Source organism: Sceloporus occidentalis, unplaced genomic scaffold (genome assembly GCF_023333645.1).
Source record: "Sceloporus occidentalis isolate IW3139 unplaced genomic scaffold, rSceOcc1.0.p SCAF_2, whole genome shotgun sequence".
NCBI lineage: Eukaryota > Metazoa > Chordata > Lepidosauria > Squamata > Phrynosomatidae > Sceloporus > Sceloporus occidentalis.
In genome coordinates, this window is record NW_028316982.1 from 169,531,621 (window position 1) to 169,675,799 (window position 144,179).

The 144,179-nt window shown below is 40.6% G+C and overlaps 6 protein-coding genes and 1 pseudogene across 8 annotated transcripts in view; 3 read left to right on the top strand and 4 right to left on the bottom strand.

The window, feature by feature from the left end:
• Window positions 1–5,938: 5,938 nt before the first annotated feature.
• LOC149319289 (acetylserotonin O-methyltransferase-like) lies at window positions 5,939–21,711 on the bottom strand. Of its 2 annotated transcripts, XM_089511412.1 has the most exons (9): window positions 21,647–21,692; window positions 21,144–21,255; window positions 18,786–18,960; window positions 16,485–16,614; window positions 13,011–13,079; window positions 11,303–11,421; window positions 10,810–10,950; window positions 8,841–8,963; window positions 5,939–7,781 (listed from the first exon to the last, which is right to left on the bottom strand). In XM_089511412.1, exons 2-9 carry the CDS (start codon window positions 21,210–21,212, stop codon window positions 7,570–7,572), a joined length of 1,038 nt encoding a protein of 345 aa, XP_089367538.1. In that variant the 5' UTR covers window positions 21,213–21,255; window positions 21,647–21,692; the 3' UTR covers window positions 5,939–7,569. The 2 variants fall into 2 exon arrangements, with proteins under 2 accessions (XP_089367538.1, XP_089367539.1); XM_089511413.1 differs by lacking the exon at window positions 21,144–21,255 and having other exon boundaries at window positions 21,647–21,711.
• Window positions 21,712–26,263: 4,552 nt separating this feature from the next.
• On the bottom strand, window positions 26,264–44,684 carry LOC149319290 (acetylserotonin O-methyltransferase-like). The gene is made up of 8 exons (XM_089508410.1): window positions 44,655–44,684; window positions 44,371–44,545; window positions 41,097–41,226; window positions 39,292–39,360; window positions 38,668–38,786; window positions 37,343–37,483; window positions 32,425–32,547; window positions 26,264–28,329 (listed from the first exon to the last, which is right to left on the bottom strand). Exons 1-8 carry the CDS (start codon window positions 44,682–44,684, stop codon window positions 28,121–28,123), a joined length of 996 nt encoding a protein of 331 aa, XP_089364536.1. The 3' UTR covers window positions 26,264–28,120.
• Window positions 44,685–54,759: 10,075 nt separating this feature from the next.
• LOC149319291 (acetylserotonin O-methyltransferase-like) lies at window positions 54,760–70,385 on the bottom strand. Of its 2 annotated transcripts, XM_089508027.1 has the most exons (9): window positions 70,317–70,385; window positions 66,097–66,271; window positions 65,497–65,626; window positions 65,388–65,421; window positions 63,886–63,917; window positions 61,800–61,918; window positions 59,075–59,212; window positions 57,532–57,654; window positions 54,760–54,968 (listed from the first exon to the last, which is right to left on the bottom strand). In XM_089508027.1, the coding sequence occupies exons 1-9, from the start codon at window positions 70,383–70,385 to the stop codon at window positions 54,760–54,762; spliced, it is 1,029 nt and encodes a 342-aa protein (XP_089364153.1). The 2 variants fall into 2 exon arrangements, with proteins under 2 accessions (XP_089364153.1, XP_089364152.1); XM_089508026.1 differs by lacking the exon at window positions 65,388–65,421 and having other exon boundaries at window positions 63,886–63,939.
• LOC149319292 (U6 spliceosomal RNA) lies at window positions 67,661–67,755 on the top strand (annotated as a pseudogene).
• Window positions 70,386–76,696: 6,311 nt separating the features above from the next.
• On the bottom strand, window positions 76,697–93,390 carry LOC149319293 (acetylserotonin O-methyltransferase-like). The gene is made up of 8 exons (XM_089508028.1): window positions 93,319–93,390; window positions 90,998–91,172; window positions 89,998–90,127; window positions 87,811–87,879; window positions 85,172–85,290; window positions 82,618–82,758; window positions 81,421–81,543; window positions 76,697–76,905 (listed from the first exon to the last, which is right to left on the bottom strand). Exons 1-8 carry the CDS (start codon window positions 93,388–93,390, stop codon window positions 76,697–76,699), a joined length of 1,038 nt encoding a protein of 345 aa, XP_089364154.1.
• A 20,660-nt stretch (window positions 93,391–114,050) lies between these two features.
• On the top strand, window positions 114,051–138,892 carry LOC149319294 (protein CREG2-like). Its single transcript, XM_089511414.1, has 4 exons — window positions 114,051–114,582; window positions 127,391–127,560; window positions 135,034–135,147; window positions 135,720–138,892. The coding sequence occupies exons 1-4, from the start codon at window positions 114,070–114,072 to the stop codon at window positions 135,865–135,867; spliced, it is 945 nt and encodes a 314-aa protein (XP_089367540.1). The 5' UTR covers window positions 114,051–114,069; the 3' UTR covers window positions 135,868–138,892.
• A 4,143-nt stretch (window positions 138,893–143,035) lies between these two features.
• LOC149319295 (E3 ubiquitin-protein ligase RNF149-like) overlaps window positions 143,036–144,179 on the top strand; it is a 20,565-nt gene continuing 19,421 nt past the window's right edge. The window contains exon 1 of the mRNA XM_089511417.1: window positions 143,036–143,543. Within this exon, the coding sequence (XP_089367543.1) occupies window positions 143,117–143,543 (427 nt within the window). The 5' untranslated portion in view covers window positions 143,036–143,116. The remainder of the gene's footprint in view (window positions 143,544–144,179) is intronic.

Genomic DNA, 144,179 nt, shown 5'->3' on the forward strand with positions numbered 1-144,179 from the left:
AGTATGGGGGGGGGGCAAAACACAGAAAAATCCTCTACTATATGACAACTGCAGCCAGGGTGATATATGCTAAAAGCTGGAAATTGGAAGATGCCCCATCCTAAACGGATTGGCTATGGAAATTATTAGATTATATAGAAATAGATAAATTGGCTTGTCTACTTAGAGACTAGTCACTGGAAACATTAAAAGAAGATTGGTTAAATATATTAAATGAAATGTTTGTGACTCTGAACTTCTCACCTCAGTAATCATAATAAATAGACAAAATAAACAGAAATGTAAAATAAGGGAAGAAAATTAAAAATTATACATAATATTATTCTGTTTTATTATTATTCTGTTTTATTATTAAGGTATAATATGATTTGGGATATAAAGTGGATAAATCATTGATAATATATCTAAGTCAGTATAGCGGGGATGTAAAGATAGTGGCAAGAAACAGGAAATAAATAAGAAGAGAAATTTGAGAACTCAAAGCCAGAATATAAAACATAAGAATGCAAAAAGAAAGTCACTTGTAAGTACATTTTAGGGTTTTTTATGTGAGGCAGAATGTGGTAGTATGTGATATGTAGTTGTAGTATGGGTTTATTTTTTATCATTGGTTTGTTAATAGATGTGCATACTTTGTCATATTGTTGATGTTGATGTTGCTGTCTTTTTCCTTATTTTCTTTTATGTTTGCCCTTTTTTATCAAAGTTAGTTTTTTTAAAAAAAATTAAAAGAAAGAAAAAATGTACGACATGTTCTGGAAAAGGAGGATGTCTGGTCACCCTGAGTTGAGCAGACAAGTAGGAATGGAATACTCAGGACATTTTCAGACAAAGTCTTTGTTGTGCAGTTTTACTGTCCTCTGTCGCTGGGGATATATGCTAGATCAACATTATGTTGCTTAGTTTTGTTGTCAGGCTTCCTTTCCATTCTTCTGGTCTAGGAATTCTGGGAGGTTATTTTTTTCTCTCTATTGCGTAATGCAGTGGGAACTCAGTATCTGCGGACTTGCCATCCATGGATTCAAGCATCTGTGGATGGCAAGCCCCCATTGTCCCCAATGGTGGCATGTGCACGTAGCCGCATTGCCATTAGGGACAGCTCCTATTGCCTGAAATGGCAGCACATGCACATGGCTGTGCCACCATTAGGGACAACGGGACATCACTTGAAGTCCCATTATCCCTAATGGTGGTGTTGTGTGCTGCCATTGGAAACAATGAGACTTGAAACCAGTGGGGATGTTTCTCAAATACAACCATAATGTAGATCATCCAACCTGCCAGCCAATTGATAACATTTCTGTCAACCATGGGTCACTTGAACTGTTCCAGTTCCCTTGGAAGGTTCTTTTTGTTCTTTTTTAAAAAACTTATTTTTGTACATTAAAACACATCAATATTAAACATCAATCAAACAGACAATTCACAAATCATAATTCATCATTCAAACAAAAACCATATAACCATATAACCAAACAGACAAAACACAACAACAAGACAAAGATAATGCCTTCCTGGATCCTCGTAGGCCTGATTCTTGTGATATTGCAACTTATTTGTTTAATTTTAATAAATTATTCTCCCCACTATAAACAGATCAATAGACTGAGTTCTAGTACTGTCCTCAGTAACTGCAGGGGATCTGTTCCAGACCTCCCCCTGTGGATACCAAAATCCACAGATGCTTGAGTCCATGTTGTTCCCAGTTGTGACATGGCCACTAATTTCAATGATTTGAAATTATTCACCATCGTTGTCAGAATCATAATTCACAGCCAACAGACTGGTGAAGACAGTGGAGGGGAAAATAATAATAAACTGAAATAATAATAAAATTAATCATGATAAAATTATAATAATAATAATAACAACAACAATAATAAACATAACAACAACAAATGCCAGCCAGCAAGTTTATCAGCATGAAAAGTAGCAAGGATAAAACAACAACAAAACAAGTAGCAGGCAGCATGGAGGCCACTTGAGGGAGAGCTGCAGTTTGGTGGTGGTGGCCCCATGTGGCAGGGTAGGTTGCTGAGGTGGGCCCACCGCATCATGGCAAGAGGCTGTAAGTTTGGTGGAGGTTGGAGAGTGAGCTACAAGATGGCAGTTATCACCCCACATGTTAACAGCGATGGGAGGTGGAGGAGGTGAGATGAGCCATGAGGTGGCAGTAATGGCATAATGCAGTGGCAGGGAAAAACTACAAGGACAATGGATGTGACTAGTATAGCTCTTTGTGGTAGCAGGAGTCATGAAAAGCAGTGGAGGTGTGAAAATATGAAAGCCGCACAATTGTGGTCACTAGCGCAGTGTCCAGATAAGTGCGCCATCATGTGAAAGTCCTTCCCGTGATCACGTGGGAAGGATGGGACAAGGACAAGAATGCCCTCTTTCTGTCTGATAATCTCCAAAGTCTACAAAAGTTGATGCTACAATTTCTTTCACTCAGTCTCAAAGGTGCTACATGAACCCATTGCTTACTAGTAAACTGTCTTGGATGAAGCCGCTTATCTGGACCCATTTCAAACTGGCTTCAGGGCTGAATATGGAGTTGAGACTGCCATGGTAGCCTTAGTCGATGATCTCTGTCTGCGCATCAACAGGAAGTGTGACCCTGCTGGTGCTCTTGGACATCTCAGTGGCATTTGATACCATTGACCATGGTATCCTTCTGAAATGCCTGAGGGAGTTAGGCATTGGGGTCATTGCTTTGCAGTGGCTCCCTTCCTACCTCTCGGTCAGACTCCAGATGGTGATGCTGGGGGGCAGCTGCTCTTCTAAAAGAGAGCTGACATCTGGCGTCCCTCAAGGCACCATCCTGTCCTCCATGCTGTTTAACATTTACATGAAGCCGCTGGGAGAGATCATCTGGAGACATGGGGCATGGTGTTAGCAGTATGCTGATGACACCCAAATATGTTTCTCTATGCCTCCGACTGTTGCAGTGACTAAGGATGGCATCTCTCCTCTGAATGCCTGTCTTGAGTCAGTAATGGGCTGGATGAGGGAAAACAAGCTCAAGTTGCATCCAGAGAAAACGGGGGTACTCACGATAGGATCCTCAGGTCTGGGGAAGGAAATTTGTCAACCTGTCCTGGACAGGGCCACACTCCCCCTAAAGGATGAAGTTCGCGGTTTGGGAGTACTCCTGGATCCATCTCTACAGTTGCCATCTCAAATAGATGCGATGGTCAGGAGTGCTTGGTACCAACTTCGGTTGATACGCCAACTGCATCCGTACCTGGACCAAAAGGACCTTGAAGCAATAGTACATGCTCTAGTAATCTCTCATCTTGATTTCTGTAATACGCTCTACATGGGGCTACCCTTGTACCAAGTTCGGAAGCTTCAGTTAGTTCAAAATACAGCAGCCAGACTGCTGACTGGTTCATCAAGGTTCAACCACATAATTCCAATTTTAAAAGATCTTCACTGGCTGCCGATTAGCTTCCAGGCGCAATAGAAGGTGTTAGTTATTACCTTTAAAGGCCTACATGGCTTGGGCCCGAGTTACCTGTGGGAACGCCTCTCCCTACATAATCCGCCCCACACTCTTAGAACATTGGGGAAGAATTTGTTAGAATTTTACACAACCAGACTAACTTCCACTTCCCAGAAAGCCTTTACTGTAGCTGCTCCATAACTTTGGAACAGTCTCCTGGAACAGATCCATCTCACTACCTCCTTGGAGGCCTTTGAGGGGGCAGTTAAGACGGATCTCTTCCGGTGAGCTTACCCACCTGATCTCTTATAAGACATATTCTTTTACCTCTTTGACCTAGATTGAAACATCTCTCTCCTCTTTTGCTTTGATAGTATCATTTTTAATTGTTATTTATTTTTATATTCTATTGTACTATATTGTTGTGATTTGTATTTGTATATTGTATATTGTATTGGGTTGTAATCCCGCTTCAATCCACCTGAGAGAGGTGGGAAAATACAAATAAAAATTATTATTATTATTATTATTATTATTATTATTATTATTATTTAGTATTGACTGAGCTGTACATGTGGTGGGCAGCATGTCTCCAATACCTCCTGTAAAGTATACATTCTTTTATTCCTTTTCCTGCTACTTATCTGTTATCTTTTCCCATCCCTTATCTTAATAAAAGTTTTTAACTTGAAAATGTTGGCTGGAATCCTGTTGGGCAAGTACGAATGCATACCTACCATGGTTATGGAACTATGCAGTGACTGCCGGCCCTATCACAATTCCCTCTTGTGCTGGAAATTCCTTATGTGAAGGGAGGGAGGGGATATCAGTTAGCTGCTTTGCAAGTGACAAAGGAATGGACCTCCATCAGTTGCAGTGGCTGCTTCCTAGTAAGAAGGGATTAGGGGATATTCATGGTTCCTACATGTCTCCTAAACTAAGGAATACATAGGGATCGTGTATATCAAAGTGTTACAAATACATAATACATAACTCATGGGGCCGGAGGAGACCAGCTGAAAAAGCTGGCTTCCAGGAGGCTTGGGGGGCCCTCCTGCATAAAAAAAATTCCACCATTCCTCTTGAGATTACGTTTAATACATATAACTGAAAAGGTCACATATTCTTCCCTTGCAACTGCCTCCTCCATCTTCTTCTACTCCCTCTTGGCACTTTGGATAGCTCTTTCCTGCAGCCAGAAACACACGGGGTTTGGGTTTGAATCATTACCAAACTGGCTATAATTCATACCAATATCAAGTTTATTGCAATCAGAGAATAGTAATAAAATAAGGAGGCAGAACTTAGTGGAAGGTAATTTTTTAAAAAACAAACAAACCCTGAAACCCTTAGCTTACCTGAATCCCTTTGTAAGCTGCCTTCTGCTCCTCCATGATTTGAAATGTATAGTTTTATGCAGTGCCTCTCGTGTTTGAATGTTGCATTTAGTGGTCCCTATGTAGACCTGTCTACAGTTGCATGGTATGCGGTAAATTCCTGCGGCAGTGAGAAGGTCTTTTCTTTAAATACTGCACTCAGCAAGAAAAGGAGAGACCCTCTCACTGCTGCAGGATTTTACCTTGCATGCAGCTGTGGACAGATCTACATAGAGACCACTAAACACAGCATTCAAACACGAATCAAAGAACACAAGAAACACTGTAGACTGAGCCAGCCAGAAAAATGTTCAGGAAGTGTGCCAGACTTACAGACACATGCGCTTCCTGAACGGTCCACCAATGTTTTACCAGTGATTCTGCCAGGTATGAAAATCTTCAATATCACAACGCATCTTCCATTATTGCCAAATGGTGGCTCCAAGGACGCTTTACTTATGGAACGAGCGAGTGACGATGCCTCCACTATGATTTACTTATTGGAGACGTGCGTGGCAGTGTGAATGCACAATTTCTGATGCTTTAATGGTGATTTACACATGGTAAGCCTCCCATATGATATTCTCCTAAGACTTCATATTTGAAATTTAGCTTATTTTCTCTAAGGGGTTCGACAGACTTCCCTGAAACTTCATGCCACGGCCCCCATCTGGCTCCTTTTTGCGCCCTCAAAAGGGTGTCATAGCCACGACAGCATGGCTATATGCTGCTCCTTCAGCACTGTGTCCTCTGGACGCAAGCTCCAGAGGCGTGCTGTGATGCTGTGTGCCATTTAAAGCAGTGCACGGTGTCAGGCATCCTGAAGAGGTGGAGCTGGGCATGCGTCGTGAGGACACTATGGCCCAATTGTGCCCACAGGCCGGCCTTTCAAGCCGGTCTGTAAAGGGCCAGCATCTTCGTTCTGGCCTATAGTGTTACCCTAAAAGGTTGTGGGGGGAAGCATTGGGGTCCCCACCGACAATGTCAGTATCTTCTTGAAATTTGGGGGAAATTATAGCTTGAAAGGAGGCCTTCAAGAGAAATGTAACTTTTGTGATCTTTTCACCTATGTATAGCAACACTGCAGAGAGCACTCCAGTTTCAGTATGTAGAAGGGTTTTATTTAGAAATGTGCAAGAGTGCACACAAACATACAAATACCAATACAACCTTAAGGATTATACAAGGCCATCAGAAAAAAAAAGGTGTGGAAGGTTGGATAGACAGGGACTGGGAGTTAGAGAGGGCAATAATTAAGACAGGTCCACAGAAGTCTTAGGACAGGTCCACAGAAAACATAGAGTGGCTCAGAAAGTATCTGAGGACTACACAGAGAGAGTGATGGGATCCTCTGTGCACACATGTGGCTAAAACTGGGGTGAATATTTATATCCTATATCATACCCACAAGAGATGCTTGATGTTACCACATGGTATAACAAGGGCTCTGATGGTTTTCCCATAGAATTGACAAAAGGGATCCGGAATGGGTTATGGCTTTAACTTTGGAGTGATAATGCATTGATTGGATTTGAGACAGCCCTTGGATACTTGGACAGTAAAGGTGAATAAGAATATAGCATGAGGTAAGCTGGAAGGTGTGTTCTTTTACTGCTTTTTTAATGGGTGTCACTTTGTCTCATTGTGAGAAAAAATGTGAAGAGCCAAGGGGAGGGGATGGGAATGGAGAGAACTGAAAACCCATTTTGGATTTAGTTTAGTACTATCTTGGTATATTGCATATCCCTGGGTCAGTGTGAGTGCTTACATGTGTAACTTCCTAGTGTCCACAGGTCATCATGACCTCTCAAATCATGCCCAACACTAGATATTAATTATGAAACCCCATATCCAGTGAGAAGGGTGTAGATATGTTAACCATAGGATCATGGATCTCTGCCAAGATCTCCATCTCTATGCATTGCTCCAACAATGATCATAGCACTCCCCACCATCTCTTCTGGGAAGTCTAGCAAGAATGTGAGCAAGTAATCTCTTTGATTCCAAAACTCACTCACTCTATTTCTCTCATTTTATGTGCTCTGAAAAAATACCTGATAACTATACTCAGATGAATTAATATCACACAACATGAAATCAAGGGCATATTGAGTATTCATAGCTGCTACAATAGCTCTTACCACTTGTATACATGTTTCTCATTCTATCCAGCTGCACATTTTTAAATGTATAGAACTGTATAAGGTACCACTCTTTCCCCATGACCTAAATCACAAAGAGCACCAATTGTGAACATAGATGAAACTGGAAGAATTATAAAATATCTACAATCTAGCACTAACTTTTCAAAGTAGTATCTTGAGGAGGAGCCCTCACTAAATTCCTCAGAGGCATCAGATCCCGTCTTATCTTGGAGCCTAATCAGGGTCAGCCCTGGTTAGTACTTGGATGGGAGACTACCAAAGAATACAAGGTGCTGAAGGCAATGTTTCAGAGGAAAGAACTGGCAAAACCACCTATGAATATTTCTTACCTTTAAAAATCACAATAAAATGTATAGGGTCACCATAGTTTGACAGGCAACTTGACAATAGACACACACACACATACATATTGATGAGTGGTAAGGAATTTACTGAGGGCTAAGGGTTAGACTGGATAGTCCTTGTGATCTCTTACAACTCTGAGTCTATGCTTTGAAATAAATTTGTGCCCAGAAGAAATAGCTGAACAGAGCTTTATTATGTCAAATTCCTCTAGAGTCTAGAGATGACTGAAGCAAGGGTATCATTGCTTTCTTCCCAAAATGGCACCATACAAGCCTTTATTCTTTGCCTGAATGTCTTTGAAGCCAGCTACACCAAGGAGTGCTTTGTGCTCTGATGAAGTACGAGTTTTTCCATCATTATAGAGAAGCAGCTTTATGGAAGCAAAATGCGCTCCAAAGGATTCACCTCTTTCATCATCAAGAACAGGTTCAACTATTAAAACTCCGCCACCTATTTCAAAATAAATGTTAGTGAGTTAAGAAACAAAATTTAACAATATTACTTTCAACAGTATTTTGAAGAGTGCAACTTAACTTTACCAAACAACTTATTGGAAGAGGGTAGAAAAGTCCACCATGCTATACCGCTGATCCAAACTAGGCCTCCTAAACCTTTCTTAAGTAAAGAGAAATGTTAGGACCCAAGCATGTCTACTTTGACTCACCATATCAACATCTGTTGTCTTCCTACCAGCTTCCTTATGCCTTACTGTTCAATTGTACAATTCTGTTGGAACAGTCATAGGCACAGTGCCAGACTACAGGTACTAGCCTGCTTGAATATGAATTGAGTTTCAGCCAGTTTAAGAAAAGATCCTCCAGGTGTTCCAAGGAATGGGACAGGGACGTAGCCAGGATTTTGGGAAGGGGGGGTCCAGACTAAGTGCCACCATTATAATGGGGCTTGGGTGCGGCGGCGCAGCAGCACACACCATTCATTTTATCTAACGGAAGGGGGGGTCCGGACCCCAAGAACCCCCCCCCCCTTGGCTACGTCCCTGGATGGGAGAATATCTAACTAACATGCAACTAACTCCAGTGAGAGTTAGAGGCAAGACACAAGCTTCCCATAATACAAAATGGCTCAAATGACTAACAGAAACCAGGCTTCTTAACACATAGAAGGAACTCGTTCAGATATAGAATAGCCAGCACCTGAGGACTAATTTAAACATACAGCAGCAAAATAAAATAAAATAAAATACAGGTTGAGTCTCCCTTACATGAAATACCCCATAATCCAAAATTATCCACATGGGTGGCTGAAATAGTCACATCTTCGCTTTCTGGTGATTCCACGAAAACAAACTTCATAATTATTAAAAAATATTGACCATAAAATTACCTTCATACTTTGCGTATAAGATTTAGACAAGTTTAGAAGGCCATATGTGGCCAACAGGTTTTCCGCAGCCTAGATCTATAAATTGTTTGGTTAGGTGACAATCTCATAACATTTTTGCTTTGAAATCTGAAACAATCTGTGTGCTCCAGGCCCAAGTGCACGTACCAGGTTTGCAAGCCTTGTGTAATTTGGTTAGTAGTTGCACAGACTTCTCATCATTCCACAAGTGCAAGACTCTTGACAGTATATAAAGGTCAGCTTCAGGAACTGGGTCCTTTAAAAAATCCCCTGCAATAAGATAGGTAATTAGAGAATGAAATTAGAGAATGCACAAAAAATCACTTCCTACAAAAGTGACAAAACTTCAATTCTTGAGTATACTAAAGCTATCAAATACTAGAAGCACTGGAGTCAAAGGCTGTTTGAATAGTCATAAGAGCAGGTCAGATATTTCCAAGATAAAAATTCAGGTTCTAGAGACTCTTTGGCCTGTTCCTGGTGACTATACTGTGATAATGTGAAGTCTGTTGAATTAGTGGTTATGCATTCTCAGAGTTAACATAAAGTCTGTATACAGTACATAATTATTGCAGAAATCATGCAAACCCACCCCAGTAAATACTATAAGTTCTGCTTATATATGATAATAGTTAAATCTTGGTAAACATGTTTAGGATTGTGTAAGGATTATTAACTGAGTGTACAAATGCCTTTTGAAATTAGAGATAGAAGATGAACCTTTGGGCGTATTGTACAAATTGTTATCTGGGAGAAATGTGGACCAAAGATATAAAATTTACTTTGTGTAGCAGTTTTAAATAAATGTGTATAATAAGATGATGTACAGATGGCATGTAACTCCAAATAAGATGTCAAAAATGTGTAGCTTTTCTTCAAATCAACATTGTGGCTGTCAGAATAAAGAAGGATCCTTTTTTATATGTGATGGATTTGTAAGAAGGTGAAAAACTATCGGTCTAAGATTTATGTTAATTCAGAAATTTTAAAGACAGGCTTTGCAATGTCACCAGAAATGTCTTTGATGGCCATTTTCAATTAAAAAAATGGACAGAAATATGGACTACTTCATCAATATATAATAAGTGCAAGAAAACTGTCTGCTTAAAGCTTGGAAACACAGTGAAACACCTAAATGTTAGAATGGGCTGTTAAGATTGAGGAATTTGCCTAAATTACCAAATTGTTGTGGATTTTAAAAGATAAGCCAATTGAAGATTTTTTTTAAAAAAAAAAGATGAAACAATTTATGGTCTTTTCGAGCAATAAGAAATCAAACAATGTTATAATCTGTGTTTATGGTTACTAGTAATTCTAATAGGTTTAATCTAATTTAATCTGTAATGGTATTTTTTCCCCTTTTTTCAGTTTTCTTTTCTCATTAGTGTTAGGGCTCAGAGCTCTTTTGTGTTTTACTTAGGGTTTACTTAGGTTTTGTTTATTTTTACAGTTAATGTTTTAGTATGTTGTTGTTAATCTTAGTTTATTTTAGAATAGATTGGTTTTAGTTTTTGTTGTTGCTGTTGTTATTGTTGATGTGTGACTTATTGTGACCCTTAGATATATAGATATACGTAATATATGCATAGTCTTTTTCTGTCTCTTTGTTTTCTTTTCCTTTTTTTCTTTTTCCTTTTTCTCCTTCTAGAATGTTGATTATTTTGTTCTGAACTAAATTGTTTGTATCGAAAATTCATAAAAGATTTACATTTTAAAAGGAAAAACAAGATTATTATATTTTACCTATTTTAATATTTAAAAATAAAAACCTTCTTGCTACTAATTATAGTCCAGTAATTGAAATAAGTTTGTTTACACAAAGCACTGCAATTCAATGAAATATAACTTGCAAACATTGGATCAGATGCATTAAGTGCTATGGTACCTGAATGCTGAAATGATCCACTAACATGTTTTGCTGTGAAACATTTCTACTTTTCAGCAAGGAAAAGGGTATGCTGGAGTGGTATGCACGAAAGGAGGAAAGCTCAGTGTACAGCACATCTTTCACTTGCCTAAAGTGCAGTCCCTAACAAACCAGGTAAGGCTGGCAAAGATGTTTGAAATGCTGGAGAGACCTTGCCAGATGATATGCATAAAACAAATAATATTTTACCTTCCTGGAATAAAATCCGGCATTCCTCTGAGCCCAGAAAATTCTTCTTTGCTGTTTCTATTACTTCAGGTAAGTCAAAAATGGTCACAGTAGAATTTGGGTATGATGAAATATGTTCTTTGGCGAAAAAAACACTGCCTCCTTAAAAAACGAACAGTATACAAAAGCATTTTTTGAATTATGTGCTGCATTATTCAACCCACTTCCAAAGCATTCTAGTATACAAATTCTGGATAATATCTCAGATGTGACTGTCCATAATTTTGTGCCTGTGGCAAAATGAAGCAGTATTTCTACTTCAATGGCAAATAACGACAGCATCAGCACTTCAGTATAAAAGGCTTTTGTGCAATCGCAGTCACAGACAGGATAAGGATGGGAGCCCAACCCTGTCCCGTCAGTGTGTGATTATCTCCTTTGTCTCCCAAATCATCTAACAATATGATTTTGAAATGAGTATAAAGGAATATGGTTAACAATTTGCAGTACTCACCTCCCAGATCACAAACAAGATGGAAATGAGAAAGATCGAACTCAGAAATAAGTTCGCTACCAAACAAACTCCAAGAATTATCCATGGCGTTGAAGTATACTTGCTTCCCTTCCTCTGATCTAGGAATTAAAATCATATGTTGTGCATAAGAAAATGACAAGAACCATTCCCTGCTTTATCATTCTCTTGAAAAAATAATAATACAGAGGACTTCTGTTTAGGTAACAACTTTCTGCACATTCCCCTCTTAACTCTACTAAGGTCTTTTAAAACTAAGCCGGAAAGCTGGATTTAAACTGCAGTGCTAAAGATTTTAAAAGGCTGCTGGGCCCCATTTTGAATTTAAAATGTGTCCATATCTCTTAAGTATAACTTAAAATAACAAAAGATGTGGAGTCCCAAAGAAGTAAAATTTTGGATGAGAACGGTGAAAAATAATGTTAATTACCTGCTTTTTAGACTAAACTTTGTTGTCACAATCCATCAGCAAAAGAGGAAATAAAAAGGGGAAAGCTAAATTTGGTATAAAGTATAAAGATGTAGAGAATATACATAGGAGATTTGAAAGAGACTTGTGACATTTGGTAGTAGTAATAAAGATTGCAAGGAAAAAGATATTTTTTATTATTATTTCCAAGTTGACAGCTGTCAAAAATCACATGTCCAGGAATGGGAAACTTGAATCAGTTGATTCTGGCTGAACTAGGACAGCTGAAAGAAGAGTAAAGAGCAGATATGTGTCAGATTTATATTCAAATTAATCATACTTCAAATTGATTTCAAAGAGAGCATGAAACAAAGTCTGGGAGAAGGATTAACAGAATTTTAAAAAACCAACTAGTGGCTCAGATACTGAGAGGACGAGACAATGACAAACTGAAAGAAGAGGAGGAGAGGAAGATAATGAAAAGACAGAGATCCACAGATTTCAGCATTCACAGACAGCAAGCCCCATTGTCCCAAACGGTGCACCGCCATTAGGGACAATAGGACTTCAGGTCCTGATTTTTCCATATCTGTGCAGGGGTCCAGAATGGAACCCCATGGATATGAAGGTCCTACTACCCAGGAGGACTGTGATGAGAGAGATGTTATACTGTAGAGGAATGTGATAAAATATATGATTTTGAGCATATTCTTGGGTGGGAGGAGTGGTAGTTTATTTTTTACAGTGGTGCAAACTTGAAAATAAAGCTTATGTGAAGTACAAATAACTGAAAAGTTAAAATAATGACTGGGTTGAACTGAGTTTGAATAACTAGTATGATTCCTCTGGATTTGATTTATATTGTGTGATTTATTAAGATGATACAAATCGGGCAGATATAATAAAAATGAGAAAAATGTGGGAATAGAAGATGAAAGAAGGTAAGAGTGATGATCATCATTCAGAATTTAAAGAATAGTAGGTGGCAACAATAAGTACAAGTCACTTTTATTAGTGGATACTAATGTGATAAATTTGTTATTATATATTTAAAGCAGAGGATGCTGAAATATATGATACTTGACACCACTAGCTGGCAAGTTGGAAGTCATATCTGTTCTCCTGGATTTTGTGTTTTTTGGTTTCTGGTAGTTTTGTTTTATAGTTAAGGATTTTTGTGTGTACTTACACATATATGTTGCTTTATAGTGTGAAAATGTGTGTTTAATAAAAAACATTTTTTAAAAAGCAAATCATGATACAGAAAAATACTGCTATTACCTATAAACAAGCTGAAAAAAATCATTCACTGACGGTCCATGTTTTGATTTGATCTGACTTTTTCCTTCCCTGAAATAGAAGATTATGTATAAATAAATGAAAATTAGGCAGCATAAAGCACCAAATTCAACATTACACTCTTTTTCTAAACACAACATATTGTCCTCTGAGTCGTATAAATATGTAGACATAGTGGTAGTACTGCTCTGTTGCTATGTAAGTATTAAAAACAAACATTTTGAAATTCAGAATTCATTCCTCTGTTCAAAATGTTGACATAGGATATGTCAGTGTTTAGTTGTCTTAAATCAGGGGTAGGCAATCTTTTTGAGCAGGGGGCCGGGTTGCTGTCCCTCAGACAACTGGGGGGCCGAAGCCAAAAAATAAATAATTAAATATATTTTTAAAAACTTTAATATATAAATAAACCAGGACAAAATTTTCAAATGGAAGACACTTTGTTTTAAAAAAATGGAGGACACGCGAAAAAAATTGCTGATTTTTTTAAAAATGTTAATATAAATACATGTTTCTGAGGCTTCTATAGACAATTGCCCCCCAAAGGCCCCGGTGGCAATCGGCGGCAGGACCGGGCTGGGGCCGGTCCCAAGGCCTCGCCGGGCCACATCCGGCCCGCGGGCCGCAGGTTGCCTACCCCTGTCTTAAATCAATGCTTGTAACTCCATTGTGAATTCTAAATTCTAAACTATCTTGCCTATATATTAAATCAGATAACTGTTTTGATCAGGCTGGCAAGTTTCAACCAACACACAGTGCATCTTCCTTCAAAATATCCATGTTACCAATAGTGGATATAGCCATGGTATCTCAAACCTAATTGGCCTCCCTTGCTATGAGGAAAGCAAGAAAGGACTAGCAGCTACAATTTCATTTCACATGTTTACATTTTTTAAAGGACTGGAACTCTCTCTAGTCTGACGTCTGGCAACTCTGGGCTGTGCTCTTAAACCCAAAGAATCATGGAGTTGGAGGATATCCCAAATCTACTCAGATTAATCCCCTCTGGTGTAGGAATCCACTGCTAAAGCACTGAGAGTACTTTCTTCTTGATGTGTGATGGGATTTTTGTTCTCTTGCACATTATGATGCATTTTAAAGCCTTTGTTCTAACTGAGGGCTCCTCTAGATGGGCCAATAGTTCCAGTAAATGTCAGGATATTCTGTTGCTGGATTTCATAAATTGCAAAGGTGGTTCCCACTCCTGGACCATGCCCCATCCTAAATATACCAGTTTCATTTATTATTATTATTATTATTATTATTATTATTATTATTATTATTTCTGCTTGAGGCATGGTTAACTGTGGTATGGGCTATGTTCCCTGTGTAGTGCATCTAATATTTTTTTAAAATGTTATAGCTATTACTTTAACTCTATACCTGTAAAAAGGAGAAAGAAAGAAGAAATATTCAGTCTGGTAATGTAATGAGGGAAGGAAGGTCAGAGGGCAACCATTTCATCAGTTGGACCACCCAGAAGTACTTAGATTGTACGCCATAGGCAGGTTTGCTCTTATATATTTATTGTTTTGTGTACAGCGCTGTGCAAATCTACAGCACTATATAAATAAATAAATAAATAAATAAATAAATAATAACCAAGATCATGCACACAGATGTGCAAAGTTACTCCTGCCTGTATTGGAAACTGCTGGAATGGAGCAGAGGAAAGCAACACTGCCTTGGGTATTAAAAATCATGGCTAGTCCAAAAAAATTCACAAGAAATAGACCAAAACATCATATTGATTTTAAAAAAAATATCCCAATAGGTACAGGTAAAACCCCTGATAAATCTCAATGCATTTGGCCAGTCTGGATGAGCTCTGAGTTACTTTGTAAAATGATAGTCCACAGAAAACCTTTGTATTTGGCTGAGAGCTTGGAGATACATGTATATGCTCAATTACACTGCTGCAGGAGTCTTGCAAGGGAGACAGTTTATGTTGGCATCATTTGTGGTTTACTCGCATCATTTGTTTGGTTTATCCTCATCATTTGTTTCAGCTGTGCTAAATGGGGTTTGAGGTCAAGTTCCACCAGAAGGTACCCTGCTATAAATGAAAGTAACAATGAAAGGTGGCAGGCCAAGTTCCAGCTCTCAACTATTGTTAGCAAGAGGAAAACAGAACTAGAGGCTACTATCTAAAATGTTCACCTAACTATAAATGTTAACAAATCTGCTTTGAGCTCTGGAAACCTGTGTGCTTCTATATGGTTACTTTCCACCACTAAATAATAATTGATCTTATATTACAAGCTACAGGTTGAAATGTGATTTCCCCACCACCAGCACCACCACATTGCTTACAATATAGCCCATTCCCCACAAATACTTCATGCTAAGTTCTGGTCTTATATGTGGGTATGTCACAGTGGGTGGCAATGGGGACAGTCCAGCTTAACCAAGTGGCTATGATCTTTCCCTCTGAACAATCTTTTAACACAGAAAAAGTTACATAGGGCCTGAACAGACAGGCCAAAATAAAGCTGCTTTGGGTCACTTTGGAGGTATGCTGTTTAAATGACACACATATCTTAAGAGGCCAGAAGCTCAGCCAAAGCTGCGCTCTAGTTCTTAGGACTGGAACGTGGCTTTGGCACGGCTTCTGGCCTCTTAGGACGCATGTAGCATTTAAACAGCATTACCTCCAAAGTGACCCGAATCAGCATTATTCTGGCCTGTCTGTTCAGGCCCTTAATTAAGATTGAAGCACTTATAAAGGGGGGTTGTTACCAGGCTGCTTCTAGGGCCTTTCTATGTGCTTAGCTTGAATGAGGTCATTTTCCTTTGTATAGACTGCTCATAAGCTATGTGCCACTTATCTGCTGAATTGTACCTGCTTGGATTTTGCAAGAAGTAGAGCCAGGGCCAGCAGAGATAGTTAAGGAAGAACCATTAACTGCTGTTTCCTAATAGCATCCAGTTTTTCAAGAAGAAAAGAATGCCTTACTGGTCACGTAGTCCTATAATTGCAATACCTGAAAAAGGTTTTGCTGTTGTGGCTTGCAATAAAGAGTGTTCATCGTATCTGTGGATCAGGTGGAATGAGACACAGGGCTGGTGTTTCCTTTGATTGAAGAATGTATGCATTTTCTTTAGGTTCAGAATCTGTCCCTAAGCTCCGTGTCTTAACTGGGCAGGACACAGTAAACTGATATTTCAAATAACCCTTTCACACTTACTCATTTGGCTATATAAAGCCATGCCTCTTGAAAAAAAAGCAAAGTACAGCTAAACATCATTAATATTTGTGGAGACTGCAGAAGAAAGTAGAAGAACAAGGATTTGATGTCAGTATTGGCTTTATGGCTATAAAAAAAGATGTGAACAAATTGTGGTAGTATCACACAGAAGTGAAGGAACACTTCAGTCTGATTCTTGGATATAGAACCTACCCATCCAAACCCTCACTGCAAATTTGCTAAACCAGTTCCATCCTAACATCCTTACCTTACAGCATCAGACAAGTACTGCAGACCTGGATAGTAGACATCAGACTGTAACTTCATGTAATAATACTGAGATTTGGGGCTTGATTTAGCAAGGTAGAGATCAGCAAGGGCTGTGTTTCCATAAAGACCTTAAAATATATAGGGAAAAGATTGAGATGGAAAATAAGGAGACCAGATTGTCGAAAGGTCATTACTCTTTCCCCCACAATTTTTTGGAATCAATTCATTTTAATCATATTTTTAATTTTCTCAAATCACAAAAATCTCTTGAGCAAAGTTACTGTGAATTTATATTTGTCTGAAAAAGAATCCTGTGTCCTTTGTCACGTCTCACTTTCCTTGAGATAATTCTGCTGTTTAGTGCAAACAGCAGGAATAAAATTACTATATTGTAGTCACAGTTTTATATATTTATTCTATTTGACATTTAAAGGTAAAGGTTTTCCCTTTGACAAGGTTGTCAAGTCATGTCCAACTGTAGTGGGTGATGTTCATCTTCATTACTAAACTGAAGAGCCAGCAGTGTCAAACAACTCTGTGATCATGTGGCCAGCATGACTGCACAGAATACTGTTACCTTCCCACCAAAGTGGTATCTAGTTAGCTACTTGTACTTTTACATGCTTTCAAACTGTAAATTGACAAAAGCTGGGACCAGTGATGGGAGCTCACTCCATCGCATGGCACTTGGGCCTTGAACTGCTGATCTTGCAATCATCAGAATCAGCATCTTAACCGCTGAGTGACTGCATCCTTTTTTACAACAACAACAACAACAACAAGAAGAAGGAACAAAAAGGAAGCTATGGAAAAGAACAAAGAACTTGCATATACGTATCTAGTCACAGGATCATAATACTAGCTGCAACCACAGTACGGATCAAATTTATCCAATTAATAGTTGACTAAATTCTTTGATCTAGTTTGCTGGCCCAGTTCAGATGGTTGGTCTAGTTTTTTTGTTTTGTTTTTTACAATGCACACATCTGGAGTATTTCAATATGTCATCCTTCCAAACAGATTGCAGCTCAACAGAATGGTGTGGAAAGAGTACCAGTGAGTCAAGTTTCTTTTTTCCTCTTGATAAAATTTCCAATATATACATAAGGTTTTAAATGTTTCCAGAACTATAGGGACCGAGATTAAGGCTATGGCTTCCAGAACTATAAGGGCAGAGATATATATCTCCATAACATCCATCAAAAAACCAAGGGGGTTGAAGATGTGATCCCACTAGAGTAAGAAACCTAGATAAATCTCAAAGACGCAGGTTAAATAATAAAGGGACAATGAAACATGCCTATCTTATCCCTTTAGTTGATTGAATTGTTTTCCACAAATGGCCTACTTCAGTGGAAGAATCCTGTGTTGATAAACACGAGTAAAAATCCTTGAAGAAATATAAAAATCACTCTTTTATTTATAAACTCTGTAATTCATCCCATAGTTTTGGATATGCTACACAATCAATGCACTGGACTAGCAGTTGAATCAGTACAATAGAACAAAATTGTCTATCATATCTGAGCATTAGGATAGCTTAGGGGGCATGAAGAATCCTGCCTTTCGGTATCTCAATGCTTCTATTTGCCTTGTAGTATCTGCTGTCTACAGCAAATACCTCACTTTACTTAATGGCAGGTCACACTCTGGTGGTGGTGGTGAGTAATCACATATATAAACATCAATTCATTTAAAATAAATTAACATTCAGAACTGGCAAGGTGAATTTGCACATAGCTGCGATGGGAAAAATCAGCGGGGGGGGGGGAGGATGAGAAAGTAGAGAGATGATGGGAGATTTCTTCCCAGAATAACTATCAAGAGTTGATATAAAGATAGGATGGACAATTGCATGCAATCTATACATTTAGAAACATAACAGCAACACTGAAGAGAAGAGGAGGGATCAACAATGACAAAGGGCAGGACTTATATAAATTACGGGCCTGTACAGACAGGCCAAAATAAAGCTGCTTCGGGTCACTTTGAAGATATGCTGTTTAAATGACACACTGCGCTCCAGTCCTTAAAACTGAAGCGTGACTTTGGTGCGGCTTCTGGCCTCTTAGCATTTAAACAGCAGATCTCCAAAATGACCTGAAGTAGCTTTAATAATAATAATAATAATATGTTTTATTTATAGACATATAAATATTTATAGACTTTATTTTGGCCTGTCTGTATGGGCTGTACATAAAGGGAAAATCTGGGCATATTCTATCTGAGTTTCACCTGTAGCTACTTAAGCCAAAAATTTGAAAGAAACTGAGGTGCTTTTTCCTTCTGACATGGGTACCTATGTTGTCTTTCCTCTCCATTCTCAGAAATTTTAAACCCACACAGGCCTCCAGCAGTCTCTTCATTCCCACGTGGCTGGTGCCCAGGTGTTCAGCAACAGCTGATGAGGTCAATGGTTCTTCTGACTCCCTCAGCAGATCAAATACTCCCAATTCAGCAGCCGTAAACATGATCTAGGAATGACAGAAAGTACAAAAAGAAAAATAAATGATGCACACAAATGAAATTTGCATTACTACTATTCCCATCTTCATCACTGCCACCATCTTCTTATATGGCCATTCATTAAGAAATACCCTCTCAGTAGCTTTCAAGGTATATAATACATCTGAACTGAATTTTTAAAGCCTGGCTGTTATTGTTAAATTGTTCAGAAAGAAAGAAAGAAAACAATACTTAGGCGTATACATTATTATATTCCTCTTTTGTCATCATCATCATCTTATATGAGCAATCATGTGGCTTTCAGAGTATATAATACAGCTGGATGTTTTCAAAAACTGAATATTCTTGTTGAATATTATGAGATTAGTGTATGGAACCATTGTACAGTATTGCTTTGTTCTTGAAGAATGTGACTTCTTGTTCTTGTTCTTCTTTGTTCTTGAAGAATGTGACTTGCTTGGCTAATAAATGATACCAGTCCAAATTCAAAGCCTTTACAATGTGCATGAGGGCAAGGTCAATGGGGTAAGAATATAAATTCCTCCAAAGAAAAATATAAAAACTATGAGGATATTTGGATGTTCAAGCCATATCTGTGACAGGTACCTGTCTGACCTTTACTAGCTCCATGTGTAACAATTTGAAGAAAGAAAGAAAAAATGGCCACTCAGTTGCACAAGTCCTTTTCTAGCTAGCCAGGAGAATTCTTATTATACTAAGAATTGATTAATTAAGGTTTCTGAATTAAAATCTGTCTGTAAGCTGCAGTACTGTCTTCAGTCACTAGGTGATATATTGCCTAAACTTCCCTAACTAGCAGTAACAAAGTAGAAAGTAGGCCTGGGAAATTTATTTCTCCAAGTTGGCCTTTGGAAAGTTTCATGCGCTATTTTCTTTTCCAGGACCCCCAGACTTTTCAAATGGTTAAATGCAAAAGAAAGAAAAGGTTCTGCTGCCCAATGGTGGGTTACAGACCGCCCATTTGGGGCGGGCTGTACCCGACCCTTTCCCTGGTATATCGGGGCCTCAGCTGCCAGAATGGCAGCCACTGAGGCCCCGATCCGCCGCTTTTCAGGCTGCAGGGAAGCGACAAAAGGCCCCTTCCCTGCAGCCTGGAAAGGGGTGTCCTTGGGGCTTCAAGCCCCAAGGACACCCCGCAGCGGCGGGGAGGAGGAGAAAGGGGCCGCTTGGCCCCTTTCTCCTTTGGTCTGCTGGGCGCAGCCGTCTGAAGGCTGTGCCCAGCGAACCAAACCAGGAAGGAGCTCCAAAACGGAGCTCCTTCCTGCTCCGCACTAAGGGTGCACTATGCGCCCTGGCGCAGAGCGAGGACATCATGTCCGCGCCCCCTCATATAGAGGCGGCGCAGCCGTGACGTCCTCATGGTGGCAGCCGTGGGGAACGGCCGCCGCCATTTTGTGTGTGCGGAGCGCGCACTAGGGTTAGGGGGTTGTGGAAGCACCGCCCTTCCTAACCCTAGTGCGCGCTCCGCACGCACAAAACGGCCCGTTTGTAGCGGGCCAGTAAGGTGCCGACAAAGAATACAGAGAGAAAGACTGAATAAAGAGCAGAATAGAAGAAAAGAGAAACTATTGAGAAAGAAAAGTGTGAGGATGGGAAACAAGAAAAAGAGGTGAAAAAGAAAGAAAGAAAGAAAGAAAGAAAGAAAGAAAGAAAGAAAGAGACGGGGTGAGGTGGGGTGTAGTGGGAAGTACATGGTTTCCTACCCTTGCAACATGTGCTGTAGAAACTGATGGCTTCCATATCAGCGAGGCACTGAATCTGAACTATATTTTAATTTGAACTTTAAAGGAACTATATCCAAAGTGCTGACCCTATTTGTAGGTTAAGGTTCAGCATTTTAGACACCTTCTTTAAAGTTCAGATTAAACTCATGAGGGGATTCACTACTTCACTAACATGGGAGTCTCTGAGTTTAAGGTACTGGACAAAGTAAATTCAAATGGAATGGAATGGCTATAGGGCAATCACTGCTCAGCTTTCTGGACAACATTTTCCTTTTAAAAAAACAACAGTCTTTGGAGACACTGCAACTCGAAGAAGAGGGGGAGAAACAGTCCTTCCCCCATCTACACAGCTAATGAAACATATTCAGAAAAAATCAGGCATATTATTTTCCACAAACCCACTGAATGACCTGAAGCTCTGAAAGTCAATATTTTCAAGATCTTACTTTTGAGATAAGAAATCCATGTTGGTACTGGAACAGCATTTTAATCATTTCAGTGTCTTCTGAATTCATTCTTCTTTACTGGTGTCCTTGTCAGATGTATCTGTTGTTTTTCCTAAAGAAAGTGGGTTCTGCTCAGTGCTACAAAGAAAGACCGCTCATGTCACTCTGCTGTAATTCCTGAATACCTCAACTGTAGAACACAGAAACATTTTTAAAATTGTTTTGTGCCAGTATGGCTCAACAAAATAACCAAATAGCTGTTCAGACAAGAGAATCATGCATGAAAAAAAGAGAAATGGCTTGGTAGACCAGACAATATCGATGTTAAATTATAGCAATATGGTGAAAGATCATTAGAATTTTCAGCTGGATAACATGGAAAAGATATGAGTAGATCTGGAAAAAAAAAACAGTTAGCTGTTTCCAAAAGATGTTACAAAAGTAAGACAGCAACATGAAGAAAGTAAGTTCTGGGAAGAGTGGAAAGTCTTTAAATTGCTTACCTGAAGAAGCTAGCAAGAAAAGAAGCAAAATCCAGAGGTGTGTGTTCTTAGCCCAAACACCTCCTTTTGTTGCTTGGAGATGTATCGGAGATGAAGCTAAAGAGTATTTAAAGGGGTTGGACAAAGTACAGTCTGGTGAAGCAACTGAACAAATACTCCAGCCAAGTCTCAGAAGCAGCACATTTTGGAAAGAGAGGAAGGAGAAAAGAGTTTAGTTAAAAGGTATTTTTAAAGGTAAAGATGTTGTGAATTATCTTGAGATTTAAATAAAATTTACATTTTGGGAGTAACTCATATTCCTTCAGTTTCTATTCTGATCAAATCCTGCCCTTCCCTATCCTTTCCAGTTTCTTTTTGGTTCAGTTGGATGTATGTCCTTGTAAGAAAAGACAATCAAGAAAGAATTTGATGAGAAAACAACCCAGTTGCATCTGTTTCTTAAAGGGAAGAAATGCACATGCACTTACTGCTTTTATCCATACATGTCCTGAAAGTGATCTTTGGATGGGCTGTGAAATAATTTGGGGGTTGGACTGCATGGCCCTTGTGGTCTCTTCCAACTCTACGATTCCAAGATTCCCAATCTGTTTTTCATAGCTATATGTGGTGTATTAAAGGCAAGAAATAATTTGGCTCCCAGACCTGTTTTTATCTACAGTACATGCTCTTGGGAAGCCGGTGAAGGCCCCAGGCTCTAACACAGAGACAGTAGAACAGGAATGATGCTCCTTCCCCCATGATCTTCTTTATATGCCCAATTCCTGATCTTTCTCAGATCTTCTCAGAATCTCCTTGAGGCTGTCCCTCAGTGTTTTAAAACCGAACTACCAATAGGCTCCCATACAAACTCTTTTTCTAGCTGGCTTATGGACCCTAGCCTCAGAACATTTTTGTTTAATGCTAATGGGAGTAAATTTAAAAAATACAACCAATAGGTATTTATACCACCAATATAGGCTGCATAATCTTCCTGGTGTACTCAGCCTGGGATTGTTGTGTACTCCTGTTTTCCAGCCATTTTCACAAAACCCTATTCCATGAGCCAATAGGCTAACAAGTACAGGTTTAGGATGGCAGCAATGATGAATATTTCAGGACAAAGCCATCAGTTTTGTTGTTGTGGCAGTGCACTGAAAAGGATGCGTGCCAAGCTGTAGCAAGTCTCAGGGTTTTTTTAGAAGCAACAAAAGGGCCAGCTCCCATTTGGTAGTTTTACAGTACCATTTAGAAGCTCTGCATTCTAGAAAATTGTGACCTGGAAGTCCAATATTCAGTTCAAAGAACAACAGATTCATGATGACAATATGTCCATTTTTATAGAAGATGGCTCTCTTTTCAAAATTATCCTCTATTTCAGTGCTTCTTAAGATATCTAAGCTAGGGACTTGACAGCATTTTTACCCCAGTGGGCCAGAGACTTGTACCATATTTGTCCCCATTGACTACAACTGTTTTTGCCCTTCCTGTAAATTCAGCATGGACCGGCACTGGCCAATGGACTACCTCTTTGAGTAGCACTGTTCATGTCTGATCCAAGTTTATCTTAAAGTTAAAGAACTATGGCGCGTTACAGACGGGTCCATGAGGTGCCATCATCGCGCCATCATTACGTGCGAGGGGCAGCGCTTCCTGACGCGACTTGCCCCTCGCACGTAATGACTAGGTTAAAAATGGCGGCGCCGCATATAGATGGGAACTGCCATTTTGATGTAGCGGACACTCTGCGCCCGCACATCACGCGGCAGAGGTGACGCCGCGAGTGTGCGCTTCGGCACTTGTGGTGTCTCTTCTGGGCCGCAGGAAGGAGCACGAAAATCACACTCCTTCTTTGCAGCATCCGGGAACCGCGCCGTTTGGCTGCTGCAGTTCTCGGACGCTGCAACCGGCGGCGGTGCGAGGCCGCCCCTTCTGGGCCATCTGTAACGCGCCTGTAATAAAGAAGATCAGGGAACTTGAAGTTGCCACCCAGAATTGGAAAGCAAACCCAGCAGACCACAGTTTTCCAGAATTTCTGATCACTTGTTTAAAAAAATTGTTTGAAGTGCAACAATGCTCTGCATTGAAAGAATTAATGCCTCAAAGTGGGCAGTAGTAATAGGGTTAGCTATTTTGAGTGACCTACAGTGACTTCCCTCTCTGGGCTTATTCCCACTTACATTTAAAGTGGTTTGCGATTCGCCTTCGCTCTGTGTTGGTAAATTGATTCCAAAAGGTCCGTCGTTCCCACTATGAAAGTGGATCTTTTCATTATCCCCTTGGAATCACTTCTTCTTTGGCACAATTGTCATCTCCACTAGTTTGTGCCACTACAAAATGCATGTCAATCATCTATGCATCATCAGTGATGTAAGCGGCAGTCCGGGCAGCCTGGCTATATATATAATTGATAGAAGAGGTGTGTGATACAAAGAGCTGTTTTCATCTGACAAACATTCATCTGACAATGAACAGGAATATAATAGAAGGTTTCATCCTTTATGCAATATATAAAACAGAATTAAGAATATGACGATTTTCTACACCTGCCATATATGTGAGATATTGGATTTATTTTGTCAAGTTGATAGCATATGCAACTATTGAATTTCTAACACAGGAAAACTGTTTAATGTCTATCCTGACACCTTTTAAGGTTTAGGAGAATTTCAAAGTCATCATCATATACATACTGATCCAGCAGTTGTTCCTGTTATTCAAGGATATTAGAGTGTATTTTGAAATATATGATAGATTACAGGATACCTTTCATCAAATGGAAAATGATGGGGTTATATCTAAATGTATAGACCCTACAGACTGGTAGAGTAAAGTTGTCATGGCAAGGGGGTAGGACTTGGCATGTATGTCTTGGTCTATGAGACCTTAATAAGGCAGTTTGAATACAACATTATATCATTCTGACTGTAGAGCAAGTTTTGAGTTACCCAGCTGGAAAGAAACTCTTAACAATTACAGATGAGAAAGATGGTTATTGGCAGATGAAACTGGATAAATCTTCATCAAGATTATGTACTTCAGTGCACCCTGGGAAAAGTATAGATCTGAGGATCACAATTGCTGTGGGAAAATGTAAGCAACTACATTCATACACAGTGAGGGCTTCAGAAGGCTGGTTATATTATCATAATAGCCATCAGTTAAGTCCATAAAGGCAGGCTCCTGAAAGTCCTAGTTACATAGATTTAAGCCAAGTTGGGCCCTGTTCAGACTGGACTGAAAGGCCATCCTGGAGGCAGAGTCAGGATGTCACATCCACATGATGCATGCCCCAACTCTGCCCACCCCCCAGGGTGCCATGATGCCATGTGCCAGTCCACATGGTGCGCGGCACCATGACGCTCCTCCAGCACTGCATCTATATAACACAGTGCCGAAAGAGCACTGTATAGGTGTGGCAAAGCTGCTAAAAGGAGCCACTTTTTCGGCTCCTTTTTTGTGCCCTGGAAAGGCCAGATTGGGGCTGCGGCCCCGATCTGGCTGAAGAATGGGTGGCTGGAGGCTGCCCCTTCGGGGCTGTTTGTACAGCCCCATAAACCAAGTGCTCAACCTGCTAAGCTTTTTAGTGCTCCCTTAAGTGACATAGGAGAAGCCAATGAGCATCATGGTTGACCTTATGATACACATGCACCTCGAGGAGTAGACAGGCATACTCTGCTGGTATATTAAAAAAATAATTGAAATGTTTTTGTTTGTTTGTTTTAAAAAAATACACCATTAGCTCCTAGTCACGTATTTCCAAAGGAAATCAAACCCATGCAAGTGCTGCTTCCAGATGTTCTTGCTCTTCAGGAATGTAGTTAGTTGAAAGTGAGATTGCAACACACTTCTCCCCAAAAGCTCCAGCTCATTCTCAAGACAAACAGCAAACTCATTTGCCCCCGATATGTCAGTATTTGCATGTCTGAGCTCAGGTGCTTACATATCAAAGCTTAGCCTTGAGGTAGCTTCTCTGTGACTCAAGATGTTAAAGCCCTACTGGGTTTAAATAGAACTACAAACTTACTGATTGCAGGTTCTTTTCTTGCTGTTACCTGGACTATTGGAATATCTAATTTCAGCTGTCTCCCTTGTTGTCCATTTATAACCTTGAAACATTTCTCATAGAAACATAAATCTTCATCTGTGACTTATAGTTTGTGGTCATACCCACTTAACAAACAGTGGACTTGCACAATTTTACCCTTACATACGCTAAAAATTAATATATTCTCATCTGACTGTATTTTTGTGTAATACACTTGACATTGTGTAGCCAAAAGGGAAAGTGTAACATTTAAAGAAATGTAAACTGTGTCTTCAGTAGCAATGTAATTCCTTACTAATTTCATTTTTAGAAAAAATAATGAAACATGTAAAAGTGGGGGGGTTGCAACTGGGCATGATTACAAGAGGTTTTGTGCATGCTTCAATGATTCTTCACAAATCAGAATATTTTTTTTCCAAATTTTTCATTTATGAAAAAAACCAGGAGGGGAAATGATTCCAGGCATACTTTGGGGGTTGCGAGCTATGGAACCCATAATGGACCTTATATCTGAGTAAACATGCTGAAGACTGTCCTAAAATGATCTAAGAACAAAAGTGTCCAAGGCGTTTTGTGTATGTATGTGCGTACACTTTATTTTATTTAAAATATATTTATAAAATCCCCTTCTTGAGAAGCAGTAAATTGTCAACACCTACAGAGATCTCTGACAATTCATTTACAAATGTCATTAAAATTGCCACATAGTAGACTTTGGAAGAGATGTCTGTAATGTCTGCTGTTGCAATGTGGCAAACTCACAAGCTGATAAGACTTCAAGACATCAAAGACAAGATTTATTCCTTCACAAACTCCAGCCAGGCATTCTGGCGGAGGTTTTACAAACACAGGAGCCTCAGCCCACTAAATACTATACAGCTAGAGACAAAGCAGCTTTCCTTTAGAGACATTACACCACCATGGCTGTAGGCATTTTTAATGTATTGGCCCATAAGAAGGCAATATAATGTGTAATCACTTTTTTTATTGTTTTATTGTTTCAATAACCTACCTCACTCCATCCCATTTCACCTCCAAATCAGTTGCTGTGCCCATCCATTTAGCCATTTAGTGGCCAGGAACAGACAAGGAGAATAGAGAAGTGGTATGCTATGTTCCTATTCTCAGATGCGCAGCAATGACATCATCCTCTGAGGCCTCCTAAGAACCTCTGGAATATCCCAGATGATGCCTTTGCTTTGTTCTTATAGCCAGGTGCTTTTTCATGCCTCCTCTGTTCTCTGTTCTCCACCAGTAAATGGCCTTGTTGGGCTGGAGACAGCAGCAGCTAAAAAGGAGGGTTTGAGAGGGAAACATAACTCAGGAGATTATCGCATTAGAAATAATGCGTTTCAGGCTGTATTACTGCATGTAAAATCACTGCTGCCACTGCCAGTCAACTGGAACCTAGTTGAATCCTGGGTCCTAGCCGCACCTAGCCAGCCGTTTTTCCAAAACAGCAAGATCCCATTTTGGAAAAGTGGCCAGCTAGGCACAGCTGGGACCCAGGATGCAGCCAGGTTCTAGATGCCTGGCAGTGGCAGTGGCAGTGGCAATTTTACATGCGATAATACCCATTTATAACCTGAAACATGACTGTGTCCCGTCAGGGATAAATCGCATTATTTCTAATTCAATAATCTTTTTAGTTCTGCATATATGGAACTTTTCAACATATGTCCAAATCCAGGATTCTGGCCTCAGTTTTTCTTTGATCTGTCACATAATTAAAGGAATAGCTTCCTTATACTAGGATTAAAATGCAACAGAACCTGAAAGAGAGTATCATCAGAACATGAATGGTGCTCATGCATATGTTCTGAAAGCAAACCTACTAACGTTACTTAAATTAACTATATTATAGTAAGGTGAGGTCAAAAAGCTATTAGCATATTGAGTATCCATGGCTGCTACTTTTACTACTTGTATGGATGCTTTTCTGTTCAACAAGTCAAGCACCAGTCTGCTTAATCATATGGGTGTGAACCTCTGGGCAAATACAGTTGACTTTAGATGGCCTGAAGGGAAGTTACAACATGGGGATATCATAGCATGTCATTGCTTTTTTCTATGACTTAAACACAGCTACTACCAGTTGTGAATTCGAACTTATTGGAAGGATTATAAATAATCTGGAATGAAGCCATCTCAAAATGTATCCTGAGGAGAGATGGGGAACCTGTCAATCTCCACTTGTTCTTGGACACCAACGACCAAGAATCTCAAAAAGTATTGTCAGTGTTCTGGGATGATGGGAGTTACAGTCCCACGATATCCAAAAGGTCATAGGTCCCCTTCAACCAATCTATTCAAGTAACTACAAAAGAAAAAGAAGAGGATATTGGAGGAAATGCAGTGCCATATTGTGTTTTGAAATAGTGTCCAGAAGAAGGAAATGAACAGAATTTTATTATCCTGACTTCCATCACAAGAACAAAGCAGGAGCAACATTACTTTCTTCCCAAAATAATGCCATAAATGCTTCCTTTCTTTACTTCAACTTTCTTGAAGCCAGATGCACTAAAAAGCTCACTGTGTTCTGATGGGGTCCGGATTTTCCCATCCGTATTGAGCAGTATCTTTAAGGAAGTAACGTGGGCTTCAAGGGGTCCACTTCTGTCATCATTCAGAATTGATTCAATTACTAGCACTCCACCACCTGTTTCAAAATAAATTTTATTCATTTATGAAAAAAATAAGTGTGATACCAATTGCAATAGCATTCTGAAAAGTGAAGTTTAATTTTATCAAGCAACCTATTAACAGGACCTTATGGAAAAAAGAATGCAACTTTCACTAGCTCTAAAAGAAATGAGCACTTCTTTACAAATAACTGCCTCTTTCTATCATAGGAGTGCCATTTCTGTCAAAAAAGCAAACTGCTGGGAAACTATAGAATTTTGTTCAATGTGATTCACAATATCAACCCATGTTCTCTCCCTAACAGCCTCCTCTCTACACCTGCTGGTGAAAGTCTTCAAGACTGTTAGAGGCTTTTATTCTTTTGACAGGTTCAGCTGCATCCTACTCTTGCACAATGTCAAACAAAGAGGAACCTGGAGGACTGTCCATAAACCCATGGATCTTTAAACTGAGTTTCAGTTGTAAACTGCAAATCTGTATTCAAGTATGTATTTATTACTTGGCAGTTAACCTAAGGGGTGCCATTCTGTGAGTTTGAATCCTTGGATCCATTTTGTGTGTGTCTTTCTAACTCCTTGGAACGTGCAAAGCACACAATCCAGAAAAGGGGCATTTGGGATAAGATGTTGATTGAAACCAGACACTTTCACCTTGAAGACTGCTTGTTATTGTATGCCAGCCTGATATGTCTCTGCTAGCTATAGCATGGTAGACCTGACTAGGACCCCTCAACCTTGCTGGAGAGAAACTAGATAGCTAGGTTTGCTTGAACACCTGCTTTATCTATACAAACTATATAAAGTTTTGTCTGTCCCATCTTCATGCTGTGAATCAGCTCAGCTGTGAAGCTGCATAAGGCTGGGGAGGACTTTGATCAAAGTCTTTGGTGGGAAGTTATTTTCTAGGTTCAGGACTTCATCCTGCAGCTCTGTGCCCTGGGAGGGGGCAGGTGCAGCCAAGACTGACCTTTCAGCTCTTGCCCAACATAGACATCTTATGAGAGGAAATGTCTTACTAAAAGGTCTCTGCTTCAAGAAATAAATAAGAACATCGATGTATACTGCACATAATTCCCTTTGAGGAAAGTGACAGTGCACAAAATTCATTGCATAGAATAACTTGAATAACTAACAGAGGCCCGGTACATACCTCTTCATAAGTCCGGGCTGGCGGCGGCCTTTTTTCCTCCACAGGGTTCTGTCCTGGGCCCAGTGCTATTCAACATCTTTATCAATGACTTGGATGACAGAATTGGGGCATACTTATCAAATTTGCAGATGACACCAAACTAGGAGGAATAGCTAATACCCCAGAGGACAGGATCAAAATTCAAAATGGCCTGAATAGATTAGAAAGCTGGGCCAAAGCTAGCAAAATGAATTTCAACATGGAGAAATGTAAGGTACTGCACTTAGGGTGGAAAAATGAAATGCACAGATATTGGATGGGCAACACCGGGCTGAACTAGACTACGTATGAAAAGGATCTGAGAGTCCAAGTAGACCACAAGTTGAACATGAGTCAACAGTGTGATGCGGCAGCTAAAAAGGCCAATGCAATTTTAGGCTGCATCAGTAGAAGTATAGTGTCTAGATCAAGGGAAGTAATAGTGCCACTCTATTCTGCTCTGGTCAGGCCCCACCTGGAATATTGTGTCCAGTTCTGGGCACCACAATTTAAAAAGGACGTTGAAAAACTGGAGGTTGTCTAAAGGAGGTCAATTAAAATAGTGAAGGGTCTGGAAACCATGCCCTATATGGAACGACTTAGGGAACTGGGGATGTTTAGCCTGGAGAAGAGGTTAAAAGGTGATATGATAGCCCTGTTTAAATACTTGAAGGGATGTCATATTGAGGAAGGAGCTAATTTGTTTTCTGCTGCTCCAGAGACTAGTACCTGGAGGAATGGATGCAAGCTACAGCAAAAAAGATTCCACCTCAACATTAGGAGGAACTTCCTGACATTAAGGGCTGTTCGACAGTGGAACACACTTTCTCAGAGAGTGGTGGAGTCTCCTTCCTTGGAGGTCGTTAAACAGAGGCTGGATGGCCATCTGTCGGGTATGCTTTGATTGAGATTTCCTGCATGGCAGGGGGTTGGACTGGATAGCTCTTGTAGGCAGGTTACACACTGCCATTAAAGTACGCGCGGAGCGCGTACTAGGGTTAGGGAGGTGCGGTGCTTCCGCACATCCCTAACTCTAATATGCACTCCGCGTGTAAAAAATGATGGCGGCCGTTCCAGACGGCCGCCGCCATGAGGACGTCACGGCCGTGCCACCTCTATACGGGGCGGCGCGGACGTGACATCCTCACTCTGCGCCAGGGCGCCTAGTGCGGCGTTTGCGCGGACCAGGATGGAGCTCCGTTTCGGAGCTCCTTCCTGGTTTGCGGCACCGCTTTGCGTCGCTGGGTGCAGCCTTCAGACGGCTGCGCCCAGCGAAGCAAGGGAGAAAGGGGCCAAGTGGGGCTTGAAGCCCCAAGGACACCCCTTTTCAGGCTGTGGGGAAGTGGCGTTTTGCCGCTTCCCCGCAGCCTGAAAAGCGGCGGATCGGGGCCTCAGCGGCTGCCATTCTGACAGCTGAGGCCCCGATACACTGGGGAAAGGGGCGGGTACAGACCGCCCCAAATGGGCGGTCTGTAACCTGCCATAGTCTCTTCCAACTATGATTCTATGGCGCGTTACAGACCACCCAGAAGGGGCGGTCTCGTGCCGCTGCCGGTTGCAGTGCGGAGGAGTCACAGCAGCCAAACTGCGCGACTCCTCCGCACTGCAAATAAGAAGCGCCAAAATTGTGCTTCTCTTTGCAGCGCAGATATGACGCCACGAGGCGCCAATGGCGCACTCGCAGCATCATATACGCTGCATGACATGCAGTCGCAGCGCGTCCGCTCCATAAAGATGGCGGCCCCCGTGTGGAACGGGCGCAGCCATTTTGTACGGACTCAGTCCGTATTAGGGTTAGGGGCGTCCGGAAGTGATGCCCCTTTCTAACCCTAATACGGACCCAGTCCGTACTATAGGCCCGTTTGTAACGGGCCCCAGATTCTAAATCCAAAATATCTGGAAGACCAAAGTTTGGGAATCACTGTGACTAAGGAGATGAAAGGGTTAATTTAAATGCAGGAATAGCATATTGTATGGTCCTTTCTAAATTATAGCATTCCAGATAGAAATTATATACCTTCCAACATTTTGCAGATTGAAACTGGGGCATGTGCAACCAAATGATATCAGAGTGTGGTCAAGATATTAAAGAGGAAGAACACAAAGGTAGGAGAGGCTGCAGCTGTTTACTTTTCCTGCGCCTTCTAGGAAGGACAAAATTATTTCCCCTCCTCTCCTCTCCCGTTGCTGAGTTAACCAAGTGCCAATGATGTTTGCACTTTCAATTCAGTTTTCAGTAATTGAAAGAAACTAAGAACAAATGGAGAAAGTGGGGAAAAAGCAGAAAAACTGGAACATTTTAAAAGCAGCTGGAAAGTAGGACAGTGAAAAATGAACTGGTATAGTCCCTGCTAGATTAGGACGTGGTGGGTATGTAACAATGGGCACAAACAGACAGGCCAAAATAAAGCTGCTTCAGGTCACTTTGGAGGTATGCTGTTTAAATGATGCATGAGTCATTAGGGCTGGAGTGTGGATTTGGTGCAGCTTCTGGCCTCTTAGGACACATGCCTCATTTAAACAGTATACCTCCAAAGTGACCCGAAGCAGCTTTATTTTGGTCTGTCTGTTCGGGCCCTAAGGGGCAGAAGAAGATCCATAAACACTAAACAGGGAGCAAGTTCCATTAAACTCAGTGAACTGTGAATCAAAGTTGTAAAGATGCAAATGTTTAAATGCCCATAATTAAGAGAAAAAACTCCTTGCACAATCATTCTTATTACTGACATACTAGCTTTACAAATATATTTTTCAGAGCTTTATCTGAAGTAGTAAATGCCAGAAGACACCTAAACCCATGCTACTTATATATATTTTTAAAAAGATGCATGAGACTCAAGGCACCAGTGAATAAATCAGAAAATACTGCATGTGACCACCCTGGCTACCCAACAGAACTAACAAACTGCTTTTCTTTTCACTCCTATTCTCTGAGTGTACATACCAGGTTTGCAGGCCTTGTGTAATTTGGTTAGCAATTGCACAGACTTCTCATCATCCCACAAGTGCAGGACTCTTGCCACAATGTACAGGTCAGCTTCAGGGACAGGATCCTTTAAAAAATCCCCTATAATAACATAGTGTAATGCTGGATTTAGGCCAGTGATGGTGAACCTTTTCGAGGCCAAGTGCCCAAACTGCAACCCAAAGCCCACTTATTTATTGCAAAGTGCCATGTCCCTCTGGCTTTCTAGTAACAAACTCTGGCAGACTCTGTGCTGGGACGATGGCACATGTGCCCACAGAGAGGGCTCTGAGTGCCACCTCTGGCACGCGTGCCATAGGTTCGCCATCACTGATTTAAGCCCTTAAATAATGAGGGCAGAAGTGAAAAAGTACTGCATGTATCATCATAAAAGTAAATCTGTATCTTCCACCCACGTTTTGCCAACCCACACTTTTAAAAAAAAGAAAGAAAGCAAAGAGATAGGAAAGATTAACAATATACTTTGACTAGGCATAACAGATATTCATTGTTAATTGCCAATTTTCTTTATGCTTTTGTTATGTATGTATGTATGATCTTACTATTATAATTTTATACTTTATGGAGGGAGTTTCTGGGATGGGAGGGTGGGGGATTTTGTTGTTTTATTATATTTGTACTGTATAAACCTTGTTGTTCCCCACCTCGATCCCCAAAATGGAAGAGGTGGGATATATATAAATAAATAAATAAATAATAGACAAGGTGAGATCATTTCATTTAGCTCACACAGATAAGCTTTGAGTCTAAGCAGAATGAAAACATACCATTATTATTATTATTATTATTACTATGGTATATTTTCATTCTGCTTAGACTCAAAGCTTATCTATGTGGGCTAAATGAAATGATCTCACCTTATCTATACAGCAAGCTGTGCAGACAATTTATGGAACAAATCGGGCCAAATCCAGGCCTTTTCAGTGCTTTAATCCGGAGGGGGAAAATGTGGGGATTTACTCCAGATATGAGCATAAAATCCAGATATTTGCATGTGCGTGTGTGTGGACTGCACTCCATAGCAACATTGGTGTGGGGCCTGGGGTGGAAGTAGTTGTTGCTGAGCAGGACTGGTTGGGTCTGGCAAGCCTTACGTTTGTCACCATGTTTTTCTACTTTATTGTATTCCAGCCAAGACATCAGTGGTGAGGGTTTAGATTGCGCTACCCTCTTCCCTCTTCTTTCCATTTGCATGAGTGTTGCATTTGTTTTTACTATTATTACTCTTCCCCTTTCCGATACTTCCCCAAATTTATTGCTCACTCACTCATGCGGAGATCTGCAGTATATGGATGGGCAGTGAGTAGGAGAGAGTGTGTAAGATCTCCACATGAATGAGTGAGGAAATGATTGAGGGGAGAGGGAACGCACATGCTCCATTCACTGAAGTAAAAACAAAGTTGATTGGGGGAATGATTGGTGGAAGATAAAAACCACTACAAACAAATGTGACACTTGGGTGTGGGAGGAGAAATGGGATGGGATAGCCCTATATCTAACCCCTCACTGCTGATCTCATGGCTGAATATTTTCATAAATAAAAGAAAAATACAATACAATCTTATTTTTTCTTTCTCAGTTATATGTGTGGATGCATTTAAAATTTACTCACTCACTCACTCACTGGGGTGGCAGAGATGGAAAGGGGATTGGATGGGGAAGCAATAGATTGACAGGAAAATAATAAGGGCTATTGGCTGATAGGTTGATGCAAGCTGGGGACAGGGGAGTAAATTCACCAGGGAATACATGTGGCTGGTTATGCAGATGTCATGTTAAAGTGCTTTGACTGTGTGGCCTTAACAGGATTGCTGTGGGGTCATTATGGACCCCCCCCCCAAAAAAAAAAAAGTATGGTGAGGCTCTTTTTTCCCATCAGTATAGATGTGCCCTCAGTAAGAGTTACATCCTAGTAAGTACATGCAGGATTGTAGAACAAGATGATAATGCTTTTGCCTATTTCAATCTTTCCTTTATCTTTCTTGGTAGAGAAGGGATAGTTCAGTAGCTTTTGATTGAACAAATGAATAAATTATTTAAATTATTTAATTATTATTTTTAACAAGGCTGCACTTTAATGCAATATGAATGGGTCCTTGTTATCCACTGGGATTTGGTTCTAGGATCTCATGTGGATATCAAAATCAGTGGATGCTGAAATCCTATTAAATACAGTAGCATACTAAAATGGTGTCCCTTATATAAAACAGCAAAATCAAGGTTTGCTTTTTTTTTTTGGAATTTATATTATTCTTGAATATTTTCAAGCCATGGATGGCTGAATCCATAGATGAAAAATCTGTGGATACCAAGGGCCAACTGTAATCTGCAAACACTGGAGTAGCTGCAATGAGCTCTAACACAAAACAGTATTCAAACTGTATACAGCTCCATTGACATACAGTGAACCCTTGAAATCTGCTGGTGTTTGGTTCTAGAACCCCACCTCCCGGACATCAAAATTAGTGAATGCTCAATCCCATTAAATACAATGGTGTAGTAAATGGTGTCCCTTATATAAAATGGAAATTTTAAGGTTTGAGGGGTGTGTGTGGAATTTATATATTTTAAAAACATTTTTCAAGGTTTGGATGGTTGAATCCATAGATGAAGAATCCATGGATATGGAGGACCAACTGTATTTTGCTATGAAACCTTTCTCCCTTCCAGCAAGAAAAATGTGTGACACAGATGGCCTGGTATTTGAGAAACGGGAGGAACTCAGTGGTAGAGAAAATATTTTGCATAGATGTGGTTCAGTCCCTACCATATCCAGCATTTGTGTGTAAAAGTCTGGAAAGGAAAAACTGGGAGGTGATGCCCTAAACTGAAACAAACAAGTGAGTGGACAAAAAGTTTAGGGGGGATAAAAACGGGAAACACGGAAAATTTATTAAAACAATGTGTAGCAATAGAATGCTGAAAAGAGATTAAAAGAAATTACAAAGCATAGAGTATATGCTATCCTAAACACAAAAAGAGGCTTGTTCTGGCCTGTGAGCCACGCCCTAACATGCACAAGGCTACTTTTACCAGTCAGTACTGGGCTAGGGAACTGCAAATCCCATACGAAGGTATCAAGTACACAAAATACCAATTCCTCTGTGCCTCTCAACATGGAATTAAAAAAGATAACACAGGCGGGATACAGACGGGCAAAAAGGGGTGTGTTCATGACGTCATGAAGGTATAGCCTTCAGACGGCCCTTACCTGAATGCCGCCATGAACACACCGCCCGCACGCCCCAAGCGGGAAGAAGCGGCATTAAAAAGGTGCTGCTTTTCCCCGCTTCTTTTCTATATACTGCGCAGCTGCGCATCTCCGTCTATAAGCTGCTGCACCGGTACGCCAGAATTGTTATGCCACTAATTTAAGTTGCCCATTTAAAAGCTCCGTGTCTGCTGCGTCGCATAATGAGTCGGGGTCCTGGAACATGCGCAGTTTGCACCGAGGCTCTAATTAGAGCGTCAGATGCCATGCAGATGTGGAAGCTGCAGTACAGCTGCACTCTATTTTAATGCTCGTAACCCTAACCCTAACCCTAACCCTAGAGCAACATGTACGCATGCGCTGCTAGAATTGGGGAAAGTTTGGAATTTAAAGTGAACCCCTACACACATTCCTGTGCCATTTCCACCTAACAATAAAAAACCCCTAAAACTTTAAATATTTACATATGTACAAGGGAGGTGATGGGGGATGGCAGGGGGACAGCGGTGGCAGTGGCGACAGCTGTGGCTGTGCATTGCAGATTCAGCAAGAGCGTGGGGACCAAAGGAGAGGAGGCATCCATGATGCTGGTGACACTACCAACGTGCAAGCGGACAAGGATGCCAACACCAGCTGATCACCAGCTGGCAGGAGACCACCATTGTTCTTGGGCAGGGCGAGGGAAAAAGTTTAAAGGGGTCTGGGCGCTTTAAATGTGCACATAGGCTTTCTGCCGCCGGTGCTGAGCGCCGCAGCTGCGCATCCGCCAGCCAGCAAAAGAAAAAAAAAAGCCCCATTTTTGGCCGCCCGTGCAGAAGCTGCCTCTCTCTTTGCAGCGTCCTCCGAGGCGGCGGTTTGGAAACTGCGGGTCAGAAACGGCCCCAGGTGAGGCGTCTTCACTGCCCCCCATGTGGAAGCCCCATACACCTTAGCCACGCCCCCGGGGCGGGTGGTCTGGAGGCTCCGTATTCAGCAGAATACACCTCCAAGATGTCTTCCCCTGCCCGTCTGTACCCCGCCTCAGTATGTCCATACAGTTGGGGAGTGCACAACAGAGGCAAAATTAAAAGGGATAACACAGTATGCCCATTACAGTTAGAAAGTACAGAACAGAGACCAAACACTTTTCGACTAGAACGTCTTCGTCAGTGGTCATAGAAAACTAATAGAGCAGCCTTGTAAGGTATATCATATGGTATGTGGGAACATCCCGTCACTCTAGGTAAGTTGTTGGTCCTCATAGACCTTATATCATGCCTAGGACTAGGATGCCTCACATGTAATTGCAAGCCCATATGATAAGCCCCACCCCCGGAGGATGAAAGCCTCACCCTCAGAGGGTGAAAGCCCCGCCTCTTGCACGGGCCCCTGCCCCCGGAGGGCGGAATCTCCACCCTTGGCACGGCAACCTAAAAAGATTTGCCATCACTGGCATATACTCTATGCTTTGTAATTTCTTTTAATCTCTTTTCAGCATTCTATTGCTACACATTGTTTTAATAAATTTGCTGTGTTTCCCGTTTTTATCCCCCTTAAACTTTTTGTCCATAAAACTCTGGAAAGCCACTGCCAGACAATGTGGATAACACTGAACTAGAAGAACCAATAGCCCGACTTGATATAAGCAATTTCCAAGGTGGTCTTTCAGAACAAAACATATTTTACCTTCCTGGAATAATATCTTGCCACCTGCTGGGGCCACAGAGTGCTTCTTTGACCTTTCCACTACTTCAGGTAGATCAAAAATGATCACAGTAGAATTTGGGTACAATGAAGTGCATTCTTTGGCTAACGTACCAGTAGAGCCTTGAAGAAAGAACAGGACATATGTCCTTCATGAACAGAGTAATATAATCAAGTTAACAAAACCACAAACATAGCCATTTCCAGTTTATTTGTCAACAGGATTTATACCTGTATAAATGTTAGAGGGGCTTCAGAAGCATGGAAGTCTTAATATAAGAAGAGGTGACATTCACCCATCCAGAAGCTGAGGCTTTCCGAGTGATGATTGGAGCCTGAAGAAGCTCCAGTGAGTAAAAGTCCAGCATGAGTGACTAGGGTCCAAACATTGCAGAAATGATCCAGTTTGAGATTGTTTTAACTGCCCTGGCTGAGTGCTAGGGAATCCTGGGAATTGTAGTTTATTGTAGCACCAGAGCTCACTGACAGAAAGCTAAATGTCTCACAAAACTACAGTTCCCAGAATTCCCTAGCATTGAGGCAAGGCAGTTAAAGTGGTCTCAAATTGGATCATTTCTTCCCTGTGTTTTGAACATAGGCTCCATAAAAGGGTAACTGCTTGGTTCTTGTAATGCTGAGACTGTTCCATAAGTTGGAGTATTTATTATGACTGTGGAACACTGCTTGCCATGGTAAGTGGCCAAGCTTTCTCTTGACTGGAGTTCGTTCTTTCTTTCTTTCTTTCTTTCTTTCTTCCAAGCCTATTTGCAAGACACCAGGTTCCAGCCCTGTTTCCTTTTATGTTCAATCCTGTTAACCTGTTCCTATCCTGTTTCTGTAGTACACCTCAGTAGATTGTTTCTCTTTCTCACCCAGCCTCCCACGTCCCATGAATCCTCTGCACCTGGTCTCAGTATGTCTTCCTCCAACTTGCATTTCCTTCACATGTGCACAGCTTGAAAACACTACCAGCTGAAGGTAGGGAGTAGAAAAAAGAGATGCCCATTTCTCAAAAATGATTCTCCACTTCTAGAACAATCTCTGCATTTTCTAGTCATTGTGGGCCATCTAAGAATAACAGTCAATATTTTCTTTGCTAGAAAGGGCATCTACCAATAACTATAAAGTAGGTACCCTTGGCTGGCCAAAGTGGTTTTGACTTCTTAAAGCAACCCTACTTTTACAATCACAGAAGCCTAGGGGTGGAAAAGAACCCAGGAGATAATGCAATACATACTCCAAACCACTAAAATATTATTTCAAGAGGCTCATATGAAGGAAGACTGTTGCAAATTTGTAGCACTTACCTCCCAGATCACAAATGAGATGGAAATTAGAAAGATCAAATGCAGACATCACTTCTCTACCAATCATATTCCAAGTATTCTCCAGGGCCCAGAAGTATTTTTGCATGCCTTCCTCTGAACTGATAATTCATATAAGCAGAGAAGATTCCTTCATACAGATTCTGATTCACACTGGGCATTACAAACTATGATAATATCTTGGTTCCTAAAAGCAAAAATTCCTGTTGCTTTGCATCTCTTTTGTTAGTGTTATTGCTGGAAGGACCACAATTTCCAGCCAGGGCTGCAGTGACATCACTAGAGCCATTACAGATCCCTGAAAGTGCAAGCACCTTCCAAAGGACTTGAAAGAGTCTATTTGTGAAAACATTTATACTTTTACAGATCTACATTTCTATTTGTACAGACCTACATTCTATGAAAAAGAAGAGAGAAGGAGAGGTGTCTGACCAGATTATAAAAAGTCTCTCAATACCATTAATGAGAGCCCGAACCTTAAAAACATTGCAGCTGTGAACAAAAATGTATGTTGTATACAATTATACAAGGAATTATTAACCTTAAGAATTTTTCCCATTTTGCCCATTGTCTTTCAAATTTGATATAGAAACAAACAACTTTTACCTATAAAGAGCATCAAAATAATCTTTTGCTGAAGGTCCATATATTGACTTGATTTGACTTTTTCCTTCCCTGAAACAAAACATTTATTTTAAATAAATGAAAATTAAGTAGTTTAAAGCAATAAATTCAACATCACATTCTTCTACCCACAATATACTGAACATCTTAGATAACTCCATGCATTGGTTTTGAAGTTCATTCTTAAAACTGTAAGAATAATTCAGAAAGACTCAGAACATCCCCTTGCATGTCTATTCAGAAGAAAACTCTGCTGAATTGTCTAAATATATACAAGTACCTTTGATACTACTTTGTTACTACATAACACAAGTATTTTGAAATGAGATATCAAAGTTCACTGCTCTATTCAAAGACTTGACCTCATAAAAATAAAGTTTTAGTGGCCATTTTGAACATTATTTTCTGATGAGCATTATCTAATACAATGAAGTTATTTAATTAGAAGTAAATCACTTATTCACTCTTGCTTTTTGTCCCTGAACTATCCAAAAGCAGAGTGGTTCCACTTTTGGTTTTGGACCAGAAATAATTGCATGTTGGAATTGTTTAATTATGTAACACCAAATGCTGCTGACATAGTGATCAGAAAGCCAGAAAAGGGGGAAAATATTATTTAATTAATGTTGCAATATTTAAATATCATTTAAAGTAAATTTCTATAGCTAGAAAAGCATACCAACAGAAATAAAAAGCTCAGTTAAGAATATAAAATGGCAACTCAAATAGAGATATAATGGTTGCCATTGGGGAAGTGATAGAGAAACTGTGGGATGAAACAGACGGCAATGAAGGAGAAATCTCCAGCCACTTTGATCACAATCACTCCAGACCACAGCAACTATATGGCCCACTCTGCTCCTTTTGCTGGTAGCTTCTGGCTGCCTTAGGTGGTCTTGGTGCAGCTTCTGGCCACTTCAGGGGTGTGTCATCTAAACGCCATGTCCCCAAAGTGGCCAGAAACTGCTTTATTTGGCCTGTCTGTTTTGGGCCTGTGTTGTTGTCTATACTGGCCAGGATGCTCTGGGCACAGCCAGAGTATCCAGGCCCAGAGCTCCCTTGACCTCCTCCTGTTACCTGGGCCCTACATACTGATGCTGGACAGCTGTTTGCATGTACATCCTATTGTGCTGTCCAATGTGGCTGCTGCCACATCACGTTGCTCCCTTCTGAGGTCAGAATGAGGAGCCTAGCCTCAATCTCATGGTTAAATGCCTTATTGTGCTTTCAGAACAAAGAAAGCCATGATGGACGGTGATGTCTGCACTGGATGTGCCACCCAGTGTCAGAACAGAGGGCTTCAGATCTTCCAGGAAGATCTGGAGCAACTGGGGGCATTTTTTAATCTATGTTAAGGGGGGTATGCCCCAGGTTTGGCATGGAATGTTCACACCACACTTGGGAATTGTCCCCACTGAGTGGATAGTGGGGAGGCTGGTTTATTTGGCCCATGCAAACAGGGCCCACATGCTTTGCCCATCCAATACATATTATACTTGATAGAATCCTACTGGCTGATCCCAATTTGAGGATGCCCATTGAATTAATTGTTGAAAGCTGAGTCAGCACATAAAACAAGAATGATTGGAAAAATACAAGAGCAGGAAATCCTGATATGCAGCATACAGTGCTTTGTATGCCTGTAAAAATGTGAGTGAACTCAATGAGGCACTATCACTCAAAACAACCTGGCAAAAAATACCTCTGGCTGATTCTTTGATAGAAAGCCTACAAGTATAAACACTCTCGCTGAGTTTTCTGAAACAGATTATTCCTAGTATCCTCACCTTACAGCATCAGCCAAGTACTGCAGACTTGGATAGAAGACTTCAGACTGTAACTGCATGTAATAATACTGTGACTTTGGGCTTGATTTAGCAAGGTAGAGATTGGCAAGCTTTGTGTTTCCATAAAGACCTTAAAATAGAAAAAAAGGGAAGATTGTGATGAAAAACCCTGAAAGACAGAGGAACAAGCTTGTTGGCAAGGCATCATTCTTTCTCTCTCAAATTTATTTTAATTGTTTGTTTTAAATTATTTTAATCACATTTCTTGCTCTTTCTGATCTCAAAAGTTATTGCACATTTGTATTAGTCTGCAGAAGGATCTTATGCATTTTGTCTCTCTCAGAAATTTGAATGTCCTTGAAGGGACACCAGTCATGGAGGCACAAAGTTAAAGTAATGAAGCTTGCTCCACATTGTCCTTCCAGCAACCAAGACCAAAAATGGAAAATAACACTTATATAAAATTTAGTTCTACCAGTGACTGTACCCTGTGAAAAGATTAGATAAGTGTAGATTGAAAGTGCATGCCTAGATATTTGTATGTATGCATTTGTTTAATGTCTTGTCCATTTAACCACTATTAATATTTATATCGCCCCTTTGAGAAGATCGGTGCCTTACCCTGTCCATAGTTTTTATCTAAGGGCCTCTTCACACCAGCCCCTTGCTTTGCTAAGTAGCATCACTGTGCTACTGAGATTGAAATACTGTACTGCCTTTAGGTCTTTAGGTTTGTTCCCATGGTTAAAGTGATAATTCCCACTTTAGGCTTCCCACACTGGGGGCTACTATTGATGGCCATCCAGTAATAGAAGAGGGACAATAAACAGTGGTTAAAGTAAATGATCACTGTCTCCTAGTTGACATACTCTCTGACCTTGGGTTCTCAGACTCTGTTCTCGACTGGTTTAGATCTTATTTGTCTGGCAGATATTTTGCAGTGGTTGCAGGTGGACAGACTTCATCCTCTGTTCCCTTATCTGTGGGTGTTCCTCAGGCCTCTGTTCTGGGTCCCCTTCTGTTTTCTCTCTACACACTGTCCTTAGGTAAACTCATCAGCTCTTTTGGTTTTTCCTACCATCTGTATGCCGATGACACCCAGCTGTATCTTTCCACCCCCGACCTTTCTCCAAGGCTTGAACAGCAAGTTTCATCTTGTCTCGCAGCTGTCTCGCAGTGGATGCACCATCGGCGTTTGAAGCTCAACATGTCCAAGACGGAGCTTCTTGTCTTTCCTCCTAAGCCCACCCTTCAACACTCCTTTTCTGTCTCTGTGGACAACATTTCTATTCAACCAGTCCAGCAAGCCCGCAGTCTTGGTTTTATCTTTGATTCTTCTCTGTCGTGTATCCCTCAGATCCAGACCACAGCCAGGGCTTGTAGATTCTTTTTATACAACATTGCCAAAATCCGACCATATCTCTCTGCCTCTACTGCCAAGATCCTGGTCCATGCCCTAGTGGTCTCACGACTTGATTACTGTAACGTCCTCCTGGCTGGGCTTCCTCTTTCTCACCTCCGTCCTTTAATTTCTGTCCAGCATTCAGCTGCACGCATTATCACATCCGCCCACCACTCTGACCACATCTCTCCTGTGTTGGCATCCCTTCACTGGCTCCCCCTCCCTTTTCATATTCAGTATAAGCTCCTGCTGTCCACGTTTAAAGCCCTCCATGGGCTGGCCCCTCCTTACTTATCAGACCTTATTTCTTCTCACCTTCCCCAGGGACATAGCCAGGATTTTAGGAAGGGGGGTGTCCAGACTAAGTGCCACCATTATAATGAGGCTTGGGTCCGGTGGTGCAGCAGCACACACTATTCATTTTTCTAATGGAAGGGGGGGTCTGGACCCCAAGAACCCCCCCCCCCGGCTACGTCCCTGCCTTCCCACTAGGGCCCTCCGTTCTGGTAGTCAAGGTCTGCTGTCCCAGCCCAGGATTTCCTCTGCCCCATCTCGGATTCGCCCCTTTTCACTCGCTCCCCCTCACTCCTGGAACCTTCTTCCCCCGCAAACAAGAGCCATCTCTTCTTTAACCAGCTTTGAAACGGAGCTGAAGACCATCCTGTTCAGAGAAGCCTTCCCAGGAATTGCATAATTGTCACTTGCTTTTTGTTGTTCTTTTGTTGTCTGTTTTATTGAATCATTTCCTGTATTGCTATGTATTTTATATGTATTATCCTACTAGAGAGGCCCCTTCCCCACCACCTTTCCCTTCTCCTTTTGTGTCATGTCTTTTTAGATTGTAAGCCTGAGGGCAGGGAACCGTTCAATTAAAAAGATTGTATGTACAGCGCTGTGTAAATTTACAGCGCTTTATAAATAAAGGTTAATAATAATAATAATAATAATAATAATAATAATAATAATTCCAGATGCATTTACAGTAGCCATTAACTCTCTGTAGCTATTGATGTTATGTGCTGCCCAGTCAGCTTTGATTTATGGTGATATAATGAATGAAAGATGTCCAAGCCCCCAATTATTAAAAGTCTTGCAGATTCAGATGCATAGCTGAATCTGAATCACTGGGTGATTTATTGAATCACTCTGTCTTTAATCTGCTCTTCTTTTCCTACTAACTTCAGTTATACAAAGCCGTGTGGTCTTTTCTAGTGATTCATCTCATCTCATGATATATCCAAAGTACAATTGCTGCAGTTTAATCATTTTGATTTATAGTGAGTTCAGACTTCATTTGTCCTCAAGCCCATATTTTCATCTTTCTAGAAGTACAACATATTTCAAGAACTCTCCTCGACTATCACATTTGATTTTCATTCTGTTAGCTTTCCTCATTGTCAAGTTTTCACAACTATACATACAAATAGAAACTACTGTGGCATGTATAATTCTGACTATCACATGGGGGAAATCTTGTGCAAAAAATGGGTGTTTAAATTGGGGGGGGGGCACAAAAACAGGTTGATTTTTACACAACGTTAACCTGAACAGAAAGTGGAGGGGAAGTAGACAAAAGCTGCTCCTTTTTACTTTTGGAAAATCCCAAAAGTAAAAAGGAGTGGCTTTTGTTTACTTTCCATTTGAGTTAACACAAGTTTAATAGTGACATGTGTAAAAATCAACCCATTTTTGCAGGTTTTTTCTACCTTTTAAATTCTTTTTGCACAGGATTTCCCCCGTGTGATAAATTCCTTTAGTATTAAATGATGTATCTTTATATCTTTAAAACACATCAGTAAATTGCATATTCTTTAGCAACCAGTATTTAAGCCATATGTTCAAAAAATCTGAGTACCTCCTATATCTGGTTACCTTTATTATCCTTCTTTTCCATTCTCAGGAGATTTAAACCCACACAAGCCTCCAGCAGCTTCTCCATGCCCATGTGGCTGGTGCCCAGGCGTTTGGCAATAGCCTCTGAAGTCAAGAGTTCCCCCGATTCCATCAGAAGATCAAATATTCCCAGCTCAGAGGCAGTAAACATGATCTAGAAATAAAACAATGAAGATTATTGCATTGCCTTTTTCCTAATCTGGGCATGGGCTGAGACTGGACTGGGACTGTCTTATCACACAGTTCTGTGCCCCGATCGTTACCATCCCGTTCCTGATCGGAATGTTTCCCATTACGGAAAAGAAGCATTTTTCCCTAAGGATGGGAGAAACACAGGGTGGTAACAATCTGGGCACAGAGCTGTGTGATAAAGCACAGTCTCAGTCCAGTCTCAGCCCATGCCCAGAATGGGAAAAGGCAGCTAGAGCTATCATCTTCAATGTGAAAAACTGAAAAAAGTCCATAAATAGTCTACACTTATGAAGGGTATATTATTATTGTTGATTTGGACTATCTGCTCAGAGGTAAAATCTGAAAATCTGAAGCTGCGCAACACACATTATAAGAGCATGGAATGTGAGACTCCTGAATCAGGGAAAGCTAGACATTGTAAAACAAAAAATGGAATGCATAAACATTGTAATACATACGGTGAGCAAGCTAAAATGGTCAGGAATGAGACATTTTGATTCACTTAGGCACAGGACAGACCGGCCCAAATGGGCAGCCCGCTGGTGGCCTTTTTCCCTCCAGAGGGACGCTGCAGCCGCCAGACTGCGCAACATCCATCCAGAGTAAAAAGAACCCGGAAAAACCAGGTTCTTTTTGTGCCACCGGGCAGATGGCACACTCATTAAGTAAGCGAAGCGCAGCAACATGCAGATGCTGTGCAGATTCTGTGCGCTGCTTACGTCAAAATGGCGGCGCCCGTATGGACAGGACACCACAATTACTACGTCGCTGTACTGTGCTATGGTTAGGAACCATGCAGTTGGTGCGCGGTCCCTAATCCTAAAATCAGCACCAGCATAGCGCATTCGGCTCGTCTGTTCCGAGCCATAATTACACAGTGTTTTACTCGGGAAATGAAAAGATGAAAAGAAATAGGGTAGGAATTAATAATGAGGAGAGATGTACAAAAGCAGTCAAAGGATATAATACAAAGTCTGACTGAATAATATCAATAAAGACTTCAGGACTTTGTCAACCTGGATTATTTTTGCAATGCGGATGCAGTTTCAGCCTATATATGCTTGCCCTAGACTTGGTCTATGCAGAATTGACCCAAAATAACTGGGATATTTCGGATCCAAAAAGGCTAGGCAATTTCTGAACAGGTTGTTTTGTCTGTTGGTTCTGTTTTATTTCTTTTTTCTGTGTGTGGTTTTTACTTCACCTCAAATATTAAACATGATTGTGTTTGGACACAGTGCCTTTAATCTTTAATAACCTTTGTATGTAAAGTTTGGACTCTTAAAAATAGATGGGCTGGAAGGTATCATTCTTATAGTTATTTAATTTGCTCAATTGTAATTGATTTATTACCCATGCAGACATAGCTCTAGTAGTTGTGCCTTAGTCAGTACCTTATTTGGTAGTCATATTATAAATGCTTAAATTGTTATGCTGTAACCATTATCTTTACAACTACCTTGTATTTTATATTACTCACTGTTTTATAAATATGTATTGCTTTTCACCATCTTGTCTATCATTTCAATAAATTTTAAATTTTCTTTACTTTTGAGTGTGTTATTGGTTCAAAGATTATTCCTCTGCTCATTGAAGCTATATATCAAGAATGATATTTAAAAAAGAACACAGAATGTTCATTTATTACTGTTCCCTGCCATCTTTATCATCCTCACTTATATGGCCACCCATTAACAAATACTCTCTCAGCAGCTTTGAGATTATGTAGTAAAACCGTGCTGAACTTTCAAAACCTGAATGTTCTTGATAAATATTATAAACATGATGTATATAATCACTGTGTTTGTTCATGCCTGCATATAATCCTTGTGATCTTCAGACTGCCTGGCTAATGAAAGATACTAGTGCAGATTCAAAACCTCTCTGCATGATGTGCTTGAAGATGTAGGCAATATGATAGAAAAAAGTCTGGTCAAGGAAGCAAATGAGTGTGGTAGGAATCTGGAAGGTTGCTAAGTTTAGTTTGGACTCACTCCTATCTGGCAGGATCACTGAATTCTAGAAATTTTAAATATTAGGCTTTGTCTCTGTATTGAGAGAATGTTTTAGATCAAGGATCCCCTAAATATGGATAGGGAAAGAAAGGAGGGGAGAGGCTGTACAGAAACACACAGAAAAAAAGCATATGGGGGGGATATTTATAAGAGAGATAGAAAGAATGCAGAATGGGAGAGAACCTAGGAGAGTCCACCATGGAATTGTGGGTCAGTTTCAAATCGTTCCCAGAAATGGCGTCTCCTGGAACACATTGGGAACCCGATGGGAACGCCCGGCGGCAACGGTGGCGTTCCTCCGTGCAGTAAACTAGCGTTCTGGGCCCCATCGGGTTCCCAACACGCTCCGTGCTCGCGCCCGTGAGAACGCACTGGGGAACGTTTTGACCCCAGTGCGATAATCTTCACTGTCTCACTACCATGAGCTTTTCAAATATGTCCTTGGTTAGGCAGAATGAACAATCAAGCACCAATTAATATTTTATTGCATATTTTTATAGTGTATTTTAATATCACTCCTTTATTTGTGTTGCTGCTATCCACTGTATTTTCATTTTTCCAGTTGCCAGAATAAAGCTTTCAACACTAACCGAGTTTGCTAATCTTAGAATAATAAAAAAATCTGTGTGTGCGCATGCGCACACGTGCAGTGTGCAAGCAAACATACATAACATAAATCCAAGAGTATGAGGCCTAGAAACAGTGCATACCAAGGGAACCATGAGGTTATTTCATTTTTAAAATACACCAATTCATTAGTTAATTAAAATCCATCTGTAACCTGTATCACCATCTTCAGTCACTAAGTGGCAGATTGCTAAACCTTCCCCAACTAGCAAAGACAAAACTGCAAGCAGGCCCCAAATATTTATTTCTCCTAAAAAAAATTGAGTTCTACTTTTATTTGCAGGGGCACCAAGTCTTCAAACCGCTAAAAGAGAAAAACAAGAGTTCCTGCCACTTGGTAAGGTGAGCAAGTTAACTGAGAAGAGGTGAAGGTCAAACAAACACGTGAGGAGAAAAACAAGTGAGAAAGAAAAAGAAGAAGAGGGAAGAAGAAGAGGAGAGGGAAAGAGAAGGAACATTGTAGTGACGTATGGACAAAGTGGATCGTAACCCTTGCAACATTTGTTTTTCATCCTACTGAAAAAAGAGTATCCAGGAAAAAACATGTATATTTGACTCTGCACACCCATTTATGGGTGAACTCTGGAAGTCAATATTTATAGGCATTACCTCTGGCACTTACTTTTGAGAAGAAAAATCCATTCAGGTTCTGAAATAACTGTTTTTCTGTAGAATCCATTCTTCTTTACTGGACCTTTTGTCAAATGAATCTGATGTCTTTGATGTCACTCTCCTCTGTGCCAGAAGACCACTCTTATGCTATATTTGCTGAATACTTTAAATGGAGGAGAAAAGCATATAAATTTTTAATTGTTTATTACCAAGCCTGTGACTCTTACTTACAAAATAGCCAGAAAGCTGTGCGAATAGTTCTCTTTTCAAAAAGGAATGAAATGTGAAAAATATTAGATTATTTGGAATACTTAAACTGGGAATATGGGATAGGCATAGGTGAGACAATAAGTAATTTGTAATATATAGGTATTGCAGTTTGATCACATTTTAATTTCCATGGTTCCACCCCATGAAATCCTGGCACTTTTTCTTTGGTGAAGTACTTGAAATTTTTTGCTAGAAAGCTCTAGTCCACTTTCTGAGCTACAACATTGGAGATGTCTAGAAGGGAACCGCAAGCCTCTCATCAAACTACAAGATTTCATAAGAGTGAACCACAACAGTTGAAGTGAGATCAAACACCTATAAATGTATAGAGCAAGTATAATCAAAGAGCATTACAAAAGAGAAACATGAACCAGCAAGATGGTACCTCCCCACATGTCATCATAGTACTTCCATTCTCCCTCCAGAAGAAGGTTGTAAAAGCATGGCTTTTACCAAATTGATTTTTCCAGCAGGACAAAAAGCAGGCATTTACAATTGTCCCTGCTGAAAATAGAAAAGATGTGCTTCAAGGGCATACGGATGTGATGTGGCTCTAAGACTGACAATGAGCAGCTAACAAGTTTCCCAGAGGAAAGAAATGGGACAACAGAAATGGGATGCATTGAACAAGCTGCAAATTTCTCCAAATTATAAAAAAAATGGAAAAAATATTTGGACATAGTAGAAGGGCATAACAATGCTTACCTGAGGATCTGACAGGGGAAAAAACAGCAGGATTTGTTCTGTCAGTTTCCACCCTTCCTTTTATAGCCTCATGGTGTTTAAAGGTAAAATAGATTAGATTAGATTTATTTATTATGGCCCAAGGCCAGCATAAAAAGTAAAATAGATTCTGAACCTTACTCTAATGGGGTTGGAATTTGTCCTGAACAAGATGGTCAGTCAAGTGCAGCAGTTAAGAACGTATTGCAATCATGCCAAAGAAGCAGCATGCTTATAATAATGTCTGTGGAAATAGATTATGTTCTTGTCAAATTTAGGCCTTGTTTGCACAAGCCAAATAAAATGCTCCCCTTCCCCATCCTGTTGGCAATCCGTCCGGATGACCCAGGACTCAGTCACTGCTTCAGGTACAAACTGTTTGGATGATGTCTGGCCACTTCAATAACAAACCTGAAATATACCACCCATACAACAGTTTTAAATAAATCACCTTTTGCTCTGCATCTTCTGGAAAAATCAGCAGCCCTCCATTGCCAGGTGGCTATTTACAAAATGTTCCACTGTGCCACCCAGCACTGCCACTGCTGGTGCAAGTCACTCTGAGGTCATAGCTAGGGACCCAGCCATGTGATTGACGCTGGACCCCTGGGTCTGACTTCAGAGCAAGCAATTCACACCAGTGGCAGCAATACCAGGTGGCAAAGTAGGACATGCATGTGAACAACTGCTGGCATCACAACTGAGTGCCCAAGGTACAACTTCGGGGCCAGAACACTCTTGGAGCATTCTGGCCTGTGCAGACCCTGCCTTAGTTATGAAAAAAATATTTTTAATCTCACCTTCTCTCTGAGAGAGTAGATGCTATAGAGAGAGAGAACAGATATGAGCTAAAATGACAAAACAGTTAAAAACATGAATGATATTTTTTGAATTTTAAATATAATTTGTTTTTTGAGGATTAACTTAAATTCCCAAGAGAAAGCAATGAAAGGAGCCCTGGTGGAGCAGTGGTTAAATGCCTGTACTGCAGCCATTCACTCAAAACCACAAGGTTGCGAGTTCAAGACCAGCAAAAGGGCCCAAGCTCAACTCAGGCTTGCATCCTTCCAAGGTCGCTAAAATGAGTACCCAGACTCTTGGGGGCAAATTAGCTTACTTGCTGTTAACCGCTATGATCTTTGCAATAGCGGTATATAAATAAAACAAATGGTTATTATTAATTATTATTTCTTTGAGGTTTTAACTGTCAACAAACATAAAAACAAATTATTTGGCCTACAGTTGGGAAGTTTTACCTGTACAGCACATAATACCTTTCCAGATGTAATAGTACAGGGGCTTCTTGAGAAATGCAGTGTTCCCTGCCTAAGAAAGGAGCAATTAGCTTCACAATGGACATGGCAGCCTGGATCTCAAGGGAAGTTACTTTTCTGTTGCTAATGGAGTTGAAATGTTATTAACCATCTTTTATTGACCTTTGTCCCTGGTCCCTGCACGGCCAAAGGGGGAAGTGGACTCTGCCTGCAATAAAATCCCTCCAGAACTTCAAAACTACAACAGAGATATCTAATACAAAATGTAGGCCGGTGACTCTATAATCACTTTACTTCTTTGTTATGATTTTTAATATCTTTTGCCTGATGAAGGAGCCAGAGGGGCTTTTGACACTTGCATACATTTTATTTATTTTTTTGCATTTTGGTTAGCCAATAAAGGTATCACTCTTTTGTGATTTTTGGATATTGCTGTATTTTTAATTCCCACTGTTTTCATTCTGCTCAGATGCTGTCCTCATCTTTTCCTATTTCTGGCTTTGTTGTAAGAAATACACTCTGTTTGAAAAGAGAATCAAGAACGATTATTAATTAACATGGATTGCTCCATGTTGGAAAAAAAGAGTTTTGTACCGTTGTAAGAAAAGATAATAAAGAAAGTTTTTGATTAACATGAATTTCTCCAATGATTATTGATTAACATGGCCTCTTAACCCCTGTCGCTCAATTATTTATTGCATACTAAAAGCAAAAAAAGGCCCATAAATTAGTTCAAAAACTACCCCAACAGAACAACATTCTCTCTGCGGAATTAAACAGCACCCTTCCAGAATGGGATTCAGTGGCTTTTTATTTATTTTTATTAGAATATAATACATGCTGTCTGCCTCAGGGGAAGGCAATGGCAAACCTCTGAACAAAATTTGCCAAGAAAACTCCATGATAGTTTTATCTTAAGATCGCCATAAGTTGGAAACTACTTAAAGGCAAACATTTCATAGGGGCCTCAAAACCCTAAATGCACAAGAGCCCATCTGATTTTGCTAAGCAGGGCCAGCCCTGGTTAATACTTGGATGGGAGACCAATAACATATGCCAGGTGCTATGGGCTATATTTCGGAGGAAGGAACTGCCAAAACCCCAGTATTCCTCGCCTTTAAAAAATCCCATGAAACTAATGGGGTTGCCATAAATTGACTGACAATTTGCAGGCATATACACACAATACACTTGATACAGTGTGCCAAGATAGAAAATAGGAAACAATAAAAGGACTGTGATTTACAACAGTAAGAATGATTATTTCACTCTAATGCATAAGGCTAAAAATGCCAAAAGATATCACCTTTTTTGCTGTCATTGTTGTACAGTCAGCCCTTCTTATACACAGATTTTTTTATACATGGATTCAAGCATCCACGGTTTGAAATTATTCAAAAAAAGCATAAATTTCAAATATCAAACCTTGATTTTCTATTTTTTTTATAAAGGACACCATTTTGCTATGTCATTATATTTAATGGGACTTGAGCATACGTGGATTTTGTTATCCATGGGGGATCTTGGAACCAATCCCCAGCGTATAACAAGGGTCCACTGTACTATGTTGGTAGGTTGGTGGCTGATTTTGTTCCATAGCTTCCTTTAATGATGATTAAACAAAAATATCATTTTGAAGTTGCTATGAGGGTTAAAGGTGTTGAAAGATGAACAAGAACTAGAACTTTGGTCATTATAGGTTTAATGGTAAGCTGTTGAGATGGAAATCGCCTTCCGCTATATGTATTATCTCAATTAGCTACTGAGCCATTTTAAGGCTAGCTTTCTTTTGAGACTCACTCTCTCTTAGCCTTTTTCTTTTGCGCTGTATTTTGTCTTGCCCTGCTTCTGTGTAATTTTCATTATTTGGTATGTTTGCTATTTTGTAATTTTTTTTGCTTGTCACTGTTGTTCTTGTTCATTATGTATTTTTTCTCTTATGCATTTTGAATACTTTTGTTATACACAGTTTGTTACTTTTCAACAGAAATAGATACAGATTATTTATATTATTTTTAGCTTTTCAATTTTATTGTTTCAACAAAAAAGGGATGAAAGCACAGCACTTTTGACATGCTTTGGGAGTGAGGAACTGTCATACAATTTCCTGTTTTTTGAGGGGTTATTTATTTCTTTACCATGTCTCCTTGGTTTCTGCTGGGAAGAGAAGTGCCTGAGCAACATCAGTAGCAAGCCCTACATTTGTTTTTGAAAAGGTGGTTGAAGGGGAAATTCTTTTATTTCAAGATGCTGAATGTATTGGCAGTTTAGGGTGTAGCCCTTTGGATCTGTCCTTTAAAGTTCAAAACTAAAATCTGGAGCAGATTAATTCCCTTAAAGACCCAAAAGTCACCAGCTACCACCCACTGAGTTCCAAGCACTGACCAAAATGAAGAAAAAGAGGAGGCATAGAGGGTAGATGGGTACCAGCTTGCTGGATAGTATATTCTTTCTTTCTTTCTTTCTTTCTTTCTTTCTTTCTTTCTTTCTTTTAAAACAGGACTTTCCTGGAGAGCCTACACATGCATTAAAGGAAAGGGAGGGGGAACAGGACACATCCTTTTCCATGTTGGTATTGTTGTGTGCCTTCAAGTCACTTCCGATTTATGGAGACCCTAAGGTGAACCTATAGTGGGATTTTCTTGGCAAGATTTTTCAGAAGGCATTTACTATTGCCATCATCTCAGGCCAAAAAGTGTGACTTTCCCATCCATGTTCCATTCTACTAGTGTGAATAGAACTTAGGGCTAGTCTACACATTTAAAATACTCCTCATTCCAGTCAAATAGAATGTGATCCAGTCACACAAGATTCACAAGAGTTTGGGCTTGAGCGGGGAGGATTCCTTAAATTCTGTTGAAACAGGCTTTGCAGGTTTTACCAGAGTATCCAGTGAAGTTTGGAGAAATGGACATTAACCCACTTGTGGTCATCTGCTTCACATACATTTTGATGGATGCATATTTTTGGCAGAAGCAGGTGGATAGATGTGAATTTGTGCAGGAAATTGAGTACAATTGTCAATGTGAATGTGTAAAAATGCACAATTCACATAATACACTTAGATGTAGACTCGCCCTTAATAAAGGACACAGCAGAGATGTGAGGTATTTGAAGATGTGAAGCTCATTACAATTCCATTTGCAGCTTCTTGTGAGAAAGGAGTAGTTGGATGATACTAGGGGCCCATTCACATTACAAAAAAAATCGGTTCTGAAACCGATTCAATCATGTGAAGTTCATACTCACCCCGAATCTCACACAAGCGAATCCGAGGCTTGCACACCCGTTCCATGGTAAATGGCCCCTAGCGCTGTGTTTTTGAAATCGGCGCAAATACCGTTTCTTTTGGAAAACCCCGGGTCCTGGGAATGAGAACTTGGCCTCGATCACGATCGAGGCAAATTGAGGGAGGGATTTAGGTCAGAGGGTGGGCAAAGGGCAAGGCATTTCCTCCCCTCATCGGAGGGGAGGGGGAGGAGGAAAGAGCCCTGGGAAGAAGAGAGCAAGGGAAGGCATTCTTTAGGAGCCTCTTTTCCCTGCATCCCCTGCCCAAAGCCCTCTGTCGCTGGGCATTCCTTCCCTTGCAGGAGGAAAAAATTCAGGTCACAAACGGAGCTCATGTCAGGCAAACCCCCCCCCCCCTTTTCAAATTCAAACAATTTTTTTTGAGCAAATATGTGCATTGAATACATTATGTTTGTATTCCAGAGGCAGATGGAGCTGGGCTTGCACTTTATATCCTTGGATCTCCTTGCCTTCTGCAGAGGGGGAAGCTACAAATGTTGCAAACAATCAATGTTACATTTTTAACAATTTTTTTGGAGCAAATATGCGCATGGTTTGTCTTCTTGAGCAGATACAGCAAGGGAAGCAAAGGGAAAGCTAATGTTGCTTTTAAAAGCATAAAAAAAATGCATGGCAATCCCATCCTTTGCCTGGGACAGGGGCAGATCTGACCCCAAAGCCCACAGGTTTATAAAAAAAGAGAGAGAGAGAGAGGCATCTCTCTCCCTGCTTCAGCCGCTGAAACCCCTGTGCCTGGCTCTTTAAAAAGGGAGGACACTTTCCCCGATGCCCTGCAAACGTCACCATGACGATAGCTTGATTGGCAGCAGCCACCTCGCCAGCAGACACAGAATGCATTCGATTTCTAATTTGCAGGTCAAAATGCATTCGATTTCAAATTTGTAGTGGGCACTTGCTAACGGAGCGATTCGGGGGAGGGGCATCCGGATCAGCCCAGTTCCTTCCAGGTCTTTTAGACCAGTATGAATGGGGACTCCTTTGTCTTGAAAGAGCTTCAGGACCTAACAGACAGTTAGAGAAAAACCATCCCTACATTATCTTAATTCATCTGTTATTTTGCCATATGCTCCCCCCATACACACACACACACACACACACACACGTTTAGGTGAATAAAAAGACCCAGCAAAATTCTCATAAAGGTGCACATATATAAAACCTTTCTGCAAGGGGAATTGATCCATGCAAAATGAAAATGAAAACACCATGCTGTTCATCTAGTTCTCTCTTATAAAATAATCTGGTGTGTTTATACCAATGAGCAGAATAGATGGTTTGAACAGAACAAAAAGGTTTATTGTTCAATGCTGCTTCAGTGAGTAGGCAATAATAAAATGAGAGCAATGTCATTTTCTTCCAAATACTACATCATAGCGGCTTCCTTTCTTGAATTCAACCTCCTTGAAACCAGATTTACTGAAGAGAGCACTACATTCAGATAGGGTCCGTTCCTTCCCATCAGTGAGGAGCAGCATCATTATGGACAAAAGATGGACTTGCAGGGGCCCACATCTATCTTCATCCAGAACCATCTGAACTAGTAATACGCCACCACCTATTTCAAAGTAAATATCACTGAGTTAGAAAACAGGCTAATTGTTATTGGAAAATTTGTTATTGGAAAATTGCAGTCTATACGTTAAATTCAGTCGGGGGTACAAGGACACTAAATGAGATCGTAATCCAAGGATGTAATGGAGCAAACCTCACCCTCTCAGATGGCTGTTGAAATAAGGTAGGAGATACCCATCCAGAAGGTCTGTTTACACCTATATGAAGTTATTTTGGTATAAATTTACCTTCAGTACTATTTCATTAGTAAGCCATAATATGCTGCTTCAGGGAGCAGGGGTGGAAAGGAACTTGCTTTTCTATTGGTGCTATTGATTCCCCTCACTCTCAGTTTGAGGGTGGAATTAAAATTGGTCAAATGAGCCAGGCTTAAATACCCATGAAAGACACAAGACATCTCACCTCACCTCACTTCTACCCCATGGTGGAGTAAGTTGGCCCAGGTTTAAGTAGTGGGGGATCCACTTCACTCCCCTATGATTTTCCCCTCAGTTTTGGTGTATATTGTTGTGTAAGTTAAGATGTTGCATGGCAAATTGTTTCTGAAAGTAAGGAAAATTTGCTATATGTTTGGGGAGCAGACCTGCGCCTCAGAGGACAAGGTACAACAGCCTTACTAATTAGGACTCCTATTGAAATTTCTTAATTGTGGCCCCATTAATTATGCAGTTCATGATGACAGTGATATGGAATATTTATAGGTGATACAGTATTATAACATTTTGCAATAGAGATTAATTTAGAAAAGTAGTCATGTATACTTCAGTCTGACGTGTCAGATTAATTGCAGTGAGTGACTACACACAACTAAATTCAACTGATCTTGGAGGGAGAAAAAAAGAGGCAGGCACAGCTCCATCATGCCTAAGCCCAGAAGCAAAAAGAAGACTCTCCCTTCATCCCAACTACCACTTCCCTGGAAGCAGTAGTATCTGATGGACTTTATCCACTCCCTCGCTACTGTTCCCATTTCCTTGTGCAGCCTGTCTCTTTTAGATTATAAACCTGATGGCAGGGAACTGTCAAATTAACAATTTGTAAGCAGGACTGAGAGACTTGTGGCTGAAGAGTGGATATAAATACTCTAAAATGAAAGAATGAATGAATGTAAAGGCATTTTGAAAAATGCAATTTAATTTCTCAAGGTAACCTTGGATCAGATGCCCAAATTAAAGGAAAAGCAGTTTGGACTAGTCTTAAAAGAACAAGGAGCTGCTGAAATATAGCTACCTCTTTCTCAGAATAATCCTGGTAGGAACACTTTTTTCAACTATGGGGTGGAGCTGATGGTCCAAATAAAGAGGTTTCCAACTGTTTTGAATGCGGGACGCTTAGATGGCACATGTCTCCAATGCGTGTGGAAACCAGACCAAAGCCATGCTTTGGGGCTAAAAACAGGAACAAACAGAACCTGGGATAGTTTGGTTTAGCCCAGAAGATGCACACATTCACTGCTGCATATAAACACCCCAATGTGAATGTGAGGATTCAGCAAAGCAAATCAATGAAAGTGTGACAACTTCAATGGATGTAATGACAACATACACAAAGCAGACAGTCTGACTGGGGGGCATGAGGTAAAGGAGGCATATGGGGGGGGGGGACTCCATGATTGTGCTTTGTCAATGTATCATAGTGCACCAATGCCCTGTACAGGCGCAGCATCACAGGTGCAACTGTGTGGTCAATCTAAGGGGTGGCTATCCAACGGGATGGTATCTGGGTGGACATGGGAGGTCCTGGGGAGTGCCAGAGGTTTGTTTGTGCAATAGTAGTGCATGTAAGGTGGGGAGGCAACAACAACAAAAATTACCCAGAAGCATGGCTTGATTCTGCAACATGTGCTCAGGACATGCAGATTCAGCTCACCCTGGGAGTGGGCTCTGCAGACAGCTGGGGTTTGACCCACTTTGGGAAAAAGCAGGATTGAGCCACTTTTAACTGCCCATCTGCTCCAGCCCTATTTCTCTGTTCCTGTGAATAAGGACAGAATCTTCAACTGGCCAAGAAAAATAGCTTCCCACTTTTATATATTCTTCTCCCTTCTGTTTAAATTTTGCCAGGTTGCCATTCATTTTCTATCATTCATATTTATATGAATGATAATGCCTTTAAGGGTGCATCTACACTGTAGAAATAATGCAGTTTGACATCACTTTAAGTGTTGTAGCCCCATTCTCTGGGATCCCGGGATTTGTAGATGTATGAGGTCTTTAGCCTTCTCTGCCAAACAGTGCTGATGTCTCACAAAACTACAAACCCTAGGATTCTGTAGGGTGGAGCCAGTTAAAGTTGTGTTAAACTGCATTATTTTACAGTGTAGATGCAGCCTAAGAAATTGCATGGAGTACCTTTTCTATACCCCTGAGAATGTCTCCAACTTCCAAAGCTTGGGAAGGAGGAACTTAAGACCAGCATTAGAGAATAAATTAAATGCAATGATGTGACAGTGTATATAGCGAGCAGTAGCTTACTGAGTGGCCCATCATAGTTTCATAGTTTTCAAATTGTACTTTTGGACACTGCTGCTCTATAAACTAACATACCAGGTTTGCAGGTTTTATGCAGTTTGGTTAGCAATTGCACACACTTTTCATCATCCCAGTCACATAGGATCCTAGACAAAATATACAGGTCTGCTTCAGGAACTGGATCCTTGAAGAAATTCCCTGTAATAAAATAAGTGAAAAGGTTCCCTTTAATTAAGTATATGGCCTAACAAGAAGGAAAATTATTTCTACTATAATAACTAATTATACAATATGCCTTGTTTTCAAGTGGTCCTTCTTACCCATGGTTGTCTTGCTGCCCTCAAAATTTACTTGCATCATAGCCTCCTCCCCTATCCTGCCCCCAGCTTCACAACTGGTTTTTCCCCCCTCCATGGCGTTACAGCAGAAAGACATCATGCTAATGCCTGGCACTGGGCAAGACCTTTTCTCATGAGAGGTTGAACAGGAAAAGAAAGTAACCATGCTCCCTCTACAATTTTTTTTCCTAATTCTCCCACACCCCACCCAGTAATGGACTTCTCACAGAAGGAAGTGGGATCAGAGTTCTGTCATTTCCAGCATGCAAAAATGCACATCTATAGTAGCACTACAATGAGATGGCAGCAGGACACCAACAATGCCATGTGTCAGGGCATGTTCAGTTGTGGTGTTTCTGTGGCACTATGTTTCCATAGCACTGTGGTGTGATAAGCAGCCCAGTCATTCTTTCTCCCCATCTCCCTATCCTCAAACAATTGCTTTCACTCTCATACGTTACCTAGCCTCAGGCAAGCAAAACATCTTTTCCACTGCTAAACCCTTTTTAGAAAATCACACCAGCTCAGGCAGTCCAGATGTGCCAGGTGCCCCTCTATGTAGCAGCCATCTTGGCAAAATAAGTCCTTTTTCCATTATTACAACTCCTCGTGTATCAGGTACGTAGCCAAGGGGGGAGGGTCTTGGGGTCCGGACCCCCCCTTCCATTAGAAAACTGAATTGTGTGTGCTGCTGTGCCACCGCACCCAAGCCCCATTATAATGGTGGCACTTAGTCTGGACTCCCCCCTTCCTAAAATCCTAGCTACATCCCTGCATGTATACATAATTTCTACTTCTGGCAGCAGCAGCAGCAGCAGGGATTTCTTTTACTTGGACAGGATGGAATAAGGCAGAAAAAGACAGGCTAGTTTCTTTTTTAAAAAAAATTAAACATTCTAATGAACCTGAATATCTTGTGTAGTTCATGTTTTCAGCATTTCCTCTTTCCTTTTGTTGCTAGCTCCTTGCTAACTGCATAACAGCACACAAAGAAGGTTCACATTTGTAGTGGTTTGCTGAGCAAAGCGAATTGTCTACTGCTATGAAGTATTCAAAGCAAGTAAAATAGGTTGCTTTAAATATGGGTGTTTTTGTCACCAATTTGGGGAGTGTGGGGAGCACAGCTCACAGAAGGCCCTGGGGAGGCAAAACTAAACTCTGGACCTCACAAAGTTGCTCATCCTTGATGCAGAAAATAAAACAATATATCAACCAATGGTCAGATTTGGTATAAAATGATTTCTTTCTTTAGGATCCCATGAACGGGGGTGGGGGATTACCTTCCTGGAAAATAATCCGGTCTTCTGAACACACAAAATGCTTCTTTGCCTTTTCCACTACTTCAGGTAAGTCAAATATTGTTATTGTAGAGTTTGGATATAATGAAATATATTCCTTGGCTAAGGCACCATTACCTCCTTAAAGGAAAAACAGATACAGAGAAATAATTTTACAGTCATTATCTATGAATTCCAAACTTCTTCCCAAAACATTCTTGTCCTGTATAAAATGGCAAGGCAGCACATCAAATAGGTAGTTATGCAATATATTTGGAGTGGCAAACAATTAGATTGTTACCAATTTAGTTGCTCCAAAGATTTGATATTGCAGGACTGGAGTCACAGAGTACACAAGCCTACAAAATTAAGGGTCATAAAACTTTTTTTAAAAAAATGTATTCTGGATTTATAGGAATTTGGTGTTCTAAACCCAAAGACTTCAGATTTGGTTGCTTTGATGTTTCTATGTTGTAATATGTGGCTGAATGAAATGATTCTGTAAAGAATTATCCTACAAATAGTTAAGGTCTTCTAACAGACTTGTAAAATACTACCGTTTGCTGATATGAAACACATTCAAACGCACTAAGAGAAATCACACTGGAACATCAGCGTCCACGCTTTTATCAACTGAGTTGATAAAAATGTTGAATTTGTGAAAGAATTGTGTCGGGTACAACATTTTGATTGTGTTTTCAAATTCAGCACCCAAAATTACATTAAAAACAGCTCCAGTCGTGAAAAAAGGTTTTCTATTGCAGGGCTGTCTTATTATATAATACAGTTATTTATATTATATCATACTGTTGGTTTTTTCCTGAACTTCAGTAACTTTTTGATAACCAAATGTGTTATATAAGTTTCTTTATTATATGTGCATATAAACAGCTATAAATAGTTTAACTGCATGATACACCTGTGTTTGCCGTTTGTTACTGATTCAGTCAAAGGCCTTCTGTGATTTGTGTTTGGTTGTGTTTGGTTATGTACTGTGCTAATTTTTCTTTTTTTTCCTTCCTACTTTTTTCATTTTTTCTGTAATTTATTTTTTTTAAAGTATTTTAAAGGCAATTCTTGAAGTCATTTTAGATGGCATCTCAGTTCTTCTGACACTTCGAGTCAACCACAATTCATGATGACCCTTTGGATGACCCTTTGCAGGTCCTATAAATTTAGGACCGTGATCTCCCTAATTGAGTTATCCATCTGGCATTTCCGCTGCTTTCTACATTCCCTAGTATTATTGTCTTTTCTAGTGAGTTATCACTTCTCATGATGTGGCCAAAGTACAACAGCCTCAGTTTCATCATCTGGGCTTCCAGGAAGAGTTCAGACTTGATCTGTTCTAGAACCTATTCGTTTGTCTATTGGGCTGTCCATAGTATCCTCAGCACTTTCTCCAGCATCACATCTCAAATGAGTTAGTTTTCCTCCTATCAGCTTTCTTCACTGTCCAGCTCCCACATCCATACATGGTGATGGAGAATGCAATGGATTACACAATTCTAACTTTAGAATTCAGTTGTATATCTTTACACTTTAAGATCTCGTCCAGTTCTTTCATGGCTTCCCTTCCCATTCCTAATCTTCTTAATATTTCTAGATTGCAGTAACCATTCTTAGCAATGTTTGATCCAAAGCACAGGAACTCTTGATTTCTTCGTTATCTAGGCTGAACTTATGTAGACCTGCCATGGCCATTATTTTTGTTTTCTTTATGTTCAGCATTAAGCCTTTCTTTGAATTTTCTTCTTTGACTTTTCTTAGTAATTGTTCCAAGTCTGTGATGTTTTCTGCTAGTGGTAGGGCATTATCTGCATATCTCATATTGTTGGTTTTCCTTTTTCCTATCTTCACTCCTCCTTCTTCTAAGTCTAACGCTGCTCTTTGTATTATATTTTCTGTGTACAAATTGAACAAGTAGAATGATAGTGTGCAGCCTTGCCTGACCCCTTTGCCAACTGGGAACAATTCTGTTTCTTCATATTCTGTTCTAACAGTAGCCTCTTGTCTTAAATACAGATTTCTCATAACAGTTATCAAATGAAGTGGTAATGAGACCTAAGACTATGCCTTTTCAAGAAATGACCTGAGTCTGGCCTAAGCTAAAATGAATTTGTCTAATGTTCTTCTGCCTCTGCCCCACTGATTTAAGTGATTTAAATCAGATTTGACTATTTATCCTGTTAAATGACAACCAGTATACAGTGGTACCCCGGGATACGAAAGCACCGCCTTACGAAATTCCCGGGATACGAAAAAATCCCAAAGAAAAAAACTGTTCCGGGTTACGTTTTTTTTTTCGGCTTACGAAAAAAATTTTTGGTGCTTTTCGGCGCGATTTCACACGAAATCGCGGCTTTCGCTATTAGCGCCTATGGGCTATTCGGCTAGCGAAAGTTTCCGGGTTACGAAAGCGGCGGCGGAACGAATTAATTTCGTAACCCGGGGTACCACTGTAATAGACTCATCCCAGTTCTCCAAGCTGTGAAAATTTTCAGGGGCACACCTCTTGCTGTATGAACACAGAAATCATCCCAAGTTAGAACTGATCAGTCTTGAGCAGTAAAATTCTACTGTTTATTATTAAAAGTCTACATTAAAGTTGTTTTAAGAAGAAAAAAATCACTGCAGCAAAGGAACCCAGAAGTCGACCAGCCCAGTTCCCAAACTGATAACAACATATCTAAGTAAAGAAAGCAAGTTGATAAACGGTGGTGCTTACCTCCCAGATCATAAATAACTGGAAAACGAGAAAAATCAAATGCAGACATCACATCCCTACCATGAAGTCTCCAGACTTCATCCATGGCACTGTTGAATATTTGCTGGTTTTCTTCAGATCTAGGAATACAAAATTATATTTCTAGATAAATAGGTAAGATGTCTACAAACAGAAGTTGGCTTAGACCAGAATTTGGCTTAGGTCCTGCTATCTATATCTATATTTCGGGTCCTGGGAGCTACATACTTGATGCTAATAATAATAATAATAATAATAATAATGGGATTTATTTATATGCTGCCCAATCACTGGGAATTCTTATGCTTCTGCTGAGGGTGAAAGGAATAGTTCCAAGTTTCCCAGCCTGGAGATGCATGGCTCTTGTGGTGGCCACACAAGAGCATGTTACATCCTGTGGGACACAAGAGAGTAATGTATATGTACTAATATAAACTGTTCAAGTCCATAGCAGTCTGTTGTGGCTATGAACTGCTGTTCATAGCCATGACAAGCTGCTATGGACAAACAGTTTTTATTAGTACATATACATTAATCATGGCATAGCACTGAGGCCTCTGAACAATTCACTAAATATCTAATCATTTCTAATAGAAATTCCTGCTGTTCTGTCCCCAAGCCAAAGGAGAAGGTAGAAGCCTCTATTTTGTTTAAATATTCTCCTTGTTTCCAGAATGCTCAAAAGAATATTCAGAAGTTCCTAGTGCTGCCCCACCTTGCCTTTCTCCATTCCAGGGAGTACACACATACCAGGGTATTTCCAGAGGCCTTTAGGGTTGATCACTTTGGACTAGAAGTCCTCACGGAAGATAGAATGTAGTGATAAGCTTTTCTCTGCAGTAATACATCATCTGTTCCCACTAATCACCATTCTATTTAATAAAATCTAATTTCACATTGCTTAAGTTGATCTTGACTATAAATTTGGTTAATGAGCCTTTCAGTGGATCAGAACTCAGAATGCACCCTCCTATAGCTGAAGTTGCAACTGCCGTGCAACTAGGATGTATCTAAGATGGAAAACACCACTGACAATAGTTTTTCCTATCTGGTGGCTACAGGAATTGTGAAGAGAGAACAGCAGTTATGGCTAAGTCTCCAGGGACAATAAATATGCAGCAATCCACATTGGATTCAACCCATGTGTATATTCCATACAGAGACATACAAAATATAATATCTGAAGTCTTGTTCTCATGACCAAGCCCTCCATTTTTTAAATAATAATAATAATCCCAATTTTCTTTCACTAGTATTTTTTCTTATCGTATTACAGTCCAAGAATTATTTGTTTGTCATCTCAGGGACTCTAATGCACATATGGGAATCCCAAAGATAGATTAATCTATCATGTTATTTCAGTGGGCCAGATCAAATGGGAATGTCTGTATATCTGAGCCCGCACCAGTCTCTGAACTACAGCAAATTGCACTAAAGCAGCATGGGAATCATGAGAACATCTCTGAAGCATCTACTTGTGATTAAGGAAAACAGTCCTTCTATATTCAGCTGAACAATAGTATAATAATAAGGAAGTAAAGCAAAATTTCTTTCACAGCACTTGTGCATGACAGCCCTTGCTCTGGCTTTGTTTTGAGACTTCACACATACAGAAAAAAGAGTCACATCTGGGTTGGCTAGCATACTTTGTTGTAAAACCTGAATGAGTGGGCAACAACCGCAGAGCCACAGGCCAATTTGTAGGCTGCCCAAATGCTTGATGGTCACACATTTTTCTTTTTGAGAAACCTCAATATCAATTTTTTAAAGAATACAAATTCAAAGAAACATCAAGGAACCCCGGGCCATTGAGATGAACAAAATGGATTTGGTGCCACATGCAGCCAGAGGAGGTGACATTTTAGCCTTCCTTGAATAAAACAATGGTTGTGACAAAAATACAAACAACCTCAATACTAGACAGATAAAATACAGAAAATGTGAATATGACTCGTACATAACATGGTTATGCTTCACAACATTGCCTAGTGGATATTTAATATGACGAGAAACATCAATTTTTTAAGTATTTTCTAGAAAGTTAAAGACAGAAAAATATTACTTTTACCTGTATAAACTCTCATAGACAGTTTTAGATGGCTTGCAAAGTCTTTGTCCTTTCCTAAAATGATAGTTGTAATTAAACAATAATCACTGCTAAATTCAATGTGAGCCCCTTTCTCACTCTCCCCTCCCCTCAGCATACTGCATGTGCAAGTGCATTCACAATTCATCCTTACAAAACACAAATCCTAAAGTTACATGCCAAGTCATCATCAATTCAATGAGTCTTCTCTAGTTAGGGCTATTAGCTGGGTTTAGGCCTATGAAATCTGACCTGAAGACTTTTGTTCACTCCTTATTAGAACTGAACAAATAAAACCTATTTTTAACTTTCATACCAAGAAAAGAAACCAATCTGTCACATAGCAGATCAAGGAATAGGGATTCAGCCTGAGTTAGACAGCCAGCATGGCATAGTGGTTTCAGGGTTGGACCAAGACTGTGGAGGCCAGGGTTTGATTCCCTTCTCAGCCATGAAACCCACTAGGTGACCTTGGGCAAGTCATATGCTCTCAGCCGCAGGGGAAGGCAATGACAATCCTTCTCTGAAAAAATCTTGCCAAGAAAACCCTGTGATAGGTTTGCCTTAGGGTTGTCATAAGTTGGAAACAACTTGAAAGCACACAACACACACACTAGATAGGGTTACACTCTGCCTGAAGACACAGGTTCACAGTTTATGTATGCACTGGACTCAGATTTGAATGTGGAGGCCCAGGATTCTGTGGTGGCCAGGAATCTATAACACTCCAAGACAGCATGTTCCACTGTCAAACAGCTCTTACCATCAGGAAGTTCTTCCTAATGTTTTGTTGGCAAGTTTAAAAATTCTTTAAAGCTTGCTACCACTTTCCTATTTAGACTCACAGGCCATAATCAGCTACTGTGATATCATTTGGAAGTCAAACTCTGTTATGAATGTAGCATTCACAGATTCCTCACCTGCCTTGCTGATAATATCATTTCCCAAAAATAGAGCATACAGCAATGGGATTGACTACTATGGACCCAGTTCTCACCAACAGGAAGGAACTAGTCAGCAATGTAGAAGTAACGGGAAACTTAGGTGGAACTTTCTGGGATTCATTATACAGAGAAAAGCAAGTATTATTTATTACATTCAGTAACACAATTACTGTAGTAAGTATTAATTTTTATTTTAAAAGAAATAGATAGCCAGAAAAATATTCCACTATGGATTAAAAGATCATTTAATAAACATAATTGGGATAATAAAGTGACAGCCATTAGAAGCAGCATAGGCTAAGCTGTAGTGTTTGCTTAGGATGTACATCAAAAAGCATGCATACTGCTTTTGAAGATGTAAGAGTAGAGCTAAAACAAAGTCCATATCAATATACCATACATTGCAATGTGCTAATTGTTCTAACTCTTCAGATTAGGTTTTCTTTGGTGTGAAGAAATGACAAAAGAACCACCAAGAAAACAAGGGAGAATAATGATTTGGTGATGACCTCTTCATTTGGTGATGGCTTCAACAACAACAAAACCAGAAATATGAAGTTTACCAGTTCCATCCCTGTAATATGCCTGTTCAGGGGATGGGGGAATAGTAATTTTCTACCTTTAATGGTAACCTTCTTTCTCTTCTCACCTCACAACATCAGGCAAGTCTTGGAAAAGTGGATAGAAGGCTTCAGAATATAGTTTCATATAGTTGTACTGAGACTTGGGGCTCGCTTTAGCAAGGCATAGGTTCGCAAGGTTTGTGTTTTCATAAAGTCCTTACAATAAAGGAGAGAAAAGACAGTGCCTTAAACCCTTAGCAGAATAACAGAATTTTGACAAGCTGTTATTGAAAGCACTCTACAAATCAGTAGTTTTATAGGAAAGCATTACATGGATTAGCTGTGACTGTGTCTTGTTTCTTTCACTTTTCTAATATCTGAACACAAAAATCATATTCGCCCCAAAACAAGAAATCACATATAGATGGCTAGGGTCTTTCATCCAGAATAACTGGATAGTTTGGGGATAATATTGAAGGTTGACTTTAAGATAAAACACACTTTTGTATGGACACAGTCATACAAAACATGACCAGAAAACAAGAGAAAGTCAAGTGGTAAATGTGCAAAGTGCACACAGAATTTGATAGTAGCCATGCTGGTTAAAGACTTTAAACTTAAGTCAACACTATTTAAGCCAGAAATTTAAAATAACTCTGTTTGCTTCCCTTTCTCCATATGATTACCTGTGTTGTCTTTCCTCTCCATTTTCAGGAGCTTTAAGCTCACACAGGCTCCCAGCAACCTTTCCATTCCCCTGAGGCTAGTGCCCAAGTGCTCAGCAATAGTTGGTGCGGTCAAAGGTTCTTCTGATTCCAGAAGTAGATCAAATATTCCCAACTCAGAGGCAGTAAACATAACCTGGGAACAACGGCAACAAGATAGAAGAAAAAGAAGATGGTTCAGATAGTCTTCAGTTATGTTTTATTATTATATGTGGATTAAATTCATATGGCTACTTATCAACAAATATTCTTTGAATGTCTTCTAGAACACCAGATACAATGTTTAAAAGCACATAAGTTTATGAAAGGAAACTGAATGATACCGAAGATATTTCTGAGACACAGAGTCCAATGAATATCCCATTCAAAATCCAGCAGATCCTATCTAGCAATTGTTAAACCATTGAAAGATATTAGCATATAATAAACTAAAAATGAAGTGAACCTTGAAAACATTGGCATTCATGACAAACTTTTATTAAAACAAAAAGTAATATAAATGGATGGGATCTCTGTGTTAGTTCATGATTGTGATCTTCTCACATGGCTATAGAAAGGTATCAGTGAAAGGTTATCAGTGCAAACAGTAATAGCACTAAGAGACAATCATGTCTTCCAATTTGTGTAGAGAGAACAAAGTTAATGATGCAAATGCCTGATTAAGAATAGCAATCTATAGTTTGTGTGATATTTTTGCAATGTTGTCCATAATTTGTTTTTTGTGGGGTTTTCGGTCTATGCGGCCATGTTCCAGAAGAGTTTATGGAAAGCTAGGTCAAATGCTGATCCTAAATCAAAATGTCATTTGACATCTATTTTTCTGCCAAATGATCATGGCATACAATCCCTTTGTTCAATAGAAAAATATGTATTTCAACCAAAACAATAATATACTCCACAAAAAGCTATGATATGATTTGCCAGCTACAGAAAGAAGACTGGTTGGGAAATAATTCTTAGGACCATTAATATCTCTTTTATTAAAAATTAGAATAATCAAAGCTTTACCCAATTGGGTTGGAGATCTACCAGTATTATTAATTAATGCAAATAGTTTTGCCAAAAGAATTTGACCAACTGGGATGGGGGAATATTTCATTCTTGTGGAGACCAGGGAAGTTAGGTGCCCAGGCTATACGCAGCCAGGGGTCCACCATTCCCATCATTGTCTCTGGGTGTAGAGTAACATTTGGAGGTCAGAATATTAGCAGAAAAGGGTTAGATTGTCTTTTAATTGTTTAGTGAACTTGGAATCTCATCCAGTTATGCTAACACTGGATGGGATTTTTTTTTTAAAAAAAAACAACACTTTGATTTGCTTTTATGGTAGCCATTACCAGCACTGTTAGAAACCCTAGGACTGACATACAAGATTGCACATAATACAGGGTGCTTGAAAATTATCTTTACAATATATATAGAACTGAAATCATAAAGATAATTTTCAGGCATCTTGTATTTTGATTAACCCCATGGTCCACAAGTGTTTGTTGTTGCTGCTTTCCAAAATGTTCTTCTGGTGTTCTTGCTTTGGCAGCATATATACTAAAATTGGAACGACACAGAGAAGATTAGCATGGCCCATGCGCAAAATATTCTTCTAGGAATTTCAATCCTTTTGCCAATTTGGAACTGTCCCAATATATACAAATCCCACAATCCCCTTGCTGGCTGAGAATGGGGAGATTTATAGACCCAACACATCTGAGAAGTTCCAGGTTGAGGAAAGCTTCCTTAAAGCACAGTATACACTGGTTCCCAAACCTTTTGTCCTCCAGGTCTTTTGGACTTCATCTCCCAGATGTTCCAGCCAGTATAGCCAATGCTCAGGAATACTGGGAGCTGAAGTACAAAACATCTGTGGACCAAAGGTTGAGAACCATTGGTTTAGAGCAACCTGTGCGATTGGATTTTGCTACCAATTTCCTCTTCTTTCCTCTTCATTGCTATCACAAATAATGCTCTTCACTCACCCTTTACACACTATGGATTATTTAAGAAACAGTGGCATTAAACTTGGGGGGGGAAACAACTGTCAAAATGCCTAAAATGGTCATTAAAATTATTTTAAAATAAATATAATACATTACTTGTACACACCAAATAATTACATTCATGGCCATTATATTAGTTTTTAAATGTAGTTCCATCATGCTTTTATTAGTGCCACAGGAAAAGAGGAGTAATTCATTACATGTAAACAAGTTCCTTGAACTCATTACTTCCAATCTCTGGTCAGGTTGAGAAAATAATGGATGTTGGAAGCAGAAAAAGGTATAACCATGCTTTGCATCAAAGTCTATGTATCTATGGGGCAGTAGTGGTGAAGGCTGTCGGTTTTGGCTACCTGGATGTTTCCCTCTTGGCCATCTGATCTGTCCTGTCTCTGCATTGCCTGAAATTCCAAGGGATCACTTCATGTTCTCCTCTTTTTCTATCTCTTACCCAGACACAGAGACATACCCAAACAGAGGAGGGGAGACTCTTTGAAATGGTTCCTTCAAAATGTAATACTCTCTTCTGGTTCCCTAACTTTGAAGCAATCTACACTCCCTCCTGCTCCCCCTTAGTAACACTGGTGTGTTGTATGTTGGTATATTGCATGTGGGCACATTTGATGACAAAACAGCATGCCCACCCAGGATTGCACAGTACCCATTCCCTTTAAACATTCATTCAACATGCTTGCAACATATTATTTTTGGTTGGTCCTATAAAGGTATCACTGTTTTGTGGATTTTGGATGTTACTCTACTTTGCTGCATGGTTACATGGCCAATATGGCTACCCCTGATGTTGACAGATTTTCAAAATAGTGATAAGGGATAACGTTTGTGGCATTCATGGCTGACAATCTGGAAGTAGCGATTAACGGCTTTGTGTTTTACCTAAATGCCAATGGAAGTATTTATTTTGATTAAATTAGCCACATGTTTCCACATAAGATTAGCATATTGTCCACATTCACAACTCACATTTCTGTCTTTATGAAGGGCCCATGACCCAAAATACAAGGTGTTTTTTTTGGGGGGGGAGGAGTGGCATTTTGTCTCTTCTGTTTAGAAGAGAAAGCTTTCTGGTCCCCAAATAAGGGGCATTCCTTACAATAAGGGCAATCCTGGTCTCCTTTGTAGCAGTGTTACACAGATGTCAAAATGGGAATAAGTTTCATATTAGACATTCCGCATTTGGATACTATGGATCGACAAAATATTTGTAAGTATTCAAATTTTTGATGCAAAAGGGGTTTCCCCAAATGTCAGGAGAGTCAGTTGAGGAGAATCCTGGATAAAGAAGAATCTTCACAGTGTGCAAAGGGATCTCATAGCATCTTTAAGACTACCGGTAGTTGTGTGAAAGTTGTAGCATAAGCTTTCGTAGATTTGGTCTGACTAGACTGTACCAGTCCCCGTACTACACTGTAGCAGCTATTCTCATGGGAAAGACCAGGGAGCATTTTGCCAAGGTGGGATGCAGCCACTGAATATTTTAGTGCTTCCTGAGAGAGACAAAGGACAAAAAGAGACAACACAGAGAAAAACAGAGAAGCAGCAGGACAAAACTGGAAGGCAACATAGCCAGAGTAACCTCTGGTACCTGTGAAAGGTTGTACTGTTGTTTCAAGGCCATGACTGCTATATGGTAGGTCTTGGTAGGGTCTGCTGGAGGTTGGGACATAGGACTTTATTATTCAGGGAAAATCGGAGGTTTAAAGAGTGATTATCCTGTGAAAATCACTCAATCACGATTAACATTTTCTCATGACATCACAATAAAGTGCCATTTTCCTGAGATAAACAGGCAATAAACAGCAACAAATCATTCACAGGGAAATCCCATGAATGATGTCTCTGATATAAAATAGCACAATCAAAGTTTGCCTTAAGGTTTATTATTCTTATTATTTTCAAACTGTGGATGGTTGAATCATCTGTGGATAATGAATCTGTGGATATGGAGGGCCAATTTTCTGGTGTTGCTCTCTAAACTATTTCTACCAAATTTGCCATCAGGACAAACTAGCTTGCATATAGAACTAGCCCAGGTTACACTAACAGAAGTAATTTAGTAATAAAGCATGTCCCAACAAGACACTAATCTTTGATTACACATACATTAACAATTTGAAGCTTGAAAAATCAGTGAAAATTTTTATATTTGCTAGCGCTACTGGACCATACCTTTGAAATGACATATCCATGTTGGTGTTGAAATAGGGTTTTAATAGTTTCATAATCTTCTGAATTCATTCTTCTGAATCAGTTGTTTGTTGATCAGGAACAAAACACTTATCTGAATGCTACAAGAAAGGCCACCATTCTTTGTGTATTATATTTGCTGAATACTTCAGTTGCGAAACATAAAAGTATGTGAGACTTTCTTAACTCTTTGTTTTCCAAAGTCTAATCTGTACTGCAGAATGAATGTTCTTTGACATTGTCTTAACTGTCATGGCTCAGTCTTATGGAATCCTGAGGTTTATAGTTCATTGTGGCACCAGAACTCTCTGGTGCAGAAAGCTAAATATCTCACAAAACTATAAATCTTAGAATTGCATAACATTGAACCATGGCAGTTAAAGCAGTGTCAAAACAGCATTATTTCTGCAGTGCAGATTAGATCCAAGCAAGTGGATTTGCTTCCAAAGAAAAAGATTCAGAATGGTTCTCCAGAGAATTCCTTTTTAAACTGATATCATCTGTTCAAAAAAAAAAAAAAATGAAGACGTGGAGGTATCTGGCTTGGAACTTCAAGGATACGTGCCACAGAAGTATTAAAATGTAGGTGGAAGGTTGTTCCTACATCTACCAAACTTGCCCATGGTTTTCTCAGCAATTATGTACCGTATTTTCCGGTGTATAAGATGACTGGGCATATAAGACGACCCCCAACATTTCCAATTAAAATATAGAGTTTGGGATGTACTCACCGTATAAAACTACCCCTCTTCCAATGCACATCAAATAAAAATTTTAAAAATCAGATTTGATTTCAATATGGTAATTTAAATTCAAATGCTTATGACATGCAGGTACTTAGCAGGAAACCTTGTTGTATACAAAGCCTGCTTGGATTGGTCAGTTCTCCCTGCTTGCCCAGTGCTCCCTGTCTCCAACACTATCAGAGTGGTAGCTGCTTTCATACGATCGCTGCATATGGCGGGGATGCGGCCGCGGCCGTTTTTGAGCTCCCCCTACTATATGCAGCGACCGCAGATTCTCCAGTCCAGCTCAGAAGTTTCAGCACCTGCCCCATAATATGACACCTGGCGTATAAGACGACCCCCGACTTTTGAGAAGATTTTCCTGGGTTAAAAAGTAGTCTTATACGCCAGAACATACAGTAGGTCAAACATGTGCTTTCCAAGGTGCTGCCCCTATTTTGGTTTTAGAATGCCAAATACGTACAATATAGCAAGAATATTTATTTGGATTTTAGTCCTCCACACATTTTTGGGCCACTGCCCTCTTTCCTCTTGGTTGAGGACACTAGTGCCCCTTCTCTTTTCCCAGAAACATTTATTCCCCACACAGCTTCAAGTGTCCACACACACACAAATATTGTTTCTTCTGCTACCTCTTCCTTCTGCCTTTTTGGAGGGGGGGGGGGGGAACAGTGCAGCTCCAACCTGCCAGCTAAGCCCTGCAATGTTCACAAAGCTTAAGCAGGATCCGAAATCTGGAAGCTCCATTTTCCTGCCACTTCTCCCCCACCACCACATGTTCTAAATCCTTGCTCCAGATATTCAGTATGTCCCAAAACGGTGCTCCTCCAAGCCACAAAAATGATGCCCTGTGCCCAAGCCTCACAAGAGTTTCCCACCACTACCAGTGAAAGATGTGAGTAAGAGAGGGAGCATGTGTGGGCAGGTAAAAAGTAGGCGACACTGTCTCATGAAGTAGGCAGGTAAAAAGTAGGCGACACCGTCTCATGAACTGAACAGCAGCCTAAACAGTTCCCCTTGTTTTTTCTTGAGCCCCAATACTTTGACTGAAGTCTCCTGCTGCCCCTTTTCCCCTCAACACCCCCCCCTGCTGTCCACTTTCCAGCTCGCCATCCCCCGGATCTTTCCACCACCCTCAGAGGGACATACCACCCACTGTGGGAATCCCTGAGATAGGGAATCTATAAATCTCCAAATGTTTTTGGAGTCTACTTCTTGTTCAGGGATGACAGGACTTATAGTTTAACAACATCTGAGAGACTACTGTTGTCTACTTGCAATCAAATTATTTCAGGAGCCTTATAGCAAGGAATATTTGAGTTTGTGAAATAATGTGGTATCATAGTCTCTTTGAAATCAGCAAAGTTTGTTTTGTTTTTTAAACCTAACTGGAAGTGAACTTAGCACAGTACACCAAATAATGTTTTGTTATGCTAGGGTTTGGGGGTTTTTTTAGCCACTGAATAAGAATGAAACAGAGACAAGATTATTTTCTCCCTAAGTGGTATGATAGATGTGTTCTTTCTTGAATTGAATCTCCTTGAGGTTAGCTGCTCTGAAGGACAGCTTCTGCTTGGATGAAGTTTGTGTTTTTCCATCAATTTGGTGCATCAGCACTCTGGAGGCAAAGTGGTCCTCTAGTGGACCAGCTCTGTCTTCTTTGAAAAGAACATCAACAACTAGCACGCCACCGCCTATTCCCAAATAATTTTTAATGCATTAGGAGTTATTTCAACAGCATTCCGAACTGAGTACAGCTTAATTTTTGCAAACTATGTGAGAAATTAAACTAAAAGAGAATGCAGTTCCCTAATGAATAGCCACACAGAAAGTCATCAGTGGAGAACAAATGGAAATCCACATTCCAGTCTATTGACAATACATTTGAAAATCAGTTGAATAAATCAGTAGTTTAAAGTAAAGTATGGTCAGTTACTAGGGGAGAAAGCTGAACTCTCTCTCTCTCCCTCTCTCTCTCTCTCTCTCTCTCTCTCTCCCTCTCCCTCTCCCTCTCCCTCTGTCATACTTCCCACACTGAACTACTTGTTAACCATTTTGCTCCACATGAGCTTCTCTGATCAGGAGGAACTCTTACTTGAAATGAAAAAAAGTAAATAATAATAATAATAATAATAATAATAATGAGATGGATTTTGTTGGTGGGTCAGATGGGTGGGTGGCTTAGCTCTTCTCTTCTGGTGCAGCTCTTTAAACCTTCTTCCTCAGCAGAATGTCTAGCTGGCTGAGACCTTGTCATTTAATGATAGTTGCCTTACAAGTACAATGACCAGGGCTGAGAAATAAAAACAGACAGCAGGACATATTTCTGAAGGGCAGAAAGAATTCTTTATTCCCTGAGATCCACTGCCAGTCAGTGTAGAAGACAATACTCAGCTGGATGGATAAAGGCCTAATGCTGAATAAGGCAGATCCTATGTAGGATCTTAAAGGAAACCATATTTTATCTTTCTGGAAGGAAATTCAGCATTCCTCTGAGGCCTCAAAATGTTTCTTTCCTTCAGATAAATAAAAAAATTGTCACATTAGAATTTGGGTAAAATGAGGTACAAGCTTTGGCTAAGGCAGCGCTAGGTACTTAAAAAAAAGACTGTGCACATACACCCTCGATCATTAACTCACTCGCTCATGTGTACTCGCTTGTGCGGAGATACGGATGGGAGGAGGGAAGGAGTGTGATTGCACAAATGAGGAAGTGAATGATGGGGAAGAAGGAAAAGGGAATGCACATGCTTCAGTCAATGGAATCACAACAAAGACAACACAATGCTGATTGAGGCAAGGATGAGGGGAAAGGGTACAAACAGTAAAACAAACACAACACTCAGGTATGGGGGAGGAAGAGAAAAGGGGTAGCTTATTCTATCCCTTCATTGCTGTTCTTATGCCTGGGCAGTTTCATAAATGAAATAAAATAAAATGCACTTTTATTTTTCTTTCTCCATCATGTGTATGTACATTTACAATTCCATCCCTGTATTGTCACATATTTTAATTATGTTTTTATTATTTTAAATTTTTTATAGTTGGGAGGGAGGGTTAGGGTTGGGGTCTCGTGGTTTTCTTGTTGTTTTTATTACTGTGTATTGTATCAATCATGTTGTTACCTGCCTCGATCCCCAAAACGGAAGAGGCGGGATATAAATAAATATTTCATTCATTCATTCATTCATTCATTCATGCCTTCCTCCCTCACAGTGGGAGCAAAGGGGGAAAGGAACTGGATGAAGAGACAGGGTGGTCATTAGATAGGTGAATCATAATGGCTATTGGCTGCTAGGTTGATTCATGCTGGGAAGAGGAAAAAGAGAGAGTGGAGGAAATGTGTGAACAGTTGTGCTGGTGTCACTTTGAAGTGCTTCATGTGTGGATTCACTGGGATTGTTGCAGAGTCCCTGCAGACCAGAAAAATGCAAGCTAAGATAAATTAATTTTGTCAGTGTAGAAGCGTCCTAGGACTCCAAGAGACTATGGATTGAATCAGCCATGGAAATCCATTGGGCAGCCTTGGGCCTGTCACTGTCTCTCAGCCTCAGAGGAAGGCAACAGCAAACCTACTCTGAATAAATCTTGCCAAGAAAACCCAATGCTAAGGGTTGCCATAGTCAGAGTTAACTTGAAAGTATGTAACAACAGGAAGTTATATATTTAGTTTTCACATTAATAGCTCCTGTATTAATACATTTAGTCATGAACAGCTTTCAGTCTAATACCTGGACAGCATTAGGCGATACAATGTGTGAAGTTTTCAGAAGATTAGCATGCTCTCCAACGTACACCAGAGTCACTTCCAGGTGAAACTCCCACTGTAATCTTCCAGAAAGGATGGCTCCTTGCTTAGGATTCCAGCACCTCCACCCTTGTCCACTCCATCCTCCTCACTACCCCATAAAGAGTTAGCAATGACTCAATGAGTGTGCTGACACCTCCATGGATGTTTTTGGTCCCATCACCACTGACAGAGAGGTTTTCCTCAGGATTTTTTTTTTTAAAAAATACAGTCAGCCCTCCATATCCACTGCCTTTTTTTATCCATGGATTCAAGCATCTATGGCTTGAAAATATTTTCAAAATATAGAAATTCCAAAAAGCAAACCATGATTTTGTCATTTTATATTAGGGATACCACTTTACTATGCCATTGTATTTAATGGGACTTGAGCATCCTCAGCTCTTGGTATCCACAGGGGCTCCTGGAACCAAACCCCAGCAGATACCAAGAGCCCATTATATCTGCAAAGCCTGATTTGTCTCAACCCATGGGTACTATAAACTTGTGTATCAGTAGAACAAGACTGCATTTCAGATGGATAATAACACATCTGCACACACCAAATATACTGGCCTCCCGCTGTACTCACGCCAGAGACTCCTGACGATGCAAAGCCCAGTCCCTGAATAGAGTAAAAAAGTTCCTCATTTGCTCTGGATCTTCCCAGAAGATCTGCAGCCTTCTGAAATTCTGGGTGGCTGTTTAAAACATGGCCCACTGTGCTATGTGGTGCAGCTGCCACTGCTGCCCATCACTCTCCCTGATGTCAGAATAAGGTATCCAGCCATGTGACCAATGATGGGCATCTCATTTTTAACCCAAAGCAAGTGAAGTACAGCAGTGGCAGCCATGCTGGTGGGCAGAGGGACGCTTATGCGAACAACTACTAGGAAGGTTATCGCATGGGGGCAAAACTGTCCCCCGATGTGTTCTAACGAGCATGAGCGCGGGCGCGCACGGAGCGTGATGGGAACCTGATGGGGCCCAGAACGCTAGTTTACCGCACGGTGGAACGCTGCTGCTGCCGCCGGCGTTCCCATCGGGTTCCTGATGTGTTCCAGGAGGCGCCATTTCTGGGAACAGTTTCAAAAGCATTCCCAGAAATGGCGCCTCCTGGAACACATCGGGAACCCGATGGGAACGCCAGCAGCAGCGGCGGCATTCCACCGTGCGGTAAACTAGCGTTCTGGGCCCCATCGGGTTCCCATCACGCTCCATGCACGCCCGCGCTCGTGCTCATTAGAACACATCGGGGGACGGTTTTGCCCCCATGCGATAACCTTCAATGTATCAGAATGGAGGGACTCAGGCAATGCAGGGAGATCAGGGAAGTTTCAGGGCCAAGATACTTTGGGCTGCCCCCAGAGTATCCTGGCCTGTGCAGACACCACCTCAGTTAAGGACACTGACTCCCTGAAAATATTAAGGTCTCTTTTACACCACAAAGTTATACCACTTTGATACCACATTAACTGCCACTCCACATTATAGAATCTTGGGATTTGTAGTTTCATGTGGTATTTAGAATTCTCTACCAGAGACATCTAGTGCCTTTAAAAAATTCAGTTTGCAAAACTGGGAGGTTTGTAACCATATGGAATCATTTGGTTGTACGTTTTAAGATTTGAAAGTTGTACATATGCAAAGAACTCTTAAGCATAAAAATACTGAAATATGTGAAAGAAATATTGTCATGTTATCATATTTTCTTCCTTTGAAATAAACTGGTATGTAGGACAATGAGATGAATAGAAGGTAAAGACGTTGAAAGGTTTTATTGTTCTAGATTCCTCTAAGCATTGAACACGAATGCAGCAGGGACAAGTTTATTTTCTTCCCAAAATGGCACTGTAGATACTTCCTTTCTTGAATTGAATCTCCTTGAAGCCAGCTGCACTGAGCAGTGCATTGTACTCAGATGGGGTCCGTTCTTTTCCTTCAGTATGAAGCAGCATCATCATGGAGTGAAGGTGGGCTTCTAAGGGTCCACTTCTGTCCTCGTTGAGAAGTATTTCCACTATTAACACTCCACCACCTGTTCCAAAATATATTTCACTGGTTTATGAAAGAGAGCATATTGTTACTTATTTTAAGAGCATTTTGAGGAGTAAAGGTTAATTTTTCTAAGCAACCATGGATCAGGAGTTCAAGTTAAAAGAAAATACAGTTTAACCTGAATGGCACTGACATATAGAAAGGTATATGATGTAAACAACACAGTGCTGAATAATAATTAACAGGCCATTTCTTCTATTTAGGGAAGCAGTCCAATGTATGAACCAGGAACTTGCACAATATATTGGTATCAACATCCAAAATCACAGAATTTTAATCACAAAAGGTGCTGCAAATTTCCAGACTGCATACAGGGCCCAAGATGTAGGTAACGGTGAGGGATGCACAAAACAAGTACAAGGAAAGAAAAATAGCCTAAATTGTGGACCATATTTGACGATGTTTATGTAAAGATTCTCTCCATATCTTTACCCAGAAGTCAAGAATTTATCAGATTTGCTGGAACCTGTGAGGAGAAATATTCAAATTAATGAGCTGTGGGCTCATGTTTTTCTCTAAAAGGAAGAGGGAAAGAGCATGCTTGTATGGGAAACTCTAGGGAACGTTCTGGGAACCCAATGGGAACAGAACACATTTAAGTATACCACATGTATGTGTTCCCATCGGGTTCTCAGAACATTTCCAATGTGTTCCACACGTGTTCCAGGGAGGGGACGGTTTAAATGTGTTCCCAGCGAGCTGTAACGTTCTCAGAACGTTCCACAAGAGGTCTGTGCAGTATTCTTCCGTTCTCAAATCCGTTCTCTCATTCCTCCGTCTCCTGATTGGCTGAAAGAATGACAGGCAAGGAGGCAGGCAGGCGAGCGACTGCAGTGAGGGAAGGTGTGTGTGTGTGTGTGTGTGTGTGTGTGTGTGTGTGTGTGTTTTAAGGGGAAAAGAAGGAGGGTGGGAAGGAAGGAAAAAGGGAGGGGAGGTGGGACAAGGGAGAGAAGAGGAAAGGAGAAAAAGAGAGAGAAAGAGAGAGGGAAGGAGAAAATGGAAAGAGGGAGAGAGAAGGAAGGCTAAGCAGCGAGAAAGAGAGTGAAGGAGGAGGGCAAAACAGAGGGAAAAGAGAGAAGGAAGGGAAGGAGGGGACCAGGGCAGAGAGCAAGAGGGAGAAGGTCTGGCTGCTTCTGCGGGGGCCTCTGGTGTCGTGTCCAGCAGGGCTCCTGTGCTGTCAGCCTGCAGGAGACAGGGATGCCAGAGATGCCCAGGACCTTCTCCTCCTTCCCTCCAGGAGGGAAACCACAAAAGCTCCTCTGTTTGGAGCACCACACAAAAGCAAGCAAACAACTCCCAGAATTCCATAGCAAAAAGCCAGACAAAGAGTTAAAGCGGGGAAGGAAGCTCACATGCGTTCTCATCACGTTCCCATCACATTCCACTTTCCTCAATGCGGTAATATCCGTTCCCAGAACGTTCCATCTCGGAACGTTCTGAGAACGATATGCGATAATCTTCTCACGGACTTGCATTTTTAAGAAACTGGTATGAGGTATGCACTCTCAAGAAGTACAAGAGCCAAATTCATTTGATTCTCCCCTGGCATTTTCTCTGGATTGCTGAAGACTGTCAACCAAGAAGAGAAATAATGGAACATTTGCACTATCTGGAATAATAATAATAACAACAACAACAACAACATCACCCAAGAATCATCCCTCCTCCTTTGGGGGGGGGGGGGTCCTTTTTTATATTAGTGCTATCCCGCTGGAAATTGTGAGTACAGTCAGCCTTTCATATCCACACATTCTGTACCCATGGATTCAACCATCCACGACTAAAAAAAACCACTTTAAAATATATAAATTGTAAAAAGGAAACCTTGATTTTGCCATCTTATATAAGAGACACCATTTTACAATGTTATTGCATTTAACGGGATATCCCCTGGAGGTCCTGGAACCAAAGCCCAGCCAAGGGGTTATATATACCAAGGGCCCACTGTATAATCAGGGGTTTTAGTGGATATAAAAAGTGAATGCATGAAGAGGACAGTGATGCCATGAGAACAAGCCCCATGCCCAACAGTCCCATCTCTGTGGGAAGGAAGTTCAGACTTTTGAACACCCAGCATGATCTCATGTTCCACCTACAACCTTTGGAGCAGGCAAGCCTAATGTGAATGACTCTACTCCCCCCTTCACATGTTCATTTTGAACACTAATTGCTGCTCCGAAGCTAGGAATCACCTGCCAGAGGAGAGCCGCCACATTTCCACCCTTACAGCCTTTAAGAAGGCCCATAAGATGGATCTCTTCCGGCATGCCTTCCTAACTTAGGCGCATTACAGACCGCCCCTTTGGGGCGGCCTGTAGGCGCGCCTTTCCCCGCCGGATCGGGGCCTCAGTGGCCAGAACGGCAGCCGCTGAGGCCCCGATCCGCTGCTTTCTGGGCTGCAGGGAAGCAGCAAAAGGCCCCTTCCCCGCAGCCTGGAAAGGGGTGTCCTTGGGGCTTCAAGCCCCAAGGACACCCCGTGGCGGCGGGGAGGAGGAGAAAGGGGCCGCTTGGCACATTAGCAGTGTGAAGGCTGCGCCCAGCGACGCAAACCAGGAAGGAGCTCCAAAACAAAGCTCCTTCCCGCTCCGTGCAAAGGGCGTTTGGAGGCGGCATGTTCATGACGCCATCATGGTGGCGGCCGTGTGGAATGGCCGCCGCCATTTTGTACACGCAGAGCGCGTACTAGGGTTGGGGGGTGCAGAAGCACCACCCCTTCCTAACCCTGGTACGCGCTCCACGCATACTTTCATGGCAGTGTGTAACCCGCCTAAGTTTCCCCTCACTGAATATGAATATGATTACATGTATGTGACCGTTAATTGTGCTTCTTTCTCTCCGCCAAATTTTCCCCCAATTTTAGCCATTTGTAATGTAACGTATTATATTGTTTATTAATATCGTTTGTTTTAGCACAGGGATGGGGGATTGGGAAAGGGATTATTTTGAATCTGTTTGTATTTATTGTTGTAACCTGCCCAGATTCCCTGTGACTGGGCGGGATATTATTATTATTATTATTATTATTATTATTATATAATTGAAATCTCAAGGAGAGTGGCAGTCTGCACTAGGCAGGCAGGCTGGGGGAATCTGGACATGTTGTCAGTGGTGTGGGATAACGGGAATTACCTAGATCTGGAAAACCACATAGCTCATCCCTGCTTTACAGGAAGCTGTTTGGGCCTAAATCTAAACTAGGAACATTGTAGTCCAAAAATGTAAAAGCTCTGAATTCCAGGAATACACAGAAGATTCTAAAGAGAGTATTACTGTAGAATTAATAATCTCACATGCCATACTGACTCTTCTGTTTGAAAAGACAAGCCACGCAGAAAGAAAATGAAAAGAATGGCCAAATATATCACCAGATTGTGACTTTTACTCCTATAATTATTGCTTCAGTTTTTGAGATACAGACACATACTGGAAATTCCAGTAAGTTTTAGGCTTTACCCCCTCCTTTCCTGAGTATTTTTGTTCCTACCGCAAATTACTTTTTTAAAAAAAATACTTTCTGATTTGCCAGTCTTCCTTTAATTCCCTTCTTCTGCATGTTTTAAGTTAGATGAGCAGTGCTCTATGTTTGCTCACATGCACATACCAGCACACATCCACATGGATGGAGAAGGGAGGAAAAAGAGTAGCCATAGGTTTGCAGAGTGGTCTCTGTGTGTGAGGAAGAGAGAGCCATTGGGAAAAGGGGAAAGGGTAGGAGAAAGAGATCATCAGGGGCCCCTCTTCAGTTTAAAAAGCTAGAAGGCTCCTGTGTTAGAGAATATCGCACAGGCCCCTGGAATGGGGCTTGTGCATTACAAAAGGGTCCAGGATGGGGCCGGAATGAGCGGGGGACGCATTTTACCGCACACAGTAAGTCCCTGTTCCATTCCGTTTCCTTCCATTCCTTCCCCCATCCATCCCACAGGAGGCGATTTTTGAGAACTGTTCAGCAAGCATTCTCAAAAATTGCCTCCTGTGGGACGGATGGGGAACAGAACGGGGACTTTTGTGTGTGGTAAAATGCATCCCCTACGTGTTCCACACTCGTTCCCAGACCCTTTCGTTCCATCCCCAATCCGGCCCGGTGCAATAAACTTCGTTGTCTGTTGAGTGCAAGGATGGGGGCAGGTGGTCTTCTTTAGTACAATATTTAATAAGAGAAGACCATGAATTTTATTTTATTTTTTGTTTAAGACTATATCTATGAGGAAACAAAAAGAAGCAGTCTAAACAGATATTAAATAGAGCTGATGAAGTGGGCATTAGTTATCAGTCTGAATGAGCCCTTAGAAAGACAAGTGAAAGACACAGGGGAGAGTCTAATTTTTCAAAATAAAATAAGAAGGTGAGAGGGTGAACAACGTAAAACTAGCTATGTTGTTTTTAACCCATTCTGGATTCAGTGCCTGCAATGTGCCTAACGTGCTCCATTCAACTGTCCTTCACATACAGCAAAAAGCTGCCTTGGCCATACCACCTAAAACAGGAGTTCACATACCAGGTTTGCAGAACTTGTATAGGCTGGTTAGCAGACGGACACATTTCTCATCATTCCAGTCATGCAAGATTCTTGACAAGACATACAGGTCAGCTTCAGGAACTGGGTCTTTAAAAAAATCCCCTGCAGTGAAATAGGATTCATGAAGCATATAGAGTAACAAATACTTAACTGGCTCAAAAATTACAAGTAACATAAACTGCTGAGAATTCTGTGATGGGTCTATCTAAACCAGTAGGATACCATCCATGTGGTCACTGCACATATTGCATTCACACAACTAAAATGACAGAATTTGTAAATTGCAATGACCAACAATGATATAAACTAACTCACTTTCACACATGCAATACTAGTTTTGTGATCTATGCTATTCAATGTACATGCAAGAAACTTTTTGTGGGGAGGACCACAAGACAGATAAAACATAGAATAGGGGAACACCTCTCTAATCTAAAAAATGGAAGAGTGGGAGCTCCCTTAGTTGGTCATTTTGTAGAAATGCAACATTCTACATCTGATTTCTGGCTTTGGGTAATAGAAAAAAAGAATTTATAATAATAAATAATATGTTTTAAGAAATATGAGATAGAATGGATTCTAAGACTGAAATCCTTGGTGCCTGCAGGTTTAAATGGAGATTTGGACCAGCAGTCTTTAATTTGAATGAAATAGAGAATGTATATATTAGAGCATATGTATGTATGATCGTAATATGATGACATGAATAGAATGAGCAAACATCTAGGGAGATTGATATGTCCCTATGTCCTATCCCAAGACATATCATTGGTTATGTCTTCCAAAGTCATCTGGAATATGTATACAATCACCCCTCCATTTTGCAGACTTGAAGTCACGATCTCGATTATTCACAGAGTGCTGCAGTGTCTTATGGTCCTGTATTTTGGACAGTGTCCACAACTCCATTGATTTCTTTTGAACGGTATATATATATAACTTTGTTTAGAACTATATGGATATTTTTAAATCACAGTCTGAAGAGTGTTGTCCTAACCTTTTTAATATTTTATCTGAAGCGTATTTATATTTGTTTTCAGTTCCTGAGGAAGGCCTAGTGTGACCAAAATGTATAGGGATTTTAAACACTGAAAAAACTGTTGATCACATAGAGCTAATATTCTTTCTGACAAGGTATACTGTGAAGATGAACAAAGATGAACAAAGACTATTTACCTTCATGGAATGTAATCCGGTGTTCTTCTGATGACACATAATGCTTCTTTGCTGTTTCTATTACTTTAGGTAGGTCAAAAATGGTCACAGTAGAATTGGGATATAATGACACACATTCCTTAGCCAAGGCACAACCACCTCCTAAAAGGAAAAATAAAGGGAAAAAATGAAAAATTTGTGCATCCCAAAGTTTCTTTCAAACATTCCTACTACTTACTGATAGTTCACATTAGTTCAGAGGAAGTTTGCCATTGCCTTCCTCTAAGGCTGAGAGAGTGTGACTTGCCTAAGGCCATCCAGTGTTTTTCTATGGTCAATTAGGGATTCACACCCTGGTCTCCTAGAGTCCAAGTTCAACTTTTTAGTTTACATAGATTATTGATAGATTATTGAATTACTGAACTAGTTTGAGAGTTGCACTAGGACTCCAGGACACCAGTGTGTGAATCCCTAATTGACCATAGAAACACACTGGATGGCTTTAGGCAAGTCACACACTCTCAGCCTCAGAGGAAGACAATGGGAAACCCCCTTTGAACTGATTTTGTTAAGAAATCCATTGATCAGTTAGCCATAGGATCACCTTAAATTGGAAATGATTTGCACAGAACAACAACAACAACAAGGGCTACAGGTTATTGAGCAGATTAATAAACCAAGGAGGGCAACTTGTCACCCATGGACCAAATCTGGCCTGCAAAGGCTAGATCCATCCTGCTAGAGGCTCTGGGTACACCCTCATCCAGGCCTCAAGCCAGCAAAGAGGAAAATCATCAATAATCTTTCATCAATCTGTAATTGGAGAAAATCACAATCCCCATATACACCACTCTCTCTTTCAGTCAGGCAGGAGAGACTTGTAAAACGGGTAGCTGTCAGGCAATATCTGCAAATGCTGACAAAGTCCAGCTAACAATTAACAGATCAGTTGAGAACATTTTGCTCTACTTCCTCCCCTGTATATAAGAAGAGAAAGAGGAGTAAAACTTTCTCAAACTGCCTTGCAAGGAACAGGAGGCTGAAAGCCAAGATTCTGACCCAAAACACCAAATGGAAAAAGGCCCACTTAAAACTTTGGCCATTGTAGTGAGTGTGACACCTGAAGAATGGTACACAGTTCAATGAGTTCTGCAAGTCATGACCTATACATCTATGGAGACCTGTATAATTTACATCATGCAGACACTCAGATGTTGTTAGAATGTAGCTCCCAGCACTCCTCACCACTGATTATGCTGGCTAAGACTGATGGGACTTGCAGTTGAACAACATCATGATTCCTACCTCTGTGCTAGTTAGAACTATTGGCAAAATATTGTTTCTCTATCTTCTTGTTCAAAATAGCTAGATTATTTTATGCCTGTGGCCACAGTTACTGCAAATCACTCTTTTTCCAGATTGCTTTTCACGTACCATGGCAAATGAGAAAGAGCAATACAACGGTAAAAAGAAATGTGCAACAGCGCTTTCCAATGAGGCTTTTATTGGCGTGCATAAACATTGAAAAGTCTATGTTCCTCCCTGAGGGAAGGAAACAAAGAAAGAACTAGAGCTTAAAATGCAAGGTTACACAACTGAGCACAGAAGTTAGAATTGTACACATTGTATTCCCTATTGCCATGTATGGCTCTGAGAGCTGGACAGTTAAGAAGAATAGGAGGAAAATCAACTCATTCTAAATGTGGTGCTGGAGAAACTTGTTAAGGATTCCATGGACAGCCAAAAAACCAAACAAATGGGTCCTGGAGCAGATCAAGCCAGAAATCTCCCTAGTAGCCAAGATGAAAAACTCAGGTTGTCATACTTTGGACACATCATGAGAAGGCATGAATCATTGGAAAAAACAGTAATGCTAGGAAAGGTAGAGGGAAGTAGAAAAAGAGGAAGGCCGCATGCAAGATGGATGGATTCTATTAAAGAGGTCATGAGTATGAGTTTGTACAAGTTGAGCAGAGCAGTGGAGGACAGAGGGTCTTGGAGATGTCTCATCAGCAGGGTTGCCATGGGTTGAGATCAACTCGAAGGCAATTAACAACAACAAAGTGGAGTACATGTTTGTATGTCTATTATGATATTTAACAAAATAGCCCAAAAGAACAGCTTGCTTAAGTACTGAGATTCCAGTACTTAATGCTTATGTGGAGTGTTGGTGCTGACTCTGCTTGTTTGGACTACGTCACTGGTCATGAGTTGGGAACCCAGGTGACCAGAAAGTGATGAAAGGGACCTCCAGGCAGGTTAGCTCTTCCCCCTTCTCTCTATCTTTCTTTCTCTCTTCATAGATCCCTTCACTTCTTTTTGAAATTCTGCTTCTAGCCAGAGTTATCCATACTAACAAAGGCTTGCTATTCTTTTTTTTCCCCTAATGCCTCTTGGCAGCTTCCTTCCTTTCTTGCATACAATAAATTGTGCTTGTTTTTCATTTTGAATACACTAATTTTTCAGTTCTAATCTAAAAGAGATGGGAATATCTATCTTATTGGTCTATAAAATGCATATGATCGCAAGATACCAATAGGGGATACCAATAGGGGTAAAAATGTGGTACACTTACCTCCTACATCACAAATGAGTGGGAAACAAGAAAGATCAAATGCAGACATCACTTCGTTGCCATTCAGAACCCAAACAGAATTCATGGTGTCCAAAAACTTTTTCATATCCTCTTTTGATCTATCAATTCAAAATCAGATAAACAGACAATTAGCTGGAAACACAGTATGGTTTGTAATTTAGAGCTTGATTCACAACCATGTTGCACTATACTTTCATAACTTGGCCTTGAAACTGTACAGCCCACTTGCTTTGTGACTTTTGTGCTGCTTTGTGACTAGGGGAAGCAGTTTCAACAGTTCCAAAGAAATTAGCATGTTCAGTTAGCACAGAATTCTGTCTGCCTGTATGGGTGGGGAATCAGAGAAGGGACATGAAGTTTATTTCTCACAGCATCATTTTGCTACAGTTGTTATATCATTTCTCTAACGGCCATCAAAATAAGAAGTTGGAAAACAAATTTTAAAAATGAGATGGTGCTGGAAGCTCTGTAACCAGAAAGAGGGAAATGGTGCAATACCCTTTGCTTGGCCGCTATTATCTGGAGGAGTGTCTTTTTATTTTGTTCCATGACAGAGACGTGACAGCTCCCACTTAAAAGAATAACAGACTGTTTTAAGGATGGGGGAAAGTTAAGAATGTGACCTTCTGAAAAAATTCAGTGAATAAAACAAGGCAAGTGCATGGGAAACACTTTAACTGAAAAGGCCAGCAAAGTCTGCTCGCTCAAGACGGTCTCCCTGACTGAGGACTGAAATGTCAGGATTATAATCATTGTAGTTACTTAGAGTAGGTAATCCTATAGAAACAGGTCTCTTGAAGGCTTAAAAGAGAGCGGATTACCATATATACTCGACAATAAGTCGACCTCATGTTTAAGTCGACAGGTTTTGGGGCCAAAATTATGGATTTTTATATGATCCGTGGATAAGTCAAGGGTAAAACTTAGGGGCATGTAACGAAGGATCTAAATGATGAAGCAAAGGAAAACAATGCCAAAGAACTTACAAAATTCCAGCAGACATAACTGTGCTCACTTTAAAAGCTGGATGGATGAGGGAATAGAGGGAAGTCAGTGCTTCCAGGACAAATTACACTCATGCCTTTCACCAGGAGATGGTTCCCTTTTCTAAAATGAGAGTTAAAGTACAGTACCTACATTGACCCATGGATAAGTTGACTCAGGTTTTTTGGGTCAATTTTTTGACCTTAATTTCTAGACTTATACATGAGTATATACAGCCCTTGCACTTTGCTCTGCTGAGGTTTTCAAATATCCAGTTTAGCTGGATTTCTACCCCGCCAGCAATTAAAAAGCATGTTTGTTGTACTGCAGTAAGTAGTAAGAATTTGTTTACTCCCCAGGTACCATGACAAATAAAGTGGCATAGTGATTCAGTGCTTATTGCTAAAGAATGAAACAATCTGATTATTCAAAAGGAATATGAAATTTATCCACCTTAAGTTACATTTTACTCTTTTAAGGCAGTCACTATACTCAAAATCATAGTGGTGTTGTTTCTTTTCTTTAGTACATGGTGGCAAAGGAACACTCTTAAGGAAATAGGAACACTACTGTGTACACTATATTTTTTCGTTGGCTGGTCACATAGACCAGTGGCTGAGGGAATCACTCTGGTCCCCAGGCATTAGAGTGTTGTCCCATTCTGTAGGACCCACAATTATTTGAGGGAGGGATTTTCTCCCAAATGCCCCATCCACTCCAGAGGACATGTGAGTAATTTTGCCCTATTTGGGGCCTTTCCGGCTGTCTTCCCAGCTGTGGGGAAGCATAAAATAGCATGGATGGACAAAATAATGACAAAATTTCCCTGCACTCTCTAGGATGCATACGGGGGGGTGGGGGGGTGGGAGGGAAGAAAAGATTCTGCACAAAATTTGGGAACTGCACAAAATTAGGCAGACCCCAAAAATGGTTTTGAAGGCCATTCATCCCTGACCTAGACTGTACCCAAGAACTAATTTTTCCTTTTTGAGCTTAAGTACATGAGAAATATTTTACAAAGGACCCAGTTTCATTGACTTCAATAAGAAAGTTAGGCATACTGTTCTCAGAACCAATATCTCAGAATGCCTGCCTATGATTGTACTGTACTGTTCTCTTATGCTGGGTCTAAATCCATTGGTGTGTTATTGTTGTTTTATTTCTGTTATCATAAGACAAGATTAAAGCTGAAATTCTGAATAAATTCTCACCCATGTTTTTAACACCTTATTTATAATCCATTTGATTTCTTTTATATCTTTTACTATCTCCTTGACATTCTTGTTTTCTTTTGAAACAAACAATATGCAAGTCACTTAATTTTTGTCATTCAGTCCAAATTTTCCATTAACCTGACCTTTACATAGTCCATTTTATAAGTTAACTTTCTTCATGGAGAAGTGAGGGGAAAAGTCACTGTCTTTTCTCTGCAATGGCCTTCCTAAAAATGTGGCAGCCCACCTAACAAAAAAGGCTGACTACACAGTTGACCAGTGAAGGGAGAGCATTACTATGTAGTGGTCATATGAATCAGTCTGTATGTTTCTTTTAGGAAAGGTTTAATCTGAGAAGAAACAACCAGTGCTATCCCTTATTTGAAAGGTAAGAAACACAGCCCAAAATGCTCTTCTTACCTATAAAAACCAGCAAATATATCATTGGATGGACTGGCATATATTTTCTCCATTTGGTTTTTTCCTTCCCTGAAAGAGAACATTTGTTTTAATTAAGGCAACACAAATATAATTTAATCCACATCACACAATTCCAGCAGTTTGATGGTGATTGAATTGCCATGACTATGGAATCCTGGGATTTGAGTTTGGGGATGCATGTAAGATTCTAGTCCACTCCCCTGAACTACAGCTCTGTAGAAGACAGCTCTTATATATCTCGCCAAACTAAACAGCCTGGATGCCATGAGATGTGTCATGGCAGTTAAAATTATATTAAATGCTAGTTAGTTAAAGAGAGTGTATAAAGGGACAAAAAGAAACTGCCATTTTGAAATAAATTGAGCAAAAAATAGTGAACTTCAAAATCTGAAACATTTTATAGTGCACCTGAGCTTACATGTCTCTAAGAATCAGATGTGAGGCAATGGATGTGCTGTTTTTAGGAGTACTATGTTGTTTGTCTTCAATTACACTTTGCTGGAATATCTATATCTTTATCTTTGCTGGAATATCTAATTTTACCAGACAGTGCTCCCCTAAACTCCCTTGAACTGCTCCTGAAATTTCTCCCCACCTAGGAAAGTGATCTCTACAAATACTATTGCAAATGACTAATCAAACACCACAAAAAGATCAAAATACCGAAGCTTGTAACTGTAGCATATTTGCAGCTTAAAGACATGATTTGTACAGAAGTATAGCAACTGTTAAAGCTCCTGAATTTATAATTAGAATGGCTAGTATTCGGTACTGCAGTTACAGATTCATAACCTAAAGTTATATGTCTATAACTGATCTCTTAACTTAGAAAAATCTCACTTCAATCCACCTTAAGAACCAGACACTAGATCAGTCAAGGGGGATCCATTAGGCTTCCAACCAGCACACAAGGAAAAGGATGTTTCCTCCACCACACTTCCTGCCAACAAGCAAGGGTACAACAGTCAGAAGCAGGACCTGTCTCACAAGTCCTTGTCACAGCCTTGCTCACTGGTGGAAGGGTGGTGGAAATGTCATCTTCCTTGCACTCTGTTCAGAAGCTGAATGGATCTCCTTCACTCAGTTCAGCCGCTGGCTCTGAAGGTGAGCTGGGGGGGGGGGGGGGTGTCAGGCCAGGAGATGTTACTATCATATATACTCAACTATAAGTCAATTTCATGTATAGAGGGCAGATTTGGGGCCAAAATTATGGATTTTGATATGACCTATGGATAAGTCAAGGGTAAAATGTAGGGATATATAACAGGATACAAAGGATGAAGCAAAGGGAAACGATGCTTACTTACTAAATTCCAGCAGGTATAATTGTTTGTGCTCTCACTAAATGCTGGATGGATGAGAAAATAGATGGATGGGGGGTCAGTGCTTACAGGACAAGTTACACTCTTGCCTTTCACCAGCGGATGGTTCTTTTGTAAACAAGAGTTAAAGTACAGAGAGGGGTAGTGATTTGAGCCATTGAGATAAGATTCTTGAGACCAAGGTTCGAACCCCAGCTCAGAAACCCTGGGTGACATTGGGCAAGTCACATTCGCTCAGCCTCAGAAAATGGAATTGGCAAACCCCTTCTGAAGAAACTTGCCAAGTGATAGGGTTGCCTTAGGACACCATAAGTTGGAAATGACCTGAAGACACACAACACACACAAAAAGGACAGTATAGTGGACCCTTGTTATACGTTGGGGTTTGGTTCCAAGATCCCCCATGTATAACAAAATCTGTGTATGCTCAATTCCCATTAAATATAATGACATAGCAAAATGGTGTCCCTTATAAAAAATGGAAAATCAAGGTTTGATATTTGAAATTTATACTTTTTTGGAACATTTTCAAACTGTGTATGCTTGAATGTGTGTATAAGAAATCAGTGTATAAGAAGGGCCGACTGTACTTACATTGACCCATGAATAAGTCAACTTACTTTTGGGGGTCAATTTTTTGACTAAAATTTTTAGACTTATACATGAGTATATACAGTAAGTAACTAAGTAGCCAGTCTAAGATACTGGCAATACATTTAAATGTAGTTAGCAGCTGACATTTAATACTTTTTTTTCCTGAAAATAATGAATGCTCTTCCCCTGCAATATTTTATTGTAAATAAATGTTCCTTATTAATATACAGACCTCCCCATCCCTTCTCACCTCACAGCATCTGTCATGTAGAGTACATTTGAAAAGCTGACTTCAGAGGAGTACATCATGCTAGGATACTGAGACTTGGGACTTGATTTTGCTAGGTAGAGATTTGAAACGTCTGTGTTTCCATAAAGAGCTTGCAGAATAGGAAAAGAGTAATGTTTTAACACCTTTGTAGACAACTTCCTTTTCTTCCTAGCTGTAACTGTTTACCTCTGTTTAACAAATATGTAATATGAACAACAGCAGCATACACACACCAATTATTGTGTTGATATCCAAACAATAGTTGATTATCCAAACTAATGCCACTTCTGTGGCCTTGGAGGGAGAGAAGAAGAGGCAATATCTGATGGATTTAATCCCTTCCCACACTGCCATCTCCTTTTCCTTTTGTGGCATGTCTTAATTAGATTGTAAACCTGAGGGCAGGGAACTGATGTTGTTTTTACTTGTAAAGTGACATGTACCATGATGGCACTATATACATAGATGGTGATTATTGATGATGATGGTGGTGGTGGTGGTGTAATGTGCCAAGAAAAGTGACAAGCAGACTTGAAACAATCAGAGGATTATCAACTGTTTGGACTGTAAAGATTATGATGTATTCAAGTTTAATCTCTAGAGAAAAAAATTAGAACAGGAAATGGGCACATGAATGCAATTTTGCAAAATCAAAGGAATAGCAGAAAACAAAAGAATGATGGCAGAGATGACAATCCAGCCCAACCATGGACAAATGTTTGCACATGTGCGTGCACACACACACACACACACACACACACACACACACACCTAAGAAGGAGCATGAATGTGAGACCAAGGTAAAGGCATGCAGATTGTACTGCCTCATTTAATTTTTTACAGTAAATTGTGTTAAAAATATATGCTGTTTTGGATGCGCTCTGCTGCGAGAAGTATTGCTAAAGTTTATATTAAGCTACCACTGCTTAGCTGATATTTTAAAACCACCTAACTTGCTTCCTCTTTCTGACATGATTACCTTCACCATCCTTCTTCTCCACTCTCAGGAGTTTTAAACCCACACAGGTCTCCAGAAGCCTCTCCATTCCCACATGGCTGGTGCCCAGGCGTTCAGCGATAGCTGCTGGGGTCAGGACTTCTCCCGACTCTCTTAGCAGATCAAATACTCCCAATTCAGCAGCAGTAAACATAACCTGGAAACACCAAGAGAAAAGTACAAAAAGAAAAAGTCACAGTTTGTACTAGAGGCAGGATATTTAAGGAAGACACACTTTTGAGAGATAAAGTATATGGCTTGTTGTTTTTACCTCATTCTATTATTTCAATTGACTCATCAAAAGAGTAAGAAGAAACACCCTCCCTCCAATTCTTCTGCTGTGATCCAGACCTCAGAAGGAGAGAAGATCTGCTGGACTTTCCCCCTTCCCCACTACCATTCCCTTCTCCTTTTGTATCTTGTCTCTTTAGATTGTAAACCTGAGGGCAGGGAAATGTCTAATTAACAATTTGTAAGCCGCTCTGATAGCCTTGGCTGAAGAGCAGGGTATAAGTAAATAAATATTATTATATTATATATTATCAAAGAGTTTTCAAGGTAGAAGGCATTCAGGAGGAGCTTCCATTACCTTCTTCTGCACAGTACTAACTCTTTCAGAGCTGCCTAAAGTGCCCCTGAAGAAAATTGATAGGAAGAAACTTAACACATTTGAAATGTGGCACTTGAGAGGTTCTACTGATACCATGGACTATTAAAAAGACAAATGAATGGGTCTTAGAGCAAATCATGCCTGAATTCTGCCTATAATAGCAATAGCAATAGCAAGTACATTTCTATACCGCTTATCAGTGCACTTAAGCACTCCCTAAGCGGTTTACAAAATGTAAGCTAATTGCCCCCAACAATCTGGGAACTCATTTTAGCGACCTTGGAAGGATGCAAGCCCGAGTCAAGCTTGCGCCCTTTTGTTGGTATTGAACTTGCAACCTTATGGTTTTGAGTGAGTGGCTGCAGTACAGGCATTTAACCACTGCACCACTAGGGCTCCTAGAAGTCAAGATGACTAAACTGAAACTGTCCATATCATGACATGACAAAAAACACGATAATGACAGGTAAACTGATTCTATCAAGGAAGCCATGACCCTCAGTTTGTATAAATTGAGCAGAGCAGTTGTTGACCAAGGCTCTTGTAGGTCTCCCATTAATAGAGGCCCTGTCTGCATGGGCTAATTAAACCAACCTCCCCCCATCCCTTCATCAGGAAGTCTGGATGACACATGGTCCAAACAACATCCAATACAGGGTATAACCCCTTACTAGGGAATAAAATAAGTCCCTTTTTGTTCCAGATCTTCCAGGAAGATCTAGATCTCCTTCATTCCAATGCCAGACATCTGTTTAAAATGTGTCCCCCTGGCTGGCATGTGTTGCTTGTTCTGAAGTTAGAATGAGTCACCCAGCCATGTGATCAATATTGGGCACCTTTTCCTGACATCAGAATGAGTGACATGCCAGGCAGCAGGTGCAACAGGCGGCAGAGCAGGACATGTGAGTCTAAAATGTCTTTAAATGTGAGAAAGTGACCAAGGCAAACTCTACAGCAGCATACAGCATGGACGTGAAGACAGGGTAGTATTGAGGAGCCAAAACTGGACATAGTCCTTCCCCCAAAAAACCTGAGAAACAGTCCCCTGTAAGTGTGTCAAACAGATACTTCTGCCCATCTAGAAGCACTACTGCCAAGGGCACATCTCTCATTTTCTTGAGTGTGTAGCCACTGGAGCTATATGTGTTGTTCAAAGCATACAAATGGAAGTCAAGAAGAAATACTGTAACAGAAAAAAGTATTTCTTAGAGATCTCCTGAGAATTACTCATAGCAGGTGATCAACAAAGATATTTGGAGATTGAGGTTGACTTTACAGCAGTTCACCCAAGGGATAAGCACATCTTTCCTACATGTCCTCAAGGAGCAACAAAAGTTTATCTATTTGGAATTCACAATACATTAAGCCTTTCTTAAAGAAATTACAATCAAATCTTCTCTGAAGATGCCAGCCACAGATGCTGGCGAAACGTCAGGAAGAAACTCTTCTAGAACATGGCCACATAGCCTGAAAAACCCACAAAAAAATTACAATCAATTACGTAATACTGAATGTGATATATTAATGCTACATCATTTTCATCAAAATAAAAACATTAAGACCAAATTTGAGCCAGACGCCAGCTGAAGTTTAATTCAAAGATTTTGCCCTGAAATGGTACTTCCATCACACCACACACATACATTAACAAATTAAATGTTTGAATATTTAATAAAATAAACATGGATCATACCTTTGAGATTATAAATCCAAATCCATGCTGTAATACAAGTTTGATATTTTCAAAACCTATTGTAGTCTCCATTGTTTTTCACTGCCCTTTCTGGAAACACTGCAGACTTCTTAAGCTGTAGAAACAAAATTATTTTGTTCAGGACACAAGACAGAGAAAAGGCAGAACCACTGAAAACTTTCTTTGCCTCAGCCTTCTTCCAAAAGGAAAATACTGCTCAAAATGAAGCAGTTGATGCAGGAGGGGAAATGCAGCACAGAATAGATACAGAGTTAGTACAGGAAGACCTGGCTGATCTAAATGAATTCAAGTCTCCAAGGCCAGATTACCTTCTTCCAAGGGTATTAAAAGAACTGGCAGACGTAATCTCAAAATCGCTGAAAATAATCTTTGAGAACTGCTAGAGAACAGAGGTTCCAGCAGAATGGGAGGACAAATGTTGTCCTCACATTTAAAAGTGGGGGGAGAGGGCCCTAATAAAAGAGGAGCCACCCAGGATGTCATCCTGACATCAATACCAGGAAAGATTCTAGAACAGATCATTAAACAGAAAATCTGTAAGCACTTTAAAAAGAATGCCATGATCTCTAAAAAATCAACATGGGTCTCTCAAAAACCAGTTATTTCAGACTAATCTTATCTTTTTTAAAGATAATTACAAGCTTGGTAGATGTTCCTTTCATCTACCAAGCTTGTAATTATCTTTAAAAAAGATAAGATTAGTCTGAAATAACTGGTTTTTGAGAGACCCATGTTGATTTTTTAGAGATCATGGCATTCTTTTTAAAGTGCTTACAGATTTTCTGTTTAATGATCTGTTCTAGAATCTTTCCTGGTATTGATGTCAGGATGACATCCTGGGCGGCTCCTCTTTTATTAGGGCCCTCTCCCCCCACTTTTAAATGTGAGGACAATACCTTTGAGATGAGGGGTCTTTCCCACTATGAAAAAAAACGAATTGCCAATCGAATTATATGACCCTTGTTCCCATTTGAAATCAGTTCTGCTCCTGGTGTGATCGGTTGCAATCGCAATGAAGCGAGGCAAAGGCAAAAGAACCGTTTTTTCGAGAGAGAAGTTTGAAAGAGGTTCTTTAAAAAATAATTGATTCTCAAGAGAGTTCTTTACGTGGGAATGACAGATCAGAATCGATTCATTCTTGAGGGGAGGGACTATGGCAGAGGGGTGTTTACCCCTGACAGACCCCCCCATTTCACCACTGTCACCATTGCTGCCACATCCACCATCCCCCCCATCATGCTGCCTTTTGTACTTTTTTTAAAAATTGATTGAATTTTTGATAGATTGATTTTGAAACTACTTGCAAAATAAATCTATCGCAAATTCAATCAATTTTATTTTTAAAAAACCAACATTGTTCTCCCCTTCATTCTCTTCGCCGGCCTTGCCTCCCTCTCGTTCCCCAGCCTCACCTCCGTTGCCTTCATTTTCCCTGGCTCTGTCCATTCCTCGTCACACTCTCTAAGCCTCAGGCCACACTCTCAGCCTCCAACCCACCTCCCCCCCAAAAAAAATTCCAAGCTGGGCTGCCACTGATGTCACATATGATTGATGGGGGAATTTGAAAGTGGTGCTACCAATGGGGACAACAATCGTGGCAAATAAAAACCAATTACATGGGGGTAAGAAAAAAAACCCTCTTTATAGTAGGAACAAGGGACCTTTTAGGGATCGATTTCAAAAGTGGAGCGAATCAGACTCGCTTTAAATTGCAAGTGGGAATGACTACCTGTGTGAAAGAAGTTGTAGCATGAGCTTTCTTAGACTTGGTCTACTTGCCCAGATGCATGGAGTGACTTGATGCCCAGGAAAGACCTTTGCAGATTGTATGAATACTCATAGAAATGCAAAACTGGTGGGTATGGAATTTCCCTGGGTATTCATACAGTCTATAAAGGTCTTTCCTGGGCATCAGTTCACTCCATGCATCTGAAGAAGTAGACCAAATTTACAAAAAGTCATGCTGCAACTTATTTCACTCAGTCTCAAAGGTGCTGCAAAATCCCTTTGCATACTGATATTCCACACTAACATGGCTCTGTCTCCGAATTCATAGAATACAGTCTTATGCATAACATATTTAGTAACAACATATGCTCATTCCATATACATCAGTGAAAGATAGTTCCATTCTCTTTACAATAGAAAATACATTCTTTTGTCTATGTAAGGTTTCTTACAGTGATTAGGGTTTTTTTAAAAGAAAAAATAATACCCTTCCTAAGGGATATTATTTTATAAATAAGTAGAGGATCTGTTCTATACCAGAACTAGATATAATTCCCAGCCTTCTAAAAAGTTATTTTGGTGCCAAATTCTGACACATGTTATTGCTGTAGTGTAAGCTTTATTGGTGGGAAGTGATGCAGCAGATGGTACTAAGCAGAGAAGCATCCAGATCCTCTCAGAACCAATGTTAAAACTTGGCCTCCAAACTAATTTTATCCAGACTATCCTATGGCTGACAAATTTCCCAACCCTGGCTATATGGGGCACCTGAGTTGGGGTGTACTCCCTGCCCCCTGAGGTCGAGGTCAATGAAAGATGGACTCCCAGAGGTTATGGATTGCAGAAGAAAATAAAAGAAAATCAAAGGGGATAAGCTTGATATATCTCTCCCCTCACAGCTATGAAAACTGTACAAGCAAATAAGCAAGAGAGGAAAATTCATTCCCCTAGCCTGTTCCCATCCTTCATGTCTTTTTCCAGTCTCAAACCTCCAAGCAAAAACCATTGAGGTAAATAATAAAAATGGATTCTTTCTCTGCACTGGACAAAGGTGAATATTTGTCCATGATACTAACAAGGATTCCCTAACCCCATCTCCCTAGTGAACATTAATAGTGAACATTCCTAGGAAAGTGGAAGACGAAAACCACCCCACTATAGTAGTACCAAATAATAAGACTACTTCCCATGGAATTTCCTGGATTGGGAGGGATTGGGCTGAATGATATTTGAAGTCCCTCCCAAGTCTCAATATTTCATGAGCAACCTTCCATCAAAGTGGCACCTGTCTATGGTATGCAATGCACCAACATGCTGCTTCCTCTCCGAGACTCCTTTTCATTGCTTCCCATTCTATTTCTCATAGTTAGCATTTTGTGAGATCACCACCATTATATTTTACCTGTCCTTGTTACTCCCAAGTCCCAACCGAGAAGTGAAAATCCCTCTTTTTTGCAAAACAAGAGCATTTATAGCATCCATACAGTAAAGTGCAGTCTGCATATGCAGACTCAGCAATTTCAGGTCAGGCTGACAAGCACACTTTAAAGACTTTGTCATGTTGGAAATCATTGCTCATGTTGTGCTGTCAAAAACAGAACATAACCAAAGGGGGTGGGGCGCAGCAACAAGTCAAGCTAGCAGTTCCCAAGTTAACATCCTTGAAAGCAGTGAGCTTCCTTGTTTTGTTTTGAGGTGATACTAGCAGATGATAAATCTTTAAAGAAGGTAAAGCAATCTTGCAGCCTTCCAGATGTAACTGGAGTGCTAGCCCCAGCAACCCTTATTAGCATAGACAATGATGAAGAATGCTGAGAGATGCAGTCCAAAAACATTTGAAGAACTGCATGAGTTGTACCCCAACCTTAAAGGTGTGCGTTTTGTGTGACATTAGACCTATGCCCACCTTGCAGGGTTGTTGCATGTAGTGAGCTCTGTGACAATAGACATTTTAAAAGCAGAATTGCTCTAAATTGATTCTACGCAGTTTTGAAGCAGGATTGTAATCCTTCAAGATCTCCCTACCACGGAGGAAAAAAGATTGAAAGGTAATGTGGTATCCTTTTTTGATATCTGAAGAGCTGACATGTGGAAATTCTGAATGAATGCCAGAGAACAGGTTGCAAACCATTGTATCCAAATTACAGGAAAGTGTTACAAGATGTGGTAGACATGCCCTATAGCAAAAAAATATTGGAGAGACATTTATGATCTGATTTAAAAAATAATTGGCAAATATTTTCTGCTACAACCAGAAATATTCTTGTTGAATATGGTAGATGACATTGCAAAAGATTGGCAAAAAGGACTTTGGAGAATAAAAGGGTGTATAATGTCTAACATTAATGGCTAGCATATTGCATTAATTGAATAACATTTCAACTGTTGAAAGAATATGCTCAGAGCCAGTCTAAAATGTATGCCACAGACATGTGTCATATTAACTGGCCAGCTGCTTCTGCTCTGTATAATGTCCTTAGGGAGGACTTGCAAGGAAGAATTGCAAGAGGAGAAGTCCCATCCATTATCTACTCCTATCCCTACCCAGTAAGCAACCCTTGTTTGCTGTGAGACTAGGCTAGTTCTGAAACCTTGGTAGGACAAATAAGTATTGCAGGCATGTTGCAAGGACAGAGCAACTATTGGGTTAGTTCTACAACATTTTATCGCTAAAACAATCCAAGCTTATAAAAGTCAGACGTTTGTTAACTAATCATAGACAACCTTAGTGACTGATTTAGCTGTTGTAACAGATCGATGGTCACAAGGATCCCACTTCACAGGTCTTGGGACTTAAATTAACTCAACTTACTGGTGCACTTTGTTCAGCCAGCAAATTTTGTAAAACATTGGAAAATTACTTTATAAAATAGCATTCCCATTGTTACCTATTTAAGCATGATTACATTCAGTGCTTTCATTTTCCAAATAAAAATGAAAGACTTCCCCTGCCCAAGTTTTGCTTAGCTTCAAGCTGGATTTGTCACTTTTATGTTTTATAATGTAAGCTATTTGTTGGTTTACCAGATTGTTTACTGCTCAGTGATAATGTTCTCTGGGTAGCTTACAGTTTATCAACAAAATCAGCAGAATCAGTGTGGGGTAGTGGTTTGAGCGTTGGACCACGACTCTGAAGACCTGCTCAGCAATGGAAGTCCACTGGGTAACCTTGGTGAGTCACACACTCTCAGCACAAGCAAACCCTAGGATCACTGTAAATCAGAAACAACTTAAAGACAGGTAAAAACAACAATCAAACAATAAAATATTAGATTTAAACCAATTTAAAAAAAATAGTAGAAGCTGGGAACCTCCTCTGTTTTCCAAAGTCCTTAAACTTTGGAAAGTTTGGGAGGATGGAAATTGAATTGTATGAAGAATATTTTCTCCCATAAATTGTTATGATGGCAGGAAGGGGCAAGCTCAGTCCAAGGAGAGAGGAAGGGGCGTTTTCAATGGCATCTCTTTAATCCCTTCAATGGCAGATTGAGGACACTGAGCTTTTATCAAGGTTGGGACCATTGCAGGAGGAATGGTGTAAAGCCTCCTACCTCTGCTCCATATTGAGGTGCAGTCTGGATTGCTTCCCCACCACATGCATATCATGTAGGTGCTTTAGGGTGGGGGCACCAACTGTAACTCAGGATCAGGACTCTGCAGCTGAGATAAGATATAGTTTTACTCTGAAGGTAATGCAGATGTGTTTCCAACAAGTATTTGTGGTAGCAGGGCTAAACATGGACTGGGACTAAGCCTCAGATTAGGACTGGAACTAAGACTCAGTTTAGACAGGTTGAGAATCAGCCAACCCTCCACTTGCTTCTCTTCATCTTAGGATTGTCAGGTGTTCCTTATTGTTAGAAATATCCATCATTTAAGGTCCAGAAAGCTTGCACCATATGAGCATTAAATAGGCTAGGAATCCTGGCTGGAATCCTGTCAGAGAATTGCAAGTGCATAACCACAGTAGTTACACAGATAGGAAGTGAATCCTGGTCTGGCCACCCAATCCCCACGTACTGGTAGGCAACCACTGCAACAGATGTGTGGTGGGGGGGTGGGGGGGTCTCTTTCTCAGGAAGCAGCTAATGTTCCCATCCTACCCTGTAATGGGTATGAAAAGCCAAAGTGAGATCCCTGTCACAATTCCCCTGCATGCCAGAGATGGTTGGCATGAAAGGCAATTGGGATCATAAGCCAGCTTCTTCTTGATTGACAAGGGAGCAGATCCCTATCAATTGCAGCAGCTGCTTCCCTGTATGTGGAGACTGGGAGACTCACAATCCCTAAATATCCCCTAAACTAGGGAATATGTAGGGATTGTGAATACAGTGGGCTCTTGTTATCCACTGGGGTTTGGTTCCAGCATCACCTGTGGATAACAAAATCCGTGGATGCTAGAGTCCCATTAAATACAATGGTACAGTAAAATAGTTTCCCTTATGTAAAATGGCAAAATCAAGGTTTGCTATTTGGAATTTATACTTTTTAAAAATAGTTCCAAGCTGTGGATTCTTGAATCCATGGATAAGGAGGGATGACTGTACTAAACAGTTATGTTTGCATAATTTTAAGTTATAAATTTGTAACTCCCCAACAAGATTCTGGCCTCTGTATCTTAAGATATGTATTAGTCAAATACTCAAATTGAACACCAAATGTTGTGAGGGTGTCCGTTGGGGAGCATGGCTGTTGGGGATTCTTTCTACTCCAAGCCAAGCAATACGCTTTGCCTGACAACAGTAAAATTCCTCTCTTCATTATGGCTGCTTGAGGGTTGCTATAAGATTTGAGATCTCATAGGAGCCATGAAATGTGCCTTGCATGTTTCATGTGTCTCAGCAAGCCTCCCCCCCTTATTTTTATTAAAATCATTTAAAAAATATTTATCATGATTGCTTTCAAATTGTCACCATATTTCATATGTAAAATAACAACAACAACGAAACCATAAATAAATCAATTCCATTTAATATCTTTCCTTCTAGGAACTGATTTTAAATATCCTTTTATAATCACATTTCATAATCCCTTCTCTCTCAATTGTCTTTCTATTTTCTTTTCTGTTCTATTGATTGCCTTCTATTATCTATATACAATATTTACATCTTGAGATATATATATATATATATATATATATATATATTTGTATACCTTAATACCAATATATCTCAGTATTTTATTCATTTCTATTTTTTTCTTGTACTTAATTTAAGTGGCAGTCCATTATATGTGTGTGCAGATGTATATAGTGAGCCCTCGATATCCACAGGGTTTGGTTCCAGGATGCCCCGTGGATACCAAAATCAATGGATGCTCAAGTCCCATTAAATATAATGGCAAAGTAAAATGGTGTCCCTTATATAAAATGGCAAAATCAAGGTTTGTCTATGGGAATTTGTATATTTTAAAAGTATTTTCAAGCTATGGATGCTTGAATCCGTGGATTAAAAAAAACAGGGATAAGGAGGGCTGACTGTGTTATGTCCTATATATTAATGTTCCTTGAAATTTAATACAGATGTTTCACCTAATTTCTTTTCCCAAAATTCTATCACTTTCAACCAATATTTCTTAAAGTTGTTGTTGATTTTTCTTTGATTAATATCATCAATTTAGGTGTCTCAGCTAGTCTTGACTGTCTCTTATCACTATTTGGCAGTTAAAGCAGTCTCAAACTGGATTATTTCTGCCATGTGTTTTGGACTATAAATATGTTTAGTTGTTCATTTGTTTTACTTGATCACTCAGTACACTTCTGGTTGATAATTTCAGAAGGAACTCAAATATACAGGAGTCATGTGTGGCTCAATATTGCCAGGTCATTTAGCAGACTCAGTCCCAACCATACTAGCTCTAGGAAGGGGTTGGCACACATACACACACACAATGTTTCCATCTTGAATGCTCAATTAAGATACATCAAATGGTTAAGACACTGACTCTGTTGATTGCAAGATCAGCAAGTTGGCAGTTCTGAGGCCCAGGTGCTGCATGATGTCACTAGTCTCAGCTTCTGCCAACCTAGGAGTTCAAAAGTATGCAAATGCAAGTAGATAAATAGGTACCACTCTGGTGGGAAAGTAAACAGCATTCTGTGCAATCATGCTGGCCACACGATCACAGAGTAGTCTCTGACAACACTGGCTCTTTGGCTTAGTAATGAAGATGAGCACTGTGCCCTATTGTCAATGGGGAATATCAAATGGTGGAAATGAAGACTGCTATAACTGGTTTGTCAATACGACTCAACATTAACTGTATTTTTGGACTTTCCTTATGGAAAGATTGATATGGGGGATTGATTATATGCATCATGATATGCATCTGCAGTTTGAAACTTAAGATCACACCATTGTTGGCCTGTTCAAAAAATAACTATAAGGTTTTCTTTATGTCTGTTCTATCACACATTCTCAGCTCCAGAAAACCCTGTGATAGGTTAGCCTTAGGGTTGCCATAAATCAGAAATGACTTGAAGTCACAACACCAACAACTAATATTATTGTACTTCAGTCCATGTACTCAGTTAGTGTATCTAATGGTGTGGCAATGGCCCCTGGACCTTCAGGGGTTACCACCATCACCCCAAGCAAGCATTTTGTAATCAGCTTCAGATACTCAAATCCAACATTTATCTGTACTGCATCTGTTGCTTGTTAAGGGTAAGGCTGGATGCCAAAGGGAAGATACAATTTTATTTGCTGATATGCACATCTGTCATTTCAGTTGTGAAGATAGGAAATGGGGCCAGAGCTAACACTTTATATTAGATCAGACTTCTCCAATCAGGCCACTGAATGTTCTGGCTGGGGATGATGGCAGTTGTAGCCCAACATGATTGGCAGGCAACAAGTTGGGATGGTTGTGTTAAAGTCAAGGATGAAAGAACAAAGGCAGGTTTACAGTAGAACATTAAGAAAACAAAAGTAATGAGTACAGATGATGTATATAACTTTAAATCAGACAATGAAGACATTGAAATAGTTCATGATTTCCCATACCTTGGCTCAGTCATTAATCAGAATGGAGACTGCAGTCAAAAATTTAGAACAAGACTAGGGCTTGGAAGGGCAGCTATGAAGGCACTAGACAAGATCCTTAAATGTAAAGATATATAATTGAATACCAAAGTCGGGATTGTCCATGCTATTGCACTTCCAATTTCTATGTATCATTGTGAAAGCTGGACAGTGAAGAAAGCTGATAGGAAGAAAATCAACGCATTTGAAATGTAGTGGAGAAGAGTTCTGTAGATACCGTGAACTGTTTAAAAAACCCAAAACAGATAAATAGGTGATAGAGCAAATCAAGCCTGAACTCTCCCTAGAAGTCATGGTGACTAAACTGAGGCTTGCACTTTGGACATCTCATGAAAAGAAATGACTTAGCAGAAAAGACAATGACACTTGGCAAGGTAGAAGGCAGTAGGGCAAGAGGAAGACCCCATTCCAGATAGATAGATTCAACCAGGAAAGCCACAGCCCTGAGTCTCCAAGACCGGAGCAGGACTGTTGATGAGAAGGTGACTTTGAGGTCTCTTGTTCATCTTTCATCATCTTTCTCAGGGAGGGAAGGAGTTATGGTAGTGCTCCACTTGTAGTAATTTGTCTGAAGTTTTTCTAGAGATGCCACTTGACTATCTTATATGTATAAAAGAAAGATTACACACACACCCCACTTTCCACCCCTGATACATGAATGACCTGGACTTTTTCTCTTGTTCTTTATTTACAGACAGTAAGAATCATCTTCAACAACAGAAGGAAAGTCAATACTTTAAAACTGGATGTGAACAAAATCACTACTCGGGAAGTTTTGGATTTTCCTAGCAGTTCCTTACACATGGCATCTAGAAATGTGGCTGAAACTGAAAGTGGCACAAAGATGAAATGTAGCCGCACACAGTGTCTTATTACTTCCTCACTTGATAGACTGTGTTATTAATATTTCATTAGCTTTTTTGTACTGTGACAAATTCAACAAGGGTATGCATGCCAAAGTGGAACAACTGGTCGTTGATGTGTGTACATAAAGCAAAATGCAAACACACCTATCTGTCAGCAGTAGGAGCTATAATTTAGTGGTAGAGCATATAGTTTCTATGCAGAAGGCCTTGAGTTGATTTCCTGATATCTTCAGTCAAAAAGGGATCAGTCAGATAGCATATGCTGAGGAAGAGATAACAAACTCCCTAATGCCAGGTTAGGCTGTTTTGTCTTCTTTAATTTAATACTGGCTACTCTTGACTGGGATCACCTGTCAAAGATCTGAGAAAATGGGGACTGTTTTTCTCATCGCTTGCTACCTGATCCTTTTAAATTGAGATGACAATGGCTGAATCTGGGACCGTTTGCATGGGTAGCATATGCTCTGTTATGGAGCTATTGTTTTTCCCTCTTACTAAGACCCACTTGATTGGACATTCTGAGACAAATAGTCCAATCTGACATAAAGTCGATTTTCTTTCTCTCTCTCTCTCTCCATATATATATATATACATATATATATATATAGAGAGAGAGAGAGAGAGAGAGAGAGAGAGCCCTTGTGAACTATATATAATCTGACAAACACCCCTTCCTCCTGAATGGGAGGTTTGCAAGCATGTTTAGCCAAATGCACTTACAATTCCCTCCACAACACCCCTGGAGCTAAACACTGCACATTCATTAAATTCATAAAAGTGGCCATGTTGGCTGCAGAATTCTATGAGGTAGTGGTGTGTGTGTGTGTGTGTGTGTGTGTGTGTATTAATGAATGTGCAGTACTTAGCTCCAGGGGTGTTGTGGAGGGAATAAACATGCTTGCAAACCTCCCATCCAGCAGGAACCATGATAAAGTAGGCTTTCTGGTTATAGGAGGATTTTATACTCATTCACCAAACATGCTATTAAAAATCCTTCAGATCTTAGTGATAAAAGCATCAAGTCTTTCAAGTAGCCGGGTTTGCTTGCTTGCCTGCCTGCTTGTTTAGGTTTGCAGAGACATATTGGCAGAATCTTGGGGTGTGCCCCCCCACTACACTTCTAGCATCCACATGTCCATCAGCACTGACCTCATGTTCCACTGAATTCAGTGTGACTTGCATTCTAGAGATCTCCAACAGAGAAATCTTGATATCTCAAGAAATGAAAAATTTGATTTCATAGGACGTATCCATGACATTTAAGTGGCACAAAAATGCTCTAACTGTAGTGTAAAAAAGAGCAATGTTACACAATAAAAATAAGTTATATTGGACTCAATAATTAGACTCAGTACATTTGCCATGCAAGCATGAAATCTAGTAAAGATTTTTTTTTCTTTCCTAGCATTGCTCCTGCACTTTGGTGGTTTTTTTTTTTTAACATTCTTCAGGTTCTAAAGTGCTTATAGAGGTCGAAATATTAAAGTGTGGAATAACATTCCTAGATAAGGATAAGTATTTCATGGGCTGTATCTGCATTGCAGAAATATTTCAGTTTGATGCCACTTTAACTACCATGGCCCAGTGCTACAGAATCCTGGGATTTGTAGTCTGTTGTGACACGAGAGCTCCATGAAAGAGAAGGCTGAATGTCTTACAAATCTACAGTTCCCACAGTTTCATAGCACTGGCAGTTCATGGCTGTTAAAATGGTGTCAAATTGAGTTATTTCTGCAGTGAGGATGCAGCCCCAGTTATAATTCCATAATCTTTTCTCTCACCATACTTCTGTTCCCCTTTTATTTATTTATTCTTGAAATATATATCCTGCTCTTCAGTTTAATAAGACAGATTACAGTAAAGTGTTTTTTAAGAAAAACACATTAAAATACTGAATTCATAAAAATAAAACCAAAATATATTTAAAAGAAGCATGAAAATAGCATATGAGACAGAACAAAACAGATAGAAGTTTCAAAACTTGGGAAAAGGAATCACCTGGTACCATCAAAGACATCAAAATGTATGTGCCAGGCAAGCATTTATAGAGAGAGAAGGTGGGGGTGCCACCACTGAAAAGGCCCTTTGCCTGGCAAATAACCATTGTATTCTGAAATAGGACAGGGGAGAAGGAAATATGCCCCGGGTGATGATTTCAAAGTACATATGTTTCACACTTTCAAAAATATATACCGTATATACTGTATCTTGTAAAAATAAGCAAATAGGTGGGAATGTGTTTAATTTGTGTAATTTAGAACACTGAGATGCCTTTGTATAGAATCAGTTACTTCTTTGCATGGGCTTCATATAACTCAGATCAGAGGGTATTTTAACAGCTCCAGGTTACGGTGACCAGTTTGCCCCAAAATTCTTTATGTCAGTGGTGACAATCATGCAGTCTTTTAGATGTAGCAACTCTGTCTCAAATAATCAATAGGGAGGATGTAGACATTGCAAGTCAACAACATCTGGAAAGCATGCTGTTGTCTTACCCTAACTTGTTAAAATTTATGTTAAATTGACAAATATTTAAAATAAGCAGATTCCTTAAACTGTTTCCAAGCCAGTGAGTTTTATATACTCAAATAGTGTGATGTCTTTGCTGGACACAAACAGATATTAAGGTTCTGACGTGTTTGTCTTCAGATCTGGAGACTTTGTAGTCTAGGTACAAAACTTAGTAGTCTCTGCATAACTGCATCATCCTAAAAGAAAAGAAATAATGGGTTAGATACAGGTTTATATGTGTGCAACCGAGCTACTAGAAGCTAATTTCTTCATCTCCTCTTCTGTTCGGCAGCCCTTGCAGTCCTGCCATCTCAAATGCTACACATAAAATCACAGAATCATAGAGTTGGAAGAGACTGCAAAGGCCATCCAGTCCAACCCCCTGCCATGCAAGAAATCTCAATCAAAGCATCCCCAACAGATGAGGGATTCTGATGAACAGTGTGAGTTCAGATGTGGGGATGGATGGATGCTGTTGTTGTTATTGTTGCTGTGTGCCTTCAAGTTATTTCTGACTTATGGTGACCCTAAGCAACCCCATCATGGGTTTTTCTTGAAAGATTTGTCCAGAGGAGGTTTGCCATTGCCCTCCTCTGAGGCTGAGAGCATGTGATTCACCAAAGGTAACCCAGTGGGTTTCATGGCCAAGCTGGGAATTGAACCCTGTTCTCCAGAGTTTAGTCCAACACTCAAACCACGACACCATGCTGACTCCTAGCAGGATGGTACCTCTTGTAAATGAAGCCTTTCCAACATTAAAGGTCAGATCCTTGCCCCAACCCACTGTGTTTCACATCTAAGGCAAAGCTGTCAAAGTTGTGAGTTGCATACTCCAGTTTGCTGTACAGGGATCACCTAGTTATTTGATGGGTTAGGAACTAGGTCACTGTCAAAAAGTGGAAATGGCTGAAAAGCAAAACCCAGTCCTTTTTTAGCTTGCAAATGCAAGACTGAACAGTAGATGGTGCCAAGTTAACTGAGAGAAAGAAACCCAGCGCTCTGAATAGACTGAGAGAAGGAAGAAGAAAAAACAGCATGCCAAGTTGAATGAGGCTGCATCCATACTGCAGAAATAACCTAGTTTAACACTACTTTAACTGCCATAGCTCAGTGCTATTGAATTCTGGGATTTATAAGTTTATAAATCCCAGATATTTAGCTTTCTCTATCAGAGAGCTCTGGTGGCACAAGAAACTACAATTTCCAGAATTCCATAGCATTGATCCAGGAGCAGTTAAAATGGTGTCAAACTGCATTATTTCTGCAATGCAGATGCGGCCTAAGGGCAGGGAGCAGTGTGTGGTCAAAAGATCAAAAGTGGGGTACATGGGTGTAATTTAGATCTGTTGAAACAGTGGAGCATTGCAAAATGAGTTGTCGAAAAGTGGGGGTGCCTGAAATCAGTTTCAAGTGTCCTGTTGCATGATGTTTTTAAGAGAAAGAGACAAAAGTGAATGGAGTGTGAAGACACATTCTGTTCACGTGTTGTTCCATCTTCTATCTCTCTCATAGACCTGGCCCTAGCAATTATCTAGGAAGGTAGTATAGGGGCAACTTTGGAAGTAGCTGTAAATTTTCCTTTATGTACTACAACTCCCAGTACATCCTAGCCAGCATTATGGCTCATTAGCTTTACAAAATGCTTCCAAATGGAGAACATGTTTGTTGATATTGGTTCTGCACCCTGCTCACTTTTAAAAATACTTCTTCGGGGTGGCTAGCTATACGAGATGTCATGAAGAGAGCCTTCCAAATTTAGGACTGGCCACATTTGTTAACTGAGGGCAACACACCAACTCTGTTGAAAGATGATGATTCATTTAAGTTTATCCAGGAAACATAATTGTTAAGAGAAGAGCTTGAACATAAGATCTTCCCATTCCAGGCCTGCCACACTGCATATGAACAGATTTGTTTCATTCTCCAAACAGGAAGATTAGCAGATGGCACTTTAATGATTATGTCAGTCTTTAAATTAAAAAAAACGACACTTAGGCTCCTGGCACTTGTTCAATTTGTTTCTGCTTTAATATGCCATTCACATATTTCAAATCTGCATAGAGAAGGAAGGAAATCGGGCTGTGCTGACAATGCAGCAGGATAATTTGGCTCTTTCATCAATCTGCCGTCAAGATGGTTTAGCTGCTGAACAACGTGAGCCTGAAGAGATCACACCAGTTTATAGAGTTTTGGGCAAGAGCAAGAGCAATGTTAACTGGAGCAGCACTATTCCGAAGGTGTAGATGATGTCCGGTAGAAGCAAGAAAAACTGATTCCTCACTTTTGCTTCTTAGGCTGCCAGAATTCTATAGCATTGATCCACGGTAGTTAAAGTGGTGTTAAACTGGATTATTTCTGCAGTACGCATGCAGCCTCATTCCATTTGTTGTGCTGGTTCTCCCCCCACTCGAAAACGGCAACCTGCAGGCACCCATTTTAATTCCGGAGGGACACAAGACCACACGACGTTCCTCCGGAGTTAAAAGAACCTGGTTTTTCCAGGCTCTTTTACCAATGCCCGGGTTATGTTGCGGGCGCACTCGCGACATAATGGACGCACCATGACATGCAAACACTATGCGTCTGTTACATGAAAATGGCGGCGGCCATGCAGGTGGGATGCCACCATCAGGCCGTCACCATTACATACTAGGGTTCCAGACCGTGCAGTTGCTGTGCAGTCCAGAACCCTAGTATCGCTGTCACCACGCCCCTTTTGGCCCATCTGTCTCGGGCCATAGTTTCTCTCAGTTGACTTGGCACCATCTACTGTTCAGTTTAGCTGTTCCAAGCTTTGCAGTCTTGGCTTTGCTTCTTAGCCTGCATCTACATTGCAGAAATAATCCAGTTTGCCACACTTTAACTACCATGTCTCAATGCTATGGAATTCTAGGGGTTGTAGTTTGTTGTGGCACCAAAACTCGCTAACAGAGAAGGATAAATGTCTCACAGAACTACAATTCCCAGTATTCCATAGCACTGAGACATGGCAATAAAAATGGTGTCAAACCTGATTATTTCTGTAGTGAGGATGCAGCCTTAGTGAGAATTTCAAAATTGAAGGAAAATAATTGATTATAGAGAATTGGTGCATACATAAGAGGAGCAGATGTAGGGCAAGCCATCAATAGGCAGAATGAAGCAAACACCTCAGGCAGCTGATGGAGGGACAGCAATGGTACACCAAAAATGTTCTTTCTGTTCTCTCAAGTGTTTCCCTTCTCTTGGAAAACAGAGCTGTTCTGCATGCCTAAACCTGCCAGCTCCCCTCAGATTGTTTCTTCTTGTTGTTGTTGCTGCTGTTTGTCATCAAATTGATTTCAATCATGGTGACCCTATGAATTCCAAAAGCCTCAGTCATCTACTCAGGTCTTGCAAACGCAAAACAATCTTCTGCTTTTCCTACTGCCTTCCACTTCACTGAGCCTTCTCATCTTATGCAATGCTCTCAGCCTGTTCTGTAACCCCACAACTGACTGACTGTAGAGCCTTGTCCCAATCAGAGGCATCACTAGGGTTGCTGTCACACAGTGGATAACTCATAGTGTCACCTCCCCCCGACTGACCGCCTCCCATACTTCACCATATAGAATCCTTAGTAATTTTTTTGTACTAATGTTACCCATAAATCATAATTTCCGTATATCACTGAATGTAATAGTAACAGTTGTGACATAAACAACTATATCATACAGACAGCCTAAATGTATTTACATATACATAATGGGGCCTCTCCTTTCTCTCACCCACTGAGCTTCACTCTGCTCACACCACCTCTTCATCATTTTAAAGGGACACAGGCAAATGCCACAGCCCATTTCTGTCAAACCCCAAATATTTCAGGAGTGGGGGTGTCACCTGGTGCAGTTCACACTCCCTAATGACATCGCTGCTCTCAATGTTACTGTCCAACTGTCCGTCCTGCCAACTCTATGTATGGAATGGAATGAGGCACCACTCTGTCCTTTGGCTTAGATACCAAAATGTCTTGAGACAGCTTTGAGCAAAGGGAAAATTATATGTATTGTACTCTGCTTGTGCCAGTGGTAAGCTGCATGTAAATATTGTACTCTTCCTGTGCCGGTGGCAAGATGCTTTAAAAGACATCAAACAATATTCCCACTCCTAACAACACCAAACCAGTTTCATTTCAGCCTTGAAGTATGCCCTTGAGTAGGCTTTAAACAAATTATTCATTCCACCCATTACTTACTCTTTCTGGTGTCTCTGACTTAAGCACTGTGACTCCTCATTTTTGTGAATTCACAAAAATTGTTTCCAAGCTCACTTTGATTTCACTTCAAATTGGTCTGCTGTGGAAGATCACCCCAATTTCGCCCCCAGTGACCTGTCCCATCATCCCCTACCTGCTCCTTCACCCCGATCTCACCCCCAGTGACCCCCTGAAACCTGTCTCATCATCCCCTGCCTGCTCCTTCACCCCAATCTCGCCCCAGTGACCCCTGCCACCTGTCTCATCATCCCCTGCCTGTTCCTTCACCCCGATCTCGCCCCAGTGACCCCTGCCACCTGTCTCATCATCCCCTGCCTGTTCCTTCACCCCGATCTCGCCCCAGTGACCCCTGCCACCTGTCTCATCATCCCCTGCCTGTTCCTTCACCCCAATCTCACCCCAGTGACCCCTGCCACCTGTCTCATCATCCCCTGCCTGTTCCTTCACCCCGATCTCGCCCCAGTGACCCCTGTCACCTGTCTCATCATCCCCTGCCTGTTCCTTCACCCCGATCTCGCCCCAGTGACCCCTGCCACCTGTCTCGCCATCCCCTGCCTGTTCCTTCACCCCGATCTCGCCCCAGTGACCCCTGCCACCTGTCTCATCATCCCCTGCCTGTTCCTTCACCCCGATCTCGCCCCAGTGACCCCTGCCACCTCTCATCATCCCCTGCCTGTTCCTTCACCCCAATCTCGCCCCAGTGACCTCTGCCGCCTGTCTCATCATCCCCTGCCTGTTCCTTCACCCCGATCTCGCCCCAGTGACCCCTGCCACCTGTCTCATCATCCCCTGCCTGTTCCTTCACCCCGATCTCGCCCGTGACCCCTGCCACCTCTCATCATCCCCTGCCTGTTCCTTCACCCCAATCTCGCCCCAGTGACCTCTGCCGCCTGTCTCATCATCCCCTGCCTGTTCCTTCACCCCAATCTCGCCCCAGTGACCCCTGCCACCTGTCTCATCATCCCCTGCCTGTTCCTTCACCCCAATCTCGCCCCAGTGACCCCTGCCACCTGTCTCATCATCCCCTGCCTGTTCCTTCACCCCAATCTCGCCCCAGTGACCCCTGCCACCTGTCTCATCATCCCCTGCCTGTTCCTTCACCCCGATCTCGCCCCAGTGACCCCTGCCACCTCTCATCATCCCCTGCCTGTTCCTTCACCCCAATCTCGCCCCAGTGACCTCTGCCGCCTGTCTCATCATCCCCTGCCTGTTCCTTCACCCCGATCTCGCCCCAGTGACCCCTGCCACCTGTCTCATCATCCCCTGCCTGTTCCTTCACCCCGATCTCGCCCGTGACCCCTGCCACCTCTCATCATCCCCTGCCTGTTCCTTCACCCCAATCTCGCCCCAGTGACCTCTGCCGCCTGTCTCATCATCCCCTGCCTGTTCCTTCACCCCAATCTCGCCCCAGTGACCCCTGCCACCTGTCTCATCATCCCCTGCCTGTTCCTTCACCCCAATCTCGCCCCAGTGACCCCTGCCACCTGTCTCATCATCCCCTGCCTGTTCCTTCACCCCAATCTCACCCGTGACCCCTGCCACCTGTCTCATCATCCCCTGCCTGCTCCTTCACCCCGATCTCGCCCCAGTGACCCCTGCCACCTGTCTCATCATCCCCTGCCTGCTCCTTCACCCCGATCTCGCCCCAGTGACCCCTGCCACCTGTCTCATCATCCCCTGCCTGTTCCTTCACCCCGATCTCGCCCCAGTGACCCCTGCCACCTGTCTCATCATCCCCTGCCTGTTCCTTCACCCCAATCTCGCCCCAGTGACCCCTGCCACCTGTCTTATCATCCCCTTCCTGTTCCTTCACCCCAATCTCGCCCGTGACCCCTGCCACCTGTCTTATCATCCTCTGCCTGCTCCTTCACCCCGATCACGCCCCCAGTGACCTCCTGTGGCCTGTTGTCCAGAGCCCCACTGAGCATGCGCAAGGGTGCCAATTTGAATCATTGAATCCCTCTGGTGTGGTAATACAATGTGCACTCCACTTTGGCCAAGTAGAGATTACAGTTTCGTTCCTCAGGTATGATAATACATCACGTGAATTGCTTTGGATGCGAAGTGACCCTGCTACCCCCTCACTTCGAATTGGAGCTCCTATTTCACATGTGATAAGGCCCAATGATGTTGATACCCAGACCTATACCTTTTGGGCTGAGTCTGCTAAACCAAAGATTTAGGACTTTATCACACCGGCTTGTTGTCCTGCCACAACTGCACTAGTTTGAGAATGGAAGCATACAAGTTTGGCATCTTATCACACTTTCCCCCACAATAGTGCCTTGACAATCCATGGTAATGCAACCTGTTTTCCACACTGCCAAACTTTGCCTTCCAGGAGGATGGGTGCAAACAAACAATTGTGGCTGACAGCCACCTCTCGAAGTCAGCTGCTGTGTAAATATGTACTAATTTCAGATGTTCAAATGCTTGCTCTGTCACGTCTGCCCCATCCCTTTGAGAACATTTATTAACATTACTCATTACACTGCACCTGCGTGCATCTACACTGTAGAAGTAATACAGTTTGACACTTCTTTAACTGCCATGGCTGGATCCTACAGAATCCTGGGATTTGTAGTTTTGTAAGGCATCAGCAATCTGGCATAGAAAGCTAAAGACCTTGTGAAACTACAGACCCCAGGATTCCATAGGATGGTGCTACAGCACTTAAAGTGAGCCAAACACCATCATTTGTACAGTGCAGATGCACCCACAGTGGATGATGGACTGGGATGCAAAATACAGTAATATCCAAAATCCACAAAACAGTGATAACTCTCTTGGGCCAACCAAAATGCACAATATAGATACTGCAAGCTTTCGAAGCTCCACTGGCTTCTTCATCAGACAACAGTGTTAAAAATCATACAGAAGGGGGAAAGAATGACAATATTGGTGATGGGGCTGCATTTTGCCTAGATGTTGTGGTTGTTGTCCTCAGATCAGATGGCGTGGAGTGGTACTGATGCAGGCAAGCTGCTCCTCCTTCTGGCCATGTGAGCATTGGGAGATTTAAGTTACATGTTATTTCTTGGACTTTAAGAATCTCAGAGTACCCAAAGAGCCAGAAGGAGGAGGGGCCTGCCCACCTCTATAACATCTGAACTAAGGATAACAACCCCAACATCGTGACAAAATGCAGATCTATGACTAACATTGTAATTATACACATACACACACACATTTATCCTGTATGGTTTAAATATCTTTGCCTGATGAAGAAGCCAGTAGAACTTTGAAAGCTTGCAACATGTATATTGTGGGTTTTGTTTAGTCTAATAAAGGTTTCACTGTTGTATGGATTTTGGATGTTACTGTACTTTGATACAGTCAGTCCTTCCTCTCTGTTGGAGCTCCATTCCGGACTAGTCCCCTGTTCATAGATGCCAAATACTGTAGAGCCTTTAGTCTCATTATAGCCAATGGCGGTGCAACATGTTCACAGATGCATTGGCATGGACACACACGTGCCACCATTGATGAGAACAGGGCAGGTCATGTGCAGATGCTTCAACCTGCAGATGGCAAGCCCACTCACAGAGGCCAACTGTATATGGCCAACATGGCTGCCCCAGACACTGTCTGTCCACTTTACCTATCTCACAGGGTTATTGCAAATTTGGAAGGGGGGGATCTCTGTATGCTGGCTGCCTGGCGTTCCCTGAAAGAATGGAGGGAGAAGAAATGCTACTTCTCAGACAGGAACAACAGGAACAGCCCTTACTATCAGGAAGTTGCTCCTAATGTTGAGGTGGAATCTCTTTTCCTGTAGCTTGCATCCATTGCTCTGGGTCCTGTTCTCTGGAGCAGCAGAAAACAAGCTTGCTCCCTCCTCAATATGACATCCTTTCAAATATTTAAACAGGGCTATCATATCACCTCTTAACCTTCTTTTCTCCAGGCTAAACTTCCCCAGCTCCCTGAGTCGTTCCTCATAGGGCATGATTTCCAGACCCTTCACCATTTTAGTCGCCCTCCTTTGGACACATGGCTCCAGTTTCTCCACATCCTTTTTGAATTGTGGTACCCAGAACTGGACACAATATTCCAGGTGGGGCCTGACCAGAGCAGAATAGAGTGGGACTATGACTTCCCTGGATCTAGACACTATACTTCTACTGATGCAGCCTAGAATTGCATTGGGCTTTTTGTCCCATGATCCCCTCTGAACCTCCTCTTCCCAGTCTCTCCTCCTCAGGGGCTTCCGCCATTTTGGAGGAGGAGGAGGAGGCGGAGGAGGAGGAGGCCTTTCCCCGAGTGGGCGCAAGGGGGCGCCGCTCTCCCCGCTGCTCTTGCTGCTGCTGCTGCTGCTGCTGGGGCTCCTCTGTCCTGGGCTCCCAAAATGGCTCCCCGCTGCTCCTGGCGCCGCCGCCGGAGGAGGGGAGGCTGCCTGGGGCTGCTGCTGCCGCTGGGGCTGCTATTACTGCCGGCCTTGGCCCCTGCCCCCGCGGGGGGCTACGTGATCCTGGACTCGGTGTCGTGGTCGGTGGCGAGCGAGGGGGAGGAGGAGCTGGAGCTGGAGAGCGCCTCCGAGGAGGAGGAGGAGGAGCGGCGGGGCGGCCGGCCTTCCCTCCTGGAGGACCCCCGCAGCCTCTGGAAGAGGAGCCACCCGGCCTCGGTCTACAGGGAGGAGGAGGAGGAGGAAGGGGGCGAGGAAGGGCAGCAGGAGGAGGCGGAGAGGCCCGGGGCCAAGCAGGGCTCCTCCTCGCCCTCGCGCATGTTCTCCTACCGGCGGCGCCAGGGAGGCCAAGGCGGGGCCAGGGAGCGGGAGGAGGAGAGCCCCGCCAGGAGGGCCCGGCAGCGCCTCCGAGGGAGCCCCTGGGGCTTCCTGGCCACCGCCTCCGCCCTCCAACAGGTAAACCCCGGGCACCGCCTCCAGGAGCTGGGCTTCTTATACGTTGTTTGTTTTATTGTGAGATATCTTATTGTATAATTTTGAGTATGGCTTTTATTCATTTGTAATTAATATATTTTCATAATTTATTTTAGGATTTTTATTAGGATTTTTATTTAATTTATTTTTTATAATTTTAGGATTTTATTTATTTTTACAATTTAATAATTAATAATGATAATAATAATTATTATTATTATTTCTAGCCCACCTCTCCCTACGGATCAAGGCGGGTTCCAGTATTTTTTTTCTAGTTTTATAATTTATTTTAGTATTTTTATTTAATTTATATATAATAATATATAATATATTATATATTTATTATATAAATATATAATATATAATATATTATTATATATTTATATAATAATAATAATAATTTTATGCATTTTTAAAATATTTTATTTTATATAAATTTATTTATTATTGAATTGGTTTATTTTATTTATTTACTTTTACAATTTATTTTAGTATTTAATTTTTTATAATTTTATTAGTTTTATTTAATTTATTTTTATAATTTATTTTAGTATTTTTATTTAATTTTATTGATTGATTTTTATATTTTATTGTATTTAAATTTATTTATTTATTTTATTATCTTTATTTAATTTTATTTATTTACTTTGATAATTTATTTTTGTATTTTATATTTTATGATTTCATTTTTCTTTATTTTTATAATTTATTTATTATTTTCTTTTATTATTTATTTAATTATTTTTATTTGATTTTATTTGATTTTTTTTTTTTAAATAAATGCTCTTTTTTTATTTTCTGACCTAACATTTATCCATATAAGATAACAACCTCATCTTCTTACATTTCGTACAGGGATATATATGAATTTTTTCTTCCCTTTACATACACCAAACATAACACAATCATAACATCATTTCATACAATAAAAAATATTTATTTTATTTTATTGTGCTGTCAACTCATCTTCATCCATTCATTCTGATTTATTCATGGGGACTGGAAAACCTAGCTGAATGAAACTATGTGTGAAAGGGATCTGGGAGTCCAAGTAGACCACAAGTTGAACATGAGTCAACCATGCGATGCAGCAGCTAAAAAGGCCAATGCGATTTTAGGCTGCATCAGTAGAAGTATAGTGTCTAGATCCAGGGAAGTCATAGTCCCACTCTATTCTGCTCTGGTCAGGCCCCACCTGGAATATTGTGTCCAGTTCTGGGTACCACAATTTTAAAAGGCTGTTGAGAAAGTGGAGCATGTCCAGTGGAGGGTGACCAAAATGGTGAAGGGTCTGGAAACCATGCCCTATGAGGAACGACTTAGGGAGCTGGGGATGTTTAGCCTGGAGAAGAGAAGATTAAGAGGTGATATGAAAGCCCTGTTTAAATATTTGAAGGGATGTCATATTGAGGAGGGAGCAATCTTCTTTTCTGCTGCTCCAGAGACTAGGACCCAGAGCAATGGATGCAAGTTCCAGGAAAAGAGATTCCACCTCAACATTAGGAGGAACTTCCTGACAGTAAGGGCTGTTCGACAGTGGAACACACTCCCTCAGAGTGTAATGGAGTCTCCTTCTTTGGAGATCTTTAAGCAGAGGCTGGATGGCCGGCCATCTGTCAGGGAGGCTTTGATTGTGATTTCTTGCATGGCAGGGAGTTGGAGTGGATGGCCCTTGTGGTCTCTTTCAACTCTATGATTCTATGATTATTTCCCCCATTAACAGTGACCAGATGTCAGAACCCCAAAGGAGGACAAGGCACTGTAAAATTTAGGACTTTCAAGGAAAATGCAGAGCATTACCAAAGAAAAGCTAAGAACACTCCTATTAATGTAAACTCATGTTTCTTGGTCATGTGCCAAAGGAAGGGTGTTTTGGAATTCCACCTGGACAGAAGGTTGAAATGGAGGATGAGTCCTGGAAAAGGAAGACCTCTGGTCACCTTACCCATTACAGATTCCTCTCCCTCTCTGTGTTTAAGGGCGCCTTTGTGCAACCTAGGCAAATCATGACTTGTGATTCGCAGAAGATTTTGCAGAATTTGTTTACAAAGCCTGTTGTCATTGTTGTTGTGTGCCTTCAAGTCATTTCCATCTTATGATGATCTTAAGGCCGCCACGGATTGAGATCAATTTGAGGGCAGTTAACAACAGACAAAAGAGGCAAACCTATCATGGGGTTTTCTTGGCAAGATTTGTCCAGAGGGGGGCTGCCATTGCCTTCCCCTGAGGCTGAAAGAGTGTGACCCCAAGGATGCATCTACACTATAGAAATAACACAGTTTGACACTGGTTTGACTGCCATGGCTCCACCCTACAGTAGCCTGGGATGTGTAGTTTTGTGAGGTATGAGCACTCTTGGGCATAGAAGGCTAAAGACCTTGTAAAACTGCAAACCCTTGCATTTATCTATCTATATAGATATAGATATAAACTGCATCTATAGGATGGAGTTACAGCACTTAAGGGGGTGTCACATTGCATTATTTCTCCATTGTAGATGCATTCTTAGGTGCTTATAAAATGTTGATAATTTGGGTTGGAAAATCGTATTCATTTACCCATTAAAAATGCTTTTTGCGTAGCATCTGTGTGCATAGCAACTTATAAAGTCGGAGCCACTGCTAATGAAGAAGAGGAGAGCTGTTTTTACCTAGCTCTTTCCAGAACAGCAGCCCTCCTTTTTAGCGCTGCTGGAAAAGACTGTTTTTTTTCCTCTTTGCTGGAAATCAGCTGATACTAGTTGCATGAATTACACTGTGAAATATGACTGATTATGGCAGTAGCCCCAACTGATGCTTCTGATCAACTGATCAGAGAAAGGGGATGGTAGTTATTTTATTATATCAGTTTCCAAACTTTGTTCCTCCAGACATTTTGGACTTCAGCTCCCATAAATCCTGACTGTTGGCCAGGTTGGCTGGGGCTTCTGGGACCTGAAGTTCAAAACAAATTGAAGACTAGAGTTGAGAACCAATTTTGTTGCAGCATGTGCAATATGGTTCTTCTTTAACTATTTGTTCAGAAAAGGAATTTGCGCATATTCTACAAAATGCACCAAAGGGATTCAGCTTTTGTTGTTCAAAAGCCACTGCTTATTTGCTCTCTCCCTTTTTCTTTCTTCTTCTTTTTAGCAGTACAGTAGTTTTAAAATGGGGACTAATCCATAAACGGTGTACAGAAGTGACTACCTTGGTATGAAAAAGTGAGTTTTCCAAACCATTGGCATATTCAGGTAGCATCAATGAATGGTTCCTTTGTGTTATGTGTGTGCGACTGCCTTCAAGTTGCTTGTTGACTGCCTTCAAGTTGCTTGTCTTATGGCGACTCCATGAATTTCACGGGGATTTCTTAAGCAAGGAATACTCAGAAGTGGTTTTCCCAATTCCTTCCTCTGAAATACAGCCCACAGCACCTGGTAGTGTGCTAATTTCACTTTGGCATACAGTATTACCACAACAAATAAAATGTATCTGTTTCATCAACACTGAGTTGATGCTGCTGTTTTGTGCCTTCAAGTTGATTTCAGCTTATGATGACCCTATCACAAAGTTTTCATGCAAAGTTGTATTCAGAGGAGATTTGGTATACCCTTCTTCTAAGGCAGGGAGACTGAGGATGCATCTGCATTGTAGAAATAATGCAGTTTAGCACCACTTTAACTTTTGCCATCTTGCAGAATCCTAGGAATTGTAGTTCTGTAAGGCACCAGCACTCTGGCTAGAAAAGACCCTGTGAAACTATAAATACCAGTATTCCACAGGAAGGAGCTACACCACTTAAAAGTGTGGTCAAACTGGATTATTTCTACAGGGTAGATGCACTGCCCGAGCCATTGAGTGGATTTTTGTAGCTGAGTGGGGATTCAAACATTGGTCTTCCAGATTCTAGTCCAACACTAGCCACTACACTGCCCTATACTTAGGTTGATTCTACTCCACCTCATTTTAAGGTAATAAAGAAAAATCTGAGAACTGATATCACAGCAAGGATGGTCCAAAACACACTGCACAAACAATCCAGTTTGAGACCATTTTAATTGCCCTGGCTCAGGACTAGGGAATCCTGGGAATTATTGTTTATTGTGGCACCAGAGCTCTGATAGAGGTGGTTAAATGTCTCACAAAACTACAGTTCTCAGAATTCCCTAGTATTGAGCCAGTGAAGTTAAAGTGGTCTCAAACTGAGTTATTTCTGCAGTGTGTTTTGGACCAATATTGCTGCAACAGGTTTTTACATTTTAAAAAAGCTGCCTCTTTTTTCTTTCTCATTGAAGTTTTTGGTTGATGTATTTTTTATAGTTTTGTTGATTTGTTTTGGTATTTATAATTTTGTATTTTATGCATTTTTAATCGTTAGCCCCAGTGAGCACTGTTTTGAGTGAAAAGATTGGATATAAATTTAATAAATAAAATAAATATGTAACTTCCAGTGTAATGTTCTTCCTGCATTTTAGAGAGATCTTAATGGAATTAAACAAGTAGGCCATTCATGCAGCACAGTATTATGCATACTTCATACTCAAAGTCTAAAGAACTCTGTTGTTAAGAATATTTCAATTTTTCTTTGTTAAGACAAGTTAAAAGTTACGTTCTGAGAGCCAAAGACAGGTGGATTGGACCTAATCTTTAAAAGAAGGGTAGGAATCATTGGTAGAGACCACAAATCCCATGACAAGGTTGCATAAATTGGAGTTGTCCTGAAGGCACATAGCAACTACTACAGAAATAATGAGCTCCACTCCTAGCCTTTTTTGCAGTTGTTGTCTTCTCCTCCCACAAGACCTCATCCAAGAAGAAAAAGTGTCAGCAAAAAAAACAAGAATTATTGCTTCTGGAAGCCTTTAGGAGCAGCAGTTCTTCTTTAACACAAGGTGCAAGAACCCAACCCCAGCCTGGTTTTACGGTAAATACTGCACATGGGATTTTACAGAAGTGGTTACTTCTGATTTTATTTGGAGTGGGCCATGGTAGGTCCAGGGGTTGAACACTGACTGACCCATGGAGCTTGCTAAGCCCTTCTTTAAATCAGTGTGATAGATTGGGCCTGCCCTGAATTGCTGCCCTTAGAAACAGGGGACTGGGCAGATCCATACACTTGAGAGGTTACTGTTGTTTTAGATCACCTGTTCACAAATCAGTTAAGGCTTTACGGGTGGTCTCCAGCATTTTGAACCAGGCTCATAAATATACTGATGTCTGGACATTTGAAACAATACTGAGGTTATATTTTCCAGCCATCTATCACTCACTAACATCCGGGCAACTTGGTGTTCCATTGATTAAAGTTTCCAAACCATCATCCACACATAGACTATATTAGAGGAGTCTAGCTTGGATGTAATCAGTACGTAATGAATCTTCATCCAGGTGGATTTAAAAAACAACAACACAGCAGCCTTCAATTATGCCCTAAAATGAAGTATTTTCTGGTCCCATGGGAAATACAATATATTGCATTGTATAAAAATGCTTTATATCCACAGAAGTATTTGTTATTGCAGAATATTCCACATTCACTAAACATTCAGAGTCAGAAAACATGGCTTCAGATGAACTGGGATGCTTGTTTGAAGTAGCTGTCTGCCCTCTTGGTTTGCAAAATCAAAATCAAATAAATAAATAACTTCTTTAAAAAGAACTTGTAACCAATACACATGCAATAGATTTCTGGGGGACAATTTTTGTTCCCATTGTTTTTACGAGGGTTTTGGTGGCAAGTGCATGAGACTCTTAGACATTGTTTACAACTTTTCACATGATAATGTTGTAAAATGCTTACCTTGTAGATCTGGTTCTACAACAAAATGAGATTCTTGGGGATTAAAATGTCTCATCTATCTGGAGGAGGGTTAATAAGGCATGAATATTCACTTCCTTTGGGGTTTTATTGTTCACACTATCTGCTGTAAGTAGCTTGACAGCCCACACACAAAGGTTCTACAGCATGGTGGTAGGTTTGTGTGAATTCTTTTGAGGCAGAGTAATTTAGATAATAGCATCCTAATTTAAATATAATTACTATTACAAGAGCAATTAATCTTTTCATCTGAGTGGTACACTTCCTTTTCCTTGACTTGAGATACCCATGCATTGATTTCAAAGCCCATTACATGACATGTTCAGTTACACAGTTTGAGGCCTTATGCCTTAGTTTGTTGTTCTGTGCCTTCAAGTCATTTCCAATTTATGCCAGTCCTAAAGCAAACCTATCATGGGGGTTTTCTTGGCAAGATTTGTTCAGAGTGCGTTTGTCTTTGCGTTTCTCTAGGTGTGTGGCATGCCGAAGATCACCCAGTGGGTTTCTCTGTATGGCTTAGTACATCTTTTGATATAAGTGAGAGATCACTAAGTATATTGTTGATTCACGCACTAAAGTCAGTCAGCCTTAACGGATGCAATCCAGTATGTGTCAGTTAAACTTTCTGAAGAAACCAAGACAGAGCATCATGTTGAAAAGTGCTAGTCTTTTTTTCTTTTCAAATAAATATTTCTGTTAGTCTGTTTGGGTATAAAAATAGAAAGGAGCCTTGTGACTCTTTAAAGGTTAACCAATATATTTCAGTGTAAGCTTTTATAGACTACGTGATAGGACTGGGGATGGTAAAATATGGGCTGTAATACACAAAGGTTTATGCTGAAATAAATTGGTTAGTTCTAAAGATGCCACAAGACTCCTTTCTATTTTAACTTTGTCTAGATTCTGTACCTTAAAAACAATGACCAAGATCCTTCATATCGTCAAAGCGCACCCTATCAAAACTACAATACATCTCCTTCTGCAGGACTCATTTTTCTCCTGCAGCAGCACATCTCTATGGTTATTTAATGGACAATGGGGGGGCAGGTTTCAGAAAAATGTCTGACTGTGTGTAGACACAGAAAAATGTGTGTTTGCTGACTGCTGGACACACAAAAATGACATGATTCTTCTGTGGGATCTCTGGAAGACCTATAGGAGGTTTGTGGGGATGTCTTTGACATTATGTTTCTAGCTATAGGGATACAGTCAGTCGCTTCTCCAAGATCTCCATGGCCATGGAGGGGACCTTGTAAGAGGATGGTAAGTTGTGCAGGGGGTTTGGTCATTATGTGAGGGTGGTAATGGATTCCACTCACCAGTCAGAACAGTTTGATATTTAGGCATAAATGGAACTACAGTATGTGACTAAACTATATCACGAAACAGAAATGTATTAGACTGAGACAGATTTCAATACCATTTCTATGCTTGTTAATATGATTGTTTTATTTAATTATGTACAGCATGACCCAGCTAAAATTAAGGAGGCAGAACGAAAAATAGGGACCACAACATGAATTTAAGAGATGGAGGTGGTACCCATTTAACCTTTCCTGTCCTGCCAAAGAAACAGTTTCTGTCATTTAAATTGGGAGGTGATGGTTGAGGGGATGAAGGGCCGCAGTGGGGTCCCTGGGGCTGCTCTCCATGGCAACAGGCTTCAGGAGGCATAGCAGCGAAGGGGAGGAGGAGGCCAGGCCCTGCTTCAGGGCCTCCTCGGGAATGGTGCTGCTCTCCAGCTGGGTCTTGGAGGGAGGCCAAGGAGTCCCCTCCCCAGAGAGGCCTCCCCACCAGCCCTGGATGCAACTGCTCTTCGCTTTCCTCTTTCCCATCCCAAGGAAATAAGCAGGAGGCTTCCCCTCCTTTGTTGTCTTCCCTTCCTCCCCGGTTCCTTGTTTCACCCCTTCACCCCTTGTATGTTGGCCCTTTCTGCTGGCATCCTGCAAAGACTGCCCTGTTATTTCACAGATCTGTCCGTGTTAGTCTGGGAATTCAGTGTGCAAAGGGATCTTGCAGCACCTTTGAGACTCGCCGAGGTGATGGGGCATGATAGCCCCGCTTATCTGGAAACCATGCCTTATGAGGAGAGCTGGGTATGTTCAGCCTGGAGAAGAGAAGGCTAAGAGGTGATATGATAGCCTTGTTCAAATATTTAAGGGATGTCATATTGAAGATGGAGCAAGCTTGTTTTCTGCTGCTCCACAGAATAGGAAACAGAGCAATGGATTCAAACTAGAGGAAAAGAGATTCCACTTAAAGATTAGGGGGAACTTCCAGACAATAAGAGCTGTTTGACAGTGGAACACACTCCCTCAGAGTGTGGTGGAGTCTCCTCCTTTGGAGATCTTTAGAGGCTGGATGGCAATCTGTTGGAGATGCTTTGATTCTATGTTCCTGGATGGCAGGAGGTTGGACTGGATGGCCCTAGTGGTCTCTTCCAACTCTATGGTTCTGTGGAGGATAGAAGTTGATGGCAACTTCCCTACTCCATTCCCTTGTCAGAAATTCCTTATTATCTCCTCTGAGGAGGTGGAGGATTATCTGAAGAACATTGGGGTTGCAAGGGGGAATGAGATGAAGATAGGGGAAGTGCACAATGTTGGATCTTGCTTAGGGTTGCCATAACCCGGCGGCCCCCGTGCCATTCACGGTTTCGGGGGGCCCCTCCCGGTCACGGTCCGGTTTGGGCCCCCACCCGTGCCTTATTCCCAGTTTGGGAGGTCCGCTCCGGCCATTGCCGCTGCCGCTAATGCGGCTGCTGCGGCGCCGACCCACCTCCTCCGGCTCCCCCTTCCTCCTCTTCCTCGGCGGGCCGGCGGCAGAAGCGCCGCTGCCACCGTGCCCCCACTGGGAGGGCTTGCGCGCTGCCCAGGCCTCAGTAGGGGCCAGTGGCAGCGCACGCGCCTTCCCCATTCCCTCTGCGCGCACACCTGCCCCATTCCCTCCGTGCGCGCGTGCGTGCCTGCCCCACTTCCCTTCCTCCCGCGCCAGCCATCCTAAGGAGGAGGAGGAGGAGGAGGAAGGAGCCGGAGGAAGGGTGCCTGAAGGCCAGGGCAGAATTGGGCCACAGAAGGAGGAGGAGGAGAAAGAGGAAAGCTGAGTCAGTGGCCGTTAGGTCTGCCTTGGTATTTTGGGGGTTTTAAATTATTTTTTAAAATATAAAATACTTATTTTATTTAATTTTTTAAATTTTTATTATTGCTTTTTATTTTTTATTTTATTAATTTTTATTATTGCTTGTTTTTATTTTATTTTTTTAATTTTTATTATTGCTTGTTTTTATTTTATTTTATTAATTTTTATTATTGCTTTTTATTTTTATTTTATTAATTTTTATTATTACTTGTTTTATTTTATTTTTTTAATTTTTATTATTGCTTGTTTTTATTTTATTTCATTAATTTTTATTATTGCTTGTTTTATTTTATTTGATTAATTTTTATTATTGCTTGTTTTTATTTTATTTTATTAATTTTTATTATTGCTTCTTTTTGTTTCATTTTATTAATTTTTATTATTGCTTCTTTTTGTTTTATTTTATTAATTTTTATTATTGCTTGTTTTTTATTTTTTTACATTAATTTTTATTATCAAATATATACACCCCTGCCTTGTTTTTTATTTATTTTTTCATTATTTTTTATTATTAAATATATGCAAGTGCATTTTTTGTGTATTTATGGTGCTTTGAATGCTAACAAGTCTGCCTTTCCTGGACAATTATAGTGGTGATGATGATGATGATGGTGATGGTGATGGTGATATTGATATCAACAAGCCTCTGAGGCACGGCCAATGTAACTTGCTGTGATTTTTACAAACTCATGCGCAGTGAAGAAAAACCACAGTCCCTTGCCCAAGTACACACTTCTGAGAAGTAAAGTTGAACCCGAGGGCAAATACATTTCTGCCATCTGTCTAAGAATAATGCCAAAATGTCCTCCATTTTGATCATGCCTAAAAACATGCATTTATATTAACATTTTTAAAAAAAAAACCTCAATTTTTTGCGCGTCCTCCATTTTTATAAAAATGTGTCCTACATTTGAAAATGTTGCCCTACATTTGTCCCGGTTTGGAGGTCCTCACTTATGGCAACCCTAATCTTGCTGGATTAATTGAATTCAATCCAATCTATCGTATATACTCGACTAGAATCCAGAATTATGGATTATGATATGACCCGTGGATAAGTCAAGGTTAAAACATGTAACAAAGGATTTTAAGGATGAAGCAAGAAAAATAATGGCAAAGAATTTAGAAAATTCTAGCAGGCATAACTGCACTCACACCAAAGGCTGAATGGATGAGAGAGCAGAAAGGGAGTCAGTGGTTCCATGACAAATTACACTCTTGCCTTTCACTGGAAAATGGTCTCTTTTTGATAAGAGTCAAAATACAGTACTTACATTGACAAGTGGATAAGTCAATTTAGGTTTTTTGGGTTAATGTTTTGACTAAAATTTATAGACATATACATGATTACATACAGTAAATGCTGAAATGAATGTAATCTAAATGTGTGAAATGTAAAAATCTTGTCTGACAAATGACATATGAGTATTTAATAACATTGCATCATGGATAAATCATGTTGATTTGATGTATTATTTCAACAGTTTTGAAGCGTTTAAAATCTGTATTGTCGTTCCTGAATAAAAGTCAATCCGTAGTAACAGATTATATACAAAGATCACTCACAGCAAAATATTGTATTTTATTCCTCTGGGATATACAGTATTTTATACTCACAGGAACATAGACGCTACCTTTATCAGGTCAGTCTATTGATCCATCCAACCCACTGTAGCCACTGCATCTGACTGGATGCAATTAATTCTACTTGGAGATCCCTGGTGGTAGAATTCAAAGACGTAGCGGTGTTAGTCTGGAAAATCAGTATGCAAAGGGATCTTGTAGTACCTTTGAGACTAACTGAAAGAAAGAATCTGGAAGCATGAGCTTTTGTAGATTCGAGCCTACTACCTCATGTATCTGAGGAAGTAGGCTCAAGTCTACGAAAGTTCGTGCTACCAGATTCTTTCTTGCAGTTAGTCTCAGAGGTGCTACAAGATCCCTTTGGAGATCCCTGGTTGCCTTCCACCAAATACTAACCAGTTCCAGCTCTGCTTAACTTCCAAAATCAGTTTAGATTGTATGTCTTCTGGGTGGCATGGTAGTCCCTTATTTTTCATGTTTGCCCCTGATTTTATAGAAACTTCACTAATTTCGCATATGCAGTTTGTTTCAATATGCCTATTAAGATTTTCTTTGGCTGTTTCTTTTGGGTTATTGCCCTCTGTTTTTCCAGCTAAAGTTGAGCATGTATAAATTACACTCCCTTGATCAAGACTATCCCTAACATTAGGCCACATGAGGCAGACATCTTAGCTAACACACACACACACACACACACAATAAGGGATGGAGCAAAGAGGAATAAGAATGTATTGATGGACAGAGGTCCATGTGCCCCTCAGTCTGCCCTACAACCCATGAATCAGCTTACTATCACAAGGTGCTATCACCATTGCTGAAGTAAAGTACAGCTGGTAATTCAGTTGACTTAAATATGTAATGGAGGGTCCATTGCCCCATGCACTAAAATACTTTAGTCTATCCGTGCTATGTATTAGTGAGTTAACCATGAATGTTTAATATTCTTAGCAAAGTTGGCAATATTGTGCCCAGTGGTATCTTGGTCTCTCCCCCCCCCCCCCCCCACTTCCATGGACAACATTTAAGCTTGAATCTTCTAGTCTACAATCAGTAGAAAGCATTGTTAAAGCATCTACTCTCACCTGTGTTTGTGGACATTAAAAAATGAGTTAGTTGATAACAGATACCATTAATAAAATATTCCCCATTATACAGTAGAAGGCTGTAATTGCATCTGAGGTCTCTAGTTACACTGAACTGTACAGTCTCTCCATCATCATCTGTTTTCTCAAAGGTTCTTTCGGTAGACGAGCTTCCTACATGTCACCAGAGCAGTTTGTTGAATGTGTAGGCCAAGATCCAGAGAACAGCAAATTCATTTCACTCATTGGAACTTACATAAATGCTGACTTGGCAAGTTCCCATTGATTTAGTGTCTACTCTAATTGGATTTAGATCATGAACTGGACAATCCCTACAACTGTAACAGCATAATCCTAAACTCTGTTTGTTTAATTAAAGGGGACTTCCTTTCAGGTATGCAGATGTACAATTGCATTCTTATTCTCCTAATTTTTTTGGTATTCAGATATTTCGATTACAGCCTACAGTGCACTATAAATATGCAAAGCTTCATCTCTCTGTATCCTGTATAGAAAACAATTACCATTAGCAAATTATCATTCTGTATCATTTAGAATTTTTCATACTTATGGCTGTGTGTACGTACCCTTCAAACTCGAATTGGTGCTGAAACTTTTTTTTTAAAACCACTTTTGACTTTCTTTACTTGGGATGGATTGGGCACCATACAATGGTAAAGTGGGATGTACGTATTTTCATTACTGTAATTTTACAACTGGTTGTCATTTCCTCTCCAAGGAGGAATCGTGGAAAATGGAGTTAGCAGAGGTCACTCAGAATTCTGATCTAGAGATTCCTAACTCTTCCTTTAGAGTTGCTGAACTCAGTTTTATAAGTATACAGGTATTAGAAGCTCAGCTTGAGAGATTCAGATGGAAACATTACAAGTTATTAAAGAACTTTTTCTTTTTCTTTCTTGCTAAAAGTAATACCCCTTTTTTACTAGTTCCTGTAGAGCTTGTAGCAGTTTTTAACCTGTCCAATGCAACCTGAATAGGTGAGAAGGCAAGTGAAAAAGTTAAATCTGAGAGGAGGGCAGATACACTTTGCATAAGCAATTTTATTAAATGTAATTTAGGATAACACAGATCACACATGAAAACAGGCAACTGGGCCATTTCTGTCAAGCATCTTTGTAGAAAACCATTGTCTCTTTTCTAAGTGCAAATTATTTGATTTTTTTTTCCAGATCCGAGGAACACCATTTGGGAATTGTTTATCTCTCAGTGATGGTCCCACAGAGAACAGCACAGGAATTCCTTTCTTTTATGTGACTCCAAAGGACAACTCAGTAGCTGATCTAATGAAAAATTCCACTGCTTCACTAACATTGCCAGAGGCAGAAGGAGATTCCTGCAGGTACAATGACTATGAGAATATTCGGGTGTTTTGCAGTAGCTTTTCAGTGCCATTTAGAATCATTCAAGATTGTCATTACAACACGAGAAACATACTGCTGTTACTCACAGTGATAGAGGTGTTCATATCCTGCTCTGAAAACACTTTAGTTTCATAAGCTTTGCTAAAGAAAGGTGATTTCCAGCCCTCCCAGAATAAATAGTCTGAACCTCAAGATCACCTGTCAACTAGGGTCTGTTATTAATGACAATGTCCATAACATGCATAGCCATGCCTGTTCTTGTTATTTCGATAAGAAGCTGAATTCTCTGAATTGAAAACTGTAATTTTTTATTATTTATTTTTTTGGATTGCAGCACCCAGAATGTCCTGGTCAGCTTTCCGGTTGTTTGGAGTTGTTGTCTGCCATGCCTGGCTTATTTTTGCATTTTTGGTATTAATTTTGCAGTTGGTTCTATTGACAAACAACATTCTTCTCAAATATAGGTAATTGCTGCCACTACCAAAACATTAATACATGTGGTGTCATGGAAAGAGCGGTATCTTTCTAGGCAGGCTACTTCAAACAGTGGCACAGGATGTGTACTTGAACTCACAGGGCTAGTGTGTGAGAGTGTTCAAAAGAAATGGATTGGGACATCAAAGAGCATTTTTCTCTGTTTTTCAACAGCACAATAATAACAGCAAGGGTAATGTGCTAGTAACTAATAATCTAGCCAGTTATTTTCTGGACTTCGGTAATAATAACAAATAATGACCTGTTGAGTGGCCAGCATAATTAGTAATGCAACTAGTTGTTTTTTGTTTTTGTTTTGTTTTTTTGAAGTGGCACTTCAAACTTTTTGGAAAACCTATGATACAGTATACTGGAATACACAACCTTTTCAGCTGCAGTAGCCACATCCGTGTCATGTGGTAAGTATATACATTTAAACACATGCACAGGTGTACATACACATGAATTTGCACATATACACATGTACAAATAGATACTTGCTCTGGTGAGCTTCAGAAGCACTGTTGAGGGCATGGAAGAAATAGGATCCAGACTCCCCCTTTGTCCCCCAAGAGGTGATCAGAACTGTCAAAAAACAACAATCTGTTTGGTTGATCAGGTGCCAGCATGTGGCAATAAGCAATCTGTACATTAAGGTCATGATATATAAGTACTCATCAGTACTTCAGAAATAAAACTATTGAACATGAGTGAAGAGCTAAATCAATTGACACGTCATCTGTGAAAAAATCCATATGATGTATGTGAGTGGATGCAAACTTGGTATAAAAGAAGTATTTGATGAGATACATGAATCACATTTTAGACTGACATTTTAACTCAAAAGCATTTGATATATTAACTCACAGCTTTGAAGTGGGGGCGAGGGGTAGGTAGGGAGAAAAAAGAGAAAACTCTTTATATCAAAATCAGTAGCAGTATGGTAAGGAGGTTAACAGTGCCCTAAAGCATCAAGCCAAAGATCAGGAGAAGCTTTTCAGCTTATGAATTTTGCTCTCAGTAGAGATTTAGTTTGACGTTGGTACCAAGCAGATTAGTAATGCTAATGCATGCTTACTGGTTCATTTCTTTTAGGGGTGCATTATATTTATGAGCTACAGAGGATGCACAGAAGGCATGTAATCATTCGTTCTGAAACATAAGATGAAAGTGTTGTGGCTGCAGTATTTATCTGTCAATAAAACCTTGTGTTCTATAATATTTTGGGTCATGGGAAATAAAAACACTTGGAATTATGGACTATATCAAGATGAGTTACCTTTGAAATACCAGAATAATGGTAGTCATTGTTCATTTGTGTGTGTTGAGCTCTTTCAGTGGTGGAAGTCCAAGTCTTAATGAGATCTTGAAGGTTTACTTTTGATGGGGGCCAGCTCTGGAATCCCTGAGCCAGCATGATGCCTGGGGGATTCTGAGAGTTATAGTAAAAAAATAAACTTTTTAAAGCTCCAGTCTATACCAAGAAGAGGTTAAAAATGAGGAAAGGAAATTATGGACTATTTTAAAATGTCCCAGCTGTAAGCCCCATACCATAATTTCCACTTCCATGTTTCACAAGGCTCACCCAATGGATTAGCTTCCTATGCTTACCTGAGGTACCAGGACCACTGGTTAGAAGATGGTTCAGGTGATTGGAACTTGGACACTTAGCTCACACATGAGTTTGAAATTCTGGTGTGGGGAATCAAAAGATGTCAAATTGTGTATAACTCTTTGACCATATACTACAAGATCCTGAATGTTATTAGGGTGTTATTTTAAACATAATTGAACATATTTTAAAATAAACGTATTTTAAATGTTTAACGCATGGTTTTCCAAAGTAATAGATTACTCATTATCTTAGGATATACATATTAGTTATGGACATTCTCCTTTTAAAATGGTATGTATGTACAGTGCACCCTTGCTTTACACGGGGATCCATTTCGCCCGCCCCCCCACATAAGGCAGATAGCGCATATGCTCGAGTCCAATTGACAATATGGGGCTCGTGCATGCGGTGCACACACCATGGGGGCGCATGCCATTTTGTTTCCATCGCGTGGCTTTCACCGTAAGCTGAAAGCCACGTAAAAAGTGCCAGCATATGACACGGGTGCACTGTATGTTTGTTAGTTTACTTATTTATTTATTTAACAGTAACAATAGAAAACTTGTTAATACAATGGCCCCTAGGTATCCACTGGAATTTGGTTCCAGGACCCCCATGAATAGCAAAATCTGGGGGTGGTCATCCCACTATATACAGTGGAGTAGTAAAATGGTATACCTTGTATAAAATGACAAAATCAAGGTTTGCGTTTTGGAATTATTTGTGGATGGTTGAATCTGTAGGTGCAGAATTTGTCTAATTCCACAAAATGGCTCCCACAACATTTTGGAAGAGTAATGACTTTGCTAGTTTTTTATGTTATTTTGTGAAAGGAACATTTTTATGCCCTTGTTATCCCAAAAAATAATTTCACAGGCAGTGTCATTACTTGTGACATGTTACTTCCCTTTGCCTAGGTGATTTATTATTAGGAAAGCCACCATACTCCTAAACTACAAGTCTTTGGCTTGCCTGATACTTGCACATCTGTCTGCTTGTCTTGCCTTCCTTGAGGCATCAGTGCTGAACATAGCAAGGTCTAAAACTAAGTAGCCACAACTTCTGCCAAAGCATCCTAGAAATAGAGAGTATTGTCATTTGTAAAGATATGTAGCCCTTTTGCATTTCCAGCACCCCCCATTCCTTCACTGACAAATACAACTATTGTGTGCAAACATCAAACTGCACAAACAGAAGAAATTATTCAGAGACCATTGTCACTGGTGCATCCCCACATGAAAGCCTCTTATGCTACACCAATGTAAATCAGTTATGAATGTTTAGATACAGGGCAGATAAAAAGGTTAAGTGAAACTCCAGTAGGCATTTAAAAATTTGATGTTGGCAGTATTCCTATGTTGGCACATGCTTTAATAAGCAGGTTGTCAGTCTCTTCTTCTGAGTCATTGTGAAACTGGGAACACATCTGAAGAAAAGAATACAAAGAAGTAGGTGGGAAAGAAGAGCATTTATCAGCACAAGCTCCACTCAGAATTGCACAAGTTTACCTGTTTTCATATGCTGGAATCCATGTATATAGATTGTCTGAGAGGACTGAATTTGCGCTGCTTAAAAAACATATCAAGGTTCTCTTTTCTTTGTATACTTTTTAAGTTATTAATCCTCCCCGCCAGCACACCCCATAGATGTACAGCACTTTGCAAAGCAACGAAAACAGGAGTTTCCTCCCTGAGATTACATACTAAAATTCAACACAAGGCAACAGTGAGAGAGGAGAGTAATCAAAAATGCCCTACTCTTTCTCTGTTCAGAGTAAGAAACTTTTAGCTTAGCCCATGACAAGGTATTATGGGAGTTTTAGTTCATAACATCTGTAATGTCTAAGGTTCACTATCTCTTCATTACATTTTCTGAGGCTGTATCTGCACTGTAGAAATAATCTGTTTGACACCACTTTAACTGCCATGGCCCAGTGCTATGGAATTCTGGGGTTTGTAGTTTGTTGTCGCACTAGAACTTAAGTGTTAAAGTGATGTCAAACCAGATTATTTATGCAGTGCATATGCAGCCTTACTGTGTCCTAGGTCTGTATTTAGGAGCAGTGATAGAAGCTAATGATTAAAAACCAGCTAAGTTATAAAATTAAGGGTTTTTTTTTCATGAAAATGAACAATTTGTTTTTGAGCTAAATTAATTAAGTTACAGTTCAGTGCTAAAGAACTAACAAAGTTCACATTTCTAAGCTTGTTCTTTATCCAAATCTAGTACTTTTGGATTTTTGCAAAACTGCTTTGTGTTTTTTGTTAGTCCCTCAGGGTTGGTGTTTAGGTCACAGGTTCCGAAAGCAAACACAAATAGCTATGGGAATCTTTGTCTGATTTCATTCATAATCAGAATACAACTAATGGATTCATTCCAATTTTAAGAGACTTTAAATCAACAGTCAGTAAGATCTAATTGAAATGGGGTAGTAATCTTTTATTCAGGTGGTCCTATTGTGTTCTACACTGGATACTCCATAGAAGCTCTTAATCTGTCCCAGAAAAACTGAATTTTGAAGCTCTTAATCCTGGGACTTTGTTGGGAATCAGTAACCTACAGAATGGTGGATGGTATGGGGATGAGGTTATAGGGGATGAAGAAAGCAAAAACAAGAGATGAGGTGAGGTGGATGAGAGACTGAGTTTTCAAAATTTCACATAGCTCTTTCATTCTCTCCCAGGTTCTACTCAGAGATAAAGGAATAGAGGGTAAAATCATGTATGACACTTTTTAGCTTCATTCTGCAAAGGTTTTATTTCAGGGGTTTAATTGAATATTCAACTTGCTAAAGTAAATGCAATGGGCATCAGTTAGCTTCCCCCCCCCCCAAGCTTATTAATGATTAGACGTTTTAATCTCTCTTTGCTTGGGAGCCCTTGAGATTGCTGATAGTAAGCTACACACCTATTGATGAGAACTCAGGGAACCAGTTTGATAGAATGATAACTGTCCAAAGAAAAAGCCAAAGGAGTGGCTGCTGGCTAAAATGCATACTAGATTGGCATTTATTTGTAATTATTTGCAGACGCAGAATACTGTACTATTATTCTTTCTTGTGGGAAGATGGTACCTATATTTTGGGGGTGCAATCCACAGGCAGGAAATCTGGAAGATCCCTATGCATTTGATGGACAGGAAAGAAAGTATTCTGTGGTATATGGTTTATTGTTTTTGTTAGATGCTTTTGTTATATGTTAGGTGTAGTGTACCAAATCAGAAATAGATACAGGAATATTATGTAAACCAAGTAATTTAAGTCACAGGGAGGAAATCAGAATTAATTTTTAGATTATTCAGTTACATATATTGCTAGGTAAAGCTTATTTATTTATTTAAAGTTTATAATTGTTAGGCTGCAACCCTATTCACACTCACTAAATTGAGAAACATGGTATAGTGGCAAATGTTGATAGCTTTTATAACTGCATTTCCAAGGATGGTTCAGAGAATGCAGGTAGTTGTGTTCACCCACAGTAAAAGATCAGTTATATCAGTTTTTCTACTCAGTAGAAGTAGATCTTTTGTAAAGTTAATGGGTCTTAACTGTCCAATGAAGCCCAAGCCACTTCCAAATGCATTGATTTCCAATAGGGAGTCCTGTATGCAAAAGAGATAATGTAGCTCCTTTGAGACTAACTGACAGAAAGAAACTGGTAGCATAAGTTGTTGTAGAGTCTACTTCCTCAGATGCATAACAGTGATTCTTTTTATGGGTAACTTATACAATATATCACTGGACCTCCCCTGTTCAACCCCAATTGCGATCTTTTCTTAATACATCTGGAGAATAGCAGAGAGCCCACTCTCAATTTGTTACAGCAAGATAGATTGAAAAGAATATGACCATAAAGAGACCTTGAAGGTTACCCCTCTGAAAAGGTGTCATGATATACATTGGTTATGACAGTTGAAAAATTAGCTATCATGGTGAAAACAAAAAAGGAGCACTTTTGTTACTTAGCTCATTCTTTTTTATGGAGTATAACCTTAGCCTATAATTAATCTATTTTGGAATTGTTTGGATATTACTATATATTCTCCTCCTCTCAGAAGTAGTCCTCAGGCACCTCTCCATCTCTAGACAATTCAGTCTTTAGACTAAAAAACTTTCCATTTTTAAATAATAGCACATCACAGCAGAATGTCAATTCCGGCAGCTGAATCTAGGCTTTTGCATTTTCCTAGCCAACCACACCCCCTGCCCCACAATATCAGTGATATCTTGGCTTTTGTTTAGGAGGTGGAACTGGCTATCCTAATTCTTAGTTACAAGCAGTATCTTCTTTAACCTAACATATACTAGCCATTATGGTCTTACATCCTTTTGTCTTTGGCTCAACTCATCACGGAATGCAATTTCCCAGAACCTCTCTGCAATTGAATTCAACCCTTGGGCTGAAAATGTTTTGCCACCCTAGTAATAGTAGGATCACCTGGTTTGAATTTTATCTTTGCCACTAGTAAAGGAACTGGAGATAGAAAGAAATGTGTAAGCCTGAGGGTGCCTCACAGTTTCATTACATACAGAGGAAGAAAATTTCCAGAGAGGGCCTTTGTAATGTAATAATGAAAAAACAGATTTACATATTGAAATAGGAAGAAAGCAATGTTCGATTATAGAGAACTCATCCTGATGGTTTTTCATCTGTTGCTTCAAGACTCCATCTCCCCATCAACCCCCGTTCTTTACTTTTCATGTTTTCCTACTTCAGTGGGAATGAAATTACCCTCACATGCACACACAACATTACCACCTTTTGGTTTGTGCCATACTAAAAAGAGAATAATGACCTTTCTATATACAGTACTCCTGCCATTGAAAAAGAAAATATGAAGAATCCTGCCTTTTAAAAGGCTTATTCACAATGCATAAATTCATTGAATGATGAGACATTGACATACATGCATGTGTAAATCAGCATTACATACATTAAAACACAAGGAAAAATGGGTAGTGGGTTTTTTTTTAATCACACCTGTTATTGAAAGTAGATAGAATTTTACAGTATTCTGGGCAACTAAAAACTTGACACTTTTGAGTTCTGCATATTCAGGAAAACATCAATGGCCTTTTGTATTTAACTTTCACAAAATATTTGATTTCTGCACGGATCCTTATATTTTTATATGGTGATCCAATTCTTTTATGATCTAAAACAGGAGTGGGAACTATGCAGCCCTCCAAACGTTAATGAACTCTTACTCCCAGCATTCCTAACCATTAGGCTATTGCTGCGTAGAGCTAATAGAAGTTGAACTTTAACTGCAGTTTAAATGCAAAGGGCCATCACCGTTCTAAGAGCAAAAGTTCTGATGTGCAGTAAAGTAATATGCCCTATCTGCTTTTCTTTGCTTACAGAAAAACTATTGTTGATCCTGATGATCCACGATGTGCCAGGCTTATTCTTACAGGACAGATGGTTACTGTGCCTCCAGAAGAAATGGATTTTGCCAAGCAAGCATTATTTTCTAGGTCGATATGAATTCACTCTTACTATATTTGTGTGTGTGTGTGTGTGTGTGAGAGAGAGAGAGAGAGAGAGAGAAATACTGTACTCCATTTCTACCAAGAATTGAAGGAGTAATAGGGATACATGAGCATTGCCTTCTCAGAGACAGGAATTTCTCCAAAAAGCTTGGAAGAGGCAAATATCACTTCCGGCCAGTGCTAAGCACTTTAAAATCCTTTTGGTCAGTGCTTAATTCTCCTATTGAAATCAATGGTTTTTAAATAGGCTTTAAGATTTGATGAATAATATCCAGGTTTTCTGTGAGGGAGCCCACAAGGTAGCAGAGATGTCATTAAGGCAGTACTTCATATTCCTTTTACTCTAGAGTAGTCTTGATGTTTTCATTTTGTCTCCAAGTGGCATAAGTGCCATGTCTACTTGTGCAAGTCAGCAAGCAAGCTGGATTACTGCTTAAAGCAATTCTACTGGTGTTAAAACCAACACTGTTGCCAAAGAAATTAGGAACTGTTGGCTGGAAGACAGCTTCTAGACCTATATTTATGATAAACCTGTTTGGTTACCTCTGTTCTTCCAGGCACCCAGTAATGAGAAAATGGCCTCGCAGTTATGAATGGTTCTTTATGAAAATGAACATTGAACATGTCTTGCTTCAGAACTGGTATGGAGGAATTACCACTGTTGCACTGGATGAATACTTCAAAGCAACTTCCAGTAAAGCTTAACTGGACATTCAAATATGGACATTGTGTTTCCATATTTACTTTGAAAACAAACTGTTTTATATGCTATACTACCCAGTGTTTATTTAACAGTTATTTTGTGCACAGTATTTAAAATGGTTCCATCTTTCTGAATGGGAGTAAAACAACAGTATGAACTTTTTAATGTGAAAATGAACATTAAAAGCAGATCTGAAACTGCAATAGAAGATCTTAGCATTTAAAGATGGCAATGGATCACTCCAAATATTTGGAGTATTTTTGATTTTTACAAACATCCTACAGCACAGTGAAACTATATGTTAATTATAATTTCTGGAACAGGACAAGAATTGCAAGTCTACATGAAAAGTCTGCTATGTAAAGTTAAAGTTATAATTTTCATGTTTCCTAAGGCACATATTTATCTTTGTTGCACAAAATATAGTTCTTTAAAATGGTTTAAATATGGCTCTGTTGCTAACTTATGAGCATGAATAGCCATAAAGAGCAAAATTGGAAGCTTTGGTTTCCATTTTCAGCTAACTTCTTTCCTTTCTCCTCCTTCCCTTCCCTTCCCTGTGGCCAAATCGGGACCAGCTGATGAAAAACCAACTTCAGTCCACTGGTTCATTATCCTAGCTTCTTCCAATAAGCTCCAGTTAATGTTTAAGCATTAGGCTCATGCATATGACAATGAACTCGTTTACGTTAAAATACTGTTCAACTTCTCTGTTGATCTTTGATTGGATTCTAGAACAATCCTTTTAGGAAGTTAAAGGACAGTTAATATTATTTGAAACAGAGGAATAAAGAACAAAACTAGACAACATAAATATAGGTAAATACATTTTTCTCCCTACTCATTATTTGTAAGCAGGTATTGCAACACCCATGTCAGACAGGTCTGGAGCTAGAGGAGTATTTCATATATCTGATTTGTAATTTCTTTCTTTATGACAGACTTTTGAATTGATTTTATTTATTTATTTTTAAACTTTCCATCATAGAGATAGATAACATGAATTGTGGAACATGAATAAAATACCATATATGTGTTTTCTAATTGCACTAAAAAGATGAAGGATAAATTGGCCTGTGCTATATTCCTTTAGTATTTCTATGTAAAGGAGCATCCAGTGTTGTAGTATCCCACAGCTTCTCTGTGGCTTTGTGTTTTATATTATGGGAATTACAATGTTGTTCCTATGAATAAGAGTTCTACAAAAAAATTCTGTAACAGTGTATCTTCTTAATGGATTTGGTATGCTCCACGGTTTAATTAATGAACTGCAGCAAAACTTTCACTACATCTACAAGAAGTCAGAAAGATCCAGCAGTTGGGAAGACAGCATGAATGTTTTAAGACTCAGGCCAGATTCCTGTTTAGTGATTTATACTGGGGGTTAAACCAATAAGTAATTTTTGAAATATTATGGAAGGGGATCTCCTGTACCTCCCTGCACAAAGTGTTCATTCCTGGTGCACAAGGGCGGTCAAATGGCTCCCAGATGTATCTCTTCTCCCCAGCCACTGATTGGCTGCAGAAAATGCTCAGGCACCATTGAAGTGCCATTTTATGCCTGGGAAGAAGAAGGAACTTTATACTGTAAGATGACAGCACCTATTTGGTACCTGTATACACCTTCACAGCTAATCAGGCCCTGGGGGCATACCTGGGTACTGTCTGGAAGCTAATGGGAAGACACAGTGCCATTTCTAGACAAGCAGTTTTATTTATTTATTTATTTATGTAATGCCTTACCTTTCTCCCAACATGAGACCCAGCTATGCTCTGCCAGCACTTGGTCTACACTTGTTACTGGTTATATAAACTGTAAAGTGCTAAAAGTACAGTAAAAACATAGCAAATACTTTTTCTTTTAAAAGTTTAGCCTGGTTAAAAACCTGGGATGTCATCTACCTCTCCTCCCAAAATGGCATGGCACATCCCACAAACAGCTTTTGGCTGTACAGCATTTTATCAAGAACTATTATTTGAAAGCAGGTATTACCACACCCATGTCAGACAGGTCAGGGGCCAGAGCAGTATATACCTGACTTGTTTTCTATTCTTCACTGACAGTCCTTTGAATTGATCTCAACATCCACACTGCAGAAATAATCCAGGTTGACACCACCTTAACTACCATGGCTCTATGCTATGGAATTCTGGGATTTGTAGCTTTGGAAGGCATTTAGCCTTCTCCGTCAGAGAGCTCTGATGCCACAGCAAAGTACAACCCCCAGAATTCCATAGCATTGAGTCATGGAAGTTAAAGTGATGTCAACCTGGATTATTTCTGCAATGTAGTCACAGTTTTAGAGTGATACTGGTAGGACCAAACCAATGCATACGTGAGTCTTCTTGCAACTTCGCATATGTCTTTTCCAACATGAAGTTAAAGGATTTCCCAGCCATGAACCTGAAAAATGTTGCCCACTCCTGCCTTAGGACCTCTATAAAGATTTCAAAGCTCCTAGTGTTGTACTAGGGATGGAACATCTGCCATGTCCTTTAGTTAGGGGTTTCCCACATCTTGAGGTTGCAGTTTTATCATTGCTAGAAGAGCTCTAACCAAAAATCGATCAACCAGACCCTTACTTCTTCCTTGTAAATCTGAAAAACCAGGCCCTCACTGCAATTTATAGTTTGATTTCTAGTTCAAAATCATCAGACTACAGCATGCCTCACTGTGCTAATCTGTGGTTTATCTTTAGCACATAAAATTATACAAAGGACTGTTTTTGATTGAGGATGGAAGGCCATCCTTTCGGAACGGTATGGTAAACATTAAATTTCTCTATAGTTATCACACATCTGGAAAAAAGGATATTACAGAAATTATTTTCAATGAGCCATGACACAACACTTTGCTAAACTGTATAATACAATGTTTGTTCAAAGACTAAGCTTTCCTGTGTTTTTCTGCTGCTGTTATTTAACCAAAGAATGATCGGTTTCTAAGATAATTTTCTTCACTGGATAAAAACTGAGTTATTCATATTCTGTCTCCCCTGGCAATGTTTATCAGATATTTCTTGTAAATAAAATAAAACATTGATGGGAAATTTAAATCAGAATATTTTGTTGAATGCTTTTACTCTACGTAAGGCATATAGAAATTTAATTAAATTTTGGATTTTAAAAAAATCAAAGATGAAAAATTACTAAAATGAACTTGAAGGAAATGAAAATATAAAAAGAACAAAAGTGGTGAACAAAGTGCAGTCTTTTTAAGGGAACCCATATCTATTTATTTCATAGAATCATAGAGTTGGAAGAGACCACAAGGACCATTCTGTCCCACCCTGTGCCATGCAAGAATACATTAATTAATATTATTTTAATTAATGCAATTCATCAATTAATTGAAGTTAATTAATTTTATATCCCACTTTTCCCAAGTACAGGACACAAGGCAGCATTCAAAATCAGAATAAGCTCCCATGGAAAGGAGTTTCACAACTTGTGATCAACCACTGAGAAGGCTGTCACTCGTCTGCTTCCAAATGTACTTGTGAGGATGGTACTGCGAAAAGAAAGCCTTCACTCTAAGATCTCAGAGCTCAAGTAAACTCATTTGGAGAGATACAGTCCTTCAGACATCAGAAATCTAGCCATAATATACTTTATAGTTCATAGCTAATATTGTAAAATCTGCCTGGGAAAACATCCCATAGCCAGCAAAGATGGCATAGCAAGGACTTTGTTTTCTGTAACCAGGTCCAGTCAGCAGTCTGTCCACAACATTTTGGATCCACTTAAGTTTCTGGAAGGCTTCACATGTGTGTGCTTTGCTGTCGTTACTGTGCGACTTCAGATCATTTCCAACTTACAGCAACCCTAAGGTGACCTTATCATGGGTTTTTCTTGGCAGGTTCCTTCAGAGGGGGTTTGCCATTGTCAACCTCTGAGGCTGAGAGACTATGACTTACCCAAGGTCACCCAGTGGGTTTTCATGGCCAAGCCGGGATTTGAACCCTGATCTCCAGGGTCATAGTCCGACACTCAAACCACTACGCCTATAGTATGTGCTACAGTCACGTAAATAGGAGGTAACCAAGGCATGTGTCACTGTGGCAGATCAGTATGCAGTTTGAGAAACTAGCAAAATAAATTCCAAGTTTTATTGTCTTAAAACCAAACTTCAGTGGGGAAATTCTTTTAAAATTTATTATATTTCCCCTTTTTCAAGAACCTGTGGACTTTGATATGAACACAACTGCAATAGCATAGCTGTTAGCTTTTTCTTTACACAAGATCAAGTTACTATTCAACAGTTCATCAATTTGCTCTATAGAAAAACAAGTAGCCAGCCATCACTTCTGGCTGAGAATGTTAATTTTCCTTCCCTAGATTAAAAATCCCAGGATTCCATAGGATGCTGCCTTCAGCATCCTATGAAATCCTGGGATTTTTAGTCTAGGGAAAGAAAACTAACATTCTCAGCCAGAATTTTGCTGCAATGGAATCATAGCACTGTAATTGTGTAGTCAGAAAGGGCCCCTAGTTTCAGTTCCCTCTCTATGAAGTTCATTTGGTGGCCTTGCGCCCATCATTGCCTTTTAACCCAAGCTACTTCACAGAGTTGTCACATGGGGGAAAACTTGGGGGGGGGGGATCATATGTTCATGGACTGCAACTCCCAGTGCTGGCCACATTGGTTAAGGCTACTGTTGCTGCTGCCAAAGTCTTCTGGACTGCTTCTCCACGCTGAGGAGAGCCTTCCCTTTCAGGGTGACTAGATGTCTTCACCGCAAAATGTAGGACCTTCAAGAAAAGTGTAGGACATTACAAAATAAAAGCTATCTTAGAAATGCAAATTCATGCTTCTCAGTCATGCTCAAAATGGAGGCTGTTTTGAAATTCCTCCTGGACAGAAGGTTGGAATGTAGGGTGTGTCCTGGAAAAAGAGGACCCCTGGTCACCCTGTTCCTTCTGTGATGTTGTGGAAGACAGAATGGGAGAGATTTAATGATGAGATCGAAGGCTATCTCTACTGGATAAGAAGCCAGGTTTGAAAACCACAAGATCAGCCACATCTAGCAGCCTCCTCCTGAGTGAATAGTGATTAATTCCTGTTTTGTTTTTAAAAACCCAATCAATATAAAAACACTGCTTCACAAGGCTCTGGCCTTGCTGCCCACAGACCCTTTCACACTACACAATTACAGCTCTATGATTCCACTTTAGCTGCTTTAGCTGCATTCTATGAAATCCTGGAGTTTGGCTTGGGACTAGAGCTTCCTGGATGAGAATTTGAGATGACCCTTCATAAACTGCAAATCTCATGATTACATAAAATGAAACCTGGCACTTAAAGCAAAATGATGGCACTATAATTTGTGCAATGTTGCAAAGCCATAATTCAATTAGAGCTGATGCCAAAATGCAGTTTGACACCAATTTGTCATTGCTCCATCCTATGGGAATCCTGGGATTGGTATTTTGTAGTGGTTTGAGTGTTGGACTATGATTCTTAAAACCAGAGTTCAGTTCCCAGCTCAGCCATGTAAACCCCACTGGATGACCTTTGGCATGTCGCACTCTCTCAGCTTCAGGGGAAGGCAATGCCAAACCTCCTCTGAACAATCTTATCAAGAAAACCCCATGATAGGTTCACCTTAGGATCACCATAAGTCAGAAGTAACTTGAAGACACACAACAACAACAATGGTGGCATCAGAGCACTCTGACAGAGGCCAAATAGCTCACAAATTGCCAGAATTCCACAGCATTGAGCCATGGCAGTTAAAGCAAGTGTCAAACTGCATTAATACACTTTGACACCAATTTAAATGCCATTGCGCCATCCTATGTAATCCTGGGATTTATAGTTTGTCGTGGGATCAGAGTGCTCTGACAGAGAAATACCTCACAAATTGCCATAATTCCATAGCACTGAGCTATGGCAGTTAAAGCAGCGTCAAATGGCATTAATTCATTTAATGCAGTTTGACACCAATTTAACTGTTGAAGTTTGACACTCAATTTAATAGTTTGACACCAGTTTAACTGCCATGGTTCCATCCTATGGAATCCTGGGATTTAGTTTGTTGTGGAACCAGAGTGCTCTGATAGAGAATGCAAATAGCTCACAAATTCCCAGAATTCCACAGGACTGATCTGTGGCAGTTGAAGCAGTGTGAAACTAAGTGTTCGAATGTTTTATTGTGCAAGTTTGTAAAGCAGTATATGGATGGTGCTATATCAATAAAGTATTATTATTATTATTATTATTATTATTTCTGCAGTGTATATACATCTTAGGTCTCTGGCTGCATCTGCACTGCACCAACAGTACAGTTTGACACCACTTTAGCTGCCATGACTCCATGCTATGGAATCCTAGACTTTGTAGTTTTGTGATTCAACCTTCTTCATCAGGGAGATATGTGTCCAGGGTGACCAGAGGTCCTCCTTTCCCAGGATATGTCCTCCATTTCAGCCTTCTGTCCAGGAGGAGTTCCCAAATGTCCTTCGTTTTGAGCACGACCAAGAAGCATGAATGTATATTTCTAATAATAATAACAGTAAATAATATTCATTCAGTAATTCATTCTACAATTATTATTATTGCTGTTGTTATTTTTATTATATTCCTGTGAGTGTTTTTAGCTTTGTTATTTGGTCATGCCCTCCATTTTTTTAGCCTTCTGTCAGAGATAGCTCTGGTGCCACACAATAAAGTACAGTTCCCAGGATGCCCTAGCAGCACCAGGGCAGTTAAAGTAGTTTCAGACTGGATCATTTCTCCTGTGTGTTTTGGACCATTGTGTTGTTTGTTGTATTCTGAGCTCTTTCTTTTCTTTTGATGTAAAGATGGTACACAGATAATAATCCAGTGTACGACCTCTTTAACTGCCACGGCTCAGTGTTGGGGAATCCTGGGCATTGTAGCTTATTTTGGCACTAGAGCTCATTTGTTTGTCCTGTCCCAAACTAGGCCTCTCAGGCCTTTGGACTCCATCTCCCAGGATGCAAGGCCATTGGCTAAGATGGCAGAGGCTTCTGGGAGCTGTAGTCCAAAACAAGCAAACAAACATGGCGGACCAGAGTTTGGGATTCCGTGGCGTCCAAGGCCGCCCCTCAGCCTGGGCGGGAAGGAGGGGCCAAGAGGGCGGGCTCCCTCCTCCTCCTCCTCCGGAGGCCGTCGCAATAAAAGCGGCCTCCTCCTCCTCCTGCTCCCCTTCTTCTCCCTCTCCTCTCGCAGTGGAGCCTCAGGGACTGTGGTGGTGGTGGTGGCGGAGCGGCTCCTCTGCTCTCCTGATGGGGAGCCTGGCGTCGTGGCGGCTGCTGCTGCCGGTGCTGGCGCTGGGGAGCCCCCGGGAGGCCCGCTCGCTGGTCTGGTACACGGCCTGGGTGAGCACCGTCTACACGGAGCCCGCCACCAACCGCACCGTCTGGGGCAGCGCCGAGAGCGGGCGCTACGGGGAAGGGTCGCCCAAAGCCAACGCCCAGGGCCTGGTGGGCATCCCCCGAGGAGGGGCCCTCAGGGCCATGGAGGGCTGCGCCCCGGGAGCAGAGTACCAGGTGCCCGGGCCCCGGCCCGCCTCCGCCTGGATCGCCCTGGTGGCCCTGGGCGGCTGCAGCCTCAAGGAGAAGGTGGCCAACGCCGCCAGGAAGAGGGCCGCCGCCGTCGTCGTCTACAACGAGCCCCGCTTCGGGAACTCCACCTTCACCATGCCCCACTTCGGTCAGTGGCGCCTTTGGGGGGATGGCTTCGTTGTACGGCCGCCCGGCCCTCGGGCTTCCTTGGCACAGTGGGTCCCTCTGAGGCTGAGAGAGTGTGACTCGCCCGCCCCCAGCGGATTCCTGCGTCCAAAACTACTATTGTTGTTGTTATTCAAAGATATAGCCGTGTTAGTCTGCAGAAAGAAAGAAGTTGGCAGCAGGAGCTTTCCTAGGCTTCACTCCACTTCCTCAGATGCATTTGGTGGAGTGGAAGCCAGGGACAGACACATAGATGCTGTTGGTATGTGAGGATGTCGATTCAAATTACAAATCTTTTGTATGTGGAAATGAAGTTGCAGGTCCAGTTTTAACAAAGGGCACAAAGGCCTAGGAAACTGGTCTGTGTGTATGGAGATGAAGCTCATATTGTGGGTGATATTAGGGGGGCCTTCACAATGCTATACTACTGTGTCAGCAATACCCTTCAGCACTCTACATTGGGCAGACAGGCCAGTCCCCGTGGTGACAGAGGAGAAATGGACATAAATCAGACATTAGGAATGACAATACACAAAAACCGGTGGCAGAACATTTCATTCTCCCTGGGCTCTCCATCCCAGGCCTCAGAACAACAGTCCTTGAGCAAAAGAACTACAAA

Coding starts and splice junctions, on each gene's coding strand:
- LOC149319289 (XM_089511412.1), bottom strand. CDS start 21,212: ATGAATTCAGAAGACACTGAAATGATTAAAATGCTGTTCCAGTACCAA. Junction 16,615..18,785: donor GGAGAGGAAAGACAACATAG/GTACCCATGTCA, acceptor ATATATTTTAAG/GTCTTTATGGAAACACAGCC. Junction 11,422..13,010: donor TTTTTTCAGCTTGTTTATAG/GTAATAGCAGTA, acceptor TTTAATTCCTAG/ATCAGAGGAAGGGAAGCAAG.
- LOC149319290 (XM_089508410.1), bottom strand. CDS start 44,684: ATGGGAAACATTCCGATCAGGAACGGGATG. Junction 44,546..44,654: donor TTCCGATCAGGAACGGGATG/GTAACGATCGGG, acceptor TTTTATTTCTAG/ATCATGTTTACTGCCTCTGA. Junction 28,330..32,424: donor ACACAAGGCCTGCAAACCTG/GTATGTACACTC, acceptor ATTTTGAAACAG/GTGGTGGAGTGCTAGTAATT.
- LOC149319291 (XM_089508027.1), bottom strand. CDS start 70,385: ATGAATTCAGAAGATTATGAAACTATTAAAACCCTATTTCAACACCAA. Junction 63,918..65,387: donor AACTTCATATTTCTGGTTTT/GTTGTTGTTGAA, acceptor AGACTTTGCAAG/CCATCTAAAACTGTCTATGA. Junction 57,655..59,074: donor CCGGATTATTTTCCAGGAAG/GTAATCCCCCAC, acceptor ATTTTATTACAG/GGAATTTCTTCAAGGATCCA.
- LOC149319293 (XM_089508028.1), bottom strand. CDS start 93,390: ATGGAGACTACAATAGGTTTTGAAAATATCAAACTTGTATTACAGCAT. Junction 87,880..89,997: donor TACATGACAGATGCTGTGAG/GTGAGAAGGGAT, acceptor GTTCTCTTTCAG/GGAAGGAAAAAACCAAATGG. Junction 85,291..87,810: donor ATATTTGCTGGTTTTTATAG/GTAAGAAGAGCA, acceptor TTGAATTGATAG/ATCAAAAGAGGATATGAAAA.
- LOC149319294 (XM_089511414.1), top strand. CDS start 114,070: ATGGCTCCCCGCTGCTCCTGGCGCCGCCGCCGGAGGAGGGGAGGCTGC. Junction 127,561..135,033: donor GCAGAAGGAGATTCCTGCAG/GTACAATGACTA, acceptor CTTTGCTTACAG/AAAAACTATTGTTGATCCTG. Junction 135,148..135,719: donor AAGCAAGCATTATTTTCTAG/GTCGATATGAAT, acceptor CTGTTCTTCCAG/GCACCCAGTAATGAGAAAAT.